Genomic DNA, 144,179 nt, shown 5'->3' with positions numbered 1-144,179 from the left:
TCACAATTCAAGCGCAGTGCATCGCATTAATGTGCACATTACAACTCTGTTTTCTTTAGGCACAGAAATGTAAAAACTGGTCCATCAAGGGTATGCAAGTGATTAAAGCCCATTTAATACTACATGACCATCCATTTAAGACTATCCTGTCTATGGTGACAACACTGCTCTGAAATTGTACTGCAGAATAAACAATGTAGTCACTCCATTAACTACTTCAATAACCCCTTCATGCCCACACTAGTTTTCAGCTTTCAGTGCTGTTGCTAAATGACAATTGTGCAATCATGTAGCACTGTGCCCATATGACATTTTTATGAAAATATATCAATTCTGATATACTGACGACCCATGTCATTTCTTGAGGCCTGAAAATGCCAAATATCACCCAAATTACTGTTTTTTGGAAAGTAGGCAGTCCAGGGTATTTACTTTGAGGCATGGCAAGTTTTTTTAAGTTCTAATTTTTATCACAAAAAAATAAAAATAGTCACAATGTTTTTTTTTTTACATACTGTCACCAGCGCAGTACATTATCTAACTGTTTTTTTTTTCATTTTTTTTCTTTACCACTTTTTTTCTTAAAATTTTTAATGATTTTTTACACACACTGTGGCCAGAGCCATACAGTGTCACCATAGTAACACTTTACTATTCTGGGGAATAATCAGGATTTTTTATTTATTTTTTTACACATTATGATTGCTCATACCAGTGAATTTCATTGGAATAAGCAACCATTTTTACTTTATGAAACTGATTCGTCTTTTGCTGTGATTAGCTGTGATTAGGGATGAGCTTCGAGTTCAAGTCAAATGAATTCGACTCGAACATTGCCTGTTTGCCTTTTCAGCGAACAGTGAACAATTTGGGGTGTTCGTGGGAAATTCAAAAAGCCGCGGAACACTCTGTACAAGTCTATGGGAGAAATCTAAAGTGCTAATTTTAAAGGCTAATATGTAAGTTATTGTCCTAAAAATTGTTTGGGGACCTGGGTCCTGCCCAGGGGACATGTATCAATGCAAAACAAAGTTTTAAAAACAGCAGTATTTTTGGGAGCAATGATTTTAATAATGCTTAAAGTGAAACCATAAAAGTGTAATATTCCTTTAAATTTCGTAGCTGGGGGGTGTCTATAGTATGCCTGTGAAGGGGCTCATGTTTCCCGTGCTTAGAACTGTCCCTGCACAAAGTGTCATTTCTGCAGGAAAAAAAGTCATTTAAAATCACTCACGGCTATAATAAATTGTCGGCTCCCCATAAAACAGAGAACATTTATTGAAAGTCAATGATAAAAAAAAAAGCGTGGGGTTCCCCCAAATTCAATTACCAGGCCCTTCAGGTCTGGTATGGATATTAAGGGGAACGTAAGTCATTTAAAATCACTCGCGGCTATAATGAATTGTCGCCTCCCCATAAATTTGACGCAGGGTTCTCCTTAATATCCATACCAGACCTGAAGGGCCTGGTAATTTAATTTGGGGGAACCCCACGCTTTTTTTTATTTTATAAATGACTTTCAATGACTGTTCTCTGTATTACGGGGAGCTGACAATTCAGTAAAGCCGCGAGTGATTTTAAATGACTTTTTTTCCTGCATAAATGACACTTTGTGCAGGGGCAGTTCTAAGCATGGGAAACATGCGCCCCTTTACAGGCATACTATAGACACCCCCCAGGTAAGAAATTTAAAGGAATATTACACTTTTATTGTTTCACTTTAAAAAAAATGGCAGTTTTTAAAACTTTTTTTTGCATTGATACATGTCCCCTGGGGCAGGACCCAGGTCCCCAAACACTTTTTAGGATAATAGCTTAGCCTTTAAAATTAGCACTTTAGATTTTGAACGTTCGAGTCCCATAGACTTTAATAGGGTTCTAAAGTTCACACGAAGTTTAGGTCTGTTCACAGGTTCTGTTGCGAACCGAACCGGGGGGGGGGGGGGGGGGGGTGTTCGGCTCATCCTTAGCTGTGATTGGCCAAAACTAACCACATGGTACAGATGGGCTGTGATGATTGTCCCTGTCTGTACCATGTGATCACTGTGATCAATCACAGCTAGGAACACAATTGTACACAATGGATGGCATGAAAGGAAGCCATCCATCGTTAACAATTGTCATATGATCTGCTGTAATTGGTCACAGCGATCACATGGTACCGGCAGTAGGCCAGTACAGTGATTGGCCATTGGCTGTGTGGACACGGTGGGTGACATATTGCACCCGCAGCATGACTGCACAAGGCGCTTTCCAGGAGGACATCATATGATGTCCACCTGGAACAACAAAAATCGCTCCTATTGCAAAATGACAGACGGGCAGGAAGTGGTTAAAGAAAGTGAATCGTGAAGTATCACCTGGCAAGGTCAATGAATAATAGAACTGCTGTGTTAATGCAAGTGACAGACTGCCTCATATATGCCAATTACGATTTTGCCATGAATTCTACTTTAACAAACTGAAGATAAACAAAGGCTTATGTTTGGAACCATACAATGTACATTACACTGATAGAGATACATGGGAAGTCCTCACTGATGAAAATGTGATATTCCTTTTTTTTAACTGCCATCCATAACTTTAATGCCTAGTAACTTTTCCTTGACAACAGAATTTAGGGTTTTATAAGCCTTCTTCAGTTGTCTCTGATACTAAGAATGCAACATACGAATTTTACACTAGTTTAAATCTGATTGACACTTTTTTAAACATTGTTACTTCTCAATATTTATTTTATACATACGTGTGGAATCTTGATAACCCTCAAAATATGAGCCATCGATATAGAAAATGTAGATGTAGTATAGCCAATGATGGCAGTCAATGGCTTCTTCTTTTGGCACTGAAAGTTGGGTATGGCTTTATTGAGCCCAGTTATCATCCTTAACGTACCCTCCAGCTCGTTCTGCAGCACCCGACAGGAGTCACGTATCTGGAAACCCAGGCTTACATTGGGTAGAAGGAAAGGGTTACTATTTATCTCTTCCATGGCAAATTTTATAGTCTGTAGCTGAAGATATTTTTCCAGAAGAATGCTGAAAGTAGGATGAAGATAGTAAATGATACTAAATATAAATTATGTTTTATAAGTATATAAGAAGTGAAAGACTGAATTACTGTAAGCAAATTAAACCATTGGGTTTTTAAACCAATTGGGTTATTTTATTTCAATAAGGCAAATAAAATAAAAAAAATCTGCATTGACAAAGTTCCTATATATCAACATTTGAAAAAAAAAAAAACCCTCTAAAGTTTGACTGTTCTTAAGGCCAACTTAAAAAAAAAACCTTTGGGGTTTTTCGCAAGTTCAATTATGCAAATCCAGCTTTTTGAAATGAATTTTCCAGATCACTATAAAAGTCATCTTTTTACCTTCACACAATCCTTTTTTTTATGTAAACATTTTAACCAATATTTTACATTTTTAGACTACCTCTACTTAGAAGCAGGGTTACATTTGCCCAGGGATTGGCTTGGATTTGCACTTGTATTAGCATATTAATATAAACCATATGACTCACAATAAGAGAAATAATTAGAAAGATAGGATATCCGCATATACTCTACTTCTTCCATTCTTCCCAGCACATAACTATAGAATGGTGCATTCAAATAAATCTAAAGCCAATCCTTTATTTTTTTTATTTATATAGACTTAAGGTTAGAACCTTAGTCCAGTTTTGACTACTGTCTTTGTGTCACCTTTTCTATTTGCCCTAGTGACCATTGTCACCAGAACAAAAAGTGAGAGGAAATCCAAAATTGTATGGTTGTCACTGGAACACTTATTGTCTTGGGTTCCCCATAACTTACTGTCCTTTCTTCAGGATAGGACACAAAAAGGAAATCCTTCCATTGGGACACGGACAGCATATAAAATGACAGGGGTTCTAACTTCAAAATGTAAAAATTTAAAATACTTTAAAGTGATTGCAAAGTCTCAATTTTTTCTAAACATATTATACTTACCTGCTCTGTTGCAGTGGATTTGCACAGAGCAGCCCGGATCCTCCTCTTCTTGGGTCCCTCTTTGGCTGTCCTAGCTCCTCCCTCCGGTTGAGTGCCCCCACAGCAAGCAGATTGCTATGGGGGCACCTGAGCCAAGTCACAGCTCCCTGTGTCCATTCAGACACAGAGCTCCAATCTAGCCCCGCCCCCTCGCTCCCCTGATTGAAAAGCTGACTGTAATTGACAGTAGAGGGAGCCAATGGCACTGCTGCTGTGTCTCAGTCAATCAGGAGGGAAAATCTCAGACGGCTGAGACACTCATGGACATCGCTAGACAGAGAGAGACCTCAGGTAATTGTTAGGTGTTGCTGAAGGCTTTTTATCCTAAAGTGGATGTAAACCGTTTTTTTTTTTTTAATGAAGACTTCTACCTGGTACAGTAGAGGATGTCAAGTCATCTGTGCCCAGTTAATCAAGCTCTGAGCAATCTTCTTGTATTTTTTTAGTAAGATAAAAAACAGCACACAGATAAATGTGTGTCACCACATCCCCCACTGCTGTGACTGATATCTAATTTCTTTATCTCATGCACGAGCATGAGAGCATAGAGAGTGTTACAATTCCAGCTTCACATCCCTCCTCTTTTCTTCTCAATCTCTCCCAGGATTGGCTGCTCCACACCTGAGCATTATTAGGCATGCTCAAGTCATGTGGTGCCTTTCCTGAGATTTGACTGGATGTTACTCATCATTGGACGTGATCCACAAGATCAGCAGAAGATGAGCATGACTGAGGAGGAATTACATGGTGCAGTCAGCTCCCAGGACACCAGCAGAAAGAGTAGGAGAGTGTAGAGGTGGGCGGGGGTCTTGTGATGTCATGACTACACCCACCAAACGACGGCAAAGAGACCCTCACACTGATTCCTGAGTTTTGAGGGGCTCCTACAGCTGAAGGGATTACAGAGGAAAAGTAACGGTACATGCAGGAGTCTTGTATATATGCATAGATTAATACTGTGCCATTAGTTTATACTGGGTGAGCGGTGGGTTTACATCCACTTTAATGCATATGCATTAAGATAAAAAACCTTCTGACTTTACAAGCCCTTTAAATGTTAAACAATACTTTGATAAATATACATGTAATTAAGTGTGCAATAGGATAAAAATGTTTGTTTATATTAAAAAATGTCTTACTTCCTACAGATGACTTGACCCGGCCTTTGAGTAAAGGTTAATTGGGGAAATTCCTTCTCCACATGAAGGGCTAATACTGCTCCAGCCATTATATCCCCATCCCAAGATATGCCCATCTGATCTGAAGCATCCAATGTGCATGCAGGTCCATTAGAAGACAATACCTGAATGATAAAATACTGAACGATGTGCCAGAGCGACTTGTAGAAATGTGTAATACACCTTAGAACAGGAACATAACATAAACATATTTTTATCTTCTCATTACAGATCACTTCAAGGGAACATGTTATAGTCTACAGAGGAAAACTTGAAATAACTTTCCGTCTTAGGGATCCCCTGACTATATCTACAATTCATGATACATTAGTGTGATAATCAATGGGAAGAATGCTCCTTACACTTGCGGACATTGAGAAAAAATACCCCCTTAGGGCCGGTTCACACTGCAGGCGCGGCGAGGCGTCTCCGACTTGCCTCGCCGCGACCTGCGGCGACCTCAGCGGCGACTTGCAGATGACTTCTGTATAGAAGTCAATGCAAGTCGCCCCCGAAGTCGCCCAGAAGTAGTACAGGAACCTTTTTTCTGAGTCGGAGCGACTCGAGTCGCTCCTCTCAGAACGGTTCCATTGTACAGAACGGGGGCGACTTGCGGGAGCGAGGCGAGGCGAGTCGTGTCGCCTCGCATCGCCCGCTGCGTGAACCGGCCCTAAAGCCCCATACACACTATCAGATTTTCGGCTGAGTTTTTCCTTCAGATTTACCAAAACCATATAATATGAGGACAAACCTTAGGAGTTTCAATGTTTATGCTATAAGGCAGGCCCTTCTACTACATGGTTTTGGTAAATCTGAAGGAAAAACTCAGCAGATAATCTGATAGTGTGTATGGGGCTTTACAGACAGTTAAAAAGAGTAATGGTGTCAGTGGGAACTGATCTGAGAGGCAGAAATTGTTTATTGCTCAAGGAACTCCTAGAAACCTCTGGAGGAACCCCTGAGTTCCATGCGACTCTGGTTGAGAAACCTTGCTCTAGGGTCCAACTGCTTTTTTTATTGTTTTAATTGTAATAAATGTATCCAAATTTAAGAGCTTTGCCAAAAGAAATTGCACAGCAGGTGCCGCCTGCTTTGAAGTTACTTTTGTCTGACAAAAACTCAGATAGATCTGTACAGAAGGAGGGGTTGGAGCAGCTGCTTTGATAAATTATTTATGTGTGCAAATTGAGCTATTGAGCTCTGTGATCCACATGCTTTCTAAGAAGGAGGAAAGAAGGAACTGGAAAATATTTCAAATGGAGCCTAAAGTTCTACCTGATGTCGGAAAATGCAAATACAATATAACATATAATATGCAATATTTAATATTTAGCTGATTTAAATGATAATATCAATCCTTCTCCAAGGGAAGCTCGTTACTGTGTGCTATAAATCCCTTCCAGCGTCTCACAGATACTATAGATTCATTTTCTTTTCATTTTTGGGTGATTAGGTTCACATTCCCCCTTTCCATAGAGTGGGGAGGGTTTATAATCAATTTCAGGCTTTTATTGCTATCTGGGGTTTACCCTCACCTCCTGTCCTGGTGACATTTTACCAAACAAAAACTGAAGGTCACTTTTAACCAGCAACAACCCAAATAAATATATCAGAATAATAAGACACAAATACAAGCATAGAAGAGAGGTAGGGATTCCTCTAGAAGAGTATGGAGCACAGTAGGTGTGGGCATGGACCCCGTGTTCAGTATGGTTTAGCCCTATCTGTAAAGTGTTTTTAAGGGAAAATGATAGGAAGGTTGACAAATCCATGTATGGTAAGGAAGAACAGACCTAGTTGGAGCTTTTGGCACCCCAAAGTAGTTCTATCGATATAGACCTCAAGGGAGGCAAACTGGTCTCAGGCCCGTGAAGTTGCTTAGGGGGCTTAGGTAGGCAGATCATTTTGAGTAATTGGACATACGTTATAGTTACAAAAAGAAGGTGGGTAGAGGAAAGGGGAGGAAGGGGAAGGAACTCTATTTTACATTTTTTGGAAGATAATCACATGAGGTGGGATTGGAACTTTACGGACAGCATCATTTATAAGGGAGCAGATTGTCTAAATACAGCTTTGAAAAAAGACTCAGTACCTGAAATGTGTTGCATTGTTTCGAGTTGTTTTCTTAATAAGACTACTTTTTACATTGAACAGAGATGCTGTATTCACTTTTTGAAGAAGCCATGCAGCTGAATGATGATTCATTTTGCAGGAAAGCTGTTAATTGCTTTTTCACTTGCATAGGGGTCATAGTTAGTTAAAGTGGTTGTAAAGTCAGGAGGTTCTTTACCTTAACGCATTCTATGTATTAAGATTAAACAAAAAACCTTCTGTGTACAGCAGCCCCCCTAGCACCTCTTAATACTCACCTGAGCCCCATCTCTCTCTAGCGATGTCCACAAGTGCCTCGGCCATCTGGGACTCTCCTCCTAATTGGCTGAGACACAGCAGCGGCACCATTGGCTCCCACTGCTGTCAAAGTCAGTTAGCCAATCAGGAGAGAGAGGGGGTGGAGCTGAACTGGGGCTCCATGTCTGAATGGACACAGGGAGCTGTTACACAGATCGGGTGTGCCCATAGCCAGCTGCTTGCTGTGGGGGCACTCAACAGAAAGGAGGACCCAGGAGAACGGAAGAGGGAACCGAGAAGAGGAGGACCTGGGCTGCTCTGTGCAAAACCAACTACATAGAGCAGGTAAGTATAGCATGTTTATTGTTTTTAGAGAAAAAAAACAAGACTTTACAATCACTTTAAGGTTAAAGACAATGTATATAACACAATATATACATAAAATACATAGTACATTATTATTTACTGAGGTACATGTACATTTACCTAAATTAAACTGAATAATTTTGCACATACGTTTAACAGAAAGGGGAGGATAGTTTTATGTGGATGGTACCCCTAATAGACCAGATCACTTTTCAATTTCTGCTATGGGATTTTTTTTTTTTTTAAATAAATAAGTCTTTTTTTATTTTTTGATGATTTTTTTTGCCAATATTTTTTCACTTTCTATTTAATCTATAGACAAAAATATATTACAGATAAAAAGGAGCATTCTTTTCTACTTTGACCAGTGTTCATTTAGATTTAGTATCATGGTAAGTTAAACTGGGCAACAGGGGGGAGGGTCCAGAGGTAGACATAGTCAGTGCGGGACATATTCCAGAGGTCAGTATTGGGGGCCTTAGTGGTAGGTTGACTGAAGCACATAAACCCGAGGTAAGTATAGTAACAAGTCCTATTTGCAATCTCGGAACACCCAATAAGAGGACAGTATGCGACCAGTCTAAAACTACGTGGCATGCTCACCAATGCCAGGAGCCTGGCGGACAAGATGAGAGAACTAGAGATACTGTTGTATGAGAAGGATTTAAGTTTTGTAGGAATTTCAGAGACTTGGTTCAATAGCTCTCATGATTGGCTGGCAACCATTCAAGGGTATTCCCTTTATCGCAAGGATAGAGAGGGTAAAAAAGGATAGAGAGGGTAAGAAATGCCAGTCTATCAAGAATAATGTACAAGTGAATGTGAGAGAACCACACATTCGTCTAAGGCTCTCCAGTTCCTAAATGTCTTGGAGGACAATTTCATGGGTCAGATGGTAGACGCACCAACTAGAAACAAAGTGTTACTAGACCTACTGATTACCAACAATACAGACCTAATCATGGATGTGGAAATAAGGGGCAATTTAGGAAACAGCAGTCACAGGTCAATTAGCTTCAGTATAAATCACACAAATAGGAAACATAAAGGGAATACAAAGACATTGAATTTCAAAAGAGCAAACTTCCCTAACCGCTTCCGCCCCGGAAGATTTTACCCCCTTCATGACAAGAGCACCCTTTGTGATTTGGCACTGCACCGCTTTAACTGACAATTGCGTGGCCTTGCGACATGGCTACTAAGCAAAATTTACATCCTTTTTTTCCCAACAAATAGAGCTTTCTTTTGGTGGTATTTGATCACCCCTGAGCGAAAATTTTGAAAAACGCATTCTTTTTTACATTTTGCTATAATAAATATCCCCAAAATATATTTAAAAAAAATGTCCTCATTTTAGGCCGATACGTATTCTTCTACATATTTTTGGTAAAAAAAAATTGCAATAAGCGTTTATTGATTGGTTTTTGCAAAAGTTATAGCGTTTACAAAATAGGGGATAATTTTATGGAATTTTTATTAATATTTTTTTTTTACTAGTAATGGTAATGATCAGTGATTTTTATTGTGACTGCAACATTATAGCAAAACCATCAGACATTTTGACACATTTTTGGGACCATTGTCATTTATACAGCAATCAGTGCTATACAAATGCACTGATTCCTGTGTAAATGACACTGGCAGTGAAGGGGTGAACCAATAGGAGGCAGTGTAAGGGTTACGTGTGTCCTGGGAAGTGTTCCTAACTGTAGGGGGCATGATTACGTGTAAAATGTCACTGATCTCTGCTCCGATCACAGGGAGCAGAGATCAGTGACACTGCAACTAGGCAGAACGAGGAGATGCTTGTTTACGTTTCCTCTCCATGAGGCAATCGCGGGTTATCCGGGCCGGCACGCACCGCCAGCTGCACACACAATGGCATGGCAGTAAATTTAAAGGGACGTACAGGTACGCTGATTTGCCCAGCTGTGCCATTCTGCTGATGTACATCGGCATGTGCCGGTCAAGAACCAACTAAACTACAAACCTTGCTAGATGATATAAATTGGGATAAAATCTTAGGAACAAAGAACATGGAGGAGAGATGGGTTTGCTTTAAGAGCACATTAAATAAGGGCATTAGCCAGTGCATCTCATTGGGAAAGAAATCTAAAAGAGCGAACAAAAGTCCTGGATGGCTTAGCTCCAATGTAAAAATGCATATAGAAGCAAAGGAGAAGGCCTTCAAAAAATACAAGGCCGAGGGATCATCATCAGCATTCAGACTTTACAAAGAATGCAACAATAAATGTAAGGGTGCAATTAGGGCAGCTAAGATAGAACACAAAAGACACATAGCAGAGGAGAGCAAAAGAAATCCCAAAACATTATTTAAATATATAAACAGTAAAAAAGGAGGACAGACCATATTGGAGGGGATGATAATGGACTATTTACAAGATTTTAGTAATGAAAACGGTATACTTAGCAGTAATCAGCATGGATTCATGAAGAATCATTCTTGCCAAACCAATCTATTAACATTCTATGAGGAGGTAAGCTGCCATCTAGATAAAGGAAGGCCCGTAGACGTGGTGTATCTGGATTTTGCAAAAGCATTTGACACAGTTCCCCATAAACATTTACTGTACAAAGTAAGGTCCTCATGGCAAACAATGTTTCATGTGGAAAAATTTAAAATAATGCATTTGGATGGCAAAAATATGAATGCAATCAATACACTGTGGGGGAGAATGGAAAAGGACCTGGGGGTCCTAGTAGATTTTAGGCTCAGCAATGGCATGCATTGCCAAGCTGCTGCTAACAAAGCAAACAGAATATTGGCATGAATTAAAAAGGGGATTAACTCAAGAGATAAGATTATAATTCTTCTGCTCTTCAAGACTCTGTTCCGACCTCATCTGGAGTATGCTGTCCAGTTCTGGCCACCAGTCCTCAGGAAGAATGTGCTGGAAATGGAGCGAGTACAGAGAAGGGCAACAAAGCTAATAACGGGTCTGGAGGATATTAGTTATGAGGAAAGCTTACGAGCACTGAACTTATTCTCTCTGGAGAAGAGACGCTTGAGAGCGGATATGATTTCAATTTACAAATACCGTACTGGTGACCCCACAATAGGGATAAAACTTTTCCGTGGAAGGGAGTTTAATAAGATATGTGGCCACTCATTAAGATTAGAAGAAAAGAGGTTTAACCTTAGACTGCTTAGAGGGTTCTTTACTGTAAGGCCCCTTTCACATGGACGATCCGTTCAGGTCTGCCTGTCAGTTTTTCAGGTGGACCTGAACGAATGCTCCATAGAGCTCTATGGAGCGTCGGATGTCAACGGTGACAAGTTCACTGACATCCGAGCTGCTCCGATTTTTCCATCCGTCATCGGATCAGATTGGGTGACGACGGACACTCGATCTTCCATAGGGGAGAGCGGCGCTGTGACAGGTCCATCCATGCGCAGTGTGCAGAGACAGACCTGTCATCTTCCTGCTCAGCGGAGATCGCTCTGGCGATCCCCGCTGAGCAAGCAGATATCCACGGGGCGATTCGCTCTGTGTGAAAGGACCCTTAGAGCTGCAGTTCACTTCCACAGGCGGTGGTTTCAGCAGGGAGCATCAATAGTTTAAAAAACTATTAGATAAACACCTGAATGACCACAACATACAGGGATATACAATGTAATACTGACATATAATCACACACATAGGTTGGACTTGATGGTCTTTTTCAATCTCACCTACTATGTAACTATAAGGTAAAATTGTATCCTATAATTTGTCTAGTTTACAAGAGCTTAAAATGTTGGTTCTGGTACCAAGCATTATAAAATTATTTATAAAGGGTTTCTATTTATAAAGTATTATTGTTAATATTTAAACATTTTTTTAACACTAAACTAAAAAAAATTACAAAACCAATCCAAGAGAAAACGTTAAAATAGAAAGAAAAATAAATAAAGAAAAAAATATGCAGAAAAATAATAAAGGGAGGAAGAGGTAGAAGGAATCAATTAGGGCTAATAAGGGTTACTAAGGGATTGAATAAGGAAAAAAAATAGTAAGGTAGTAAATTATGGCAGAGTAAATACAATGCTTGAATAATGTTGTTAGCTTGTATTTTTAAGCGAATCTTCTGAACACTGTTCACATGCTTTTTTTAAACCCTGTTGTGATTCTTAGCAAGTTTTGTCTTTGATTTTTAAGCAATAGTGACCTGGGATGCATCGGCAGGGGGATTGGGAACAGGATATAAACCATATGCCCAATAAATTGCATTGAAGTCTTTTTAGGTCATGTGCCATATGTGCAAAGTTATTAATCAGATGGCATCTGGGAAGAAGTTAACCTATTGATTAGGCTGTATATGCAAAAGGTGCACTGCTGTCGTGACTTAAAAAAAAAAGAATCTCCCAGTCTGGATGCTTATTGTGTGGCCCACTTTTCTAGATAAGTCAGAAGATTAGTTTGTGTATCTTTTTTAATATTTTGATTCACAATAATTTGAGACTTTTTTTTAAATCGAATTAAAAACAAGTATTTCTGAATTATAAAATAAAAGCAATGAAAGTGGGATGCTGTTTTGTGCTACAAATGTTGTTTCTGTTATTACAGTTTTATTTTTAGTATTTTTTAAGAGAGATTGAGAAACACACTGAAACATTAACATTATACCTTGGCTGCACATGGCGGTGTTGAATAGTTCTTTATAATATGATTCTGAAAAAATGTTTATGTTGCACACATACTACACAGTAATTACATACCTCATTGTAATGTAGTGTAAGTTCACTTGCTCTGGATAACACAGACAGTTAATATGAATCCCTCAAATTAAACTACAGTATATATATATAGTGGAATTCTTCAGTCCCAGGTGAACATTAAAGATGACAGTTAAATTGATACCTTGGGAACATTAATAAAACAGGTTTACAGGTTACCTATTTATAGAATGAAGAACATATGTTAATTCTCTAATCGAAGTTCTAATTACCGGTATCTTTTGCTTTGATTTCAACGATATTTAAAAAAATGAAAAAGGGCTTTATTTAACGTTGTACATTTTTTAATGTAGCTTTAAAAAAATACCTCTAAACAGATTCAAATTGAAAACATGTTTAAATAGTATTGTCTTAAAAAATTTATTTAATCAATTTAAAATTAATAATACTCATCGAAAATTGCAATTTTTTTTGAAGATTGTACTTTAGTTTTCTATCTGAAAAACAGCAATTTGACAATACCCTTTATCAGGACAAATTATAAAAATTATAAAAATGTAATCTTCTTCATTTAAAGCTCAAGTCCAGAAAACTTAAAAATGATCCCTTGCAGTGGGAAACATAGATTTACTTGCAAGCTCCTCCACTGCTCATCTATGATATACTGAATTGCAAAGTTCTCCCCCATACTTTACCAGTCTTTGGTTCTGATATTATCAAGACCAACCCAGGGAAACAGCCCACCGCTGGAGCTTTAGGGAACTTTGCCTGCCGGGAGCAAAGAATAATTGGGGAACTCTAATGCTGCGTACACACGACTGGACTTTCCGTCAGAATATACTCTGAAGGTCTTTCCGACTGAGTTTCCAAGGAGTTCCGACCGAACGGACTTGCTTACACACGATCACACCAAAGTCCATTCATTTCTAACGCAATGATGTATGATGGGACTAGAAAAGGAAGTTCAATATCTAGTAGCAAATATTATACAGCATACAGACGAATGGTTTTCCCAATAGGAATTGATTCCATCGCAAAGATTTAAAACATGTTCTATTTCTAGATCAGCAAGAATTTATGAAGAAAAAAGTCAGATAAAGCCCCACACACAATCAGAATATCTGATGAATTGATTCCGTCTGACCTTTTCTGCCGGAAAGTCCGGTTGTGTGTACGCGGCATAACTCTGACTCATGAGTGGACGTGTCATTGTTATAATACAAAAAGCAAGGCTCCATTTCCATAATATGGTGACAGGGGGCATCCTTTTAAAGGTGAAAGGAAAAGGGCATGTGTAGGAAATATTGGAAGTGTTAAGAATTACTTTTAAAGTTTAGAATATGCGTTAGGGTTTAATTTAGCATTACAGTTAAGTGTTATACCCTGTACACGCGGTCAAATTTTCCGATCGGATTATGTTGTCGGAAAATCCGATCATGTGTGGGCTCTATCGGACTTTTTCCGTCGGAAATCCTGATGGAAAAAGTATGAGAGCTGGATCTAAAATTTTCCGACAACAAAATCTAATCAGACTTTTTCCGATCGTTTGTAGAGAATTCCGACGGACAAAGTGCCACAGATTAAATTACGAGACCACAGCTATTGGCTCACGTCATATGACGTCCGGTCAGGATTTTGAAACCATTATGCCACCGTGTTTCTGCAATAGGGCGGACGGCAAGTGGTTAAGATGCGGACGTCACCTGGTTCGGGGTTCCGGTCCAGTATGAAGTACTGATTACATGGTCCTGGTCCTCCTGACCAGCCTCCAGGAAGGCTATGGCCTGGGGTGTGGATCCACCCGACTTTGATGTCTCGGGGCTGGCTAGCCCGAGGCGAGGAAACCAAAGGAGGATTCTGAGGTGGTTGGATGCCGTCTCCGGTTCGGGAGAGACCCAGAGTACTTTGAGCATTCCAGGGGAGGACTCTTTAGTTTCCCTGCATGTTCTGCAACGTCTGTGACAAAGACTTTGTTCCTGAGTAAGCACCTTGTTGGCTGCTAGGCCTTGTGAGAGAGGGACTGTCCAACCTGAGTGTTCATCCAGCTGTGAATGGCTATTCTCTGGATGCAGTCAAAGCAAGCAAGTTCTTTAACGCTTTTGGACTTTGACATAAGAGTACCTGAACTTCCTTTCCAACCCTCTGATCCCAAGTTGAAAGACTGTTTAATTGACTGAGTTTTGCAAGTAAAATTCATTCAAGTGGATCTATCGTCAGTCTCTATTTACTGGGCTATTTACCACGGGACATTCCCTAGACGCGCCACAAGGAGAAAAGAAGATAACGGTAAGCCCAAAAATAACCAGCAGCTCCTTCGGGGGTTAGTGCTACACCGATAATAAGGGCACTCATGATCAGTTCCCTCATTATCAGTGTAAACAATGTACTGACAGTTTTGACAGTTAATGGCTTTCCTTATACAGACATAGTGTGGGAGAAAAGGGGAGAAAAGGACTGCCAATAACTTGCAAGGCTGTTTCATGTCATCAGCTGCTCACATGGTAAAAGGCTGCAGTGATTGGTCTTTACCATGATCTGTGATCAGCTGTGTCCAAAGGACACAGAGGTCACAGAGTGTGCTGGATGCGTGCCTCAGGTGGCATACGTGAAGCAGAGTTCTGGAAGGATATCCATTGATGCCCACCCAGAACTGGAAGCCCAGGGCTTGGATGGAAGGGGGGGTCAGGGGGGAGGGGGTCCTTCATGGTTTCTTTCACCAGGGCCCTCAAGGTTCTAATTATGCCTCTGCTGCATATGCTTTAATGTATATGTGATTTATACACTGCAACACCAAGAACAATCATGGTAAAATCAAACTGATGTATATTCTGATCAAAAAGTTTTAATAAGCATTGTCAGGATTGCTTTTTCTCATTTTCCTTAAAAACAAAACAAAAAAAAAATCAGACCACGAAGAAGAATCTAGTGGCTTATCAACAAACCAAATATTAAGACCCCTTATTCGCTTTTGCATTTATATATGTTTCCTGCATTTGAGTGGGTTTCCACTAGTTAAGTAAGGATGAGCCGAACACCCCCCTTTTCGGTTCACACCAGAACCTGCGAACAGACCTAAACTTCGTGTGAACTTTAGAACCCTATTAAAGTCTATGGGACTCGAACGTTCACAATCTAAAGTGCTAATTTTAAAGGCTAATATGCAAGTTACTGTCCTAAAAAGTGTTTGGGGACCTGGGTCCTGCCCCAGGGGACATGGATTAATGCAAAAAAAGTTTTAAAAACGGTAGTTTTTTCAGGAGCAGTGATTTTAATAGTGATTAAAGTGAAACAAAAAAATGTAATATTCCTTTAAATTTCGTACCTGGGAGGTGTCTATAGTATGCCTGTGAAGGGGCGCATGTTTCCTGTGCTTAGAACTGTCCCTGCACAAAGTGTCATTTCGCAAGGAAAAAAAGTCTTTTAAAATCACTTTACATTGTCGGCTCCCGTAATACAGAGAATACTCAATGAGTGTTCTCTGTATTAGCTGACAATTCATTCATTGATAAAAAAATAAAAAAAATAAAAATAAAGCGTGGGGGTTCCCCTAAATTCAATTACCAGGCCCTTCAGGTCTGGTATTGATATTAAGGGGAACCCCGTGTCAAATTTAAAAAAAAATTTGACGTGGGGATCCCCCTAAAAATCCATACCAGACCCTTTATCCGAGCACGTAACCTGGCAGGCCGCAGGAAAAGAGGGAGGGACGAGAGAGCGCCCCCCTCCTGAACTGTACCAGGCCACATGCCCTTAACATTGGGAGGATGTTGATGTGGACAAGGGCCTCATCCCCACAACCATGTTGCCAGTGGTTGTGGGGGTCTGCGGGCAGGGGGCTTATCAGAATCTGGAAGCCCCTTTTAACAAGGGGACCCCCAGATCCCAGCCCCCCCTGTTTGAAATGGTAAAGGGGTACAAAAGTACCCCTACCATTTCACAAAGAAAGTGTAAAAAATGGTTACCGTATTTATCGGCGTATAACACGCGCCCCAAGTTTAGGAGGGAATTTTAAGGAAAAAAAGTTTTAGGAGGTAAGTTTAAGGGGAAAAAAAAACTTGCATTTATATGGCCATTAGTGTCATCTGCAGCCTTGTCCACCATTGCAGCCTTGTCCACCATTGCAGCCTTATGCAGCCTTGCCCACCATTGCAGCCTTATGCAGCCTTGTCCACCATTGCAGTCTTGTCCCCCATTGCAGCCTTGTCTATTTTATTTGCTATTTGTTTTTTTTATTTTTTAAAAATGGCGCCGCCGAGATACAGAGCCGGATGTGTATCTCGGCGGCGTGCGGTAGTTCTCGGCGGGCCTCCGGCACCTTCGGCTCTTCTCGCCAGCTTTCGGCCGTCTTCGGCCATTCTCGTCAGGTTTCGGCCGCCGAGAAGAGCCGAAGGCGGCCGAAAGCTGCCGAGAACGGATGAAGGCGGCTGAAAGCTGCCGAGAAGAGCCGAAGGCGGCCGAAAGTTGCCGATTACGGCCGAAGATGGCCGAAAGCCGCCTATAATGGGCGAAGGCGGGCAAAAGTCGCCTTGAAGAGCCGAAGGCGGCTGAAAGCCGCCCAGAGGCTCAGAATTTTCGGGGGATCGGCGTATAACATGCACCCTGCTTTTAAGGGGAAAAAGTGCGTGTTATACGCGATAAATACGGTAAATATGACAAACACATTTTGAAAAATTCCTTTTTAAAAAAAAAAAAAAAAAGATTCCAGCGGTGCTAATCCACTCTTGCTATCCATCGATGGATGATCATCTCTCCGGGGTCCAGCAATGGCTGATCTGATCCAGCGACGGGGATCTCACAGTCCAGTGCTGTCCATACATGCTTCCGTCTTCTGTCTCCACTGCGGAGACACTACGGTGATCCCAGCGCTGACGTTTCTTATATTAGGAGGGCGGGGCCACCCGTCACCTGACCCCGCCCCCTCTGAGGCTGATGAGGGAAGCCATGGGGTTCCCCAGTGATGTATGGGTGATCCCGCCCCCCTCTGATGTACCCCCTTACCATTTCAAACAGGGGGGCCGGGATCTGGGGGTCCCCTTGTTAAAGGGGGCTTCCAGATTCTGATAAGCCCCCCGCCCGCAGACCCCCACAACCACTGGCCAGGGTTGTGGGGATGAGGCCCTTGTCCACATCAACATGGGGACATGGTGCTTTGAGGGGTCACAGACCCCCAAAGTATCCTCTTAATGTTGAGGGCATGTGGCCTGGCATGGTTCAGGAGGGGGGCGCTCTCTCGCCCCCCCTCTTTTCCTGCGGCCTGCCAGGTTGCGTGCTCGGATAAAGGGTCTGGTATGGATTTTTAGGGGGACCCCCACATAAAAAAGTTTTTTTAAATTTGATGCGGGGTTCCCCTTAATATCCATACAAGACCTGAAGGGCCTGGTAATTGAATTTAGGGGAACCCCCACTCTTTTTTTTTTTTTATCAATGAATGAATTGTCGGCTAATACAGAGAACACTCATTGAGTGTTCTCTGTATTACGGGAGCCGACAATGGAAAGTGATTTTAAAAGACTTTTTTTCCTTGCGAAATGACACTTTGTGCAGGGACAGTTCTAAGCACGGGAAACATGCGCCCCTTCACAGGCATACTATAGACACCCCCCAGGTACGAAATTTAAAGGAATATTACACTTTTATTGTTTCACTTTAATCATTATTAAAATCACTGCTCCTGAAAAAACGGTTATTTTTAAAACTTTTTTTTGCATTGATCCATGTCCCCAGGGGCAGGACCCGGGTCCCCAAACACTTTTTAGGACAGTAGAAAAAAAATGTCTGACAACATATACCTGACCTCCAACCTTAGATCTAAAGTGACCCTATCAGCTATGGGTCACTTGTGTGCAATTACATACCGTTATATAAAGAGGCAATATACTTACCTTTGAAGTTGCCTGTATGTTGCTGCTTCCCCGCATGCATTCCCCACGTCCAGGTTTGTGCAATACATGCCTCTTTGCCACACACAGTGGTTCCAACCACTGGCTTGTACATCACTACAGGATACGAACCAGTGGAAGGGACCACAGCATGTATCAGGGGGAAGAGGTGTAACCTACCTAATGGGTCAAATACTTGGAGAGTAGTGAAGCATTTCAACACATGGGCCATCCGGAATGGCCATTAATTCATTTTTTTTTTTGAATAATTAATGTGGGCTACTGGCGCTACCTCAAACTTGTTTCTATTCAAAATATTAAAACTAAACTTATTTTAATCACCATTTCCTGGCCCTAAGGCCTATGATATATTCAGACAGTGTTTGGTGCTTTAAATCAACTAAAGTGGTTAAGCTGAAAGATTCCTCACTATTTTGATCGAGGAAAATATGATTTCTCAATGCTTTATACCAACTAACATAAGTGGGCTAAAAAATTCCTCACTATTTTAACCAAATACAATTAAGTGATATCTAAACAATTATGTGATATCATAAAACAAGAGAAAAAGAAAATCCCCTATATAGGGAGTGTGACAGCTAGACCCCCAGTTTAAACAAAACCAGCTACATAAAACATCCCATGTGGTAAATATACAAAAAATCAGCAACAATCCTACACCTTCCTTGAACTAATCATAGGCAAGGAGTATTATAATGTGAAATTATACATGTGAAAAAAAAAATATATAAAAATTATATATATAAAGATAATAAAATATAAACAAGAAAAAAGTGAAAAAGAGTGAAAAAAATATATGAAAAAAGGGAAAAAAATTGAATATATATATATATATATATATATATAGTCCAGAGTAACTCTTCTATCTAGTGTCCACAAATATGCAAATTTTTCTGCTACAGGAGACAAGAAGGTGACTTTCGTGATTATGACTGCTTATTAGTGACTTCCGTGCTCATTCCCCCTCAAGGGTCCCCACTCACCGAATCCACGCACCCCCTAAGGGGTTATACGCATGTAAGCTGTATTCCACTTTGTTGAGGATTCCACCACTCGGCTGTATCTTCAAAAACGATTCTCCACAGATTTTTTCGTTGTTAGAGAGAAAAAACTCTTATATCCGGTGGTAGTTCCTCAAAGGAAAAAAAACCCACTCATGGTGTAGTATTTCTGATGTACAGAACACTTATTGTTGGGGGAAGGGGAACAGGCTAGAGCTATTCTCCTATTATACTCTTAACAGAGCTAAAAAAAATTTATATATATATATATATATATATAGTGGGAGACTTATAGCCACTATTAAAAATAAATACTTTATTGCAGGAATTTAGTACTAAAAATCTTCCAAACAACGAAAGATTTTATCACAGCAATTATACAAAAACATTTGTTGAAAAAATAGATTTTTTCACAAAATTTTTTTTCAAAATACAAAAATAAAAATAAATATAAAAATACAAAAAATATGAAAAAACTATGTTTTAAATCAATCAATCATATAAAGCCTATTTTTCCTCCTTAAGAAGTGGGGATCACGATTGTCATGTCATCCAGAGAATCACTCTCTATATATATTGCATCCCCAGGGGAACCGCTTCCCAGACTATTTAGGCTATTTATAGATTGAGTATAATTTAAAGAACCTAACTTAATAAATCCTTAGCGTCCTTGCACAAAAAGGAGCCAAAGTAAAAAACCCACACCGGTTCGCCAGCACAAAGCAGATCCCGTTGAGCGAGCAGCGTGCGTTCCAGCTGCGCTCCAATGGATCAGGCGCACCGGAAGTGACGTAATGTGCGTAATTACCCACGGTGTGGGTTTTTTACTTTGGCTCCTTTTTGTGCAAGGACGCTAAGGATTTATTAAGTTAGGGTCTTTAAATTATACTCAATCTATAAATAGCCTAAATAGTCTGGGAAGCGGTTCCCCTGGGGATGCAATATATATAGAGAGTGATTCTCTGGATGACATGACAATCGTGATCCCCACTTCTTAAGGAGGAAAAATAGGCTTTATATGATTGATTGATTTAAAACATAGTTTTTTTCATATTTTTTGTATTTTTATATTTATTTTTATTTTTGTATTTTGAAAAAAAATTTTGTGAAAAAATCTATTTTTTCAACAAATGTTTTTGTATAATTGCTGTGATAAAATCTTTCGTTGTTTGGAAGATTTTTAGTACTAAATTCCTGCAATAAAGTATTTATTTTTAATAGTGGCTATAAGTCTCCCACTATATATATATATAAAAAATTTTTTTAGCTCTGTTAAGAGTATAATAGAAGAATAGCTCTAGCCTGTTCCCCTTCCCCCAACAATAAGTGTTCTGTACATCAGAAATACTACACCATGAGTGGGTTTTTTTTTTCCTTTGAGGAACTACCACCGGATATAAGAGTTTTTTCTCTCTAACAACGAAAAAATATGTGGAGAATCGTTTTTGAAGATACAGCCGAGTGGTGGAATCCTCAACAAAGTGGAATACAGCTTACATGCGTATAACCCCTTAGGGGGTGCGTGGATTTGGTGAGTGGGGACCCTTGAGGGGGAATGAGCACGGAAGTCACTAATAAGCAGTCATAATCACGAAAGTCACCTTCTTGTCTCCTGAAGCAGAAAAATTTGCATATTTGTGGACACTTGATAGAAGAGTTACTGTGGACTATATATATATATATATATATATATATATATATATATATATATATATATATATATATATATATATATAAATATATATATATACAATTTTTTTCCCTTTTTTCAGATATTTTTTTCACTCTTTTTCATTTTTTTCTTGATTATATTTTATTATCTTTATACACATAATTTTTATATATATTTTTTTTTTCACATGTATAATTTCACATTATAATACTCCTTGCCTATGATTAGTTCAAGGAAGGTGTAGAATTGTTGCTGATTTTTTGTATATTTACCACATGGGATGTTTTATGTAACTGGTTTTGTTTAAACTGGGGGGTCTAGCTGTCACACTCCCTATATAGGGGGATTTTCTTTTTCTCTTGTTTTATGATATCACATAATTGTTTAGATATCACTTAATTGTATTTGGTTAAAATAGTGAGGAATTTTTTAGCCCACTTAAGTTAGTTGGTATAAAGTATTGAGAAATCATATTTTCCTCGATCAAAATAGTGAGGAATCTTTCAGCTTAACCACTTTAGTTGATTTAAAGCACCAAACACTGTCTGAATATATCATAGGCCTTAGGGCCAGGAAATGGTGATTAAAATAAGTTTAGTTTTAATATTTTGAATAGAAACAAGTTTGAGGTAGCGCCAGTAGCCCACATTAATTATTCACTTTTTTTAACACGGGCTCTTGAATGCAGCCCGCGTATTCTAGGGAGGCAGCAACCTCTTAAAACTAATAAACAAAAATTCTTTGGGTATACATCAATATATATCTATATCCCTGTCTATTGTGGTCCATTCCACAAGCGCGGCTTCTTTCTGTATAATCATTTTTTTTTTAGCTTTCCACAAGTGGAGGGTTCTTCCCAATGACCAAACATGTAAAGAGGTTGTAAACCTCTGGGGAAAAAAAAAAAAAAAACCCTGCAAGAAAAAGGCATACTAGCTCATTATGAAATACTTACCTTAAAATGAAGCTGTTGCAGCGGTCCACGCACACTGCTGTCACGGCCGACATCTTTCTAATGCCGCGTACACACGAACTGAATTTTGGCCAGGAAAAGACCGATGAGAGCTTTTCATCGGAAAATGCGACCATGTGTACGCTCCATCGGAATTTAGCTGTCCGAATTCCCGCCAGACAAAAATTAATAGCATGTTCTCAATTTTCCCGACGGAAAAACGTTCGGTAATTCCGATCGTGTGTATGCAATTCCGACACGCTAAAAATCACGCATGCTCAGATTAAACTACGAGACAGAAGCTATTGGCTACTGGCTACTGAACTTCCTTTTTCTAGTCCTGTCGTACGTGTTGTACGTCACCGCATTATAAACGATCAGAATTTGATGTGACCGTGTGTAGGCAAGACAGCTTGAGCCGAATTCCATCAGAATTCCGTCGGGAAAACCATCAGAGCTTTTTCCGACGAGAATTCCGATCTTGTGTGCGTGGCATTAGAGTTTCTTCTGGGTTCATGGGCTCTAGTGCTGTGATTGGCCAGAGCCAAGATGACATCACGTCACCAGCTTACCTATAGGCTTACCTATAAGTAAAAGTCTGCAGGGGAAGTTTACTTTCCAGTGGTCATCACGCTAATCTATTATGCTCTTTTGATAGGGTCATTATTAGCAAAGGTTTCCTTAGACAAGAAAGTTGTTTCAAGAGTTCCTGCATTTTAAAAAGATTGAGAAAGGCTGCCCTAGATCTTCAGAGTTCTGGCCAGCTACCAAGATTCTAGTAGAACAAAAAGTAGGGTAAGAACTAAGATTTCACTAAATGTACTTTGAACATTACATTTTTCCACAATGCTAACAGATACAGAGGTCAGAGATTGCATATTTTAAGGTGTTTTTACTGTTTGTTCAGCAAATGTAAATATGCGATTAGCCATGATATTGGCACGTGTTCACTTTAACCGCTTGCTGACCCGATGCAGTACATTTACTGTGGCAGGTCGGCTCTTACAGGCACAGTCATTGCTAAAAAGCAGGGAGTAAAAACCAGCACATTGCTTAGTAAAAATAGCACACAGTACACATATTAACACTTGTTTGGCACTGTCATGCTTACCTCTAATGCAGGTGGTCAGGCACTATAGCTAGCTTCTGTGTTCTTCGCCTATAGCAGCCCCCGTTCCCATAGGGAAAGCAGGCCTACCAGTACTCGGTTGCCCCCATGTATTATACACAATGCTATAGTCCCTGGCTACCACACCAGGGCAGGTGCAAACTGAGCAAAGCAAACAGGTACTTGCAGTTGGCAGACAGGCAGAGTGGTTCAATGGCAGTCCATGTAAAAGGCAGGCAAGGTTCAGATTAGTCAGGGTCCAATCCATATTCAAAAGGTAGGCAGTGTTCAGAGAATAATCGATATCCGATCAGAGGTGATAAATAGGGGAATTTAAACAGTCCAACACGACAGACAGGCAGAGAGCTTGAGCATGTATTAAACATGCTATCACAAGGTATGGTCTCCACCCTAAATCTGGCCACATCAATCACCTTGCAGATGGACAGACAGACAGGGATGCATCATAGCCAAAATCAGGATGCTGGAATGAGACCAGCAGCTGTCAAAGAAGTGTTTACATGCTAGTGAAAGGCACACAATTAACCCTTTGAGCACCCTGGATGTTAACCCCTTCCCAGACAGTGACATTAGTACAGTGATAGTGTATTGTATTATGACTGATCACTGTATGAGCCCTTGTACACACGGTCGGACATTCCGACAACAAAATCCGTCGGAAAATCAGATCGTTCAGAACGTGATGATGTTATTTCGTTACGACGGGACTACGTTCAGGCTAGTAGCCAATAGCTTTGGTGTAGGAATTTGATCTGAGCAAGCGTGGCACTTTGTCCGTTTGGAATTCTCTACACATGATCGGACAAAGTCCGATCGGATTATGTTGTCGGAAAATTTTATAGCCAAGCTCTCAAACTTGGTCTGTCGGATATTCCGATGGAAACAGTCCGATGGAGCCCACACACTGTCGGATTATCCGACAACGCGGTCCGATCGGACATTTTCCATCGGTATGTCCGACCGTGTGTACAAGGGCTTAGTGTCACTGGAGATGTCAGTGGCAGTTAAGCAGCTCCCACCCAGTGTCATTGTCAGATTTCCCACCACGCTATCACAGTCCCACTATAAGTTGCTGACCCCCTCCATTACAAGTATGAAAAATAAATAAATACTATTTCCAGTATCTATACCCAGTGGTGATTAAATACCACCAGAAGAAAAGCTCTATTTGTGTGAAAAAATTCTATAAATTGTGTTTGGGTACAACTTTGCATAGCAAAAAATTGGCCTGGTTATGAAGGGGGTAGAGAGATATAGAACTTTAAATACAGGACCTACCAAATTGGATGCTGAAAGCTAGTTTTTCTGCACTAAAATGTACCAATACCCTGATCTCAGTATAGAAAAATGTATTGATTTGTTATATTTGTGTGCCAGGGTGGAAAGGTGTTGGTATAACATGTGCTGATCAGGAGTTTTTTTAATTAGATTTTGCCTTTCAGAAACAAAAATCTGTTATTTTCAGAGCATTTATAAGATAGGGTGATCATTTGTGTTGGAATTCTACTTGCTTAAATAGTTGAGTATGCCTTTCTGTTTAAAAAAAAAAAAAAAGTCACTATAGAGTACAAAAATGAATATACATTATAATGAAGAATATAGTTTTATTATAATGGTTAATACTGTTAAAATTATCAGTATTCCACAAAATCAGTCAAAATCAGATAACGTAAATGTGGAAGGACAGTATGCATAAGATCATCTCTGTATTTTATTTCCTGTTGCCATATCTCTTAATGAGATATTTTTTGGAGTTTATTTTGGGATGGAGTAAAATTATATAGCATTTTGGAACAAACATGCAACCAAGCATAGCCCAGGTAGAGGATAGGATAGCAAAAATTTCCATGGCCACTGTGTACTTGGTACTAATGGAAAGGTGGCTTGCTATGAAGGTCAACCAAACACTAAGGAAAGCCAGCATGCTGAAGGTAATAAATTTAGCTTCATTATAGCTATCGGGGAGCTGTCGAGCCAGGAAAGCAACCAGAAAACTAAATTTAGCTAAAAGAGTAAGATAGCCCAAAGTACACAAAAAAGCAACCATTGATCCCTCATTGCATTCAAGAATGAGAATTTCAGGTTTGACGTTATTGTTGTACTGAGGGTATGGTGGGAAGAATAAAAGCCAAAAGGTACAAATAAGAGACTGTAAAAAAGTTCCCAAACCAATTACTTTATAGGAAACATGTGGACTAGCCAATTTACTAAAAAAACTGTTTGGTTTGGTGGCTTTAAATGCAATCATAACCATTATGGTTTTGGCAAGCATACATGACACACAAAGGGCAAAGACCATCCCAAAGGCTACCTGACGTAAAAGACACTTTTGACGTTGAGGATAACCAATGAATGCCAAAGAGCACAAGAAGCAAAGTGAAAGGCAGATCAGAAGCAGACAACTGATGTTGTAATTGTTGGCACGCACTATGGGAGTAGCTTTATAATGAATAAAAAGCCATAAAATGGCTAAAGGGACAAGGGATGATGTAACACTGGTACATGTTAATGTTATCCCCAATGGCTCTTCAAACTTGAGATATTCAATGTGTTTTGGCACGCATCTGTCTTTTTCCTCACTTGGCCATTCATTCCATAAGCATTTAGAGCATTCAGCAGAATCTAAAAAGAATAATAAAAATAATAATAATAATAGTATTAAAAGGATAACGTCCTGAAACAACAGCCTTTATTAAGCTTTTTACACTATTTGGTCAAAATTTTGTTGACACCTGACATTCACTTACATTAACTTGTTGGATATTCCATTTGAAAAAAAAAACATGGGCATTAGTATGGGGTTGGTTGTCATTTGTGGATATAACTTGAAGACTTTCCACAAACTTTTGGAGTGAGTCTGTGAGAATGTATGCACATTCAGCCAAAAGAACATTTGTGAGGTCAGAAGTTGATGTTGTAGGTAGGAGAAGACTTGCAATCAGCATTTAGATTGATCCCAAAGGTGTTCAGCAGGGTTGAGGTCAGGGCTTTGTGAAGGCCATGTGAGTTCCTCAACACCAAATCCATCAAGCCATGTTTTTATGGAGTTGGCTTTGTGCAGAAGGGCAAGGAAAAGAAAAGAGACTTTCTCTAAATGTTACAAGGCACTGGGAGCCTGTGAATTCAACCATTTGGGGGGCTGTCTTTATAATTTTGGTTACATAATGTAGATTTGAGGGTCAGGTATTCACAAACTTTTGCCTATATAATTTGTCTTTTGCTCACTCACTGGTCTTATTGGAAAACTCTCCATTTGAACAGGGGGTACACTGAAAACAACAACTTGGTTCTCCTTTAATGGAAGCTGTCTTGGAACCAGATGGGCAATTCTCATTGCAAACTGAAAGTGGAACCTGCAAATAAAATTTAAATAATAATAAAACATGAAGGTTTAGTTTACCTGTTTCTGTTCTGTATATACATTGGAGGTTGGAAACACTAAGCCCTTGTACACACGGTCGGACATTCCGACAACCAAATCCGTCTGATTTTGTCAGAAACTGTTGCATACACACGGTCGGACAAAGTTGTCGGAATATCCGATCGCTCAGAACGGTGATGATGGTGATGACGTTATTTCATTGCGACGGGACTACGTTCAGGCTAGTAGCCAATAGCTTTGATGTAGGAATTTGATCTGAGCATGCGAGGCACTTTGTCCGATCGGAATTCTCTACACATGATCGGAGTATGTCCGATCGGAGCATTTTGTCGGGAAATTTTACCAACAAGAAAACTGGAAAACTTGGTCCGTCGGATACTCCGACGTTAATAGTCCGATGGAGACCACACTCAGTCGGAATATCCGACAAAACAGTCCGATCGGACACATTCCGTCGGAATCTCCGACCGTGTGTACAAGGGCTTAGACGTTTCTAATTTATATCACTTAGGGGTCTATTTAACAATGTTTTCATTCATGATCTATACAACTCTCTGAAGATTTACACATTTTTCACATAAGATTTCATTTAACCACTTAAAGTGGTTGTAAATTCTTGTTTTTTTTTTCCTATGAAAATAACAAACAAGTTATACCTACCTGCTCTGTTGCAGTGGATTTACACAGAGCAGCACGAATCCTCCTCTTCTCGGGTCCCTCTTTTGTTATCCTGGCCCTCCCTCCTGTTCTTTGCCCCAACAGCAAGCAGCTTGCAATGGGGGCACCAGATCCAAGACACAGCTCCCTGTGTCCATTCAGACACGGAGCCCTGACCCCACTCCACCCCTTTCTCCCCTGATTGCCTAGCTGACTTTGACTGACAGCAGCAGGAGCCAATGTAACCACTGCTGTGTCTCAGCCAATCAGGAGGAGAATCTCGGATGGCCGAGGGACTTGTGGAGATCACTGGACAGAAAAGGACCTCAGGTAAGTATTAGGGGGGCTGAGGGGGGATGCTGCACAAAGAAGGCGTTTTATCTTAATGCATAGAATGCATTAAGATAAAAAAACTTTCTGCCTTTACAACCCCTTTAAGGACCAGGCCTATTTCTGACACTTGTTGTTTACAAGTTCAAATCAGTATTTTTAGCTAGAAAAATACTCTAAACCACCAAAATTTTATGTAGCACTGACACCCGAAGGAGCTACTGGTTTGATTGGGCTTACTGTTACCTTCTCCTCCTCGATCTGTGCAGCTGCAGGTATCATCCCGGTACAACCACTTCCTCAAAATGACTTCCAGGTATGTCGTTTGGCGGGAAGTGGTTAAAAAATGTACTGATTTACTATATAATGCTACATAGTTATATAGTTGGTAAGGTTGAATAAAGACGCTAGTCCATCCAGTTCAACCTGTGTACTTGGTGCATGTGTGTTCATGTCAATAAACATTTCTCATATCGCTGTATATTGTGTACACCAAGATGGACGTACATGAGTCTTTTAAAATTATCAACAATATTTCCTACTTGATTTGCCAAACCACTCACCCAGGGTTTAGGAATTATGGTTACATTATCACTAGTGCCTCCATTAGTACCCTCTGACCATCACTCACTGATGGATGGCACTTTCTCTGAACCCACCACCACCACTTAGTTAAAAAGCCCCTACAATTTATTGGCCATCAACCCTCAATAATAACATTGGTAATAATACCTTAATATCTGACAGCAATACAATAACTTTCTATAATAGCTATGTAATCTATATAATACATATTATATGCACACACAACTTCCAAGCTCTCTATATTTTGGCAGGATCACCACAAATTAGTTTTCTGTAAATTTCATGTATTTCAAGTGATAATACATGAGAAAATGTGCATGTATTCCAGAGATGTACTCCATACATACACTTCAAACAAAGCAATTGTGCGACCTTGACTGAAATAGAAGACACAGCTGTAAAGTGATTGAGAAGAAAATAGAGAGAAAGAAAATACTCAGCTTATTGCGGGGCTGGAGATCAAAAAATTGGTTATAAATTACGTTTGTTTGCATTGTACTCACATTCATTTCCTCAGAGCCCATACAAGTATATCATTACAAAAATTACATTTTTGGACGCATAAATGGGAGAAATAATTCATTCTTATTGAAAATCTTTAAACATATAATACATGTAATCTTACCGATGGACTACCTGAAGACCATTGCAAAGTACTTGTGTTGATTATAAGTGTGTGTTCATCAACAGATGTACGTTTATAACTTCCCACTTTTATTTGTCTCACAGCTCCATCCTGGTCTTGTTGCCAGTTAACAATGTCATACACAGGAGGAGGGTCCCCATTATTATTAAAGAACAGTTCATTTTCGTTGCTCAGGTTCACCCGAACATTCTTCATGTAGTGTAGCATCTGCAAAAGGAAGGAACATATATTCTTTGTGTTAAGAGGAATCTGAAAGAACTCTAGAAATTACCTTTTCATTCAGGACCAATTAGCAACATTATAGCGCCCTTACACATACATTGTGGGTACTCCCAGTATTAAAAGCTACAACAGAGTGGGTCACACAAAAAAGTCTTACACTATATTGCCAGCAGTTGGTGGATATCCCATTAACTTTTTCAGATTTTGCATCCCATTCCATCCATTAATATGGAGGTACTCCCTCCGCATTACAACTTCAACAGCTTCCATTGTCCTTTAAAAGCTTTCCACAAGATGTTGTTGTGTGTCTGTGGAAATTGGTGCTCATTAAGCCAAAAGAATGTTTGTAAGGTCAGTTACCTGGCTCTCAATTATCACTCAAATTTATCCCAAAGGTATTCAAGAGGGTTGAGGTCAGAACTCTGTGCAGACCACTCAAGTTCCTCCACACCAAAGTCAACCAGCCATGTCTTTACAGAGCTGACTTTGCTGCCCCTACGGATTTAAGTAGGCATGGCCCTCAGTAGAAGTATTGTGGTCTCTTTAAAATGATTTCTTTAGATACTCTAATCTTCACCTACAATCAGAGATGGCAAGTCCTTGTAATCAAACTGCAACAGAAATACGTCTGCCTACCAGTCAAATTTTGCATCAACACTGTGTTCAGAGATAGTGATGGCCGAACGGTTCGCCCGGCGGTCGTTTCGCGGCGAATTTCCGACTTTCGCCGTCCGCGGGTTCGAACGCCTTTTTCCGTCGTTCGCCCCGGCGGACTTACGTGTTTAATGTATACAAGAACTTTAACCTTTCGTGACACGTTTATCATGTGTTACAGGACAACCAATTGAGACATGACAGCTCATGGACACTTGGACATTCCCCCTAACCTATAAATACACCCGATCCGGTGGCCATTTTACATTCTTTCTTCTGTCACTGTAGGGAAAGGATCCTGTGTGGAGTAGGGACAGAGAAAACGCTAGCTATTTGGTACACAAAAGTTCTTTTCAGGACTGGTATAGGTGTTAGGTCAGCAGCCTGAGTTTCTTTTGTCAGTTTAGATAAAGGGACAGAGCGCTGTATGCTGCTATTTTAGGGACAGCTCAGCCAGATTAGTCTTTCTTCATCATCATCATCATCATCATCATTAGCTGTTACTATCAGGTCCACAAAAGAGCTGTTCCAGCTAATCGTTCCAGCCTACTCTTTTTTGCCAATTTGTATAGGGACAGGCAGGAAGCAGTGTGTCAGGCAGTGAGGATAATTTTAAAGACTTGCTGTTACTATTAGTTCCACAAAGGTTCTTTTCAGGACTGGTATCAGTGGTACGGTAATAGGCTTGTACACGTATAATATTCTTTCTTCCAAATATAGAAAGAATATTATACTTGACTGCTGCCCTTCTGCTGCAGTCTGCTAATCATTCACAACTCACTTGTTCCACAAAAGTTCTTATAAGGACTGGTAACTTGGTCTGTCTAGGGTGCTACGGTACATAGGCTTGGGTGCGGTACAGTCTGCTGTTCTGTAAGGACCGCTATCGGTCCACAATAGATAGGGTTGCCGTGCACTACTGCTGACCGCTGCCCTATACTGCAGCAGTCCTTCAGCGGTATAGGGACTGACGCACAGTCTGCTAAACACTAATACACAACCTGCTTGGTCCACAAAAGTTCTTATAAGGACTGGTAACTTGGTATAGGGTGCTACGGTACATAGGCCTGAGTGCGTTACAGTCTGCTGTTCTGTAAGGACCGCTATCGGTCCACAATACATAGGGTTGACGTGCACTACTGCTGACCGCTGCCCTATACTGCAGCAGTCCTTCAGCGGTATAGGGACTGACGCACAGTCTGCTAAACACTAACACACAACCTGCTTGGTCCACAAAAGTTCTTATAAGGACTGGTAACTTGGTATAGGGTGCTACGGTACATAGGCCTGAGTGCGTTACAGTCTGCTGTTCTGTAAGGACCGCTATCGGTCCACAATACATAGGGTTGCCGTGCACTACTGCTGACCGCTGCCCTATACTGCAGCAGTCCTTCATTGGTATAGGGACTGACGTACAGTCTGCTAATCACTAACACACAACCTGCTTGGTCCACAAAAGTTCTTATAAGGACTGGTAACTTGGTATAGGGTGCTACGGTACATAGGCCTGAGTGCGTTACAGTCTGCTGTTCTGTAAGGACCGCTATCGGTCCACAATACATAGGGTTGCCGTGCACTACTGCTGACCGCTGCCCTATACTGCAGCAGTCCTTCATTGGTATAGGGACTGACGTACAGTCTGCTAATCACTAACACACAACCTGCTTGGTCCACAAAAGTTCTTATAAGGACTGGTAACTTGGTATAGGGTGCTACGGTACATAGGCCTGAGTGCGTTACAGTCTGCTGTTCTGTAAGGACCGCTATCGGTCCACAATACATAGGGTTGCCGTGCACTACTGCTGACCGCTGCCCTATACTGCAGCAGTCCTTCATTGGTATAGGGACTGACGTACAGTCTGCTAATCACTAACACACAACCTGCTTGGTCCACAAAAGTTCTTATAAGGACTGGTAACTTGGTATAGGGTGCTACGGTACATAGGCCTGAGTGCGTTACAGTCTGCTGTTCTGTAAGGACCGCTATCGGTCCACAATACATAGGGTTGCCGTGCACTACTGCTGACCGCTGCCCTATACTGCAGCAGTCCTTCATTGGTATAGGGACTGACGTACAGTCTGCTAATCACTAACACACAACCTGCTTGGTCCACAAAAGTTTTTATAAGGACTGGTAACTTGGTATAGGGTGCTACGGTACATAGGCCTGAGTGCAGTACAGTCTGCTGTTCTGTAAGGACCGCTATCGGTCCACAATACATAGGGTTGACGTGCACTACTGCTGACCGCTGCCCTATACTGCAGCAGTCCTTCATTGGTATAGGGACTGACGTACAGTCTGCTAATCACTAACACACAACCTGCTTGGTCCACAAAAGTTTTTATAAGGACTGGTAACTTGGTATAGGGTGCTACGGTACATAGGCCTGAGTGCAGTACAGTCTGCTGTTCTGTAAGGACCGCTATCGGTCCACAATACATAGGGTTGACGTGCACTACTGCTGACCGCTGCCCTATACTGCAGCAGTCCTTCATTGGTATAGGGACTGACGTACAGTCTGCTAATCACTAACACACAACCTGCTTGGTCCACAAAAGTTCTTATAAGGACTGGTAACTTGGTATAGGGTGCTACGGTACATAGGCCTGAGTGCAGTACAGTCTGCTGTTCTGTAAGGACCGCTATCGGTCCACAATACATAGGGTTGACGTGCACTACTGCTGACCGCTGCCCTATACTGCAGCAGTCCTTCAGCGGTATAGGGACTAAGAGTTTTGTCACAGGGTGATTTAAAAAATGACAGGCAGAGGAAGAGGCAGGCCCTTCCGCAGGGGTGGTAGGGGTAGGGCAGGAGCAACAGCCTTGAGCCAAAGTGGGAAGTTGCAGAAGGTGCGTTCAATTACTTTAAAGGACGCACCAGACTTGGTTGAGTGGCTCACTCAGCCTTATTCTTCTGCACCCTCCTCATCCTCTCGATCTGCACCCTCTTCTTCACTCTCTGCTATGTGCACCCCCAAAGACACTACCACCAACAACACCACCACCACCACATACCTTCCGCTTGAGTGCAAATGGGGGCCTTCATGCTCCAGTGTTTTAATAGGGACCCCCGTATAAAAAGCATGAGGGTCAAGGACCAGTACTGGGTGGCAACGTACTTAGATCCCCGGTACAAACACAAAATGGCGGAAATGTTACCGCCGTCGCAGAGGGCTGTCAGAATGCAGCACTTCCAGGCCTTGCTTCGAGAAATGCTGCATTCTGCTTTTGCGTGCGCTGGCAGAGGAGCAATTCCCACTCCCAGAGAAGGATTTGCGGGTACCAATCCAACAGCGCCTGCAAGAAGAGGCCGGTTTGAAGATGTGTTGGTGACTTCGGATATGAGGTCATTCTTTCAGCCGACCCATCGACAGGTGTCATCCGGATCCAGCATCAGGGAACGCCTAGACCGTCAGGTGTCCGACTACATTGGGTTAACGGCCGATGTGGACGCTCTGAGGAGTGATGAACCCCTAGACTACTGGGTGGGCAGGCTTGACCTCTGGCCAGAGCTTGCCCAATTTGCAATCGAACTGTTGGCTTGCCCCTCATCCAGTGTCCTGTCCGAAAGGACGTTCAGCGCAGCAGGGGGGATTGTGACCGATAAGCGTACTCGCCTAGCTCACGACAGTGTTAACTACCTCACATTTCTAAAAATGAATGAGGCATGGATCTCGGAGGAATTCAACACATGTGATCAGTAGACCATGTATATGTCTATAAACAATTTTTGGAATCAAGCACACAGACCTTCTTAATTCATTTGGCTCACTTCCCTGACCCAAAAAAGCACACCGTACTATATGCCCCTACCCTCCTCTTTGAAGAGGTTGAGCGGTGTCATATTTCTACTGGGGCTGCTTATTATGAGGGGTTCCCACCATCCCTGTGCTGTGCTGACTTCCTCCTGGGTGTTCTTATTATGAGGGGCTCCCACCATCCCTGTGCTGTGCTGACTTCCTCCTGGGGGTTCTTATTATGAGGGGCTCCCACCATCCCTGTGCTGTGCTGACTTCCTCCTGGGGGTTCTTATTATGAGGGGATCACACCATCCCTGTGCTGTGCTGACTTCCTCCTGGGGCTGCTTACGGTGCTGCTGTCAGCGCTGTATGTCACGGAGCTGCTGTCAGCGCTGTATGTCACGGAGCTGCTGTCAGCGCTGTATGTCACGGAGCTGCTGTCAGCGCTGTATGTCACGGAGCTGCTGTCAGCGCTGTATGTCACGGAGCTGCTGTCAGCGCTGTATGTCACGGAGCTGCTGTCAGCGCTGTATGTCACGGAGCTGCTGTCAGCGCTGTATGTCACGGAGCTGCTGTCAGCGCTGTATGTCACGGTGCTGCTGTCAGCGCTGTATGTCACGGAGCTGCTGTCAGCGCTGTATGTCACGGAGCTGCTGTCAGTGCTGTATGTCACGGAGCTGCTGTCAGCGCTGTATGTCACGGAGCTGCTGTCAGCGCTGTATGTCACGGAGCTGCTGTCAGCGCTGTATGTCACGGTGCTGCTGTCAGCGCTGTATGTCACGGAGCTGCTGTCAGCGCTGTATGTCACGGAGCTGCTGTCAGTGCTGTATGTCACGGAGCTGCTGTCAGCGCTGTATGTCACGGAGCTGCTGTCAGCGCTGTATGTCACGGAGCTGCTGTCAGCGCTGTATGTCACGGTGCTGCTGTCAGCGCTGTATGTCACGGAGCTGCTGTCAGCGCTGTATGTCACGGAGCTGCTGTCAGCGCTGTATGTCACGGAGCTGCTGTCAGCGCTGTATGTCACGGAGCTGCTGTCAGCGCTGTATGTCACGGAGCTGCTGTCAGCGCTGTATGTCACGGTGCTGATGTCAGTGCTCTGTATTACGGTGCTGCTGTCAGTGCTCTGTATCTCCTGCACCCTCTTGTTTGCCTACCCTGGTCCCTGACCTTCCCTCTCCTCCATTGCCTTCATTAGCTCCATAGTCCTGAATTGTCAGAACAATTTCCCAAATAAAAAAAAAATGCTTGTAGTTATCGATCCCAAATTCACCTCATACATGTATTATGCTATTGTCCAGGTGGTGGGACTGCGTGCTACCCCCTAATAATTACCCCGTGGCCGCAAATTCGACCTAAAGGTTTGCGAAATTCGCCTCCCATTGAAGTCAATGGAGCCCGCGGCGAACGGTCGTTTTCGCGAACGTTTGTGCCCGTTCGCGTTTCGCGTTCGCGAAACGTCCCGTCGGAAGTTCGTCCATCACTATTCAGAGATGCCATCATAGCTTGGAGAGAGCTGTGCAAGACAATAGGCCTATATCCCTATATTTCTAATTTCACTACGTTTTGGTATAAAATAACCCACTGTTCCTACAGAGTGATGATTATTTAGCATTTTCGAGAATGGGCTCAGGCTGACTTACAGTCATTGCTTCACTTGATGATAAAACATATCAACAAAAGTCTTTGCAAGCTCTGTCCAATGAGTATCATCTCTCTCCCAATCATCGTCTTTTTTACTTTCTACAAATTACCAGCTATTGGAAACCTTGAATGAATACCATTATTATAGATTTATGTTCTAACTTCCCGGATTCCTTATTGAAAAACAAAAACACCTCTATTTCTGACCTATACCACCCTCTGCTTACTCTCTTCTGTAAAGAGTGCTCTAATGTCACCAACTGGAATAAAGACTTCTCTACCGAAGATATTGTGGAGAAACTGCGTAAAGGATTTAAAACAATCATATCTACCATCAGGGCTGTCTTTAAGGCAGGGCAAAAGAGGCAGCTGCCCTGAGCCCTGTCATTGTTGTGGGGCCCAAAGCAGCTGCCTAATGCTTGCCAACCATCCCAGTTTAAATTCTCTTGTCCCTTGAAGTTTTAGTTCTGTGCTGTGTCCTGATATCTCAGTGTGAAGTGCTACTATTAATGCTGCCCTATGGTTGTTTACAGATAACTCACCTGCAAACACTGTGTTTACATGTAATTAACCATCAATCATATGTAAATAATGTCAGCATTCTTATGTAAATAGCTACATTCATATGTAAACAGCTGAGGCCGACAGCATTGATATGTAAATAAAGGAGGTATTCATATGTACTGTATATCATGCCCCCCTGCAGTGAGGAGAAGATGTTCTGTAACCTATAGCAACCAATCAGTGAGCAGTATTACTGTACAGTAATCTCTAGCAACCAATCAACAAGCAGAAATTATGTGCTGTAACCTCTAGCAATTAATCAAGGAGCCTTAAAGGGATTGTAAAGTTAAAAATTTTATTTTTTTAAAATAACAAACATGTTATACTTACCTCCACTGTGCAGCTCGTTTTGCACAGAGTGACCCCGAACCTGCTCTTCTGGGGTCCCTCGGCGGCTGTCTCTGCTTCCTCCCACAGATGCTTCTTACATTCATGCGAGCTCCCTCGCATGGTGAGAAGCATCTGCGGGCGCGCTCCCGTGATACAGCCGGTGGCTATAGCCGCTCGCTGTATCACACGGCCCCGCCCCCCGGCGCTCCGCGTCAGTGGATGTGATTGACAGCAGCGCGAGCCAATGGCTGCGCTGCTTTCCATCCATCCACTCCAGCCAATCAGCGGCCAGGCTGAGTAGTGAAGAGGAATTTGAGGACGAGCGCGGGACTTTCGAGGGGTGAGGTAAGTAAAACGGGGGGACAGGGGGGGCCGGCATTGTCAGATGTTTTTTCACCTTAATGCATAGAATGCATTAAGGTGAAAAAACATTTACCTTTACAACCCCTTTAATGTGTGCTGTAACCTCTAGCAACCAGTCAGTAAGCGGTAAAAATATACTGTAACCTCTGGCAACCAATCGCTATCGCTGCCTGATCTGATACACTAAACTGATTACAATAAACTGATTTTAAGTCTAGCAGCTATTTATTGTATGTCTCAGAGCAGGTGGAGAGCGAAATTGCATGGGAGGGGGGCAAAAAATTTTTTCCCCGGGGTCCAATCAATATTAAAGACGGCCCTGTCTACCATATCTAGCAAAATGTGGAGGGAAACACCATTCAGGAGCAATGTTGCTTTCTTTGTCATTAAAGACTCCACTGTGGATATAATCACATCCTCTTGCCCAAAGTGCAGCCAGAACATCCCTCTCTATCTCGTTGTCTTTGGTCTTCTAAAAAAAAAAAAATATATGTTTTTTGGAATCAAACAAGATGTTAGAACAACTATATAAAAAAAGTTGTATTACCCCTCTTTCTAATCTTTGGCTTTGAGGAATATTCGGACAACACAGTCCAAACATTTTGGTTAAGGAACACATCTGAATGCTTGAACCCGGGAGGTGTATTAACCACTACAATACAGGGCACTTTCACCCCCTTCCTTCCCAGCCCAATTTTCAGCTTTCAGCGCTCTAGCGCTTTCAGTGACAATTGCGCGGTCATGCTACACTGTACCCAAATGAAATTGTTATCATTTTGTTCGCACAAATAGAGCTTTATTTTGGTGTTATTTATTCACGACTCCGTTTTTTTTTTTTGCGATATAAGCGCAAAAATAGCGGAAATTTGGAAAAAAAAACAATATTTTCTTTTTTCTATTTGAAAAGAAATCCAATAAAATCAAATTTTTTCATAAATTTAAGCCAAAATGTATTCTGCTACATGTTTTTGGTAAAAAAAATTCCGTTCCGATCACGGACATATGTACGCAAATGATCATGTACATATGTGTGCAGGTGATCACGTACATATGTGTGCAGATAATCATTGGGACATGTGATTTTAGTGGGACATATGTGGGGGACATGTTTTTATTATTAGGGACATGTGTTTTTATTATTTGGGGACATGTATGTTTTGGGGACATGTGTGTTTTGGGGACATGTGTGGGGACTGTGTGGTGTGTTGTGTGTTGACACTACACTGATGATCAGTGAGTAAAAAGCTGTAAAAAGCAGCCCATACTCACTGATCATCAGCCGGCTGCAGCGTTCTGCTCTCCTCTCCTCAGCGGTGACTTCCGTGTGAGGAGAGGAGAGCCGATTGCCTAGCAACCGGCTGTTTGTTTACATCACATGACGGCCGTGATTGGACACGGCCGTCATGTGATCAGGAGGGCCAATCACAGAGCCCTCCTGCCGATCTGAGATGTGCCGTGTCCGGGTGACACGAGCACATCGGGATCGCGCCGCTGCGCGAGCGCGCGCGCGCGCGATCCCGCTATTCCTGAAGGACGTTCCTGAACGGCCTGTCAGGAATAGACGGCTCCCACCCGGCCGTATATATGCATTGGCCAGGTGGGAAGTGGTTAAAGGAGATGTTCAGCCAAAGCTCGTTTGACTGTACTTCTCCTATGGATCACAGCAGTGCAGTTCATTCTGCACTCCTGTGACCCATTTTCAGCAGACAGGGGGCTGAAGCCTGCTGTCAGCTGACTGGACTGACAATCGACTTAGCTTCTCAGCGAGGCACTGAGAGCCTGAGCCAGCAGCTCCCACCCCCTTCTACAGACAAGCACTCCAGTGAGGGAGGTGGGGGGGCAGAGCAGAGAGCGGTGACTGACAGTCACCAACGCTCTGCTCAGGGAGCCCTGAGAAATGAGTAATCTGCGGTTTTTCATTGCTCAGTTCTCAGTGTAAGAGCCAGCGGGGGACAGATGCAGCATCAGACCGAAGCTGCATCCACCTAGGAAAGTATAGCTGGGGAAAAAAAATTCCATACTTCTCTTTTAAGCATATATTGTGCTTGGTCTCTGTGCCTACGATAACGGATCTTAAAACGCTCTTTCAAATGAAATTGTTTGCTTAACTTACATTGGAAAACTTTTTTTTACAGACGGAGTGGTTACAGTGAGAAAACTTTTCACAGAGGAGTGCTGTTTCTTCATTAAATCTGCATCTTGGGCATATGTTTTCTTCTGCTACTCTGTTCTCCTTTGGACATTGACTGCAATATGGGATGATTTCTTCATGCGTTTATACTTATGCTTTATTGTTGATGTCATAAAATGGAATACATTGTCTAACTTGGGTAAACAGAGTGAAACTGACTATTTGTGTCCACCATTCAAATGTTGCATGGTTATGGGTTTACAATTTAACAGCAAGAATAGTTAGTAGTTAGGGTTCAAGGAATTGGGGGAGGGGGGCAATATTAGGTAAAAAACAAATGTTGTTATTATTTTATAGGGTTAGTGAGGGGTGTGTTCTTTTCATACATATATTGAATGTCACATTATTTAAATACATTTAATACTTTTTATACACATTGTAAATTACAGTTGGCTTTTTGCTCTGTGTGATGCCTAAATCCACATGTCCTTATATGTTGAGTTCAAGACCATGTCTAAAAGTTGTCGTTTTAAGAAGTTCAGCATTCATATTACTGATTTAATAAGTGTACTATGTTGATTATTAAAGTAAAGGTGTAGTCATCATTTGAAAAATGCAGATAAAACCCAACTGCATATGATTCTGTTTGACCAATTGTAGTAACTTACTTCAAGACGTTATTTACTAAAGGTGTAGCTTTAGTCTTACCTGCCACGGTCTGAAGTTCCAGAGTCCTGAGCAGCTTCTATTGATAAAAGGTCCATTTCCTTTTTTACACGTAGAAAGGTCATGTAAAGCCTGAGCTATGACCTTCACAGCACAATACATGGAGTACATGATTCTTGAGTTGGTTACAATACTTAATCCAACTCTATTGTCTAGTGCACAGGCTCTTGTAGGCAGTTCTCCATGGAATGAGAAATTTTTGAATGCACAACCAACCTTATCTTCCAAGAACATATTGTCCAATGGGTCTACTGAGTCTTTAACTAACTTAATTTCATCAAAAATTTTACGAAATTCTTCACTATAATCACTGTGAATGGCAAAGCCTACAGTACCTAAAAGAATCTTCCAGTATCTTTCATTTAGTAAGTAGAAAGATGTAGACCATGCTTCGCTAGCTACCCAAGTCTTTCCTGTAACATTTTGCTTGATTAGTTCATTGAATAAAATTAACAACCCAAGATCAATGGAGTATACGATCACAACTTTGGCCGTCGATTTTTTGACAGTCTCAATGATGTGAGGGATGTTATTATCTGGACGGCTGTTCTGAATATAGACAATGAACTCCACACATATTCCAAATTTGAGGATATTTTGTTGAAGGATCCCAATGCCATGAAATCCATAGTCATTATCCTCAGCAACCAGACCAACCCATGTCCATCCAAAATGCAACACAAGCTGGGCCAGTCCTTGTGACTGAAATACATCGCTGGGCACTGTCCGTAAAAAAGATGGAAACTTTGTTTTATCACTCAGAAGATAACTGGTTGAAATGTGACTGATCTGCTGTGCAAAGATAAACATATTTATCGTTTTTTAAATAAAGACAATACATATTAAAACACAAACCCAAATAGTCTCTCACATATCTTCAGTATACAGCAGTAATAAGAGCATATCTTATAATGTCTAGTGAATCGTGACAAGTCAGCAAGGTAGACAAGCGGTGTACAATCCTTAAAATCCTTGACCTAGAGAGGCTAGGGACCCAGCTGCTCCAAATCTTGTCAAACATCTTTGATTTTTCCTTCAAAAGTAAGTTTATAAAGCTGGAGGCTTGAGTTAATTATTTGCAACCAAGTATTAATTAAACGAGAGAATGGCCCCTTCCATGACAGTAAAATGGTCTTTTTGTACATAGAACTAGAGGACATGCAACAAGCTTTTAGCATATCCAGAAATAGAAATATCACCAGAAACAGCCAATAGGCAGTTCTTAGCCCTTGTACACATGGTCGGACATTCCGACGGAAAAGGTCAGATCGGACCATGTTGTCGGATAATCCTACCATGTGTGGGCTCCATCGGACTGTTTCCGTCTGAATATCCGACTGGCAAAGTTTTAGAGCTGGGCTATAAAATTTTCCGACAACATGATCCGATCGGACTTTGTCCCATCGTTTGTAGAGACGCATGCTCAGATCTAATTCCTAGACCAAAGCTATTGGCTACTAGCCTGAACGTAGTCCCATCGTAACAAACAAACTTCATCACGTTCTGAACGATCAGATTTTCCGACAACTTTGTCCGACCATGGGTATGCAACACAAGTTTCGGACAAAATCCGTCGGACAAAATCCGACGGATTTTGTTGTCGGAATGTCCGACCATGTGTACAAGGGCTTCGAATTATATATTTTGAGGAGACCCAGTGTTAAGGAGATAAAATATTAACCTCTACCCAGAAGTTGTGAACAAAGTGACTGGTCCAAAAACAATGTAGGAAATCAGCTGTAGTACCACAGATATGAAAACAATCAGCTGTTGGGTGCAGGAACATTTAGGTTTAACCTAACTGGTGTAAAGTGACTGAAAGCGACTATGGTGATACAGCTTCAGTTGGATAATCCTGTCCTTACCAAACTTTACCAAACTTTTATATGTTGCTTCAAATTGCAACTAATCCATATCAGTAAGTTGAAGGTCTGGTAAAGACTACTTATGTTGGGCAGCTAGGTATGCAGACATCAGACACGTGCAATACATTTTGATTCGAATCTATGGTAAGTTCAGACACATTCTTGGTTATTCAGAGATTCAGATGTATCCGAATTTCTGAATGACAACAGTAAGATAAGTTTTGTTTTGTTTATTCGTTTTCTAATGAACTCCAAATTTTAAGGACAATTCAAATTCAGATTGGTCGAAAAATTATCGACCGCTTCGAATTGTGTTTAAAGAATAGTTGGTTGTTAAGGAGCGGACCGAGAATCTGGCCACTGCATCATTAACAATTGATGACTCAAAAAAAGAAAGAAACAACATGAGGATACCCCTCCTATCCATAACAGGCCCTTAGGGTCTGGTATGGACTTTAAGGGGAACCCAATGGCAAAAAATGTTAAAAAAAATGACGTGGGTCCCATGCAAAATCCATACCAGACCCTTAGCTGAACATGCAGACCAGAAGGCCAGGAAAGGGGATGAGAGAGTGCCCCCACCCTTCCTGAACCATATCAGACCACATGCTCTCAACATGGGGGGTGCTTGATGGGTATAAGAGCCTCTTCCCTACACAACCCTGGTTTGATGGCTGTGGGGGTGCCTAGGGGTGACCAGATCCTGGCCCCACCATATGTGAATAAGTATGGGGTACAAAGTACCCCTACTCATTCACCAAAAAAAAGTTAATAAAAAGACACCGGTTTTTGACAAGTCCCCAAAGCACCCTGTCCCCATGTTGATGGGGACAAGGGCCTCTTCCCCACAACCTTAGCCTGGTGGTTGTGGGGGTCTGTGGGCAGGGGGCTTATCGGAATCTGGTAGCCCCCTTTAACAAGGGAGCCCCCAGATGCAGCCCCCCATGTGAAGGAGTAGGGGTACACCGTACTCCTACTCATTCACAAAAAAATGCTTAAAAGGTTAATAAAAAACACAACACCAGTTTTTGACAATGCCAACCCTAACGAAAAAAAAACAAAAAACAGCCTGAGCCCATCAAGGGACACAGCCGAATGACAGGTAAACATAGGGGCAGGGGTTAATCGGTGATGTCACCGGGTGATCCCATCCCCTAATCACACTCTGCCAATGAGAGGTTGGCATGGGGGTGGGGGTCATCCAGTTTCGTCCCTGGATAATCCCCATCCCTATGTTTACCTGCCATTCAGCTGTGTCCCTGGACAGGAGCAGCCATGTTCAGAGAACAACATCTTTTTTTTAGTTCAAGCCTGCGTTTTTTTTTAATAAAGGACTTCAAAAACTGGTGCAGTGTTTTTATTAACTTTGACTTTTGGTTAAAGAGTAGGGATAGGGGTCTTCCAGATTTTGATCAGTCACCCCTCCCCCCGACACTCCCACAACCCCTGGCCCAGGGTTGTGGGGAAGAGGCCCTTGTCCCCATCAACATAGCCCCCTGCCCCAAAGCCCGCTGACAGCTAATGAGTCATCAGTTGCTAAGGACACAGAGGCCGGCCTCCAAGCCCGCTCCTTAAGAACCAGCTATTTATCACACAGAATTCTAATCGGTTACAAATGTTCAGACCGATACGTATTTGTAGCTAATGACTACATTTTTTAAAAACCCGAGTGAAGTTCTTCTTTAACCTCCCTGGCGGTATGATTAGTTCTGGTTTTCGGTGCTGAAAGCGGTACAATTATTTTGCATGGAAATTTGGCGTTTTATATTGTAGTCCTGTAATTCTTAGGAATAACTCTCTTAAATCTGTTCAAGCCAGAGTCTAGCAGACATCCGGGGTATGATAAAGTTTATAATATAATAAATAATTATAAACATTATTCAATAATGTAATCAAATCCAAAAACACCGAAATTTGCTCATTTGCAGAATTGTCGCTGTCATTAGATTTAGTGTTTGATGACGAATTTCCCCACAAATCGCTATCGCTCAATTCTGCAAGTGATTATAATTTATTATCATTGTTTTCTAGTTGGTCTAAAATCACTTTTGACATAAAGGGACACTTTTTGGTTGCTATGGACAATCTCCAAATTCCAGGCAGAAAAAACTGTATTTATAATATAAAAGTGCATGCAGGGCACTGCACAGACCACTAGGGACAAAGGGGGTGTGTAATTTTTTTATACAGTACTGTAATCTGTAAGATTACAGTACTGTGTGTGTGTTTTGTGTGTTTTTACTTTTTTGAATTTGGCGCCGATCTCCTCTGCTGTGCGCCGTAACGTCACAGGGAACGGAGCCCGGCGGCATTCGGGCACTGTGTGAATCGAGCGGAGGACAGCTCGATCACACAGCGTGGAGGACATCACTGGATCCAGGGGACAAGGTAAGTAACTTCTCCCTGTGTCCTCCCTGTATCCAGCGATGCGATCCCAAGTCTGGCTTGGGGTTACCGCTTATGGTACTGAAATCCCAACCCGAGCCAAACTCGGGATCACCACCAGGGAGGTTGAATACCCATCAAGGTCAGAGGACATGCCCAAGGTTATTTCAAGGAGGAATCAAAGTCCTGGCAGGGATTCTGCGAGCATCTTTAGAAATAATGGCAATGATATTGCCATAACCATTAAAGGAGAAGTATAGGATAGCAGAAATAAATAACATTACCCTCACCACAGACCAGCCTTTCTTTCTTTGCTCTGTTACTCCATTTTTGCAGTATCCCTATTCTAAGTCCTGGTTAGGGCTGAGTAACGGTCCTCAGATGTTTAAGTTTAGAGTGGGTGGTTACATCTACAGTGATCTGCCCCTTCTTATCTCCTCCTACAGCTCTCAGCTGTGGCCACGCCTTCTTCACAGAGCCTTGTGTGTGTTAGATATTGTAGGTGACGTTTCCTGATGAAGCGGTTATTTACAGCGAAACCGGTCGAGCTATACGTCTACCCTACACTCATGTAAAAACCCTTCTTTATGGGGGTTTCAGCTATTTTTGTATAACATTGTTGATTTTATATTGTGTAATTATTATCAATATGTCCTTATGGCTATTGTTTGTATATTTCTGTTTTCTAATTTTCTTTTTGTTAAAATAAAATCTAATTAAATTTTAAGATTTTCTTTATTTAGTATTATTTGATACCGCAATAGTCCTTAATATTCCCTATGCTCTCAGGATTATTTCCAGAGTTACTCCCTTCTGTAGAGCTTTATGGCTCCCTTTTTTTTCTCTATGTTTGATTTAGGAAGATGGTATCTTGTTTATTTAATAAAAAATTGGTGAGGCGCCCCTCGAATCACCCTTCACAGAGCCACTAACTGGAACGTGCATGCTTGTCATGTTCCCCTGTTTCCATAACATTGCACTGTCATCAAGAAATGGAGGCACATAACAGTATGCTGAGCTTTGGGATTTGCAACTCCAGGAGACTTTAATGCAGCTTTTTTCAACCAGGGTGCCCAGGCACCCTGGAGTGCCTTGGCAAAATGCCTAAAAATTGCCCCAAAATCATATACAAGCCAGCAGGTTGATCAAGCCTACCTTTTAGTTACACAAAGCCACAGGTTTTCATTGTGCACCATTACAACCTTCTAGCCGCCAGCATCCTAACAACTGTGACATCATCAGTTGATAAGGAGGATGCCATTTGTCTGCAGAGCATCCTTGTTTGATTCTCACCTGCCCTTCTACATTAGCACTGGGGTCACATTAGCTGAGTGATGGGGAAAAACTGAGGAAGAAGTGAAGCACTGGAATACTAGTCAGCACCAATGTACGGAAGTGTATTTGATTTGGAAGAATACATCACCTCTAACATTGAGTGTTCTACGTGTGTGGATGTTGATGCATTATGTAAAATTATTAGAATAGCTTTTTACATTTTAGAATGAGGCGCATTGCAAAGGGTGCCCTGAGATTGTCCATAATTGTAAAGGGTGCCTTGGGATTGTCCATAATTGTAAAGGGTGCCTTGAGATTGTCCATAATTTTAAAGGGTACCCTGACTGAAAAAAAGTTGAGAAACACTGCTTTAGTGTACAAGAAGAGAATTATTAACCACTTCACCTGGTTCACGTTATAGGACGTCGGTGACTTGAATTGGCAATATTTGAATAATGGGTGCAGATGCAGGCATCATTCAGATATCATTCTTTTCAGCTGGTGATTCCCTGCACAGTAAAAACAATCATAGCAGCTGTTTCGCTGCTTGATTGTTTTTACAGGCGGTGGGAACGGATGTCCCCAACCCTCCCGCCGCCCTCTGGTGCTCCTCAGTTCTTGACTGTGCGATCCGCGAGCCAGAGAATGAAACTGCCGGTGGCGTAAGTTTACTATAGAGCTGACCAAGGACCAGCTGGTCTCCAGTCATCTCTATGACTCTCTGAGGCTTGGCGCGACATTATGACGTTACATCCGGCCCTGGCAGTTGTAAACACTGCCGTGTATTGAGCTGGAAAGCCTTAGATCTTATTTGTTTTTTCTTTTTGATCTCAGAATTTCCAGCCTAAAGGAAAGATGTGGGGTCTTGTAAAACCCACATCTATCCATAAAGAGGACATTTCATGCCCTATTCCTCATTTTCTAGCAAAAAGAAATTATGACTTTTACATGTAGGAGAGAAATGTCAGAATTTGCTTGGGAGGCAAGTGATTAAATATTCTTCAGCTGCCTCTCCACTCCACTCCAGAGAGACTCTCTAAAGTTCAGCAGGGCAGAAGTTCTCCTGCTTCTTCTGGTCACTGACAAAGTGAGAGCTCAGCTTGGACAGGAGGATGGAGAAAGCAGCTGCATGTGTGCGAATCTCGGACTGAGAACAGCCTATATAGGAGGGGGGAGGAGGGTGAGAGGAGATGCCTGTGTGTGCACTGCAGAAACTCAGAGGACAGCCTGGATGAGAGGGTGGAGAAGAGTGAGAAGAGCTGAAGCACTGTTGTCTCTGGAGCAAGCGGACAGCATGGAGCCAATGTCAATCATACAGAAGAGGATGAAGGGGGTGGATCCAGACTTCATGGCCTGTTCCCACCTAAGCATATAACGGTGTTTACCGAGGGTGTCCATAGGATATGCATTTAGTAGTTTACAAATATCCGAAATTAAGCCTTTTTGGGATGGGCCTCCAAGGACAGGTCTTTTAAAGGGGATAGCTTGCAGAATTGAAGGTTAGGTGCAAAAAGATAAGGCATAATTGCGAATCTGGAGGTAATCGTAAAATACCTTCTGAGGGAGATCATGTTTTTTGCGAAAATCCTCAGAGGACCATAATATATGATCCACATATTTATCCACTCTACAACCTTAAGCCCCATACACGCCATCAGATTTTCTGCTGTTTTTTGTCTTCAAAAAAAAAAATCACATAATGTTTCCAAAAAAAAAAAAAAAAATGCATTTATTATTTTTTTCTACATGAGCCTGTAGAGCATTGCACCTTGGATCGTGGATGCAATGTAGGGCTTCTGCAGACATATACTCTGGCTTTCTGCCTGTATCTGTGTAGGGTTTTATGTTATAAAGCTCGAGGACATGTCTGTGGATTGCAAGGGAGCTCATCAGCATCCTTGCAGTCCTTTGAGAACTGCAAACTGTCTGCTGCTGTAGAAGATGAGACTTGTAGTTCATTCATTCATGGATCCCTGTTAACGAATGACACGATTGTGTGGGCAGAGCCCCCATACAGTTGCGCTGGTTTTGAGTAGCAACAGTGGATGTGGGCAGGTGCAGTCTACTTTCTCCACTGCAGGTGGTACTCATCCACAGTGGCACTGAAGTTGGGAAGGAAGTCAAGAGGAACAATGCTCCTCTATGGTTTCCTGGGTCACTGGGGAAGCTACACCATTGGATGGTGCCATTCCATGTGACTCCTGCAACCATCTTTGGTCAGAGTCCAAAGGCCCAGGTGTGGCGCACATTAGAGCAGGGACAGATACCCCGTCTGTTAGGGACAGAACTAGCGGCCTGGCAAGGAAGAAAAGCATAGGGTTCACTACTTATCTGTACGTCTGCCTGGGGTGCAAGATGGCCAGGCCACACTCTGCCCCTCTATACTGACACTGTCAGTTCAGCTGAAACCTGTTCTCTACACGCTGTTGGACCTGTAAGTATTCCCAGCCGTTCTCCATTCCCACTGGATTATTTATGAGCTGCCTTTGCACTGTTTCAATACAAGTTATTTCACTGCATTGGGACTGTGTGTGATATTACTGCCACACTACGCTGCACCCCAACTACAAACTGTTTTTTCTTCTGATAAGTTGAATACATTTGACTGCGATGTGTTATTATTGCAACCAAAGAGTTCATCAAGCTTATGGCTTTAAATCAGTTTCTATGAAGTGTGCTTTTCAGCCCCTTTGTGATAGTAATACGATTAGGTCATATGAATAAAAGATAACCATTTTTAGAGCATAGAAATTAAAGACTACCATTATTAAAACCCCCTCAGTGTTACATGATTTGTCCCTACCCCTTTAGGGAACACTTTTTTTGGAAAGCTTGGTCTGTTACAGGAAGTGGTAAAACAATAGCTCTCCTGGTAATATCAACAGGTAATAAAACAATTTGCAGGAAAAACAAAACAGACTACATTATATATGTCATGTTTAAATGTTGCCCATAGTTATACTTTGAACCTTGAAAAGTATTCTGTGGAGTTAAATTCGAAGCCAGCATGATCACATGCAAAGAATTTTGTCATTGGAGATGTAGACAAACAGCGCAGCCTCCGAACAATGGATTGAGCTAAGCATGCAACTGTGTGGAGGGGGAGAATGGGTTAGGTAAGGTCAGGGGAAGGGGGCAAACGGAAAAATTACACTTTGTTTTTAAAGTGTACTCCCTATGTTTGCAAAAAAAATCTCCCTTGATTTTTTTGAATAAAGTCATGCAACATACGTGAGGATGCCTGCTCAGGCTCAGTATGTGAGCCATGAGGATGGACGACGTAGAGGTTGAGTGTCCAATGATAGCAGCCAGCCGCTCCTTATTTTGGCACTTAAAGTTGGGTATGGCTTTGTTTTTCCCAGACAATATCCACAAGGTGCCCTCCAGCTCCTTCCGTAGGACCCGGCAGGAATCGTGAAATTGGAAACCAAGGGTGACGTTGGGGAGGATTCTGGGATCGTCGTTTATCTCTTTCACGGTGTACCTTAAGCTCTGCAGTTGTAAAAATATATCCAGGCGAATACTAAAAGGACAAAATTGGTATTTTAATTTAAAAAAATGCCAAAAAGCCAATTTAGGCTGATACCAAGTAAGGTTTAGATAATAACATTGTAAAAAAAAAAACCTGTTTTTAATTTGCCACAGAGTTGTACTTATTTGCATGTGTCTGAATTTCAGCTTTAATTCCCATTCATTGTGTAATTCCAGCCAACAGTTTTTCAAATTTTTATTTTTTATTCTAATTTTAACAATAATAAAAAAATAAATAACAAACAAAATGAAATACCAAAGAAAAAAGATGAAATAGTAATGGCGAAAAACAAAATCAGCAGAAAGGGCAAAAAGGAGTAGATTACAGCTGATTAGTAAGGAGTGAAACAAATATTTATTAATTTATTTGTATTTATTTCACTTGTAACTGATGCCACATTCAGATACAAAGTCAGCTATTTAATCTATCATTAACACAAATAATGTTGCTATAATATATATATATATATATATATATATATATATATATATATATATATATATATACCATACATGGAATAAGGGGTATATTGGTGTCGCGCTGATCCAGCACTCAATTATCAATATAGGGAGTGTGTCTTATTACCAATTCTAAAGATCTATATAGGTAATTAACTAGGCTAGTATCCGATAAAATAATCTCTAATGATAAATAAATAATAAATAAGTAATAGATCAATTGATCACTGAAATATAGGCTAGTGTAGCTAAAAATTAATAACTCAACATGAATGTACTATAAACACTGTGTACAGTATAAATTAATTCAAGATCAATGTATAATAGTAAACAAATAATAAAACAATATCCATGAAAGTGCCAAGTGCTCAATGTCTGAGAAAAAGTGTCTGGTAAATGCTTAATCGTAAACCCACTTGCAGGGGTGGTACCAGATAAAAAAGACTAAACGTGCATCAATATACTTTAAACACCATATAGTGCAAATTAATCTAAAATCATAAAGAAATGATAAAACAGTATCTATAAAGTTCTAAGGGCTCAATATCCAGATCAATTGATCTATTACTTATTTATTATTTATTTATCGTTAGAGATTATTTTATCGGATACTAGCCTAGTTAATTACCTATATAGATCTTTAGAATTGGGAATGAGACACACTCCCCATATTGATAATTGAGTGCTGGATCAGCACGACACCAATATACCCCTTATTCCTACATTAAGTGGATACGGTTTGATCCATTTTTGGTGGATGCAGCAGTTCTTTTACTCTACCTACTGTTAAATGGTAGCACAGGAATAATCTTTCATTAATATGTACCATACATAACATAGCCATTGTGTTTCAGGGTTGGGCCAGCTTCTTCAGAGCTAAGGAGTTTTGTTCAATTTTAATAAACGTGTTCAGCTAGTATAAGCTGTTCAAGTATTATTTTGCACAAGAGCAACTGTAGTTGCAGCTGTGATATACAGCAAATCTCATCTATCATTATGACAGCCACAATTTTCAGGTAATAGCAGTCAAGTAGCAGGTCGTAGGAGATCTTCTGCATTTTCTCTATCCCACCTCTAACCACTTTTGCCAACCTTAAAACCCGGTAAAGAAAATATGTCATCAGCTTAATCCATGTACAGGAAATCCTATCATAAAGGGTAGTTCTTACTTTTGGCAGATGGCTGGTCCTGGTTTCTGATTGAACAAATTGGGGTATTTCTTGTCTGTATGAATATTTAATAATGCACCGATAATGACATCCCCTTCCTCAAATATCCCTGTCATATCTTGTGTATTCAGGAAGCAACTTTGCCCAGTAGAACAGTAGTATGTTGGCGAGAAATTATACAAAATAAAGTGCAAAAGGGCCTTCTGGAAAATGGTCACCAGCCTGAAACACAAGCACATGGTATTGTCAATTGTAGTAATTTTCAATTAATTGTTTGATTCAAACCATCAAAATTAATTTTCCTTGTTCACATTGTTTATAGATTTAAAAAAAAAGAATAAATTGCTGAACAAGCATTGTGATGAATTAAGCGTTCATTGGTTACAAGGAACACAGTCATAGGAAAACAGTACAGAAGATATATCACAATACATTAACGTCAGACAAAATGCCTATTGTATTCATAGCAGGCCACTAAAGTGAATTTAAAAGCCTATCAGCTTACCTGGTAATATATTTACAGTGAATCTTCAATTGCCACAATGTTAGTAGGTAGGTGTTGACCATCACCTTTACAATGGCTCATCTTGTACCATTAACTAAAAACCATTAGAATATATCATGAAAGGGCTACCATGAGGATAAAACCTTAGTGGAAATAGAGTAGGTCAAGCCCAAAAGTAAAGTTATAGGCTTATCCATTGAGAGGATATTAAAAGCAACACATGAGACAAGATCTGAGGAGGAAAGAAAAGGAAACATCCCCGAAGGTGATGCAACCCCCAGAAGGGTGGTAAGTATGACTCGTAGACTAGGTCAGTATACCAAGGCATAAGCACTGTCTTGTAGAAGTTTGGTGGCAGTTAGTGCTTGATCCATGTCTGCCATATTGAACTTGCCCAGGGTGTGGTTCGGGTGTGGTTCATTCTATGTTTTTTTCTCAGCCACAATTAATAAAGGAGACTTCCATGCTCTAGCTATTGTCTGTTTTGTGGCTGTCAATAACGGGATCAGGAGTTTAAATTGTCTGCACATCAAAGATACTGGTGGCAAATGGAATTTCATTCAAAACTCTAACTGAATGACATTCATTTGCTAAATTGTGCTGAAATTAACATATTTTTTGCAATTCTTTTTTTAACTTGGGTTTCCTGATGGTGACAACAATGGAACATTTTTTTTTAATATGCAATGACACGGATGCCTGCAGTCTCCTTCCTCAGCCATGTAAGTGAATAAGTCAGGTGGCATCAGTGGTTACATCTGCCACTCACATGGCCCAATTTGCTTACATGGCCAGGAATCTCCAAACAAGTAATATTGTTCCATAAATATGGTCACGTGGCCATATTTTGGCAATTATATTGACCACATATGGCCATGGACATATTTGGGCAATGTATGTCACCATTATCTCCTTCCCTTATATGCTGATGACAGCTTCAGGAATTTTCATTCCGTGCGTGCCTATTGATGCATTTGAGTTTTTTTTTTTTTATGTAAGCAGCATTCATTGTGATTGATATTACATAACTGAGAAAGGATTTACATGGTGGTACTTTTTTTTTTTTTTGTTTAATAAAGAACTTTGTGTTTTATTTACCATTTTACTTATTTTAAAGGGGGCTTCCAGATTCCAAGAAGCCCTCACAACCACTGGGCCAAGGTTGTGGGGAAGAGGCCCTTAGCCTCATAAACATGGGGACAAAGTGTTTTTCCAGGGGGTCATTGCATACTAGCTACCCCTCCCCCCATGTTGAGCGCAGGTGGCCTGCATGTGGCCTGCAATGGTTAAGAGAGCGCACCCATGGAAACCACCCATGCTTGCTGGCCAGCCAGGATGCATGCTCAGATTATGGGTGTGGTATAGATTTTCAGAGGGATCGCCATTACATTTTATTTTGTCATTCTTGCTGTAGTAGGTTGTATATGTTGCACAGATGCACCATTTCACAAACAGGTTTGGGGCATCCAAAAGGCAGCTTATTTAAAGGAATTAAGCATTTGTTTTGCTTCACTTTAAGCATTTTGAATCAAAAAGAGAATAGGTTGGGACTTTACATGAGACCACGACAAAAGTACATTGGTCTCCATCCCCGATAATATGAAAACAGGATGGGAGATAGGGGCAGGAGGGGCAATTGGGACTTTACATGAAACAACACACTACGGCATAATGAGTCATTAACATAGGGTAAAAAAAGATAAATATTTATTAGTGCCCTATGGGAGCATAGTGCATTTGATGATACAAACATTATAATTCATACATATATAATACAGTAAGACATAATATTGTTGTATCACATTAATAAATAGTAGCATAGTAAATAATGTAGCACCTGATCACTAATAATAACAAACACTACCCCCAACAACTAAATAGATAAATAAAACCAGAATAGGGTTAATGACTCAAATATTAAGCACCATGATAAATATAATAATGCTGTGGCATGGCAGCAAGTAAACAGGCTTGCATATAGGCTTGACGCGTTTCGTGGAAGATGGTCCACTCATCAGGAGCTGTTTATTGGAAGTGCCTAAAATATATCATAATATAGATTAGTAATTAATGGTAATTAATTACACTGGGAAGAGGAGGAACAAAAACCTTAGTCCTAGCACTCTTACCCTTAAATAGGTAATATGATGGTGTTGAGGCATAGACAATTGCTGTTCATTGGGTGGGAAACAACCATGGGGAGGATAGACATCACTCCAGGAGCTGAGGAGGTGACCATTATTTTTTTACCCTATGTTAATGACTTATTATGCCGTAGTGTGTTGTTTCATGTAAGGGCCCAATTGCCCCTCCTGCCCCTATCTCACTTTAAGCATTGTTAAAATTGTTGTTCCCAGCTGCATTGATTTTTTTTAAATTCAGTTTGCATTAGTATGTGTCCCCCATGTCAACACCTAGCTGCCGATGCCATATATTTGACAATCCCTAGCCTCAAAGCCTAGAAAATCGCTATTGTTGATTGTACAGAAATGGCTCCCATTGATATCAGTTGGTTTTGGATTCAGTATCTAAACTTTTCTATTGCTCGGTCAACCCTGTTCCAATCAAACCTAGGTAAATTTGGCTTACCCCTATTCACTAGATCGATTACCAGCATGAGGAAAGAAGTTCTAATTCCCCTATATAGATCTTTAGTTATCACTAGAGGGATCACCAGCAGGAGGAAGGTGGTCCTGATTCCTCAATATAGATCTTTAGTTATCACTAGAGAGATCACTAGAAGGAGGCTCTGATTCTCCTATATAGGTCTTTAGTTAACGCTATAAGAAGGCTTTGATTCTGCTATATATATCTTCATATATCACTGGAGGGATCATAAGCAGGAGAATTGCGGTACTGATTCCCGTATGTAGATAAAGTATATAGTTATCACTAGAGGGATCACCAGCAGTAGCGAGGAGGTCCTGATGCCCTCTGAGGACATAACCCATTATAGAGCCTGCTTTCTATGTAGGTTTGCGTCATGTATTAGCTTCATTACTTTCACCTACATTGTCAACTTTGTTTCTTTTCTTGCTTTCACTGGCTAGCTGGTAAGCGTGTATTGTGTTTTCTGTAAACTGCCCTGCCAAAGTGCACCCGACTATAAAGCTAGTTATGTATACATCAGTGCAGTCATTGAGCAATGCTAAGCTCCTAGTTTGTCCTTGCACCATTAAGGAAGAAGAGATTATCTCCAAGTCATAAATGACCTCAGTTTATTCATTTCTTTATATATCCCAGGTAAGGAGCTCTGTTAGTCTAGAGTCAGGGACTAGGTTTCAAAGTGGTGTCTTGGTATTGCAGCATGGCTTTACTTATAATTGAAAATGTATGCAACAAAAAAAGTTTTAAACACAAATTGTGGTAGGTTTTTATTGTCATTTGTACTGTCAAATTTTCCTTTTTGACCTTGTTTCCCATTTATTTATGCATTTTTTTCAGTAGAATTGAGTTGTGCCCCTTTTCAAGACACTTTTTTCTGCCTGTGCTCTTCTACCCTGTTTTTGTTTCGTTTTTTGTTTCTGATAACTGAACTGTGGCCTCAACTGTGGACTACCCAGATGCTTGATGCATGGTCCCAGTTTATTTGAGCTTCAAGTTCCGACAATAAGACCAGTGCTGGGTATACACTTTGGTGGAGCTTCCTGATGAAACTCTTCAGGAAGAGCGAAGTCTTCTCCTTGTGGTGGGCAGTTCTGAATGATACATCATTCAGAAAAACCCACTGCCATGGGAAGATCCAAAGAGGAAGAGGACCACTCTACACAGTGTTACCATGTAATTTTAGCATGCTGTGGTGATACCTTTAAGGGGGAAGGTCAATGACACCCTGCACTCACAGTATGTCCTCAATCTTCAATGCTTGGTGTCATTCAACCCAGAAAACCTAGGACATTTTGTGATACATTTATTTGGGTTATAGCTGAAAAAAGATGAGTATTGTGTTTTTTTTTTAATTTCATGGCATTGGGCCTTAAGAAAAGCCACTTGTTATTGCTCTGCTTGCAGACATGCACACTGATATACCCATATTATAAAAACACCATGAAATTACTTATAATTAAACAAGTTGTAGAACAAAATTTTGCACATTTATTTTTTAACCTTTTTTACCATATGTAGGGAATTTTTTTTTCACATGCAGGCAATTCTATGTACCTCTAGAATATTGATGAGGATTTGGTTTGGTGCTACCATGAGTTCATGGCGAATCCCATGGGTTTGAGATTCATAGACCCATTTACTGCATGGCTTTTGTACTATGGTCTATGGGCGGCAAGCTCAGAAAGGCCAATAAGGGAGCATTTGGATAAGCAAGTCCCTTATTTTCAAAGGTGGGGCATAGAGGAGCCATAATATCAGTGTACTGTTAGCTCCTGTAGGCAAAGCATAAGATAAACTGACCAGGGGAGATTAAGGGTAATTAGGAATATAGACTTTAATACTGATTGCTAGCTCTTTGGAAAAATCAACCCCTTTTGCCATCTTGTTTTTTTTTTCTTATTACTCAGGGCTTTTTTTGTCATTTTATTTTGTAGTTACTTTGAGGTCAGACGTTAGGAGTGGGCATTTTATGCTTTTCATTTATTTTTTGTGCTTTTTTTTTACATTTTATGTTAATATAGCCTATATTTTATGTTAAACTGGCTTCAATGTTTCCCCTTAAATAAAGGAAGGCTGGTATTTAAGGGCGGTATTTTCAGGTTTTATTTTCTATTTATGGGTTTATTTATTTTTATTTTACTTTGATAGCGATTTTTTTACATTTTTTTTATTTTTTTCTATTTGGGGAGCTCAGAGTGGAGCATTCATGTGTTACTATCTGTTCTTTGAGCTGATGTTTGTTTGCAGCACTCTGCTGCATCATTTGAAAGAAAACAAAGCTAAGTACATGAATAGTGTGCATATAAACGACATCACATTATATCACTCACATTCACCACACTCTCCTACCCCCGTAGATAAAATAAATGTTAGTCATGCACCAGTTATGCCTACTATCCCTAATTAAAACTGTCTGAGGCTGAGGCTAAGGCTGGCCAATTTTAATCTAAAAGAGGCATTTTGCTATTAGAAAATTTGGGCCTTGCCTTGTTCAGTAAATGGTTCATGACCACCCCATAGCAGATACTGCTACATATATACGTGATTCTACACTTTCAAATTCTGGGCATGAAAGCATGCTGCCGGCAGTGATTTTTAGATTGTTTGTTACTCCTGACAGAAGGACTGTCTGCCTATGTAAACATGGCAGATTGCCATTCTGTGAGTACAGAAGACATGGATCCTGTGTTCCTGTGAAGCAGTAACACCAATCCATGTCTTCCAGTAATAAAAGCACCTCCCCCACAGTTAGTAAGCACTACCTAGGCACACATTTAACCCTTTGATCACCTCTGATGTTAACCCTTTCCCTGCCAGTGTCATTAGTACAGTGACAGTACATATTTTTTTAGCACTGATCACTGTATTAGTGTCACCGGTCCCCAAAAAGTGTAAAAAATGTCAGTTAGGTGTCTGATTTGTCCACTGCAACTTGGCAGTCCCGCTATAAGTCGCTGACCAACGCCATTGATAGTAAAAGAATATATAAAAATAAAAAACAAAAATATCCCATAGTTTGTAGATACTGTAGCTTTTACGCAAACCAATCAATATACACTTATTGGGATTTTTAAAAAAAATCTTTTACTAAAAATATGTAGCAGAATACATATTGGCCTAAATTGAAAAAAAATTGATTTTTTTTTTTGGATACGTTTTAGAGCAGAACGTAAAAAAATATTGTTTTTTTTCAAAATTGTCAGTCATTTTTTGGTTTCTGGCACAAAAAATAAAAACCTTAGAGGTGATCAAATACCCCTAAAATATTATTTGTGGGGAAAAAAGGACATGAATTATATTTGGGTACTGCATCGCAGGACTGTGTAATTTTCAGTTAAAGTAAATCTTCCGGAGTTGAAGTGGTTAAAGTTGACCAATTTAACACTACTGTACTGTCTGAGGCCTCCTAATCCTTGTAGTAAAACACCTGCCTATATTGTAAGTTATAAGTTTGCATGGGAGCAGTGTTTTTTTAGCATGCTACTGGAACTCATATAGTCCTAAAGCACTTTTAATTCCTAAAAAAAAAATGACTATTTATACAGGCTGATTAGATAGCAATAATTAAAAAAAAAACACCAGCAATACTGTATCATAGCCCTAACTTCAATAAATCATTGCAAAGTAACATTCAAATACTATCACTACATACCTCATTGTGATATCTATTAGATGAATACCTAATTGGATGGACATGGCAAATCAATCTTTCTCTTGAGTATATATACATATTGACGTACAATATTCCCAACTGATATTATAATAATAGAAGTATACCATAGGGATCAGAGAAACCTTGTCTTTAGTCGCCTTAGTAGTTTATGGCGGATGTGCTAATTGATGTTTCTTGATGGAATGGGTTTATTCTAGCAAGCCACTGCTGGACAGGTCCAGTGGGCTTTCTGTTCCTAGAGAATTGATTAATTATTTTCAATTATCTGCAAAAACACACCTGATTTCAGCCTAAGGATTATGTATAATTGCCATCAGAGTTGGAAATATATATTAAATATATTGTAGAATGTTTGAAAAATTTGAGATTACTCATAGTCATAAGAAATAATTTATATAGATATATAAATTGTGGAGGGTTAGATACACTTTATTACCAAAAGTATTGGGACACCTATGATAAAATAAAATAATATCCCTGCCCAATCCAAATAAATGCGGTAAATACTGCTGCAAACACTGAAGGAAATATCAGAACCCAAGTAAAATATATAAAATCAAGATAGTGCTGCGCTGTAAATAAAATAATGTGCAAAAAGTGCTCAGTAATAGATGCACTAAAAAGAGGCAATTAATGTGGTATAAAAACCATATAAAATTCCTTATACAAAATAAATATAATGAATGTATCACCTTACTCTTATTCTTCTTCGGATAAAAACAATGATAAAATATCAAGTTGGAATATCCGTATACATATAAGTAAAAGAGAAATCCTTTTTATAAGTGAATAAAATAAATGTGTCGGTGGAAAGTCTTTTTAAAACATAAAGTGCAGAATGTAAGGTGACTGTATAATAATATCAGTGGACAGGATTATGGTGCTGGTGACCACTCTCTGCAAAAGAGTGCTGGTGATAGGTAGCTTCTTGTCCTCTGTGTAGCATGTTGAGGGCATGTGGCCTGGTATGGTTCAGGAGGGGGGGCACTCTCTCGTCCCCTCCTCTTTTCTTGCGGCCTGCCAGGTTGCGTGCTTGGATAAGGGTCTGGTATGGATTTTGAGGGGGGCTCCCACTGCATTTTTTTTTACATTTTGGCATGGGGTTCCCCTTAATATCCATACCAGACCTGAAGGGCCTGGCATGGAATTGGGGGGGACCCCCACACAATTTTTTTTTTAAATTTGGTTTGGAGTTCCCCTTAATATTCATACCAGACCCAAAGGGCCTGGTAATGGACTGTGGGGGAATCCCATGCAGTTTTTGTCAATGACTTTTATGTGTATTGCCGGGGCCGACAATTCGTTATAGCCGTGAGAATTTTTAAATCACTTTTTTTCCTTTATAAATGTAATTTTGCTCTCGGGCTGTTCTAAACACGGGAAAAATACGCCACTTTACAGGCATACTATAGACACTCTACCATACAGGTCTGATTGGTGGAGTGCTGCAGAAAAGGTTGTTCTTCTGGAAGATTCTCTTCTCTCCACAGGGAAATGCTGGAGCTCTCTCAGAGTGACCATCCAGTTCTTGGTCACCTCACTGACTAAGGCCCTTCTCCCCCGATCGCTCAGTTTGGCCAGGCAGCCTGCTCTAGGAGGAGTCCTGGTGGTTCTAAACTTCTTCCATTTACGGACAACGGAGGCCACTGTGCTCATTGGGACCTTCAACTCTGAAGATTTTTTTCTGAACCCTTCTCCAGAACTTTCCCTCAATATAATCCTGTCTCAGAGATCTACAGGTCTACAGACAATTCCTCCGACTTTATGGCTTGGTTTTTGCTCTGACACACACTGTTAACTGTGGAACCTTATATAGACAGGTGTGTGCCTTTCCAAATGATGTCCAATACACTGAATTTACCACAGGTGGACTCCAATGAAGTTGTAGAAACATCTCATGGATGATCAGTGGAAACAGGAGGCACATCAGCTCAATTTTGAGTGACATGGCAAAGACTGTGAATACTTATGTACATGGGATTTTTTCCTTTTTTTATTTTTAATACATTTGCAAAGATTTCAAACACACTTTTACATTTTCATTATGGGGTATTGTTTGTAGAATTTTGAGGAAAATAATGAATTTAATCCATTTTGGAATAAGACCGTAACATAACAAAATGTGGAAAAAGTGAATACTTTTCAGATGCACTGTAGGCAGATAGATAGATAGATAGATAGATAGATAGATAGATAGATAGATAGATAGATAGATACAGTAGATAGATAGATAGATAGATAGATAGATAGATAGATAGATAGATAGATAGATAGATAGATAGATAGATAGATAGATAGATAGATAGATAGATAGATAGATAGATAGATAGCATTAATCATGCACAAACCACATTGCAGATTTTTTATTTATTTATCTGACAATAAATTAATTTTAACACTGATATTTTGTGAATTTTTTAAACATACGAAGCTGGCCAGCACATTGCTATGAACTGCAGCAAAAGGACAAAAGGCAAATTACTTTGTTCTTGGGTCAGGGCTGCATTGAGCAATGCAGCCAAATGCTGTTGGTATAAATATATAATTATTTAGACCCTTATTGCATTCCATATTTGTTGAAAATTCTTCAGCTGATTGGGCAACTGTACTGTAATGTGTGTGTGTCTAAGCCCTTGTACACACGGTCGGACATTCCGACAACCAAATCCGTCGGATTTTGTCTGACGGGTTTTGTCCGAAACTGTTGCATACACACGGTTGGACAAAGTTGTCAGAAAATCCGGTCGTACTTAACGTGATGGCGTTATTTCGTAAGGACGGGACTACGTTCAGGCTAGTAGCCAATAGCTTTGGTCTAGGAATTTGATCTGAGCATGCATGGCACTTTGTCTGATCGGAATTCTCTACACATGATCAGACAAAGTCCTACCGGATCATGTTGTCGGAAAATTTTATAGCCCAGCTGGAAAACTTGGTCCGTCGGATACTCCGACGGAAACAGTCCGATGGAGCCCACACACAGTCGGATTATCCGACAACACGGTCCTATCGGACATTGTCCATCGGAATGTCCAACCGTGTGTACAAGGGCTAAGATATACATTTTAATCTGTTGTTCATGTCAATCCATCTGCATACCCATCTGGCAAAATAAAAAAACAGTAATATAGTATAAAAAAAGAGAATTTTAAAAAGAATTGCACACATAGAGGATTTTTTTTTTCAGGGTATCAGAAAAACACAACGCATTCACCAACAACCAATAGAAATAATTTGGCAATCATATCATTTGACTGTTGTTAGTTTTTTCCTAAGAGATGTTTTCGTGAGTTCATGCTTGGATGGAACAAAATGATGTAACACTTTGGGACAAACATAAAGCAGAGCATGGACCAACTGGAGGACAGGATGGCAAAGATCTCCATGGCCACGGTATATTTGCCACTGGTACTGAGCGATGCTGGGATATAAGAGATCCAGACACTGAGGAAGGCAAGCATACTGAAGGTTATAAATTTGACTTCATTGAAGCTTGCTGGGAGTTGTCTAGCCAAGAAGGCAACCACAAAGCTGGCCAGAGCAAGTAGACTTAAATACCCAATAGTGCACCAAAAGGCAGTGAGTGATCCTTCATCACATTCAGCAATGAGAACTTCAGCTTTGATATTTGGATTATAAACTGGGAATGGAGGTGACAGAGATAGCCAAACAGCACATATTATTAACTGAAAAAAGGTTCCCAAGCCAATCACTGTGTAGGAAAATGCAGGGGTGGCCCACTTCTTTATATCACTGTTAGGCTTTGTGGCCTTAAAGGCAGTCATGACCATGAGAGTTTTGGCCAGGATACACGACACACAAAAAGCAAAAACCAATCCAAAGGTCACTTGACGTAGGAGACATTTTTCCCAGGTGGGGTAACCGATAAAGGCCAGTGAAGAAAGAAAGCAGAGTGACATGGAGATCAGGAGAAGGCAACTAACAGTGTAATTGTTGGCTCGGACTATGGGAGTTGTTTTGTGATGAACCAATATTCCAAGAATAGCTACAGGGATCATGGAGGAGGTAATGCCTGTGGACAATAAAATGACTCCCAAAGTCTCATCATAAGAGAGGTACTCAGTGAGCTTTGGTATACATCTGTCTTTCTGTTGACTTGGCCACTGATCCCATGGACATTTGAAACACTCAACAAAATCTGAAAGAGATATCAAATATAAGTATTGGAATACATTGTCCCATTTGTGTGGATGGAGGAATCTGTTTTTTTTTTCTAATAAACTAACCATCTATGGCCAGCATTTTTAGTGTGAATATGTGGCCAATCCCATCTAGTACCTCACATGTTATATACGGTATGTAAGCTACTTGTATTGAGCAGACTGGGTCACTCTCCCCAAACTGTGTTAGGTCACCCCATATTGCCGTTATACTGTATGTTGTCTCCTATACTACAAGCAAGTATAGTATTTTGCAAAGTGAACAAGAGTTCACTTTAAGGCATTTGGCCAGCTTGAAAATGTATTTGTAAAATATGCAAACTAAGAATCCCTAATTTCATGAAAAAACTCGCTTACAGTATGCAAAAGTATGTACATATACAGTATATATATATATATATATATATATATATATATATATATATATATATATATATATATAGAGAGAGAGAGAGAGAGAGAGAGAGAGAGAGAGAGAGAGAGATAGATAGATAGATAGATAGATAGATAGATAGATAGACAGATAGATATTTATATACATCTTCTATATATCCACTAAATTGCCAAAAGTCTTGGGACACTTACATTTACACGCACATGAACTTTAATGGCATCCCAATCTTAGTCCGCAGGGTTCAATATTGATTTGTCCCACCCTTTGCAGCTATAACAGCTTCAACTCTTCTGGGAAGGCCGTCCACAAGGTTTAGGAGTGTGTCTATGGGAATGTCTGACCATTCTTCCAGAAGCGCATTTGTGCAGACCAGTCAAGTTCCTCCACCCCAAACTCACTCATACATGTCTTTATGGGTCTTGGTTTGTACACAGGTGTGCAGTCATGTTGGAACAGGAAGGGGTCATCCCCAAATTGTTCCCACAGAATTGAGAGCATAAAATTGTCCAAAATGTCTTGTTATGCTGACTCTTTATGAGTTTCTTTCACTGGAACTAAGGGGCCAAGCCCAACCCCTAAGTAAACAACCCCGCACCATAATCCCCCTCCAGCAAATGATTTGAAGGGATGGCCCAATACTTTTGAAAAATATAGTGTGGATGAGCGACTTTGGGGTGCAGGAACTTGAGTGGCCTGTAGAAAGTCCTGACCTCAACCCGATAAAACCCCTTTGGGATGAATTAGAGCAGAGACTGCGAGCCAGGCCTTCCACATCAGTGCCTGACTTCACAAATGCGCTTCTGGAAGAATGGTCAAACATTCCCATAGACACTCCTAAACCTTGGGGACAGCCTTCCCGGAACAGTTAAAGCTACTATAACGGCAGAGGGTGCGCTAACTCAATATTGAACCCTACGGACTAAGATTGGGATGCCATTAAAGTTCATGAGAGCTGTGAAATTGTGAAGTAGACTCCCGCCAGAGGTGGTTCTGGCCAGCTCACTAGATTACTTTAAGAAAGGCCTGGATACTTTTTTGTACATGTACATAATATAACTGGGTACTGACATTTATAGGTAAAGTTGATCCGGGGGAAATCCGATTGCCTCTGGGGGGATCACATATATCTCATATATATATATATATATATATATATATATATATATATATAATTTTTTTTTTTTTTATATTATTTTTTTTTTTTATGGTGCAACTGGATGGACTTGTGTCTTTTTTCAATTTGACTAACTATGTCACTTTTGAACTTTTGGTAATATAGTATACTTTGCATACATACATATATATATATATATATATATATATATATATATATATATATATATATATATATATATATATATATATATAAGAAGAGGATCATTCTGAATCTTAAGAATAGTAATTACACTATCCAAATAAAATTCACTTATCAACTAATTAATAAACATTTTATATACTGTATATTGCAGCTAGCCACTCGGATTTTGTTTTCTTTTAGCAACTTTTTTTCCCTTTGTTTTTAGTAGGAGATCCTACCATTTTAGGAATACAGAACACCTATTCCTCTCAGCAGGGCCAAAGAACATAGGGCATTATCAAATGCTAAGATTTCTTTAAGGGGATCACCTCCTGGTTGATTCAATATACTGTCTTGAATACAATATTTCTTGTTTACTTAATAATATATAAAAAAAAGTAATTTTTAGATTGTACAGTATGCTGTTATGGGCAGGGATCTCCTAATCCTCTTGTATTGAATTGTATTGTAACTGTATTTTCTCTCTTTATTTTGTAAAGCACTGAACATACTGTTGGTGTCATATAAATCTTGTATATTATAAATATTAGGTGTGCATGTAGTAAATAAAATATATTAGTTAATTAATTAACTACAGTATGCTCACCACTTTGATTGGTGATCTCTCCCATTGGGCAGAGAATGCACTGGAAGCAACAATGGGGTTTTCCCATGATTGCTGCTTTTCTGAAGCCTGGCGGACAACTCTCACTACAGACAGATGTGGGAATCTATGAAACAATAAATTCTTCACATTATAAACAAATACATTTACAGATAAATATATAACTATGCACACAGTCACATTTTTTTTTTTTTAGATACGATCAAATAGCTGTCTACTCTTTTTCTGATAAAATTTAGCTATTTTCTATTGATTGAAAACACCACCATAAGGATCACCATAGGGAAACACCACCATAAGGATTACCATAGGGAACACCACCATAAGGATCACCATAGGTAACACCACCATAAGGATCACCATAGGGAAACACCACCATAAGGATTACCATAGGGAACACCACCATAAGGATCACCATAGGGAACACCACCATAAGGATCACCATAGGGATCGATTTATAAATGTATTCACACAACTTACTCCCGGGATTCACCCGTTTGTACAATTTAATTCAATTAGAAAAAATGTGTGTACATTGTATGAGAAAAAATATTAAAGACCCATGTGATGCAGCAAAATTTTTTGTAAATAGGGATGAGCTGTGTTCAGTCTGAATCCAGTTTGCTAAAACCCATTGGAAGCTGTAACATGATTGCTTCTCTGCTCCCCTCCAATCATCTGTGGATTGGGCATTCCCTGCCAAAAAGTTGAGCGTGCGTAAACAGGTAGCAAAGCTTGTATTTTGCCAAATGGCCATATTGGGCCAAATACACTGACCCAATATGGCCATGTGCCCGTATTATGTCAATGATGCCATGAGCATTCCCACCCCTCTGTGTGTGGGGAATGTCTCATCCAGTGCTGATTGGGCCAGCCTCCTTCGAGTTCTGCTAAACTTAGTTCTATGGTTGAACTGAACCCAGCTCATCCTTACTTGTAATGCACCTGTCATGGTTATGCAGTGATCTTCCTCTGGTTGCTTACCTCCCCTCATGTGTTCAGACTAAGAGCCCAGCCACTTCCACCTGGTGGTTTTTATAACCTCTCCTCTAAGCATGGCTCCACCCCAGGCCCTATCAGGGAACCCTATATTAACCTGTGCACTGCAAGCCAACAGTGCTAATCAACCATTGTGTATTCATTGTGTGTTTGGCTTCCTGGTTCCTGCTTGCCGTGTGCTCTATGTTTGACTCTGTTACTGACCTTGGCGTGTTTTCAACGATTCCTGTCTGCTTGTGACCTTGACCTTTTGCATGTCCCTGACCATCCCTGTCTGCCTGTGACCCTGAACCTTTGGCGTGTACTCTGTTGTTCCTGTCTGCTAGTTGCCCTGACCTCTGCTGTATCCCCTTACCATCCTTGTCGTTCCAGCCTGCTGCTTCCTTCTCCTGTAGTCTACTGTGAGCATGAGCTGTGAGACCCTAGGGGCCACGACCTGGAGCCAGACTGCAGCGAAGTCCATCCTCATCACTGGAGGCTCTGGTAAACACCCGCTGGCTCTTAGACTCCGCGCCCTGGGGAATCTATGCTCCAGCTCCCATTGGGATCTGTGTTAGTGATCCTGTAGACCTGTGTCCTGAATCTCCCTGGGTACAATCCGCAGCAGTCAGTCCACTACCTAGCGGTGCACTTCCGACTCCTACGGAGTGCATTTGTCACCTGGTCTCAGGTGACCTGACAGCACCCTCCATTTAAAGTGGACCTGAATTAAAAAAGTGAGGACCTACTGTTATCTACTATTATATATAAAACATCTAGAATAGTTAATTATGCCTAATCAGTACCCTGAAAAATGTATCCCTTACCCTAAAATCTTCCTGAAAAATAACATTGCAGTCCCTGTGCTTAGGCCCGTCTGTTCTGTAGCTCCATAGATATATGTCAGTAGGGTATGGGTATGTAATACATTGGTGCCTCTGGCTGCTAGTGTCCCAAGATCTGAAGTGATTTGCTAATAGCACTACTGTGCTGTTCACTGTTCTCCTTGCTGGAGAGGAAGCTGTACCTGAGAACCAGCAGTGAAAGGATCTCCCTGCTTCATCTATTCTGTGGATATTTGCCTTCTCCACCTCTCCCGCTTCTTGATCTTTACCCCACCAGTCATCAGATCATCAGGAGACTCCTTGACAAAGTGCCGACTACAGGTAACCATATCAATGTCAAGGCTAGATATGCTTATAGGTTGGCTATGCATTGACCAACCTGGAGCAGATGTTATAACTTATGCATATCACTGAGGTTTATTAGTTGTGCTTTATCATTTTTATTAGGAATGCAACACGTTTTCTGTTGAACATTTTTCCAGTATGTCTATTAGCTGTTTGATAATTTATGAATGCGGTGGAAAACGATTGGTGTACAAGCTACCAAGAATGGCATACATAAAATAACATCTTTTTTATTTTATTTTTTTAAAACGGGAACTTCATCTAAATTTTTTTTTCCAGCTTTAACAAAAAAGCGAGAAAAGGTTAGAACCTCCATCTTTTTCCCCAATGGGGAGATTTTAACGTAATCAGTACAGTCCGGGCTGCTGTTAGAAATCGTGGGGGCCCCATACAGCCTACCTGACAAGGCCCCCTCAGTCGAAAGTGACTGAGGATTTTTATTTATCAGTCCCTTTCTCTGCAGCCTCAACTGCACAGATGAGTGAATAGGAAGTGCTCTGTGGCTTCCTACTCATTCACAAACTGAAACATAGTAAACACAGTTTAGTTCAGTGATGCTTCAGTGATGAATGGACAGTGGTGCTTCAGTGATGAATGGACTTCATTGCTCCAGTGATGAATGGACACAGGTGTGACTGGTACTGGTTGCTCACTGTGTTCATTCTGGAAAGGAAGGGGCCAGTAAATGACATATTTACCAGCCCATTCCCCCGCTTTCTATTCTGAAACATCCTCCTGTATGCCCATAGCATCTGCCGGTGGGAGAGGGGAGGGGGAAGCCGGCAGCGTTGTGGGGCAAAGGGGCGTGTGGGGGGCCCAGACAGCAGATTGAAGGGACACATGTGCCTGGACCAATCCCCCTGCAGTGCAGCCAAAGGGACAAAGAGGAGGAGAACCTGGTAGCGCTACAGAGGGAGAGAGAAGAGGATCGGTGTCTGCAATAAGACAGTACTGCTGGCCCTCCTGCTCAGCAGGTGACTGGGCCCCCCTTTTGAACTGATGGGGCCCGGGCCCAGTACAGGAGGACTGGCTGTACTGCCTTATAAGCAACCCTGAGTACAGTATGTCAGTTACTATTTCCAAAGTTTCCAATTCTTTTTCATTTAAGGAAAAAAACTTTTTTTTATAGCTTTCCATTGAGACATCCCCACACCTCCTGTTCTTGTAACTAAACAAGAAGTGAGGGGAAATATTCCTAATGGGAGTAAAAAAAATAAAAGCTACAGAGGGTGCTAGAAGCATGACCACATCAATCTAAAACTTCTCACATTCTCATACCTTTTGACTATCTCTTGTCCATTTCAGAGTGCTTGTATTAATTCTTAGTGCTGTCGTGTCATATTGTCCAACCAAAATGTGGTTTATTGACCCTGCAGAGGTCAACCGCCAGTTAACAATATCATACATGGGAGAAGGGTCTCCATTGGCATTAAAAAACATTTCTTGCCCACTGCTTAATTTTACTCGAACGTTCTTCATATAATGTAGGATCTGTGAAAATACAGTAAGTTCCAAAGAAAATGTATCATGGATTATGATTCATCAAAGAGAAGATGCATTACAAAAGACAGACAATTCACTTTAGAGAGGGTTTTGAACCCATGGATCAAAAATTTACAATGTCATTAATGGTGAGAGTGGCCCTCTCCCTCCAAGGGTTGATTTACTAAAGGCAAAGAGGCTGTTCACTTTACAAAGGAAATTGAACTTTGCAAGGGAATTTTCCCCAGGGCTTGGTGGATGTGGTGAAATTTCACTTTGCAGAGAATACCCAATCGTTTGCAAGAAAAACAAAACAAAAAAAGAAAAACATTTTGCATGCACATGATTGGATGATGGAAGTCAGCAGAGCTTTACCATAAGCTACTTTCACACTGGGGTGGTGAGAGCATAGGCAGTAAAGCACCGCTAGTTTTAGTGGCGCTTTATCGTCATGTAAGCGGTGCTTTTCGGGGCAATAGCGACATGCTTTTAACCCCCGTTCCTATGGCTGAAGAAGGGGTTTACGATGCCCGTCTAGCAACGCTGCCGAAGGGCTTTGCAGGCACTTCGGCAGTGCTGCCCACACATTTCAATGGGCGGGGGCGGTGAAGGAGCAGTGTATACGCCACTCTTCCACCATCCCACAGATGCTGCATGCAGGAATTTTTCTAGCGTTCTGCAAGCGCACCGCACCAGTGTGAAATCCCTCCGGCTTTCACACAGGAGTGACAGGAGAGGTGCTTTACAGGCGCTATTTGTTAGCGCTAAAACGCCTGTAAAGCGACTCAGTGTGAAAGTGGCCTTAGACATTACTGAAAAATGTGTTTAGTTTCGTTTAATTTTTTTTTTAGTTTATCGGATCAATCATTATGATCGGCATTCCAAATTAGCTGCTATTGCGCAGAGACCTGAATAGTAACATTACCGACTTCAGCTATTTTACCTATAATTTAATCGTTTAGAATAACAATAATATAAAAAAACTATAATAATAGTTAATAATGTAATCATAATAGAAAATACGAAAAACTAAATTATCCGGATGTAATTGATTTGCCCTTCTTGGTCTGGAGCACGCGTGTGCCACCAGCAGCGACCAGATCCAGCCGTAATTGGACACAGCAGTAGCCAATCAGCGGGTCTAATGGGCCCGATATCCACCAGGACACGCAGATTATTCCCAAGGCAGGCAGAAAGGTGATCTGCCTATCAAACAAAGACAGATCACCGTTCTGTGGCAGGAGAAGACAGAGATCCTGTGTTTCTGCTAAGCACATCCCCCACAGTTAGCAAGCACTCCCTAGGGACACATTTAACCCTTTGATCGCCCCTGATGTTAACCCCTTCCCTGACATTGTCATTAGTACAGTGGCAGGGCATATTATTTAGCACTGATCACTGTATTGGTGTCATTGGTCCCCAAAAAAGTGTCAGAAGTGTAACTTAGTGTCTAATTTGTCCTCCGCAATGTCACAGACCTGCTATAAGTCGCTGATCGCCACCATTACTAATAAAAAAAACTAAAATAAATAAATCTTCCATAAAAGTATCCCATATAACTTTTGCACAAATCGATCAATATACGCTTATTAACCCCTCCGGCGCAGCGTGTTCCCAGATGGGGCGTTGGAGGAGGCTAGATAGGGTCACACGACGTGTTGATCAGTGGGTTTATGCCAACGATACTATCCTTAACAATGTATATTAGTCTATCTCAACAAGATTGTCATTTGCCAAGAAATGTACGATGTCGATTGTTGTCTTATAGTAACTGTTACTAACTGTATTCAATGATACTATATTGTATTTGTTAAATTTCAATAAAAACTATATATAAAAAAAAATATATATATATATACACTTATCAAAAATATGCAGCAGAATACATATTGGCCTAAATTGAAGAAGAAATTCGATTTTTTTAAATATTTTATTGGATGTGTTTCATAGCAGAAAGTAAAAAATTGTGTTTTTTCTTAAAAATTGTTGGGCTTTTTTTGTTTATAGCGCAAAAAATCTGCAAAGGTGATCAAGTACCACCAAAAGAAAGCTCTATTTGTGGGGAAAAAAAAGGACATCAATTATATTGGGCTTACAGCGTTGCACAACCGCGCAATTGTCAGTTAAAGTAACAGTGCCGTATCGCAAAAAAAATGGCCTGGTCTTGAAGGTGGAGGGGGGGGGGGGGACCTTCTGGGGCTGAAGTGGTTAAAAAAAAAATCAAGTTTTACAATCACTGTGAAGCTCATTGTAAGAATACTGTATATACACTTCAAGTGATGCAGTCACTTATAATTTGTCAAATCTTGACCCATTACATTTTGTCAAAGGCCATAAGTTTACAAAGAAATTCCTTACCGTGAAGTGTTTTTCTTTACAAAAAATATGTAGCCAATCATCACTGTGCTATTCTTGGGTTTATAAATCTAAGTGTTTCTCATTGCTGTATAATTAATAAAGCTAAAAGAACTCTTATGCCGCGTACACACGACCAAACTTTTCGACAGCAAAAGTCAGATGGAACAAATCCGTCAGACAATTCGATCGTGTGTGGGCTCCATCGGACCTTTGCTGTCCAAAAATCTGACAGACTTTAGAAATAGAACATGTTTCAAATTTTTCTGCCGGAACTCCGCCGGACCCAGTTCCTATGGAGAAATCTATTCGTCTGTATGCTAGTCCAAAGGACGAATACCGACGCTAGGGCAGCTATTGGCTACTGACTATGAACTTCCTTATTCTAGTTCGGTCGTACGTCATCACGTTCAAATCCGTCGGACTTTGGTGTGATTGTGTGTGGCCAAGTCTGTTCATTCGGGAAGTCCGTCGGAACTCCGCCGAAAGTCCGTCGGGAAGACTGTCGGACCTAGTCCATCTAAAAGTCCGGTCGTGTGTATGCGGCATTAGAAATCTGAGATTTTTAAGACAGTTTTCAATGGGGATAATGAATGATCAGAGAGCATTGATACATATATGCCTAGGCCAAATGTATAGGTATAAGCATGATTGGGTTAACTCAGCAATAATTCTACATAAATATGTATACCTAAATCATTTTTATATATTTTTATATATTTAAAGTAGTTCTAAATTCTGAAGTTTTTTTTTTTTTTTTATCTTAATGCATTCTATGCATTAAGACAAAAAGCCTCCTGTGTGCAGCAGCCCCCCTAATACTTACCCAAGGTCCCTCCAGATCCATCGATGTCCACAAGTGTCTCAGCTATCTGGGACTCCTGATTGGCTGAGACACAGCAGCATCGCCATTGGCTCCCGCTGCTGTCAAAGTCAGTTAACCAACCCAGAGAGAGACAGAGGGAGCTGCAGCTTGTCTTGTGTGCCCCCATAACAAGCTGCTTGCTGTGGGGGCACTCAAAAGGAGTGAGGGGCCAGGAGCACAGAAGAGGGACCTGAGAAGAGGAGGACCTGGGCCACTCTGTGCAAAACCAACCGCACAGGGGAGGTAAGTATAACATTTTTCTCTACCCCCTAACTATTATCATCATCAGGGCTTTTTCTCAGAAAACAGGTGCAGGAACGCAACCACAGGCCACTCCTCCTCTAAATTGCATCAAATAGTGGGTGTGGTCAAATTTAATTAACAGTGGGAGGGTCATAAAGGGGCATTAAGTACCAGGAGTGCATTACGTGCAGAGTTGGTGGGTAACACAGAGTGCAGAGTTCAAGGTTGCGCTGCATACAGAGTGCAGAGTTCAGGGGTGCACTACGCACAGAGTGAAGGATTCAGCCTTCTTACACAGCTGCTTACATCTGCATTCTCCATCTCACTTTCACCCCTCTTCAGCTCTGACCTCAGCATGCAACCTCCTCTACTGCCCCCATATTCTCCCCCCTTCATTTAAAGCTCTACCATCTTCCACGTTTCTTTTGTTGCTGTATTAAGTTGAAGCACTCAGCCGACTCTAGTAACTCCCCACACACTCCACCTCTCTCTCTTGCAGGGAGATCATCCATTGGGGGTGTCGGCATCCTCATTGCACCCCGAGCACCTGCATCTCCCTTGTCCCCATCCTGTACTCATTGGGAGCCATTCAGGAGATCAGATCTATGGGAGCCATTGAGAGTCAAGCTGTCACTTGTAAACACAGAGGCCGGACTTCTGTGTTTACAAATGATAGTGGTGAGCAGGGAGCAGAGGGCCTGAGCCAGAGGTGGTGGAACTGAGTTTCACCAAGTTCCAGCTGAAAAAAAGCCCTGATCATCATGCATCACATGTCAGTCTCCCAGCTTGACTCCTGCAAGCCCCAACCACTTGGTACTCAAAAAACTCAATGCTGGAGTCCATACGTAATCCAGAGTTTATTTATTAAAAATCTACTGGTCCAGTATATAGCAGAAAGCCAGCATGTTTCAGCTTATAAAGCATTACTCACATACAGTATATGCTTTAGATAAGGCTTTGTAAGCCGAAACGCTTTTATGCTGTATACTGGACCACTAGATGTTTACCACATAAACTCGGCAGATTATGTTTAAACTCGTGTATTGAAAATCTGCAAATATTACAAGCATTAAAGACTATAGTAAATTGTAGCCAAATAAGTGTATCGTAGTGGATACAGCACAGAGAGGTAAAAATATAGATATATAAAAAATAAGGTACAAACATTAAGCAGAAAATAATCCACAACAATGCTGAGAAAATTACCGAAATTAAACCGAGCCATAATTATCAGCATGCTGATTGTGTGTGGACTGTAGCGTTTTTGTAGCTTTTTCTTTTTTTATTTGGCCTTTGTTTTGATAAAATTCCTTGCTGTTTTTCTTATTGTAGGCTAACAAATATACAAAAATTAAAAAAATATATATATATATATAGATATATATATATATATAGATATCTATATATTTTTTTTAATGCTGGTAATACTGTAATTCTGATAATTACAGTTCTAAAACGTTGAACACAGCCACCTATAGCCTGCAGTGGTCTCTGCAATGTTTTCTGCAGGCAAAGGATTTCTTTTGTCAATGACTGCCTGTGATAACTGCCTGCGATAACTATGCCATTGCTGATCACATAAAGGTGAATTGCTTTTTTTGGTTCCAGAAGTTCAGTAATGGCCAAAGCTGTCAGTAACACAGGGCCATCTTTAAGGGCCCTGCCATTGTTGTGGGGCAAAAAGCAGCTGCTTCATACTTGCCAACTATCCCAGTTTAAATTGACTTGTTTTAGTCCTGTGCTGTGTCCCCATATCTCAGTGTGAAGTGCTGGTACTAATGCTGTCCAGCTCTGCGCTATTGTTGTGTACAAAGGACTCATCTGCAGACCCTGTGTTTACATGTAAATAATCAGAATTCATATGTAAATAGCAGCAGTATTACTAAGTAAATAGCTGTGACCGGTGGCATTGATATGTAAATAACGGCAGCATTCATATGTATATCATGCTCCCCTGCAGTGAGGAGATGGTGTACTGTAACCTCTAGCAACCAATCAGTGAGCAGTATTACTGAACAGTAATCTCTAGCAACCAATTAACAAGCAGAAATCATTTGATGTAACCTCTAGCAACCAATCAGTGAGCAGTATTACTGAACAGTAATCTCTAGAAACCAATTAACAAGCAGAAATCATTTGCTGTAACCTCTAGCAACTGATCAGTGAGCTAGAGTGTGTGCTGTAACCTCTAGCAACCAGTCAGTAAGCAGTAATGATATGCTGTAACCACTGGCAACCAATCGCAATTGCTGCCTGATCTGATAAGGTTTAAGTCTAGCTGCTATTTATTGTATGTCTCAGAGCAGGTGGAGAGTGAAATTGCATGGGGGGGGGGGCAAGAAATTTTTTACCCGGGGTCCAATCAATATTAAAGATGGCCCTGCAGTAACAGCCAGTACTGTCTGGTGGCTTTCAAAGGGAGGATGTCTGTTAATGTAATCACAACATGGTGCACAGTGCTTGGAAAATGAATACAGTATATAGATTGTAGGTGGGTTTAAAATACACATTTTTTTTTCATTAAACCTTTTATATATTATTCTCCTGTGCTATATCATCATTGTCGTCATTATCCATACACATCATTATTACTGTGCTTTCTACCTGCCATGGTTTAAAATTCCAGACATCTGAGCAGCTTCTGTTAACAAAAGGACCATTTCCTGGCCTACAAACACTTAGTTCATGCAAAGCCTTGGCTACCACATAAACAGCACTGTAAAGGTTATAAACAATTCTTAAGCTAGATATCCCTTTTAAATACATCTGAAAAGTTTCCACTTTATCTTCCTCTGTGCAGTTTCTTGAGGGTCTTTCATGAGGGAATGAAACATTTTCAAAGTTGAGGAAGGTACAACCAACACTTTCTTCCCAAAACATCCAATTCCAAGGCCATTCTGGAAGTTCTGGGGGATTGACCTGGTCAAGGTGTTTTTTAAGTCCAGGGATATTTCCACTGTAGAAGGCAAAACCAATGGTTCCAGCAAGAAGCTTTGAATATTTTTCTGACGTTAACAGTGATGATGTTGACCATGCTTCGCTGGCCACCCATATTTTTTCTGTTATGTTTTCTTTCAAAAGTTCATCCAGTAGTGAAAAGAAATTGACGTCAGTGGAGAAAACAACTATAGCTTGGGCAGTTGATCCTTTAATGACCTGAACTATTTGAGGAATGTTGTGATTGGGTTGATTAAGCTGAATGTATACTGTAAACTCAATGCAGGCTCCATATTTGAGAATTTCTTGTTTAATGACCTGAATGCCTTGTTGCCCATAGTCGTTAGCCACAGCCACCAAGCCGACCCATGTCCAGCCAAAATTTAACACCAACTTGGCCAGGCCTTTAGATTGATATGCATCACTTGGCACAGTCCTGAAGAAGGATGTAAACTGTGTTCTGTCACTCAGGAGGGAACTAGTTGAGAAGTGGCTTATCTGTGGAATACAATTATCAAGTGAAAAAAAAAGTAGGTATTGTTTCAAACACCAGCACATAAGCATGCTAAATCATGAGGTCCCTTTCTATGTTGTTGTATCCTAAAACAGCTAATTCTACAGCTTTGTGTTTTTGGCTATATAAAGTAAATGAGTGAAATAGGTGCTATCTTCAAACTATACACCTCAGACTGTATCTTAAAGTCCATTTCTGGGCAACACATTTTTTTCTACTTTATTATTGTCCAGGTGTTTAAAGTTCGTGTGGATATGGATCCCACCCTGTGTGTTCTGGGGTGGATAGAGGGTCAGGGGAGGCCTAAAGACACCTATTTAGCAATTTGGAGATGCCTCTTCCAGGCGAGGAAACTTATTGCCCAGAGGTGGCAATCCTCTACCCCCCCCCCCCCCATCCAGTAGGGAATGGAAGCAGAATATGGAGATGGTGGTAATCAAGGACAGGACATTATACATTATGCAAGGAAGCCTCAATAAATTTGATGGGATTTGGAAGATTTGGAACTAGAAAAAGTAAAGTGGAGGAATAAAGACATGTAAGGATGAGACAAAGAAATTGTACGGGATTAAGGCTAAGCATTCTTTTTGAGTGATGAATGGAGTGGTGAGTGGTGAAGGTAATGGAAGTATGGAAAGGTGGTATGTTAGTTTAGTGCAGTGTTTCTCAATTCCAGTCCTCATGGCCCACTAACAGGTCATGTTTTCAGGATTTCCCTCAGATGAAACAGCTGTGGTAATTACTAAGGCAGTGAAACTGATCAAATCACCTGTGCAAAATAATGGAAAGCCTGAAAACATGACCTGTTAGTGGGCCATGAGGACTGGAATTGAGAAACACTGGTTTAGTGGAATAGGCGTGATTAAGGGGAAGGTTGTTATAAATATGCATAATTGCTCATGAAAAGGGGTCTAAATGCTCCTCTATAATTTTTTCTTTTAATATTGTAAAAAGTATGAGGTGTATGTTGTTTTGTAAATTTGAAAATAAAATAAAGATAAACTAATTAAAAAATACCTTGTCTCCTCAGAAGTATATAGCAGTCTTGTGACTTCTATCAGTGTCTGGTTAAAGCTTTTAGGAAGAGTTTTCATTCTGCGCTGAATGTCCTATCCAGGATGCAGGACCCCTAACCCTCTGTCTAGACAGTGCTGATTGGCCCTGTGCTGATCACATGCACCCTCCCAAGGAAAAAAAAAACCTCTAGCAATACACACCAAACTGAGCATATGCAGCCTGTCCCCTGGCTCTGTATTATCAGGAAATATATTGGGCACAGTGGATGGAGGAAAGGATCAGAGAAGACAGGATCAAACAGCCTTTTTACACGATTCTGAGGATTAACCCCTTAGGTTCCACAGTGAGTATAACAAGCACGCGTTACTGCATATACAGACTGACATAACTGTTGTGGGTTTAGTAAAATTTTAACCTATGCAGTGCAGCCATGGCCCCACTACATTGGGGGAAAAAAATGCTTCCGCTTTAAGTTATGGAAATCCTATTAAAATTCTAAGTATTTGAAACCTGAGTCTGACTTCACCCTTCATCAAAAATGATATTGTAAAACCCTAAACTTTATAATAAGAAATTATTCCTTTTTTGTCACAAGCAGCAGAGAACTGATTTGGCTAAGGGATTGGAGAGTTCCAGGGCCCATAACTGCCATGGAGTTCTGTGCATCTTTAATGTCACTACTGTTTGATATGGTTTATCTGCCTTATGGAATCTAGGTAGGGCCTACTACTTTAAGCATCCTACCAAAAAGATTTAAACCTTCATTAAATTAAACCTCAGGCTCATAGCCCTGATATTTGTCTTGCTTATAATTTAATGCCATGGAAGTGTAAAAGTATAAAATCCGCAGGGAAGAGAACATTCTTTAAGCATACAAAGGTAATAGAAATAACATTCGCACAAGCAGAAGATCAAAGTAGACAGAAACAAATAGTCGAGAACCGAGAACCATAGAAGTAGAGTTGAGACATAAAAAACAATTGTTCAAGTAGGAACCAGACATGGAAGCAGAACCGATGGCAACCACAAACACAGGACATTTTAGCCCTTGTACACACGGTCGGATATTCCGATGGACAATGTCCAATAGGACCGTGTTGTCGGATAATCCGACCGTGTGTGGGCCCCATTGGACAGTTTCCGTCGGAGTATCCGACGGACCAAGTTTTCCAGCTGGGCTATAAAATTTTCCGACAACATGATCCGATCGGACTTTGTCCGATTGTGTGTACAGAATTCAGATCGGACAAAGTGCCACGCATGCTCAGATCAAATTCCTAGACAAAAGCTATTGGCTACTAGCCTGAACGTAGTCCCATCGTAACGAAATGACGTCATCACGTTCTGAACGATCGGATTTTCCGTCAACTTTCTCCGACCGTGTGTATGCAACAATTTCGGACAAAATCCGTCGGACAAAATCCAACGGATTTGGTTGTCAGAATGTCCAACCGTGTGTACAATGGCTAAGCGTATTTAAGTCCTTAGAATAAACTTCTCTTGTTTGCTCCCTTATGGTCTATTCAATGTTTCATTATAACTATTTTGTTATATCTGTTTGATAAGTGCAAAGAACACATTGATCTTTGCACTTATCCGAATAAAATTGATATTTTATTTGGTTATTTTTGATCTAATTATTTTGTGAATTCATAGCAGGTGAGTGTGGGATCTTCCAGCCCTTCGATCTTGAATGACCTAAATGCCCTAGTCATTTTATGTATATTTTTGTTTTTTTTGTAGTAATTATATTTATTTTGGTTTCTCTTTGGAAATCATGATCGCAATATTGTACATGCAACTTATATCTAATAATTCTTTCTATGTGTCTATCCATACAGTATTACATATGTCATTGATATTCAAAGCTCCTGAAGAAACGCGTCTATGAGTGAAACATGTTGAGCATCATATCATACTGACCGAGTTCTAAAATGATTCTTCAAAATCATCATGTACTGGATGGATTTGTATTTGTGATGGTGTCTTTTTAGCAAAATCTGTTATTTTTTGCTTTGTTTATAATAAATTTCTAAGATTTTTTATCTAAAGTTTATTCTGAGTGATCCCTATGTGATTTCTTCTATAATATGTAATTTTCGTTACCGTTAAAAGTCCCGTGAGGTTGGTTACCTCTTCCCATGTTCTATACTTAACATTAAATATTTGGGATGTGGTAACGTCGAGTTTTGGTGGCTTCACTTCGTTATTTAAATATTGCATGAGAGATGTTCTGTAGTCCTGATACATTTCCTGCCATATGATTATGATGCTGCTGCTCTGTAGATGCAGTACACTAACTTAATCCCTTTGGGTTTTTGTCAAGATCACCTGATAAAAATAAAGTATTATAAATTTGAAAAAGAAAACAAATGTACTTAACAAATGTAAGGACTAGTAAGTTACAAAATATTACATTTTTATTTTAGGTTAGGCCACAAGTTTCATGATTTTAGAAGAAAACTTGTTCCTCAAGTTTAAAGTTAAATTCAATTCAGCAGACAATCTCAAGCCAAGGTCAACACCCATTCTCATCTGTTTTGGCCAATCCTGGCCTTAATCCCGCTAAGACTAAGGCTAGGATAGGCCGAAAGACAACAGCATGGAAGTTTTGCTTTTATTCTGATATGCTACAACAAAATAGTGATTGGATTGGATTGAGGTCATGCACTGGATTTTTCAACTTTTGACAACCCTTTTAAAATGAACTCATTCTAGTGATGAAACAATGACTTCTAATTTAAGATATTTTTAAATGAATGACAAAATAAGAGTATAATGGCCATGAAATAGTGACGTCATATTTAAAAATATTAATAGCTGAAATATGTTCACAGTGGAAGCATTAAGCACTCAAGAGAGGAGCTGGTTTAGATGCCGAAATATCATCTTACTTGTGGATACCTGCTTAGCCCAAGAATGTGAGCCATGAGGATGGAGAATGTAGAGGTGGAGTGTCCAATGATAGCGGCCAACTTCTCTTTTCTCTGGCATTGAAAGTTGGGAATAGCTTTGCTCTGCCCTGTCAGCATATATAAAGTTCCCTCTAGTTCCCTCTGAAGCATAGAACAGGAATCGTAGACCTGGAAGCCTAATGTGACATTTGGAAGAATGTCAGAGTTGTTGTTTATCTCCATGGTGGCGAATTTTACAACTTGTATCTGAAGGTAAGTCTCTGGAGACAATCTGTAAAAGTAAGCATGAGACAAATAAGAACTTCTTTAGAGGTAAACTATGTCACCTTATTTAGGGAAGTTGTTGATAGCTTTTTTCACAGCTCTAAGTGGATTAACCTACCGCAAACCACTGTTTGACGTAGAATACCAGAGTTATGGCAGCAGATAGCTGCCATAACCCCAGTATTTTCTGAAATGGCGGGTGGTCCTCTTTAAGATAAAAGTGATCTCTGTGTTGGATTTGCCGCAAACTCACTTTTATCAGCAGTGGGAGAGGTGCCCACCCTGCTCCTGCTATGTTCCGGTCATCTCTGCCGCTTACCGGAGTCGCTGGTAGTGGCGGTCTGGCGGAGACGATCCGATGCCGTTCCCTTAGAGGCACCGTGTCAGGTGAGAATTTGATGGCCCCCACTCGACACAATGACGTTGGATGAAGGAAGCAACGTCAAACATCACTTCTGCCCAACTGCCTTAAAGGGGAAACATTTTTTATTAAAAAAAATACTTTTTTATTGCATTTAAAGTCGTGTTCACTGCCGGTTTCCGACTGTGCATGTGCGAGTTGTGCGGTGCTTTGTGAATGGCCAGTTTGTCTTCTGGGACACACAGATGTCCCAGAAGACAATGGGGGGGCTTGCCGCAGAAGAGGATGTGACCTCCGCAGCCACGGCCCGCCTGGATCAGAAGTACTCTTAGTACTTCCAAAAAAGGTACAAGAGAAAGTAAAAAAAAAAATCTTTCGTTTAAGACCACCTCTCAAAATTGGGTGGAACTCCGCTTTAAATGTAAATGTGAGATCTGAGGTCTTTTTGACCCTAGATCTCACATTAAAGAATCCTGTCATGCTTTTTTTTCTATTACAAGGAATGTTTATATTCCTTGTAATAGGAAAAAAGTGATCCAATGGTTTTTTTTTGTTTTTTTTTAAGGGACAGTGTAAAAAAAAAAAGTAAAAAGTTAAATAAATAAGAAAAAATAAATTGAAAGCACTCCGTCCCACCATGCTCACTCACAGAAACGAATGCATATGTAAGTCGTGCCCGCATATGTAAACGGTGTTCAAACCACACATGTGAGGTATCACCACGATCATTAGAGTGAGAGAAATAATTCTTGCAAAAGATCTCCTCTGTAACTCAAAACTGGTAACCTGTAGAATTTTTTAATCCTTTGGAGATTTTTAAGGGTCAAAGTTTGTCGCCTTTCCACGCTTTGGCACAATTTTGAAGCGTGACATGTTTGGTATCAATTTACTCGGCATAACATTATCTTTCACAATATAAAACATTTGGGCAAGCATTACATATTATTATTGTTTTCTTATTTTTTATACAAAGTGTATTTTTTCTAAACAAATTGTGCTTGTAAGACCACTGTGCAAATATGGTGTGAGATAAAGTATGGCAATGTCTGCCATTTTATTCTCTAGGGTGTCTGAAAAAAGATATAATGTTTGGGTGTTCTAAGCAATTTTCTAGCAAAAAAAATTATTTAACTTGTAAACAACAAGTTTCAAAAATAGGCCTGGTCCTTAATTGGTTAACTTCCATGGGAGGTTGGAGAGCAGCCTGAACTTAAAGTGGTTGTAAAGAACCACTAGAATAAGGCTTACCTATAGGTAGTGGAAATATCTCCTAAACGTGCGCCGTTTAGGAGATAATCCACTTGTAATCAGCCGACAAAGTGAACGGCGCATGCATGGGGAAGAAACAAAACTCTGTGCCGTTTCTTCCCTAGCGTGTACCGTTACTGTGCATGGGAGTGACATCACGCAGCTCCGGTGTCTTGTAAAATAGTGTCCCCCATCAGATGCTGTCCCCTGCGTACTGCGCATGCGCAGTACACAGGAACACAGATTCCGAAAATTGCCGAGGACGAACGGCGCCTGCGCCGTGAGTCCAGGTTCTATCCCCACTATCCAAGTGGACATAGAGTTAGAATAAAAAAGAGCGGAGCGAGGCCGAGCCCGAAGCGTGGCGAGCGAAGCTCGCCCGCGAGGGGCCCTCTAAAATTCTTAACCCTATGTCCGCTTGGATAGTGGGGCTACCTCCTCCACTCACGGCGCAGGCGCCGTTCAACTTCGGAGTTTTTCCGAAGCTTCGGCTGCTCCGTACTGCGCATGCGCAGTACGGAGCGGACAGCATTTGATGGGCGGACTGTATTAGGCAGAACACCGGCAAATGACAGAGCCCGCGGCCCGGAAGGAAAAGGGGCTTGAAGATGGACGCTGCCTACACAGAGGACATCGCTGGATTCTTTTGCAGGTAAGTGTCATATAATTGGCTAGTATGCGATGCATACCCATTATGCTTTTAATTTGCAAGCTATACACGGAGAAAAAGAGCCATCAGGGTTTACTTCCTCTTTAAGGCTTGTCTTTGCAGTTCATTGTTCTGGGACAGAACGGTTGTTATCAAAGCTGAGCAATACAAACTCATAAACTTGAGTAAGGCAGCTTTGCATCCTAATAGCAGTCTGGGGATGGTCAACTTCACAGCCAGGTTAACACTGCATTTATTTCTCAATGCTCTAAATAAATTCATGAGCTGAAACTTTTAACCACTAGGGATCCGCGCTATAGCCGAATGACGGCTACAGGGTGGACCTGCTTTGCCGGGACGACGTCAATAGAGCACGAGGGGCCTGCGGGCCCCCTGAGGGGCGCGCGTGGCGCGCTCTGTGATCAGTGAGTCTATGAGACTCGCCTGATCACGGATCGGAGCAAGGGGTCGATCCCGACTCCTTACCACGTGATCAGCTGTCAGCCAATGACAGCTGATCATGTGACACAACAGAGCCGGTAATCGGCTATCTTTCCTCCTCGCGCTGACAGGGCGAGGAGGAAAAAAAAAAAGTCGATCGCGGCCAGCTTATCAGTGCCCACCTGCCCCCTGCCAGTGCCACCTAACTAATAAAAAAGTGCCCCCCAATTAGTGCCCATAGTGCCACCCATCAGTGCCCACAGTGCCACCTACCAGTGCCCAAAATCTGCCTCAACAACAGTGCTGCACCCCAGTGCCACATATCCGTGCCCATCAGTGTCATCTACCAGTGCCTATAAGTGCCCATCAGTGCCGCCCATCAGTGCCCAGCAGTGCCACCTATCAGAGCCATCTATCAGTGCCACCTATCAGTGCCACCTATCAGTGCCCATCAGTCCCATCTATCAGTGGTACCTATCAGTGCCCCTTAGTGACACCCATCCGTGCCACTCATCCGTGCCACCCATCAGTGCCATCTTATCTGTGCCCATCTTTGTCCAACAGTGCCGCCTTATCTGTGCCCATCATTACTGCCTTATCTGTGTCTATCGGTGCCACCTTATCTGTGCCTATTAGTGCCACCTTAACTATGCCTATCAGTGCCCACCAGTGCAGCCTATCAGTGCCCACCAGTGCAGCCTATCAGTGCCCACCAGTGCCACCTCATCAGTGCATTTCAATGAAGGAGAAAAATGACCTGTTTGCAAATTTTTTTTTTTTTTTGCATATTTTTGGGTTTGTTTAGCAAAAAATAAAACTCCCAGCTGTAATTAAATACCACCAAAAGAAAGCTCTATTTGTGGGAAAAAAATTATAAAAATTTCATTTGGGTACAGTGTTGTATGCCCGCGCAATTGTCCTTCAAAATGCATCAGCGCTGAAAGCTGAAAATTGGTCTGGGCAGGAGGGGGGTTTAAGTGCCCAGTAAGCAAGTGGTTAAATTACTAAATACCACTTCATCATAAGTAAATTGAAAATGTTGACCTTTTAAGGAGAGCCAAGAAGAAATGGTAAAGAAGTCAAGTGGACCATTATATGGCCAACAGTTTGTGGACACCGGGACAACACGCCTATAGGAACTTGTTTGACATCCTATTCTCAAACTATTGTGTTTTTTATATATCCCTTGTGGCTGACACTCTTCTGGAAAGGCTTTCCATGAGATTTTGGTGTATGTCTGTGGGGATGTGTGCTCATTCAGCAAAAGAGCATTTGTGAAGTTAGGTTCTGGTTTACTGTCAGCGCTCGATTTCATTCCACAGGTGATCAACTGGAATGAAGTCAGGGCTCTATTCTTCAATAACAAACTCATTAAACCATGTCTTTATGGAGCTGGGTTTGTGCACAGGGACAAGGTCATACTAGTACAGAAAGGAGCCTTCCCCAAACTGTGATCACAAATTTTTAAGTAGATAATTATCTAAAATATCTTAAAAGCTGTACCATTAACAGTACCCTTCATTGGAAACACCCGAACTCGTGATCATTTTGAGTGCTGTCAATATAATTGTATCTTATTCAACTAAAGACAAAAGTATTAAACAGCCCCTCTTCATAAGTCAGTAGAAGGCTAATGCCCCGTACACACGAGTGGATTTTCCGTCGGAAAAAACTTGGATGGTTTTACCGATGGAATTCCGCTCAAGCTTGGCTTGCATACACACGGTCACACAAAAGTTCTCTGAACTTTCGACCACCAAGAACGCAGTGATGTACAACACTACAACAAGCCGAGAAAATGAAGTTCAATGCTTCCGAGCATGGGTCGAATTGTTTCCAAACATGCGTAGGAATTTTGCACATCGGAATTTGTACAGATGATTGGAATTTCCAATCGGAACTTTTTCTGACCAAAAAATAGAAAGCCTGCTCTCAATCTTTTGCTGGCTGGAATTCTGCCAGCAAAAGTCCGATGGAGCATACACATGGTCAGAATTTCTGACCAAAAGCTCACATCCGACTTTTGCTGGCAGAATTTCTGATCGTGTGTTCGGGGCATTAGACATAACAAGGAGGTGATGTGTTACATTTACAATTGGCCTCCCTTAGGCATGTGTCTCATCTGTCCCCTCCATAATAATAAATGTTTAGCTTGGCCACGAGGCATCTGGACACTGCAGGCTTGTCTTAAAGGAAACAATAGCAATTGAGCAGAGTTTTCTAGCCTATATAATAGCATGTTAGCTACAGAACTGTCTGCTGGAGGTGTCTATACTCAAATTTCTTTCATCTAATGTTTATGATTACCTTGCCTATGTGCACCTTCTGCATGTATCGAGCATTTTAAATGTGGTTTTAGTAATGGAGCCATAGATTTTCTATTAGGTCGCACATTTTTGGAGCATTATTTGAAAGCACACCAAAGATGCAATGTGTGGGACTTTTGGTGTGCTTTCAGAAAATGTGCCAAACACTTGACCTAATAGAATGTCTGTGAGACTGCAGCTAAAGAAATGGATAAACCATGCAAAGACTGCAGATAATGTTGCTTGTTAAGAATATAATATGTAATAAATGGTAAGGGTTTTTAATAATTTATGGAACTTTCTAGATGTAATATGACATCATAATAGTCCCAAAGGTTGTATGAATAACAAAATAATGTGTTTCTGGAGTTAGATGTATGTTGTTATAATTAGACTTTAAGTAAAAGACAAACAAATTGAGATCCAACTACAGTTAAACTTTTTTAAGCAATTACAACATTTGTTTTTTTTCTTTTGGGGAAAAAAAGATTTAACCACTTCCAGCCCAAGGACGTCATATGAATTTCAGTGGGAATATCTGAATGATGCCTGCAGCTACAGGTATCATTCAGATATCCTTGTTTTCAACCAGTGATTCTGTGCACCATAAAAATGATCATAGCGGCAGTTCCACCGCTTGATCGTTCTTACAGGCGATGTGAGGGGACATCCACCCTCCCGCCGCCATCCAGTGTTTTTCCGTGGGCACTCTTGTGCCATCGGGGACCCAGAGAAAGAATCGGCTTCCGCCGAATGATGACATATAGGGATTTCCAGTGACCAGATGGTTACCAGTCATCTCTATGACAATCGGAGGCCCGGGCTCGGCGATATGACTTCACGTTTGGGCTGCGATTTTAAACAAAGTCGCGGCTGGTAAGCATGAAATTGTAAAAAATCTTTTTGATCTTATGTTTTCCATTCTGGAGGAGAGATGTGGGTTCTTATTGACCCCGCATGTCTCCATAAAGAGGAACTGTCACGCACCATTCCTATTACAAGGGATGCTTACCTTGTAAAAATTATCTTGTAAAAATGTGATCCAAAAAAAATGTAAAAGAGAAAGTGAAAAAATAAACAAATAAAATGAAATAAACAATAAAAAAAAAATATTTTTTTTAAAACGCCTCGGTCCCAGTAGCTCACACTCAGAAGCAAACACACACTTAAGTCCCGCCCCATATGTAAACGCCGTTCAAACCACACATGTGAGGTAGCGCCATGTACATTAGAGCGCAAGCAACAATTCTAGAACCAGGCCTCCTCTGTAACTCTAAACTGGTAACCTGTAAAAAAAATTTACCTATGGAGAGTTTTAAGTACAGGAGTTTGGTGCCATTCCATGAGTGTGCGCAATTTTAAAGCGTGACATGTTGGGTATCTATTTAGTGGCAAAACATCATCTTTCACAGTATACAAAAAAAAAATGGGCTAACTTTACTGTTTTGTAATTTTTTAATTCATGAAACTGTCTTTTTTCCCCCAAAAAAACGCAAATGCCATGCGAGATAAAAAGTTGCAACAACCGTCATTTTATTCCCTAGGGTGTTTGCTAAAAAAAACATATATATAGTGTTATGGGGTTCTGAGTTATTTTCTAGCAAAAAAATGATGATATTTACATGTAGGAGAGGAGTGCCAGAATAGGCCCAGTATGGAAGTGGTTAAAATGCATGAAAAAAAAAAAACAGACTGTTGTAAAGATCCCTATCAGTGTTAATGGTTTGTCCCAAGCCCTTTAATTGCTGGACAGATTGCTCTGTTAAAGAACAGAGAAAAATAGCAAATCCACTTTCAATATGAATAGAAAATTAAACAATGTTTTAGCGGGGACTTTGAAAAAGCAAAAACTGCTGTATTAAAGCCCAAATTAATGTTCAGCTTAAATCAGCTAATTATATGTTAGTGTGCAAATTATGTAAATTTTGTGTTGGGAAAAAAATTGCAGGAAAATCTTTTTTTTTCAAATTTCTTTACTAATGTGGGGAACCAAATCATCTCAAAAATTAAAAATTGCTCTGTGACTCATGAAGATTTAAGTAGAAAAAGGCATGGGGACTAAAGTGGTGAAAGTTCTAAGCTAGTTTCATATAGGAATACAGATCAGTGCAGTAAAAGAATCTCGAGCCATACAAAACACAATATAATTAGGATCAATAGACAAATCTTACTTTCTACATAGAGCTTGCTTTGGTTTTTCATTGTACAACAGTTTGGGGTAAACTTTCTCCATATGGAGGGGTAAAACTGCCCCAAAAAACACATCTCCGCCCATTGAAATGCCTGTAATTTTAGGAGTTTCCAGTGTGCAGCAATGTCCATTGGAGTATGATGCTGGGACAAGGTAATGAAGGATGAGATGCCACAAAATCTGGTGGATGAAGGTCCCCAACCTGTAACCAGAGTAAGAAGAGATGGTTATTGGTCCTTATTTACTGATATGACGGCTGTCAACGCCGGGAGTGCAGTGCAATGAAAGAGTGGTTGCTTGCGCTAAAGTCCTCATCACACCTTACCCTCCCTGTAACCTCAGGTCATGCATGCTTCCATAAATTATTGATTTACTTTCCAATCAATCTTTTCCAATAGGAATAATCAATCTATAGTTGATAACCTATTCAATTGATATACCACACACAGAGAAGTGGACTTCTTGATTGTCAAGATATGACCTTGCAATCCTAAATTAGTGATCATAATCTGACTGATGCAAATAAGATCATGTTCACGAACAATGTATCTCAGTGCTGCCAATTAGGGATGAGCCGAAACACCCCCTGGTTCGGTTTGAAGCAGAACATTCGAACAGGCAAAATATTTGTTTAAACGCGCGAACATCGTTAAAGTCTATGGGACACGAATGTGAAAAATCGAAAGTGCTAATTTTAAAGGGTTATATGCAAGTTATTGCCATGAAAAGTGTTTGGGGACCCGGGTCCTGCCCCAGGGGACATGTATCAATGCAAAAAAAAAGTTTTAAAAACTACAGTTGTTTCGGGAGCAGTGATTTTAATAACGCTTAAAGTGAAACAATAAAAATATAATATTCCTTTAAATATTGTGCCTGGGGGTGTCTATAATATGCCTGTAAAGTGGTGCAGTTTTCCCGTGTTTAGAACAATACCACAGCAAAATGAAATTTCTAAAGGAAAAAAAGTAATTTAAAACTGCTTGCGGCTGTAATGTATTGTTGGGTCCCAGCAATATAGATGAAAATCATTGAAAAAAATGGCATGCCCTATATAACCTGCAGAAAATTGGGCCTTAGATTTTGCTGGTACCAGAACAATGTAAGCCCTTACAGTTACTCTTATTGGGCGCAGGAACCGGCCCTGCTGTGAAATATTATATATGAAAAATTGTAATTACATGCCCCTGTTGAAAGGGAGCAGACAATTTTGGGCCTTGGGTGGTGGTGCTGCCACAACATTGTAAGCCCTCACAGATACTCTTCTTGGGCACAGGAATGGGCCCTGCTGTGAAATATTAAATCAAAAATTGTAATTACATGCTCCTGTTAAACAGGGGCAGACAATTTTGGGCCTTGGGTGGTGGTGCTGCCAGAACACTGTAAGCCCTCACAGATACTCTTATTGAGCACAGGAATGGGCCCTGCTGTGAAATATTAGATCAAAAATTTTAATTACATGCCCCTGTTATACAGGGGCAGAAAAATTGGGCCTTGGGTGGTTGTGGTGCCACAACACTGCAACCCCTCACAGATACTGTTGTTGGGTGCAGAAAAGGGCCCTGATGTGAAATATTTGATCAAAAATTGTTATTACATGCCACTGTTAAACAGGCAGAAAAATTGGGCCTTGGGTGGTGGTGGTGCCACAACAATGTAAGCCTTCACAGATACTCTTGTTGGGTGCAGGAACAGGCCCTGCTGTGAAATATTTGATCGAAAATTGTAATTACATGCTCCTGTTAAACAGGGGCAGACAAATTGGGCCTTAGGCGGTGATGGTGTTGCCCTAAACCAAACATATTGTTGAAAGCTAGCATCACCAAGATTGAAGAGGAATAGGATAGTCACTCAGCATAGGCAGTTTTCAAGGGATCCCACATCCATAGAAAATTCAATCAGTTACATCAGCATCAGGTTCTTGATAGCTGCTGATCCAAGACAGATTTGTTTTTATGAATGTGATCCTATCAATGGAGTCTGTGGACAGGCCCACTCTATGATCTGTTACAAACCCTCCAGCATGTGTGTTCAGAAAGAATGCTGGATGCAGGACAGGCCAGTAGCTCAATTGCATATTGAGTAAGTTCTGGCCAGTGGTCCATCCTCAAGACCCAGTAATCCAGTGGCATTCTCTGTTGGAAAGGTCCCCAAGTCTGCTCTTGTCCCTAGGTATAACTGATTCATGTAGTGCAGACACTGGTGATGGTTGCTTAAAATATTTACAAAAATGTGAGGAGTGTACTCACTTTTATATATATTCCTTTTTTCAGCAGGAACATGGGGGAACATGGGGACACTTTCAGCACTGATTGTTTGTAATGGCAAGGGGTACTGTGGTGTGGGTCTATTGATGTGGCTTGTTGGGGATCTATTATTCTTAGAGGGGCTCCATTTCTGCATGACAGAGGTCTAGTATTGTTGCTGATGGGAGATTTTTGTTGCTGGCGGGAGCTTATGTTGCTGGTGGGGTCAGGTGTTGCTAGAAGGGATCTACTGTTAATGGTGGGGTCTATTGTTGTTGGCTTTTGGAGGATATTTTTTTGCTGGAGGGCATCTATTTTTGCATGGCAGTCTATTGTTGCTAGGGGGCCAGTTGTTTCTGGAAAGGATCTACTGTTGTCGGGGGGGGGGGGGTCTATTGTTGCTGGCTACTGAAGAGTCTATTAATTCTGGGCTGATTCTGGGAAATATTTTGTTGCTGCTGTGGTCTATTATTGTTGGGGTCCATTGTTGCTGGGGGATCTGTTGTTGCTAGGGGAATCTATTATTGTTGAGAAGGGTCTATTGCTGCTGCCTACAGGGGATCTACTATGCTGCATTTCTTATTATTAACATATTCCATACAAATGACTTGTCACAAAAAAATACTTGGTTCTGCATTCTCTAAAGGGGGTGGTACTGGGAGGTGGGTAGGGGTGGAACCAAGGGCAGTTGCTCGGAGGTGGGTAGGGGATGGAGACAAGAAGTTATTCAGAAGGGGGGAGGTCTTGCACCTATTTTCTGAGAAAAAAGCCCTGTATATATATTATATAGAGTATCTCACAAAGTGAGTACACCCCTCACATTTTTGTAAATATTTTATTAGATCTTTTCAGGTGACAACACTGAAGATATGACACAAATCTACAATGTAGTATAACAGTGTAAATTTTCTGTCCCCTCAAAATAACTCAACACAACCATTAATGTCTAAACCGCTGGCAAGAAAAAAGTGAGTACACCCCTAAGTGAAGATGTCCAAATTGGGCCCAATTAGCCATTTTCCCACACCTCCAAGGCGACCACTGCCTTGCTAAAGAAGCTGATGGCAAAGTTGATGGTCTGGCCAAGCATGTCTCCAGACCTAAACCCTATTGAGCATCTGTGGGGCATCCTCAAATGGAAGGTGGAGGAGCACAAGGTCTCTAAAATCCACCAGCTCCGTGATGTTGTCATGGAGGAGTGGAAGAGGACTCCAGTGGCAACCTGCAAAGCTCTGGTGAACTCCATGCCCAAGAGGGTTAAGGCAGTGCTGGAAAATAATGGTGGCCACACAAAATATTGACACTTTGGGCCCAATTTGGACATTTTCACTTAAGGGTGTACTCACTTTTGTTGCCAGCGGTTTAGACATTAATGGCCGTGTGTTGTGTTCTTTTGAGGGGACAGCAAATGTACACTGTTATACAAGCTGTACACTCACTACTTTACATTGTAGCAAAGTGTAATTTCTTCGGTGTTGTCACATGAAAAGATAGAATGAAATATTTACAAAAATGTGAGGTTTTTTTCTGCCTCTGAACCCCTGTAAATGTCTATGTGTGCATGGACACATAGGTTAACATGGAGGGGCATTTAGAGGCAGAAAGAAAAAAAGTCAAAAACCTGTAAAACAGGCCTTTGTTAGCTCAAGTGTGCATGAGGCCTTAAAAGGTGTTGAGCAGCATGCCATCCATATCATATACATACAACCTTCTAACAATACCCTAACAATTTTGTTAACATCGCTATAATTTTTAAAAGTCCAACAATGAAAATAGCTGAATACAACTCTGGCTTTTTAACAGAAACCTCATTGACCCAACGACATATAACACATGGATCTTACCTCATTGTACTTTACTCCTGAGTACACGTTACAGCCGTGTCATCTCATATATAGGACTGCGCATCTTCTACTGGCGGCGATTCAGACCCAATGGGATGTGTTATCAGCAAGCCTTTGTTACCACCGGGACTGCCTGTCACTGGTCTCTGTATACCACATGCCACAACAGACAATTTCCTCTGCTCAGTTAATGATAAAAAAATTAGATACCGGGGGAATATTCATCTAAATGTATCTGGAGGGTGAAATTAACGATGCAGAAGGGACCTAAACGGAAAAAGGTCAACAATGATTTGCAAAGGTTTACCTGAAACACATTTTGAAAGAATTGTTGGAATTCACATTTATCCATTATACTGTACTATCATTTTAGGGTTATATTTATTCTGTCGAGGGATGTCCTGTCCATACTGTAGCTGTAGTTTAGGCATTGCTTCTGCAATAAAAATAGCTCTAGTAGAATTACACTGTAAAAGCTACAGTGCCTCTTTAATAGGGTTAAACACATGGCTTCTCGCAAACTGCAAATAGGACTTCTTATGGCTTTCTTTCAACAATGGCTTTCTTCTTGCCACTCTTCCATAAAGGGCAGATTTGTGAAGTGCACGATTTAGCCCTGGTACACACGGTCGGACACTCCGACGGAAAATGTCCGATCGGACCGCGTTGTCGGATAATCCGACCGTGTGTGGTCTCCATCGGACTGTTTCCGTCTGAATATCCGACAGACCAAGTTTTCCAGCTTGGCTATAGAATTTTCCGATAACATAATCCAATCGGACTTTGACCAATCGTTTGTAGAGAATTCCGATCGAATAAAGTGCCACGCATGCTCAGATCAAATTCCTACACCAAAGCTATTGGCTACTGGCCTGAACGTAGTCCCGTCGTAATGAAATAACGTCATCACGTTCTGAACTATTGCATTTTCCGACAACTTTGTCTGACCGTATGTATGCAACAGTTTCGGACAAAATACGTCGGAAAAAATTCCAACGGATTTGGTTGTCGGAATGTCCTACCGTGTGTACAAGGGCTAATAGTTGTCCTGTGGACAGATTCTCCCACCTGAGCTGTGGATCTCTGCAGATCCTCCAGAGTTACCATGGGCCTCTTGGCTGCTTCTCTGATGAATGCTCTCCTTGCCCGGCCTGTCAGTTTAGGTGGACGGCCATGTCTTGGTAGGTTTGAAGTTGCGCCATACTCTTTCCATTTTCGGATGATGGATTGAACAGTGCTAAGTGAGATGTTCAAAGCTTGGAATATTTTGTTTTTCATAACTGTAATGGAAATTTGTAGGTTCTGTATATAATTGTATTCTATTTCATATGTATTGCACAATGCCCTCACTGTGCACACGGCACTAACAATGTTTTCAGTACATGTTTTGCATTCTTTCAAGTCTTGATTAGAATTAGCCTGCCTATGTAACGCCCCTTGTTACCATAAACGTACAATTGTAATATTAATGTGATACCTACGTAATCATGTGTATAAAAACCTTCACATGCGTCATAATAAAGGAAAATGGTTATTTGGAAAGATGCTGAGCGTATCTTTTGTGTCTGTTCCCTACTGCAGTAGTTATTAATTTGGAACCACTAATCAATATGAGGATAGGAGTTGCCTATCATCAAAATATCCATTTCAGGTGGCGAGCCAGCCAGGAGGGGTTATCAGGTGACCCTGAGTATCCGAAACGAGGAGCTTGAGACGATCCGGGAATTTCTGATAATCAGCCGGCTGAGGTAAGCCTTTTGCTTACATTTTGAGTTATCAGACTTCCTTGATCGGTAAGGCATTTTCGGGACAAAGGGTACCTATTTTACTCCCCTTAATCAAACTGTATTGATTGGTGGTTATATGTTATGTTGTCACTGTCTACTGTCCATCGGAGTGTTATAGAGAAAGGGAAGAATAGTGCTGTTCACAGGTATATGTAGTACATCTGCTAGATAAAGTAGTTTAGAGGCAAAAGGGTATAGGAACACGTAGAGAAGACTGGCCAGTCATTATGGGCATTAAATTAAGTAAGGGAATGGCGGGTAAGAGACCCTCAAAAAAGCCCAGCGCAAGAGGAGCGCTATATATGAACCGAAGGTGCGGTTCCGCCTATACTGAGCCCCTAGATTAATGGTTAAAGTGGACAGAGATCCACAATGGGTAACTGGGTTACCACCAAAGTCCACAGGGACAAAGAATCATGCAGAGTATACAGCTAGAGGAACAGCTATTTATGTGAGCAGGATGGATCAAGAGTGACATTAACACTAGACAGAAAGGGACTTTTTGATGTTAAGTTGTGGGATGAATTTGGGGTCAGGCACTACAACTAGTAAAGTCAAGAAACAGTGAAGAGAGTTAAAACAGAATGCTTTATATGTTGTCAGAGAGGGAAGATGGGACGAGCACTATGGCTGCCCGTCTGATCATAGAAGATACAGTATGTGAAGTATGGAATTAAAACACATTGGATGCAAAGGATATCAGAACAAAATAAAGAAAGCAGAAATTTAAGCAAGGAAGTATTAAAAAGCGTTAAAAGAAAGTGAGAGAATGATAGGCATTGTGTACAAATGGGAATAATGTAAGCGATTTTAGAGATATATTTGTGTATGTTTGTGAATGCTGGAACCTTTAGTTCTATCGCTTGTGTCATGTACGCAGATGTGACCCCCTCCTTTGTGCTCTCCTGAAAGAATGTAGCTGCGATCAGAGCTTGGTGATAAGCTGGAAGGACACCATGCCAATTTCATTTTTTTTTTTAGACAAAACATTTATAACAAAATGTGCCGGGTTAACGAATCTAATGATAAACAATGTGATCACAATTATTTTTGAATCTGTTTTCCAAACATGGTAAAATGAAGGTTACAAATTAACCGTGTCTTACACAAATTTAATATCCTGTGATAGTGGAAACAGTGCATTAAAAAAAAAAGAGAAATTGAGTAAAATGAAGTAATATGTCCCCCTTTAAGGACATTTATCTATGCATATATATTAGTGTGTGATATTGAATTTATCATATGAGTATTAATTTCTAATATGAGTGTAACAATTTTATTAATAAATATAGATATATTGAAACTGGTTTAGACAACCTTTGGTTGGAAATTAAATCAAGGTTAATGGAGAAATTGGTAAAAATGGAATTAGTTTAGATTAAGATAACAATTTTGTAATTTTACATTTATTGAGTGGAAAGAAAAAAAGATTAAGATGAGGTTGTTAATTTGAATACAGCTGCAATAATGTTTAACAAAGCCAAGATGAATGGGATACATAAGGAAGTTTTTCTACAGAAATGAAATCTTAAAGTCTGATAATAACTTGATGTGTGGTCCATGATGTGAGAGTAATAATAACATTTAACTATAACAGACCCATCGCATCAAGTCCACACACCCTGTTAGGATAGCTGCTGCCTGCAGCCTGTTTATAGTTTTTGATGACCGAGTGCTTTCTGGTCCGTCATACATATTGTTGGTCCTTTTGTTTTTATGTATCTTTATTTTTGAAATCCAAAGCAGAATGTGTGGATTGTGAAATGGTGTCCCCCTTTTCCTTGTAAGTGCAGTGGGTATAAGTAGAATATTTTGGATTTATGGACATCTCTGCATGACTGCAGGGTATTGTTATCGTTTATTATAATATTGCTAGGAAAAAGTTGTCTTTTTGAAACATGAAACTGGAGTTCTTACACAAACAGCATGATAGAAAACAAGCCATTGTTATATTTATGCAAGCTGGACCCAGTAATGAAGGGTTCACTCTGATATATCAGAGCTGTAGCTTTATGGAAAGTTGCTATTAGACAAAGTTACAGATATTATTTTGGTTGAATATTACATTTTTAATAGTCCGACATTCTGCACAGTAAATATATAGCTAACTAAATGTTTGTCTAATGAAAGGTTCAAAATATGAATTTGTTTTGTGTGTTTATGTACAAATCTAACAATGAAAAATGTGTACATTTGAATCCAGCCACCTTATTGCCTCTATTGGAGGAGGCTGGAGACAAAGAAAAAGCACATGTGTTACATTGATGACATAGGAATCAGCTGCTGTGAGCCCAGTGCAGGACACACTCCCTGGAGACCCGAGTATTTACTTTTTTGTAGTGTTATTCCCGGTTTTACACCGAGGATGACGTTTATCACCCAGAAGGATTCCCTGTATTCAGAGTCATTGGATCCTTTTTCCCCAGCTCAAGAAGCAGAGCTCCATGTTTTAGAAAAGCCTGTGAGCTATAAAAAGAGTATATATTTATATAGATAGTTGAGATATAGAGAGCTTTTGGTTCCATTTGAAGGGCCAGAAGTTTGTTTTTACTTCGGCAGGTAAACCAATCAAGCATGCCAAGTTAATTTGATTGGCTGTTTTCAGCCTTCCAGGTTCTTGCTGAGGTAGCCATACTAACAGTAAAACTCACATATGGAAGCAGACCAGGCGACTCTAAGGATGCTGCATTTACAGCCCCGGATACTTGCTGGGTCTGTGCAACTCACAGATTCCACCCTAGTTCTGGCCCAGTATAGCTGGGATTAATAATTCAACTTTAAGGACCCCAGAACGAGAAGCACAAGTGGTCCACAGAGGGCCACTTCTTACGAAACAAGACTTTGGAAAAGGTGATCATTTATGTCTGCCAGACACTCTTTTCCCTTCAGCATGACACGTGGACTGTGTCATCAGTCACAAGCAGTTATGGCTTCCTTAGTAAATGAGCGTGGGATAGAGCCAGGGTTCTCCACAGTTGTTTTTATAACATACCACTTCTTGTTTTACCTGTTACCAAAGGTGTTACCAAAAGCTGAACATCCCTTCCAGAGATAACAAAAAGATATATCCAGATGCCCAAGTCAGGAATCTTACGAGTATGTATTTTGTTTGTATGGACATGTTTTCTGGATGTCCAGTGGCAAATGCTACTGCAAAGGCCACAGTAAAAAAGTGTTATCAGAAGTAGCTTGTAAGTACAGAGTGCAGAATCTACAGAGAGTAACAGAGGAAATCATTTTTATAGGAGAGTCCTTACTAGAAGTTTTGAAGTTTTATTTTTACACCCCCTACTGTCTACAATGTAGCGGACAAAGTAGAATAAGAAACTAGAAAACTTTTGCCTGAATGTTTTATTATATTTTATCAAGCCCCTAAGTGGATGTTGGACTCTCTCCCTTTGGGATTTGGGTTGGGAGTGTGTTACTCACTTGCTTATGTTTTGTCTCAGCAGCTGAAGTCCTCCATTCGGATCTCACAGAGAATGTTGCTGATCTTTTAAGGTTTTTGACAAACTTATTTATGTGTTTTCTCCCCAATTCCAGATCCTAAAAGTTTGGAAGGATCTAAAACTAAAGCCAGGTGACTTGTGGAGACATTTATATATAAGGAAATGTTTGGAGACTCAATACAGCATCTATTTCATGTACAGTTTTGCAAAACTTGAAGGAAAAGTCACCTGGATCCACACCAGACACTGCAAAAATGTCTAAATTAAAGAAATCTCTGTGTTTGATTTGTTTCCCTCTTGTGATCACAGTCTAGGGTACTTTTTGATTCAATTACTTTAATTGTAAGGGATATATATATTTGAAAAGTAGTTTAGCCATGTTGAAGTCATATTTGTCTTTTGTACCTCTTCCATTTTATGTAGAATTGTCTGTGTTTACATGTGCTGATAAGTCAGCATACCAGCAATTAAGCTAGAAGGCCATTCTGGCCACAGGAGTGTACAGCCAGTACTCTGTAAATATGTCTTTGTTTTTCACAATGAAAAGTCGTTTTGTAATGAAAAAAGCTGCTCAGCTATTATTTTCTCCACAATGGAGTTTTTGCCTCTTTGGCCAGGATTACCTCCACCTAAGCGTGTGGAGGTTCCAGGTTAAAGGTGATAGCAGGTATGGTTAGTGATCAAAATATTGATCAAAAGAGAGGAGACTGTAATGGAAATTTGTAGGTTCTGTATATAATTGTATTCTATTTCATATGTATTGCACAGTGCCCTCACTGTGCACACGGCACTAACAATGTTTTCAGTACATGTTTTGCATTCTTTCAAGTCTTGATTAGAATTAGCCTGCCTATGTAACGCCCCTTGTTACCATAAACGTACAATTGTAATATTAATGTGATACCTACGTAATCATGTGTATAAAAACCTTCAAATGCGTCATAATAAAGGAGAACGGTTATTTGGAAAGATGCTGAGCGTATCTTTTGTGTCTGTTCCCTACTGCAGTAGTTATTAATTTGGAACCACTAATCAATATGAGGATAGGAGTTGCCTATCATCAAAATATCCATTTCACCCCTAACCCCATAGCTCCCAACTGTCCTTGATTTCGAGGAACTGTCCCTGATTTGGAACAATGTCCCTCTGTCCCTTTTTCCTTCTCATTTGTCCCTCATTTTGGTCTGATCTATATAATTGTATATAAAATGCACTTTTTATCTTTCAAAAAGTGTTTCATAGTGCTAAACCTTTCATCTGATTTCTAAATTGCTGCATTTGTAAATGTCAAAAGTCAGTATAAAAGAATAATAGTGGTTAAAAAAAGCACTTGTGGGTTTAACTAATCTTTTTTTTTGTATAATTCTCCTTTAAGGGGGTGTGGCAGGGTGTGTGTCCTTTACCTACATACATTTGCTAATAGGTGTCCCTCATTTCCATCTCAAAAAGTTAGGAGGTATGTAACTCTGCTTTAAACTTCTCCACAGCTTTATCCCTGACCTATCTGGTGTGTTCCTTGGTCTTCATGATGCTGTTTGTTCACTAAAGTTCTCCAACAAACCTCTGAGGTCTTCACAGAACAGCTTTATTTATACTGGGATTAAATTACACACAGGTAGACTCTATTTACTAATTAGGCGAATTCTAAAGGCAATTGGTTCCACTAGATTTTAGTTATATTACAAAAATGTAATATATTGCAGTTTACCAATCATTAGATGTGGTGGCTGCATTCGTTTTCTTTTTTAGGCTTTCCCCTCTGTTTCCAACTGGTGATCTGGCTAGTGGCACACGTCCTGTATTAGAGTGTCCCGCTCTGGATAAAAGAGAACAGGATTCACAGCAAACAGCAGCATGGTCAGTCTAGAGAGGAGGGTAGTGTAATGCCGTGTACACACGACCGGACTTTTCGACGGACTTGGTCCGGCGGACAATCCGACAGACTTTGCAGCTGAGGTCCGCAGGACTTTGAAACGAACAGGCTTGGCCACACACGATCACTCCAAAAGTCAGACGGATTCGAACGTGATGATGTAGAATAAGGAAGTTCATAGCCACTAGCCAATAGCTGCCCTAGCGCTGGTTTTAGTCCTTCGGACTAGCACACAGACGACTGGATTTTTCGACTGGACTCGAGTCCATTGGAAAGATTTGAAGAACGTTTTATTTCTAGGTCCGCCGGACTTTTGTGAAGAAAAAGTCCACTGGAGCCCACACACGATCGAATTGTCCGACGGATTCCGGTCCGCCGGACCAAGTCCGTCGAAAAAGACCGGTCGTGTGTACGCGGCATTAGATGTACTAGATACACTAACAAGTTGAAGCCAAACTCCAGCTCATCCTAATTATTAGAAGATACAGCAAACAGTTTTTTTTTCTTTGGGATTAAAAAAGTTTTTTTTTTTTTTTTATTGATCATTGCAGGTGAAAATCGAAGAAGGAAAGCTTGAAATAGAAAACAAATGCAGCCACCACATCTAAGAGCTGGTAAGCTGCAATATAATAAATGTTTGCTTTTGGGGTTAATACTGCTTTAATGTCTGTCTCACACGTGTGACCCTGTTGCTGGTGACAGATTTGCTAGTGAGAGCAGAGAAATTTACACCTGACATTGCTACCACGCTGATAGGAACTGTGGAATGCCCTTTGCCAGTCTGGCTGGTGAGGGATTGATGCTGTAGCAGCAGGTTGTCTTCTCCTGTTGCTGGCTAGAAGAGGATGATCAACGGGATGATCAATTGCATCTTAATGTACTCTGAGTTTGGCTTTCTAGGAATTAAAGTGGAGGGCCACCCTGAAAACAAAAAAAATATTAAAAATTACAAAAAAATATAAAAAAAAAATGAAATTTTTTTTTTTTTTTACTTACCAGAAATGCCTGTTGCTAGGCACTTTCTCCTAATCTTCCTCTTCCTCCTCCGCGGAGATCTTCTGTCTTCTGTCTTCGTCGCGGCGTCTTCTGGGTAATGAGTCGCGCTGTGTTCTGGGAACTGTGTGTTCCAGAACACAGCGCGTCCCATTCGGAAAGCGCTGCGGGACTCGCGCATGCGCAGTAGGAAACGGGCAGTGAAGCCGTAAGACTCCACTGCCTGTTTCCCTTACAAGGAATGGCAGCACCGGGACCTGAGAGCCGAGGGACGGGTCGGCCTCGGGCGGCCGACATCGCGGGCACCCTGGACAGGTGAGTGTGTTGATTAAGTCAGCAGCTGCAGTGTTTGCAGCTGCTGACTTTTTTTTTTTGTATAACCGGCCCTCCTCTTTAAGTAATCTTGGTAGTTTGAACTGTTACTACATTCCTGGTAGTTTCTTGGTTAGTGCAGAACATAGATTAACAGCCTATGGAAAACCAGGATCCACCATTCCACACTTCAGCAGATCTGAAAAAAAGAATTGTTGCTCTACATAAAGATGGCCTAGGCCAGTGATGGCGAACCTTGGCACCCCAGATGTTTTGGAACTACATTTCCCATGATGCTCAACCACACTGCAGGGTGCATGAGCATTATGGGAAATGTAGTTCCAAAACATCTGGGGGTGCCAAGGTTCGCCATCACTGGCCTAGGCTATAAAAAGATTGTGAAGACCCTGAAACTGAGCTGCAGCACGGTGGCCAAGATCATACAGTTTACTTCATACATTTTACAAGACAAGTTCCACTCAGAACAGGCCTCGCCATGGTCGACCAAAGAAGTTGAGTGCACATGCTCAGCGTCATATCCAGAGGTTGTCTTTGGGAAATAGACGTATGAGTGCTGCCAGCATAGAGCCTTCTATCTTTTCATGTGACAACACTGAAGAAATTATACTTTGCTACAATGTAAAGAGTGTACAGCTTGTATAACAGTGTAAATTTGCTGTCCCCTCAAAATAACTCAACACACAGCCAATAATGTCAAAACCGCTGGCAACAAAAGTGAGCACTACTTTACATTGTAGCAAAGTGTAATTTCTTCAGTGTTGTCACAAGAAAAGATAGAATGTAATATTTCCAAAAATGTGAGGGTGTACTCACTGTTGTGAGCTACTGTATGTTCCAATATGAAGGCTTGCATTGAACGAGTAGGGGGTCTGTAGTAACCATGGTTACTCATTCACAAAAAAAAAAATTACAATGTAAATAAACACAACGCGTCTTTCAAAAAGTCCTTTTTAAAAAGAGTTACCCACAGTGAGTGGTGGCTTGCGCTCAATATTTTTGGGGGTTAGGCAAGCAAACCCCCACCCACTCACCAACAACCAACCCCCCCATGGAAGACAGACAGGAAAGTTGGCCTTACCTTAGGAGATGACGAGGACGAGAGGTAGGGCTGCTGTTCCTTGCTCCAGCCAATGGAAGAGCCGGGGCTTATCCTCCCGGCCAAACAGACTTTCATTTTCCTTCTGGCCAAACAGGAAATGGGTCTTGGGACCCAATTGGCCAGGAGTACTAAGACTCCCTGGCCAATCGGGGCTCAGGACCTGCTTCCTGATTGGCCAGGAGAAGAATCAGGAAGACAACAGCAAATATTAATTCGCTATTGTCACCCAACTGGATGAGCCCACCCTTTTCTTGAAGCCAATTAGAGCCTTAGGCTGTAATCATGTGCTTCCAAAGAAAAAAAAAACATTGAAATCCATGCTTTCGGTGCCCTGTATGGAGATTAGGGGCCGGGCGCATGGATTGGAGGGGGCAACGCCCCTGCGCCCCTTGGATAATACACTATAGTTTTTATTCAAAAATAAAACATGACTTGTCTCTATTTGCTGCCTCTTGAAGTGCCCGTGTGACACTGGTCAGGTTCTCCCAAACACATATCTGAAGTCCATATTTTGAATATTTTGGAAATAGTTGGGGGAACTGGGGTGGTCTTGGTTTAGAGAATGAGTGGTTGTGGTTTAAACGTGATTTTGTGCACTCTGTTTCAAGATTTTCTTAAATCTGACAAGATAAAGCATTGTGATCTATGAATAAAAAAGCCAACAAACATAGAAGCGATAAACTTTTTATGTGTCACTGGATAATTTGTGCAATATAAGAAAATGTTCTGTAATACAGAATTATTTATTATATATAGTTCATAATGGGACAAGTCCTTTGTTAAAAAAAAACAATGCCCCATTCCCCACCCCAATGTAGATCCATAGTCAATAGTCAATCAGGGTGCCCACTGCACTGCCTGACCCTGAAAAAGAAAACTCACCGAAGGCTAACTACCGACTCCTCTGTCTGACAGTTCTAAAGTGGAGCTCCACCTAAAAGGGGAAGCTCCACTTATCTGTCTCCTCCCCCTCCGGTGCCTGGTTTTGACAGGTACCTGCTCCCACTTCCAGTGATCTAGCAGTGGCGGGATCCCCAGGAAATTTGCCCCCCTCCTCCTTCCCCTGCCCCCAGGCCATTCAGAAAGCACAGTGCGCTTCATGTGTGCACAGTGGGGAACCAGTCGTAAAGCCGCAAGGCTACACTGCTGGTCTCCCTTACAGGCATTGGTGGCGGTAGCACCCAAAAACCAATGGAAACATTGGCTGGGGTGCTGATATTGCTGGATTCCAGGACAGGTAAGAGTCCTAATATTAAAAGTCAGCAGCTACAGTATTTGTAGCTGCCGACTTTTTTCTAAAGGAACCTGGACCTCTACTTTAAATAGTGGGGCCACATGTTGACGTCACCTGGTGGCACCTCCACTTGTGATGGCACCAACGGATGCATGCTGGCTTGGTGACGTCACACAAGCGGGCAGGGTCACCAGGTGGCTCCAGGTGGGGTACATTGTACCCCTACCCTTTTACCAAAAAAAGTGTCAAAAAATCACAATACACAGTTTTTGACAATTCCTTTATTAAAAAAATAAAATAAAAATGTCCATCCATCTTCAATCACGCTGCCCGATGGACCCAAATAATAGAAGAAAAAAAAGCTCTGCCTCGATGGGAGGCGTTCCGCCGACTGCTGTCTTTTGGCTGTGACAAAAAATCTATAAAAATCTATAAAAATCGAATTTCTTCATCAGTTTAGGCCAATATGTATTCTACTACATATTTTTGTTTAAAAAGAACTCCAATAAGCGTATATTGATTGGTTTGCACACAAATTATAGCATCTACAAACTATGGGATATTTTTTACTAGTAATGGTGGCGATCAGTGACTTATAGCAGGACTGCGATATTGTGGCGTAAAGTCAGGACGCTAACTGACACTTTTTGGGGACCAGTGACACTAATACAATGATCAGTGCTAAAAATATGCACTGTCGCTGTACTAATGACACTGGCTGGGAAGGGGTTAAACATCAAAGGTGATCAAAGGGTTAAATGTGTGCCTAGCCTGTGTTTTTGAACAGTGGAGGAGATGCGTTTATTAGGGTAGACACGGATCTGTGAGAGTGGCAATCTTCTTTCTGCTTGTGTACCAAGTGATGAGAATAATCACAGCGAGAGCGAGCCATTGCCAGCACTCACTGGCACCCGCTACCGGGAAGTGCAGGATGATGTATACTGTATTTATGTGATCCTGCCCTGTAGCAGCAAAACTCTCTTCCCAGCCAACTCCTGGTCAAAATGACTGGTGACCAGCAGTGGGCTGAGGGGGGTATAAATAGGCTCTGGTTCCTGGGGGAGTAAGACCCAACCTGAGGATTGTGGCATCCCTGGGTAGCCTGTTTGGAGCTGCAAGCACCTTTTGTGGGGTCCCAGCTACTGCTTCTCGGTTCTATTCTCCTGGAGCATTTACAGAAGGCCTCCTAAATATCCAGGACACAGTCAGTTGGAGTACAGGAGTGGACTCACCCTGCACATGGCTGCACTCAGATCAGGAAACACTGAGTACCAGCATTCTGGATCTAAAGACCTTCCTTAGCTTTCCTAGGAGTTGACCAGCTACTACTAGTACATTCAGATCTGTATTCCTGTTGAGGAATGCCTGTTTTGTACATTTTGTTTTATCTCTAAAACTTCAAAGGGGGTGCCTTCACCCTGAAGCTTTAATGCGGAGTTAGTGTCCTCATCCCCAAGTTTATTGTTATGGGAGTATCCTTAGGCTCGCCCTCACCCTATCCAAGTTCTACCCATGCAAAGCCTGTCCTCTGACTTGAGTGATTGGGAAATGTTGTGTACCTGGCTGCTATGTGCCTATCAGGGAATGGAACCCGGGTCCAAAACGCCAGACCAATCCGGTCTGTGCGCTACACATATAATTCATAGAGGGTTCCTCATATGTTTAGAATATAGGTCCATCAGGGTAGAACTCTTCTCTCATTGTCATAGGACTCTTCTCTCTTTTATGGTCATATAGCTGTTCTGTTTTGAGTTTCTTCAGTTTTTTAACACTTGTATTACTAGATGTGAAATACTATGTGTACATAGTACTTGTTATCATCTAAAAGAAGGTTATGCACTGATATTATCTCTTCATATGAAAAGCTCGGTTTGCAACAATTTCTCCTTCTAGGAGTGTGAGAGAAAAAAAGAGGAAGTCTAGATGCACGAATGTCTTCTCGTGTCTACAGGAGATATTATAGCATGTTCCTCTTTGAATGTCTTATAATCAGCAAACCTTGTCCATATCAGTCAGCAACCATGATGTCCTGTGTACTGGTCCTGATCATGCTGTGTCTATGGGGTATGTAGTATATATACAATCTGTAGTATTATTATATACAGTGTACTGGTAGTGCTCATGCTGTATCTATGGGGTATTGTGTGTATAAACGGGCTATAAAAACTATTATGTTATGTTTTGGGGTATATGGTATATATACTCACTGTGCCACTTTATTAGGTACACCTTGCTAGTACTGGGTTGGACCCCCTTTTCTCTTCAGAACTGCCTTGATTCTTCATGGCATAGATTCAAGGTGTTGGAAACATGCCTCAGAGATTTTGCTCCATAGTGACATGATAGCATCACACAGTTGCTTCAGATTTGTTGGCTGCACATCTATGATGCAAATTTCCCCTTCTACCACATCCCAAATGTGCTCTATCGGATCAGATCTGGTGACTGTGGAGGCCATTGGAGCCCAATGAGTGAACTCATTGTCATGTACAAGAAACCAGTGGTGAGATGATTTGAGCTTTGTGACATGGTGCATTATCCTGCTGGAAAGAGCCATCAGAAGTTGGGTACATATAGTCATAAATGGATGGACATGATCAGCAACAATACTCAGGTAGGCCATGCAGGGTAGTCTTTAATATTGACTGGACTCTGGGCAAACATTTTCTTGGGCCCCCTCTTCTATGCAATTTCACTCTCCACATGCTTTCAGACATACATTAAATAGCAGCTAGACTCAAAATCAGTTCACTGGATCAGATCAGGCAGTGATTGTAATTGGTTGCTAGTGGTTACAGTGTATCCTTACTGCTCACTGACTGGCTGCTAGAGTTTACAGCACACTTTATGTCTCACCGTTTCTTTTCTAGAGGTTACATCACATGACTTCTGCTTTTTGATTGGTTGCTAGAGATTAATGTACATCAATATTGCTCACTGATTGATTGCTAGAGGTTACTGGACATCTATACCACTCACTAATTGGTTGCTAGAGGTTACTGCACATTATTACTGCTCACTGATTGGTTCCTAGAGGTTACTGAATATCCTTACCACTCAATGATTGGTTGCAAGAGGTTAGAGCACATTACTGCTTACTGATTGGTTGCTAAAGGATACAGCACATCATCTCCACACTGCCTGCACACCATGGACTGGGGAGGTAAGGGGACCTATCAATAGACAGAAAACTTCTAGGAATCCAAGGACTCCTGGGACAGTGGCAATGCTGGGGGGTTGATGGGATCAGTAACAGTGGTGGGGGGATGGGATTAGTTAGGAGGCAGTACACTGTGGGAAATACGGAATCATGTACAGCAAAGCTGGAAATCTTTGGCAAGTATATAGTGGGGGATTCTACCACTGTAATGGGGAATTTACAATGACCCCCAATGTGAGGGGGGGTTTACACTGACCATCGATGTGAAGGGGAATTTGCACTGACCACCATGTAACAGGGGATTTTACGTCACCCACCAATAGAAAAGAGAGATCTCTACACTGACACCAATGTATATTTACACCAACCACCAGTGTAAGGGGGAATATACAATGACCTCAATGTAATTTGCACTGGCAACAACTGTCAAGGAGATTTGTACTGACCACCAATGTAAGGTGACAATTCTACACCAACCACCAATGTCAGGGAGGATTTACACTGACCACCAATGTAAGGGGGATTTACACTGACCACCAATGTAAGTGGGAATTTACAATGACCACCAGCGTAAGGGCAATTATGCCCTTACCACCAATGTAAAGGGAAATGTACACTGAACACCAATGCTATGAATTTACACTGACAACCAATGTAATGGGGGATTTTACATCAACAGCCAATAAAGGGGGATTTCTACACTGGCCACCAATGTAGGGGGGATTTACACTCACCACCAATTTAAAGGGGGCTTTTACATGGACCACCAATGTAATGGAGGATTCAAAACTGACCACAAATGCAAGTTTGGATTTTTTAACGATTACCAATATAAAGAGGAGTTTCTACACTGGCCACCAATGTAATGGGGATTTACACTGACCACTAATGTAATAGGAGTATTCACAGTAACTACCAACGTAAAGAGGGATTAAGACCCCTTTCACACTGGGGCGCTTTGCAGGCACAAGAACACTAAAAATAGCTCATGCAAAGCGCCCTGAAACAGCCGCTGCTGTCTCTCCAATGTGAAAGCCCCGAGGGCTTTCACACTGAAGCGGTGCGCTGGCAGGATGCTAAAAAAAGTCCTGCTAGCAGCATTTTTGGAGTGGAATCAATGGGGCAGCGCAGCTATACCGCCTGCAAAGCAGCGCTCTGCGGTGGTTTTAACCCATTCGCGCCTGGTTTTTAACCCTTTATCAGCAGCTAACGCTGGTTAAAACCACCCCGCTAGCAGCCGAATAGCACTGCTAAAACGATGGTAAAGTGGAGCTAAAAATAGCGCCGCTTTACCGCTGACGCCCAGGTGCCGGCAGTGTGAAAGGAGCCTTAGGCCGCGTACACACGGGCGGACTGTCTGCCCAACTTAGTCCGCCGAAACACATTTGAGCGGACAGTCCGCTCGTGTGTGGGCTTCAGCGGACTTTTTCAGCGGACAGTCTGACGAACAAAGTCTTACGGAATTTCCGTAAGATTGTCCGTTCAAACTTGGTTTGAGCGGACAGTCCGCCCGTGTGTGTGCCAGTCCGCTGTACTTTCGAAATGAGCGGACTTTTCCCGCCCGGAGAAAAGTCTGCTCATTGCGAGTAGGTATCCAGGTAGGCGGGGCCCGCGACGGATTGTCGAGGAGGAAGAAAGCCGGACTCCTCCGCTAGCAAAAGAGCTACAAGAAGATAGCGGAGGAGTCCGGCAGGAAGACCCCCGAAGACGGAAGACCCCCGGAGCTGTGCAATAAAATATTTTAACCCTGTGTTGTGTTTTTTTTTTTGTAATTTTTTTCACAGGTGAATGGATAGGGGTACATTGTACCCCATACTCATTCACATAGGGTGGGGGGGCCAGTATCCGGGGCCCCCTTATTAAAGGGGGCTCCCGAATTCCGATAAGCCCCCCACCCGCAGACCCCGACAACCAACGGCCAGGGTTGTCGGGAAGAGGCCCTTGTCCTCATCAACATGGGGACAAGGTGCTTTGGGGTGGGGGGGCCACGCGGCCCCCCCTTCCCCAAGGCACCCCCCATGTTGAGGGCACGCGGCCTGGTACGGCTCAGGAGGGGGGGGGCACGCTCGCCCCCCTTTCCTGGCCGGCCGGGTAGCGTGCTCGGACAAGGGTCTGTTGTGGACTTGGGGGGACCCCCACGCCGATTTTTTTCGGCGTTGGGGTTCCCCTTTAAGTTCATACCAGGCGGCGGGGCCAGCGACGTCTCCTTCGCGGGCCCCGCCTACCTGGAGACGCGCTCGAAATGAGCGGACTTTCCTCCGCGTGTGTGGGCGAGTCCGTTCATTTCAAAAGTTGAGCGGATTGTATGGCGGACTTAGTCCCCTGTATTAGTCCGCTCAAAAAGTGCCGTGTGTGGGCAAGTCCGTTCATTCAAAAGTTTGAACGGACTGTCTGTCGGATTGTCTGACGAACTTAGTTGGGCAGACAATCCGCCCGTGTGTACGCGGCCTTACACTGACCACCAATGTAAGGGGGACCTTCACACTGGCCACTAGTGTGAATGAAAGGATTGTACACCAAGCCCCAATTTAATGAGAAGATTTACACTGACCACCAATGTAACTGAGACATTTAGCCTGCGTTCACATTTGTGCTTGTTGGGAATATATGCAAAATCGCTTTCCTGAAACCACAGAAACATGATGCCCTTTAGCAGATACACAGCAGTGCCATTAATTGTTAATGACATTGTCATGCATCAGCTGAGATGTGCGTATTCACATGCACCAGAATTCAGGGTGCAGGGGCACTATGTTTTTTTGAAGAAAGGTTCCACCTCCAATTTGCTTACCTTTGCAGAACAGGCTGATATTAGGCTCCACACAACTGCCGCTCACTGGATATTTTCTCTTTTGTGTGTAAAAATCCCAGTAGATCAGCAGTTTTTTAAATAATCAGACCAGCCCATCTGCCACCAACAACCATGCCACATTCACAGTCACTTAAATCCCCTGTCTTTCCCATTCTGATGTTCGGTTTGAACTTCAGCAAGTTGTATTCTCCATGTCTAGATGCCTAAACACATTGAGTTGCTGCAATGTGATTGACTGATAAGCAATTTGCAGTACCAAGCAATTAAACATATGTACCTAATAAAGTGGCCAGTAAATGTATAACCTATATAGTGATCATGCATATACACAGTAAATGTATGGTCTGAAGTGATTTTGTAAATAAGTACTTTTTCTCCTTCACTGATGGATGCTGATGAGGCTGCACTGATTAGGTGGCACTGATGAGGAGGCACTAATATGCCGCACTGATGGGCACTGATAGGCGGCACTGATGGGAGGCACTGATGAGCATTGATGGGCATCAATAATGAGCAGGCACTAATGGACACTGAAAGTCAGCAGTGACTGGCATCACTAATGGACACTGATTGGTGGCACTGATGGGCACTGATTGGTGGCCCTGGGGAGCTTTACTGTAATCAGGACACTGATGAAGAAGACACCGCTGATTGGCTCTCTTCCCCACACACTCTGTCAGTGTGAGGCAATGATAGCCGATCACCGGTACTTTCGTGTGACTGGCTGTGATTGGACACAGCCGATCACATGGTTAAAAAGCCGCATGAGCAGCTCTTTACAGAGATCGGGTTGCGCCGTGTCCTAGCAACACAGCGTTTTCCTTGATCGCTGCTCTTCATGCCCCCCGTGGGGGCACAAGAGCGCCCATAATGGGGCAACATCATATGTCATCGTCCCAGAACGAGAGCCGCACAGCTCCTCCATCACTGACGGTGGGCGAGCGGCAAGTGGTTAAAAAAAAAAATAGTGTCCCCCGATGTAAATCTATCATCAATCACGCCACTTGCTGCACCCAGAAAAAAAAAATTAAAATTATGTCTGGCTGCCTACTACAGGCTTCGCCGTTTGACAGTTCTTATTTAGGTAAAGTGCAGGGTCTCCTGGCAATGTCACCTGATGGAATTGCCACCTTGTGAAGTTGTCGACCCAGCATGCACCAGTTCATTACATCAGAAGGGTCAGGACTCTGTGCAGGCCAGTCATGTTCCTCCACCCCAAACTCGCTCATCCATATATTTATGAACCTTGCTTTGTGCACGGGCCCAGTCATGTTGGAACAGGAAGGGGCCATCCCCAAACTGTTCCCACAAATTTGGGAGCATGAAATTGTCCAAATTGTCTTGGTATGCTGATGCCTTAACTGTTCCCTTCACTGGAACTAAGGGGCCAAGCCCAACCTCAGAAAAACAACCCCCACACCATAATCCCCCCTCCACCAAATGATTTGGACCAGTGTACAAAGCAAGGTCCATAAAGACATAAATGAGCGAATTTTGGTTGGAGGAAATTGACTGGCCTGCACAGAGTCCGGACCTCAACCCGATAGAACACCTTTGGGATGAATTAGAGTGGAGACTGTGAGCCAGGCCTTCTTGTCCAACATCAGTGCCTGACCTCAGAAATGCACTTCTGGAAGAATAGTCAAACATTCCCATAAACACACTCCCAAAACTTGCATACAAGTGGAATTTCATTAGAAAATTTGTTTGATTTTCTAATCACTAGTGGGGTCAAACTGAAGTAAAATTTTGACTGCATGAAAAGATTTGAAAGATCAGGATGGAATATTTTTTTCAAACAAATAAATTTCTAACAGCGTTTGGGAAAGTCCATCCACTCCAAAATCGAATGTTAAAAGCAAATGTTCAGCTTTCAAATGAGCCATCAACCACTGAGCTGCAGGCTAGGCACTGTACCCGTACGTCACAGCTTTCTTCCCGCTTTTCAGGCACACCCCCTGCTGACCTGTGTTGTGATTGTACACAGTATGAGTTTGTCAGCAAGTTACAGACAATCATTTTGTCTGTATACCTGCTGATCAGTGAGGGTCAATCACAGCACTGATCTTTGTCTGTAAACACAGACTCTCGCTGGATTTCTCCCTGCCGTTCAGAACTGAAGGCAAGGAAAGAAACCCAGCCAGATCTGTAAGCAAAAGCAGCACACATACACTTCTATACACTTCTATACACTTGTTAGGCTTGGCGCCTAGTGATGGATGAATTTCCAAAGGGACGTTTCGCGAACGCGAACCGTGATCGTGGCCAAAAGTTTGCGAATCTCAAGGTTCGCGGTGGACCCCATTGACTTTAATGGCAGGCAAACCTTCAGGTCATATTTTCAGCCACAAAATACTTACTAGCTGTGCACACATAGTCCCACAACATGGACACTGACATACCAGAAGTATTAAGTGAATCTGGGATCGACAACGACAAGCATTCTTTTTTTATCTGTGAAATTTTGTCAATTCAGGAGCGTATGAAGGCCATGGAGGAGAGGCAAGGTCAGGGCAGGCTATGAAGGGGGTGCAGGAGATGATCAGTGCCACAGTCGGGGCAGCGCAGACCTGTGCCAGTGTCCCAGTGTGCCAACCTGTGCTTGAGCCCCTGACTCCTCCCTCTGCGTGGCCCTTACCCCCACCTATGCAGGGCTCCACTGCGGTGGTGCTGAGGTGCCAGCCCAGTGCTGATCCTCAGCCATGGTGCTGGCACTGCCTGCTAATTGGCTTCTCCGCTGCTATCTCTCTCACTGTCTGAAACCAGCACCATGATAGAGAGCACTGACACCAGCACCGTGATAGAGAGCACTGACACCAGCACCGTGAGAGCACTGACACCAGAACTGTGATAGAGAGCACTGAGACCACACCAGCACTGAGATAGAGAGCACTGACACCAGCACTGTGATAGAGAGCACTGACACCACACCAGCACCAAGATAGAGAGCACTGACACCAGCACCGAGATAGAGAGAGAGCATTGACACCAGCACCGTGATAGAGAGCACTGAAACCACACCAGCACCATGATAGAGAGCACTTACACCACACCAGCACAGTGATAGAGAGCACTGACACCACACCAGCACCGAGATAGAGAGAGAGCACTGACACCAGCACCGAGATAGAGAGAGAGAGCACTGACACCAGCACCGTGATAGAGAGCACTGACACCACACCAGCACCGTGATAGAGAGCACTGACACCACACCAGCACCGAGATAGAGAGCACTGACACCAGCACTGAAGCCAGCAACTCGCTGCGGGACCCAAAAATATGACACCGCTCAACCTCTTCAAACAGGAGGGTACGGGCATATAGTACGGTGTGCTTTTTTTTGTACAAGGAAATGAGCCAAAGGTACAAAAAAGGACAGTGTGCTAGATTATATAAATCGTTTATGGAGTTATGCATATACATGGTCTACTGGTCATAGTTTCATAGTTTCATAGTTTGTTAGGTTGAATAAAGACACCAGTCCATCAAGTTCAACCTGAGTGTCTACAATTGTCCCTATCCCTGTACATTGCACACTCACATCGGTCCCTACCCTTAAGGAGCCCACAATCCAAGGTCCCCATTCATATACTATGGCCAATTTTTTTTTTTTTGACAGAAGCCAATTAACCTACCTGCATGTCTTTGGAGTGTGGGAGGAAACCGGAGTACCCGGAGGAAACCCACGCAGGCACAGGGAGAACATGCAAACTCCAGGCAGGTAGTGTCGTGGTTGGGATTCAAACCAGCGACCCTACTTACTGCTAGGTGAGAGTGCTAACCACTACACCACTGTGCTGCCATGGTCACATGTGTTGAATTCCTCCGAGATCCATGCCTCGTTCATTTTTATAAATGTGAGGTAGTCAATACTGTCGTGAGCTAGGCGAGTATGCTTATCGGTCACGATCCCCCCTGCTGCGCTGAACGTCCTTTCGGACAGGACACTGGACGAGGGGCAAGCCAGCAGTTCCATTGCAAATTGGGCAAGCTCTGGCCAGAGGTCAAGCCTGCCCACCCAGTAGTCCAGGGGTTCATCACTCCTCAGAGCGTCCACATCGGCCGTTAACCTGATGTAGTCGGACCCCTGACGGTCTAGGCGTTCCCTGATGCTGGATCCAGATGACACCTGTCGATGGGTCGGCTGAAAGAATGATCTCATATCAGAAGTGACCAACACATCTTCAAACCGCCCTCTTCTTGCAGGCGCTGTTGGATTGGTACCTGCAACTCTTTCTCTGGGAGTAGGATTTTCTTTGCCAGCGCACGCAAAAGCAGAATGCAGCATTTCTCTAAGCAAGGCCTGGAAGTGCTCCATTCTGACAGCCCTCTGTGATGGTGGTAACATTTCCGCCATTTTTTGTTTATATTGGGGGTCTAAGTACGTTGCCACCCAGTACTGGTCCTTGACCTTTATGCTTTTTATACAGGGGTACCTGTTAAAACACTGGAGCATGAAGGCCCCCATTTGCACTAAACTGGAAGCGGTGCGGTGGCCCGGCTCCTGCTCATCATCCAGGATAATGTCGTCCTCCTCATTCTCCTCTCCCCATCCACGGACAACAGGGATCCCAGAAAGAATTAAAGCATGCTCTTCTTGCTCCTCTTCATCCGCCCCGGCACCATCCTCCTCTGACTCCTCTTCAGACTCCTGTTGTTGACTTGTCTCAGATAGAGTAGCCCCCCTGGGAATTCATCCAGCATTGCAACTGCCTCATGTTCCCGCTCCTACTCCTCCACAGCTTGATCAATGACACAACGCAATGCACGCTCCATAAAGAAGGCATAAGGTACCATGTCACTGATGGCACCATGGCTGCGACTGACCAGTTTGGTGATCTCATCAAATGGCCGCAGAAGTCTGCATGCATCGTGGATGAGCAGCCACTGGCGCTGTGAAAAAAAAACAAGCTCCCAGAACCTGTTCTGTCGCAGAGTTTGTATAGGTAGATGTTAACTGCACGTTTCTGCTGGAGCAGCCTATCAAGCATATAGAGGGTTGAGTTCCATCGCGTCAGGCAATCGCAAATAAGACGTCTGACCGGCAGATGGTGTCGCCGCTGAATGTCAGCAAGGCGAGCCATGGCCGTGTAAGATCTTCTGAAAAGGGCCGAGGTTTTTCTTGCCTGCTGCAAGATTTCCTGGACCCCAGGGTATTTGACAACGAATCACTGCACGACCAAGTTTAAGATGTGTGCCATGCATGGCACGTGTGTAATTTTGCCCTGTTTCAATGCGCTAAGCAGATTGGCACCGTTGTCACACACCACTTTACCAACTGTCAAATTGAGCGGTGTTAGTCACTGATCTGCCTGTGAACGCAAAGCTGAAAGGAGTGCCGGGCCAGTGTGGCTCTTGGCTTCCAGGCACAACAGACGCAGCACAACATGGCAATGTCTCACCTGGCTTGTCAAATAGGTTCTGGGGATCTTGAGCAGAAGAGACGCTAGCAGCGGAAAAGGAGGAGTCAGCCGAGGAGAAGAGGGAGGATGGAGTAGGAGGAGGAGAAGAAGAGGCAGGCCTGCATGCAATCCGTGACGGTAAAACCAAATCTACACGGGAGCCATGGGTTACATGCTTGACGGCCATCAGAAGGTTCACCCAGTGGGCAGTAAAAGTCATATATCTTCCCTGCCCGTGTTTGCTAGACCACGTGTCTGTGGTCAGATGTATCTTGGCACCGACACTGTGTGCCAGAGATACATTCACTTGCCGCTGAACATGGCCATATAGCTCTGGGATGCCCTTCTGTGAGAAATACTTCCTTCCTGGGACCTTCCATTGTGGTGTTACAATGGCCACAAATTTTCGAAAGGCCTCCGAGTCCACCAGTTTATATGGCAGTAGTTGACGGGCTATCAGTTCTGACAAGCCAGCTGTCAACCGTTGGGCAATAGGGTTATCCGGCGTCATCATTTTTTTACGCTCGAACATTTGGCCCATGGAAGCCTGCCTTTTTCCAGAAAAACGTGAGGACGGCATGATGGAAGGTGGAGTGGAGGACAATTCTGAGGAGAGAGAAGAAGGAGAAGTAGAAGAGGCTGGACGGTGATAGCCTGGAGTGTGGCTTTGTGGGTTCCATTGCTCCCAAAGGGCTCGGTGATGGCAGCTTATGTGCCTTCTTAAGGCAGTTGTCCCTAGGTGAGTGTTGGGCTTACCGCGACTTATGCGCTGACTGCAAAGGCTGCAGATGGCAACACTATTGTCAGCAGCGGACACATTAAAAAAAGCCCACACTGCGGAGCCATGTCCCGGCATCCTGGGAGCGCCAGATGTGCCCGTACATGGTCGATGACTCGCTCCTGATACATTAGCAGTCTGGTTTGTCCCTCCTGTGCAATGTAAGTTCTGCCTGCTTCTCCTCCCTATCTGCTGGTCCATATCTCCCTCTGAACTCCCCTCCTCTTCCTCTCTTGTGGGCACCCACGTGACATCACTAGACACGTCATCATCGACGTCACCTTCCCCACCGCTATAATTAGAGATCTCGGAGTAGGCAGCAACACCGGGGACCAACCTCCTTGGGCTGATCTGGGTACTGTCATCAGACTGCTGAGTGGCGGTTGTTTCTACCTCCTCTTCCTGATCCAATGCCAATAATGGCTGCGCATCGGCAATGTCTTGTGATGGATCGGAAAATAATTCCTGTGACTCAAGCGGAAGGTATGTAGTGGTGGTGGTGGTGGTGTTGTTGGTGGTAGTGTCTTTGGGGGTGCACACAGCAGAGAGTGAAGAAGAGGGTGCAGATCGAGAGGATTAGGAGGGTGCAGAAGAGTAAGGCTGAGTGAGCCACTCAACCAAGTCTGGTTTGTCCTTTGACGTAATCGAACGCACCTTCTGCAATTTCCCACTTTGGCTCAAGTCTGTTGCTCCTGCCCGACCCCTACCACCCCTACGGAAGGGCCTGCCTCTTCCTCTGCATGTCATTTTTTAAATGACCCTGTGACAAAAGTCTCTAGAGAAGTGCAGTAGATGTGGAAGAAGGTATATAACACCCCGCTTCAATCTGTCGTTTTGGGTGGCAACTGGTCTATCACACCAGTTATAATACTTTTTTCTAATTGCGTTTGTCACTCTTTGTAGTATCCTTGCAGAACTGCTCAGCAGTCACAATGCTGCACAGTGGAAATGCACTATACTATGCTTTCTATATTTGAAAGTATTTTATACATGTATTACACCCCTATATACTGCACACGAAATAGTACACCTATACCAGTCCTAAAAGGACCTTTGTGGACCTAATAGTAGCTAGCTAGTAGCTAGTGAATTGCAGACTGTCCCTGCTCCAAAAACCAAACTGCCCCTCCCTACACTGAGAAACGACAGCTGCAGAATCGGTCAGCAGCACTGCATGCAGTGCACTATAATATGCTTTCTATATTTGAGTTTTGGTGTGTGGCCGTCTCTTGGCAGGTTTGCTGTTGTGCCATGTTCTTTCAATTTGGTTATGTATTTGATGGTGCTCCTAGGGATCAGCAAAGATTTGGATATTTTTTTTATAACCAAACCCTGACTTGTACTTCTTAACAACATTGTCCCTTACTTGTTTGGAGAGTTCCTTCATGGCAGTGTTTGGTTAGTGGTGCCTCTTGCTTAGGTGTTGCAGTCTCTGGGGCCTTTGAAAAAGGTGTGTATATGTAATGACAGATCATGTGACACTTAGATTGCATACAGGTGAACATCATTTCACTAATTATGTGACTTCTGAGGGTAATTGGTTGCACCAGAGATTTTTATGGGCTTCATAATAAAGGTGGCGAATACCGGATTTATCGGCGTATAACACGCAGCCCAAGTTTAGGAGGGAAGTTTACGGAAAAAAACTTTTAGGAGGGAAGTTTAAGGAAAAAAAACTTACATTTTAAATGCCCATCAATGCAGCCTTATCAGTATCCATCTGCAGCCTTCCCCAGTGTCCATCTGCAGCCTTGCAGTGTCCATCTTCAGCCTTACCCAAAATTGCAGCATGTTTGGGTTTTGAATTTGCCACCGCTGATGAGATATTCGGCCGCCAACATAGACCGAGCTGATCCAAGTATACTGTGTACTCAGCTACACAGCTCCGCTCGCAGTCACACCCCTGTCCGCCCCTTGGCCCGGCTCCTATGATGGACACAACACTGGGCCAATGTAAAGGCTAGGAGGAGCCGAGTCTACCGAGTACACAGTACACTCAGCTCGGTCTATGTCGGTGGCTCTCCTGTTGCCCCCACAGACAGCGAGGATTGGTGTATAACACGCACCCATGATTTTCCCCTGATTTTAAGGGGAAAAATGTGCGTGTTATACGCCGATATATACGGTACATACGGACATGCCAATTATCAGTTTTTTATTTCTGAAAAACTGTTTTATGTATATATTTTTCTAATTTTACTTCACCAATTTAGACTATTGTGTTCTGATCCATCACATATAATTTAGATTAAAAAAAAAACATTGAACTAAAGGCTGTAATGTAATAAAATAGGTAAAAAGCCAAGGGGGGTGAATTCTTTTGCAAGGCACTGTATATGGAGGAATCCTTTGTGCAAATAAAAAATAAAATAAAAACGAAAAAAATAAAACTGAAAAAATTAAATAAATATAGAACTGCTGGTGGCACTGAAATGTGTGATTCCCATACCACCTGAATAATAAAATTAAAATGAGAAGTGTCGCGCAAAAAAAATATATATAAAAAACAACTCATGACCCTCAACGCATGACTACATGCATCCAGAGTAACACTCTTGTGATAATAACTGATTCAACCATATATAAAACTCAAATCATGGGTAATATATATAAATAAAAACCCAGGAGGTGATAAAATATCACCAAAATAAAGCTCTATTTGTATGGAAAAAAAATTATATAAATTTCCTTTACGTACAGCTTTGCATAACAGCCTAATTGCCAGTGCTGAATAGCAAAAAAAATGCCCTGGTCATGAAGGGGGTAAAACCTTCCCGTGGTCAGGAGGTTGTACTCATGATAATTTTTGTGCGTTCATTCATTCAAAGAATAAATTTCCATCCTTTTCCTTCAAATTTTCTGTGGTTGAAAACAAACATTGATTTGACACTGCTAATAATCAGAAAATTCAACAAATGTTCTAAATTAGAAAATGTTCAAAATACATTCTACTAGTGTACAGTATGGCTAGCTTAAGTCACAATGTAATTTTCATAAGCGTAAGCACAAATACTTTTTGGAATAGACCGGGTATCTCCAGACTAGGACCTGCAGGTTACATCCAGCCCGCTACAAGATTTTATTTGGCCTGTTGCTCGGGTCAGTGATGTATCTTCAATGTACACTGATTGAAGATTAGGGTCAGCAGAGGATGCCTATCAGTGGTGGAACTACCGTCATAGCCTCACACATGGACGCTATGGAACGTACAGCTGAGTGGGGCCCAGTGAGGACAGGCGGCTCCCCGGGTGAGAGCGCGGGCGGCTCAGAGGGCTGTCAAGTGGCTCAGTTGGTGAGTCAGCTGGGCGGCTCATGGGTGAGAGGGCTGGCCAATCAGGGAGCTGACGGGTGGAGGAGCAGAAAGATGACATCATCTCTCACCACCCGGTGCCCGCCCTGCATCCCTGCAACGAAGTTCCCTCTCACTGTGCAGGCAGCCGTGGGAAGCATTATCTCTCTGCTTCCTGAAAGATAATCTGCTGCCTGACTCTGGGACACAGCAGGAAAGTGACACAGAAAGTGACAATCCATAACGTGTGGCAAGTGACAATTCGTGACAAGGCAAATGACAATCTGTAATGTGTGGCAGGTGACGTGGCAAGTGACAATCCGTAATGTGTGGCAGGTGACAATCCGGGATGTGACAAGTGACAATCCGTAATGTGCGGCAGGTGACAATCTGGGACATGGCAAGTGACAATCCGTAATGTGTGGCAGGTGACAATCCGGGATGTGACAAGTGACAATCCGTAATGTGCGGCAGGTGACAATCTGGGACATGGCAAGTGACAATCCGTAATGTGTGGCAAGTGACAATAAGGGACCTGGCAAATGTAACAATCCGTGATGTGTGGCAGGTGACAATCCATAATGTGTGGCAAGTGACAATCCATAATGTGTGGCAGGTGACAATCCAGGATGTGGCAAGTGACAATCCATAATGTGTGGCAAGTGACAATAAGGGACCTGGCAAGTGACAATCCGTAATGTGTGGCAAGTGACAATCCGTAATGTGCAGCAAGTGACAATCTGGGACGTGGCAAGTGACAATCCTTAAAGCGGGAGTCCGCCGGGACTCCGCGTTTTTTTTTTTTTTTAAAGTCAGCAGCTACAAATACTGCAGCTGCTGACTTTTAAAATAGTGACACTTACCTGTCCAGCGCGCCCGCGATGTCGGCACCCGAAGCCGATCTCTAGATCGACACTCGGGTGCTACCGCCGCCATCTTGGGTATGGGAATCAGGAAATTTCGGCTTCATTTCCCGGTTCCCTACTGCGCATGCGCGAGTCGCGCGGCGCAATCCGGACGGTCCCCGCTGCCTCTGGGATCTGTGTGTTTCCCAGCAGGCAGCAGGGCACTTGCGCAAAGGGGCGGGCACTAGCTGTCTGCAGAAAGGGGCGTAGATTACGCCCCTTTCCGCAGACAGCTATCCCGGAAGTGGGTGCAGTTACCTGGATTATCCAGGTAATTGCACCCCCCTCCCCCCTGAAAGGTGCCAATTGTGGCACCGGAGGGGGGGGGATTCCGATGAGCGGTGGTCCATTTTAGGGTGGACCTCCGCTTTAATGTATGGCAAGTGACAATAAGGGACCTGGAAAGTGACAATCCGTAATTTGTGGCAAGTGACAACCTGTAATGTGTGGCAGGTGACAATCCGTAATGTGTGGCAAGTGACAATCCATAATGTGTGGCAGGTGACAATCTGGGATGTGGCAAGTGACAATCCGTAATTTGTGGCAGGTGACAATCCAGGATGTGGCAAGTGACAATCCGTAATGTGCAGCAAGTGACAATCTGGGACGTGGCAAGTGACAATCCGTAATGTATGGCAAGTGACAATAAGGGACCTGGCAAGTGACAATCCATAATGTGTGGCAGGTGACAACCTGTAATGTGTGGCAAGTGACAATCCGTATTGTGTGGCAGGTGACAATCCGGGATCTGGCAAGTGACAATCCGTAATGTGTGGCAAGTGACAATCTGGGACGTAGCAAGTGACAATCCGTAATGTGCAGCAAGTGACAATCTGTAATGTGTGGCAAGTGACAATCTGTAATGTGTGGCAGGTGACGTGGCAAGTGACAATCTGTAATGTGTGGCAGGTGACGTGGCAAGTGACAATCTGAAATGTGTGGCAAGTGACAATCCAGGACGTGCCAGTGACAATCCATAATGTGTGGAAAGTGACAATCTAGGACGTGGCAAGTGTCAATCCGTAATGTGTGGCAGGTGACGTGGCAAGTGACAATCTGGGACATAGCAAGTGGACAATCTGTAATGTGTGGCAGGTGACATGGCAGGTAACATTTCACAACATGTGACATGTGACAATCTGCATCTGGTGGCAGGCGACATGGCAAGTGGTCAATCCGCAAAGTGTGGCAGGTGATGTGGCAAGTGACACACTCGAGGCTCCCACTGATTCTGCATTATGGTGAGTTGAACTATTTCATTTTATATTACAATGTAACAATAGAAATAATGCGATACAATCATCCTGACACCATAACAAAAATGGCGCTGTGATGATTGAAGCGCCAACATCAGCCATTTCCCCGATATATTGCCCCCCAAAAAAACATATTTTCTGTCAGTGCCCCTCCAGAGATTAGACTGTGGATTTGCCCCTGGGTGAGGATGAGTAATGTAAGTTTACTGTTAAGCCTCCGGGGGCCCCGCGAGTCCGGCCGCGTCCTGACACACGCAGCCACATACAGCAGGAGCAGAGAGCAGAGTGGGCGGGGAAGAACGCTCGAGCACGCCTGTGAAGGGACATGGTTTTCGGCACATGAGGAGGCTCTGGAGTCTGGTCAGGAGGTAGGAAGGGAGGGGGAGACTGTCATCTGTTTTCCTATTTTTGTGAAGAAAATGTTTGCTATATTTTTTCACTATGATAATTTCAGCACAAAGGGAGGGGAGGCAATGCCAGGTTCAAGGGTGAAGAATGTTCCTACGACCTTAAGAATAAACTTGATCAAACTACCATTAGGGTCACTGTTCATCATTGCTGTCTTATTTCTCCCCTATTTGCCTTGTATTTACACAGAAGTATAATCAGCACAGAAATTGGTTAGAAGGCATGGAGGTCTGCAATGTGTGTCCTTCATGGGCTGTATACAGTATACTGCATATTTTGTTGTTCGAAATTAACATAAGCTGTTGTCTGGTTACTGTGCCACATGAGTGTGGTAATCTGTTGTTCAGTGGCATTAGTTCATTTTTTCTGGGGGGGGGGCATACAACAACATTTTGCTATGGGGCCCTCTGATTTCTAGTTATGTGTCTGATGCCTATGGTCTCTACTTCTGATGTAAGGGGGGATGAAGATCCTGAAGTAAGGGGGCTTCTGATGCCGCACTTGTGCACCCTCAGGAGACACATGGCACGGCGATCGGTTGTGCACTTTGTCCCTAGGACATGAAATATCACTGATCCTGGTAAAGAGCCAATGACCAGACTCTTTACACATGTGATCAGCTGTGTCCAATCACAACTGATCACTTGTAAACAAGAAAATGTCGGTTATCAGGTAATCAGGGCACTGATCCTCAGTGCAGCCCCAACAGGGCCTATCAGTGATGCCAATCTATGTCCATCAGTGATGCCTTTCAGTGCTGCCTTTCACTGCCCATCAGCGCTGCTCATCAGTGCCTATCAGTGATGCCCATCTCTGCCCAGCAGTGATGCCCATTTGTGCCCAGCAGTGATGCCAGTCAATGCTGCTTTTTAGTGCTGCTCATCAGTGATGCCAATCTGTGTCCAGCAGTGATGCCAGTCAGTGTTGCCTTTCACTGTCCAACAGTGCCCATCAGTGCTACTCATCAGTGCCCATCAGTGATGTCAATCTGCACCCATCAGTGATACCAGTCAGTTCTGCCTTTCAGTGCCCATAATTGCGGCACATTAGTGCCTCCTCTTCAAGGCACATCAGTGAAGGAGAAAAATTACTTATTTACATAATTTTACAACAGAAACTAAAAAAAAAAGTGGTAATTAAATGCCACAAAAAGAATGTTCTATTTGTGTAAAAAAAAAAGATAAAAATGTCATATGAGTACAGTGTAGCATGACCGTGCAATTGTTATTCAAAGTGTGACAGCTCTGAAAGCTGAAAATTGGCCTGGGCAGGAAGGGGGTGAAAGTGCCCAGTAAGCAAGAGGTTAAAGAAAATGTTCACCTTTAAAAATATGAGCTCTCGACGTCCTTTTTTCTCACCTGAGTGATAATCGCAATGTGTTCTTTTCATAGACCGACCCCATGAAACTTCAGCACAACACTGCATTGATCAGCCTGGAAGAATGGAATCCGTGGTTGGAGGAGCAATAACAATCCCCTGCCAGATTGCATTTCCAGAGAACGAAACCCAGTCTATAAATATCGCAGTAAAAGCATCACGTGATACGTACTATTGTGGAGGAGAAAATGAGGAAATTTATAACAACACAAAAACCCCCAAAATATTCTCCAACTATACGGGAAGACTAAATGTGTATCTGGATCCCGAGCACAGAAAGGCAACCATAACTATAAATAATGTGACATCTACTGATGCTAAAAAATATTGCTTCCGTATAAAAGTCACATTTGCAGACAAGACAAACCAATGGCAGCATCCAGATGGCACTCAAGTTTTGGTAAAAGGTAAGTAAAAAAATAAATTTTTAAAGTCCAACACCAACAATTTTTTTTCTGTTTCAATAACTTTTTATCAGCTTACAATAAAAAAATGAAGCATTAAAGTAGTTTTAACCCTTAAAAAAGCCGAAAAACACACAAAAAAAATGCTCCTGTTCCTTTAAGCCCTTGTACACATGGTCGGAGATTCCGACGGAATGTGTCTGGTCGGACCGTTTTGTCGGATAATCCGACTGTGTGTGGTCTCCACCAGACTGTTTCCGTCAGACCAAGTTTTACAACTTGGTAAAATATTCCGATAACATGATGTGTAGAGAAGTCCGATCGGACAAAGTGCCACGCAAGTGCCACGCAAGCTCAGATCAAATTCCTACACCAAAGCTATTGGCTACTAGCCTGAACGTAGTCCTGTTGTAACGAAATAACGTCATCACGTTCTGAACAATCGGATTTTCCGACAACTTTGTCCGACTGTGTGTATGCAACAGTTTCGGACAAAATCCGTCGGACAAAATCTGACGGATTTGGTTGTCGGAGTGTCCGTGTGTACAAGGGCTAAGACTTGAGATATAGCAAAGTGCTTTTGCCATGTCAGTTGTTCCTTTCTATGCTGTACAATACCTAGTTGATCCTGCCTGTTCCTGTCTTTCCCTCTGTAAACTGACCACATTTATCATGACTGCTGATCTCTGATAGCGTGGTCAGTTAACGTGCCACCAACATTCAGCTATCTCCAAAGTGTCTCTGCATCCCCCCCTCCCTCTCTCCCTGCCTCTTCCAAACTCTGTGTGAGAGCCAATCACCTTCCTTCAACCAGTGCTTCCTTCCTGCGATCGATTGACCAATCCTTCCTGTGATTGATAAATTGAAAACACAAAGTGATATCCGCGCTTGGTTAAAGGTATATAACAATGGCAGCCGGCACTAATAGGCTTGGTCATACATCCATATACAAATATAAATCACAAAGAGTGCAGCGCCAATAAATAGTTAACAAATGTCCTAAAAAGACAGATAACATTAAAGCCCCGTACACACGAGAGGACTTTTCAACATCCAAAGTCCGACGGACTGAGTCCGTCAGACTATTCGATCGTGTGTGGGCTGCAACGGACTTTTGATTCACCAAAGTCTGACGGACTTTAGAATATGGAACATGCTTCAAATTTTTCCGACGGAACTCCGCCGGACCCGGTCCCTTCGAAAAATTTGCTCGTGTGTATGCTATTCCGACGGACTAAAACCGACGCTAGGGCAGCTATTGGCTACTGGCTATGAACTTCCTTATTCGAATCCAGTCGTACGTCATCACGTTCGAATCCGTCGGAGTTTAGTGTGATTGTGTGTGGCCAAGTCCGCTCCGTCGAAAAGTCCGTCAGAACTCTGTCGGAACTCCGGCAGAACTCCGGCAGAACTCCTTCGGAAGTTTGTCGGACATAAGTCCTCTCGTGTGTACGAGGCTAAAGTCCGACAACTATAGAGGATAAAGAGGGTGAAATTGAAAATTATATAGTCCCCGCACCAACTGAAGTGGATAGGAAATAAATGCACGCGACACCGCTGTGATTGAAAGGGCCAACCTAGACTGGGTCATAAACGCATTGATAAAACCCAGGCAAGATGGATGAATCATCAGACTCCCACTACGAAGGCCACTCTGTCTCCTCGGGAAAGGTGTGAATCACAATCCCAGGACAGGGGGCTCATAATTAAAACAGTAGGTGAATGCAAACATAGTCCTTTCCTTTTATCGTTTTACATATTATGTTTTGCTGCTCTCCACCAGTTTCAGCCTCTTCTGTGTGCGTTCACACCGGAATCACCTGTGCATCTTTCCTGGACCCCGATTCATCGTGGCCACAAGCAGTGTTCTGTAATTGGACAAGCCTTGCAAATGTCACCCCTTCAGCAGTCAGAGCTACCCTTTGCCGGAGCTCGGTGGGCGGAGTTGTGACGTCACAAGACCTCAGATCAATAAATTGATCCTTCCTGTGATCAATCGACCAGTCTTTCCTGCGACCAGTGGATCAATCCTTCCTTACTTAGATCCTTCCTTTGATCGATCTTTCTTTCCTTTCTTTGATCCTTCCTTCCTTATTTTTGTGCTAATGTTTTGGAATGTTAATTATCCTTTTTCCATATAGTACAATACCTGGTTGATCCTGCCAGTTCCTGTGTTCCTGTCAGTAAACTGACTTTGCATTAACCTGCTTTCTGCAGCATCTCTATTCCCCGCTGTTCCCCCTTTCCTGTCATTTCTGTGATCTGTGTAAAGTCCCTCCTCTCCCCTCCAATCCCCGCCCCTCCTCTTCCTGCCCCTCCTCTCCCCTCTTCTCCTCTCCCTGCCTCTCCTCCCCCCCCCATCCTCTCCTCTACTCTACCCTTCACTCCTCACCCCTCCTCTCCCCTTCTCTCCTCTCCCCACAATCCCCTTCTCTACTATACCCTTCTCTCCTCACCCTGCCCCTCCTCTCCCCTCCCCTCTTCTCCCTGCCCCTTCTCTCCCATGCTCTCCTCTACTCCAATCAAACCCTTCTCTCCCATCCTCACCTCTCCTTTCCCCGTGTCTCCCCTCCTCTCCTCTCCCCACCTATCCTCTCCTCTACTCTTCCCTCCTCTCCTCGCCTCTCCTCTCCCCGCCCCTCCTCTCCTGAAACTGAAACTAAACCAGCAGAGGAATGTGAGCCCCTCCCACTGGAGTCCCTCTGATTGGGAGAAAGACCTGAGAAAATCATGTGACTGCACAGAAGCACTGCTGGGAAAAGGGATTTAGAGATTACATTGCTGAAAAACAAACACACTGCCAATACTATTCCTCATAAGAGAACCTGTCATGGGAGTTTATTGTGGAGACTTTTTCAACCACTTTAGGTACAATATAACAATTTAACAGTGGAGTTGTCTAATCTAGGAGATCTAACCATTTCTGCCCAATTGCCTCCTAATAGGCTCACATCGAACCCTCTGATGTGCATTTACACTTCAACAGCAAACACACGACAAGGTCTCTAGGGTCACACATTGAATGATGGTTTATGAGAAGATCCACTATAGGTAGCTCACTACTCATATGAACGTGTTTGAGGAATCCACAAAACAAAGTCATTCAGGAGCGCATCATGTTATCTCCAAGGTCACACAAAGGCCTGGCACAGCAGTAAAAAAAACGCTGTTTATTTATCCAAATGGTATAGTCAATATATTGCACATAAAAGGTTAAAAATTATTGCTGCCCTTTTCGCTCAGGTCTTATGTCGCGTACACACGATCAGAATTCTCGCCGGAAAAAGCTCTGATGGTTTCCCTGACGGAATTCCGACGGAATTCGGCTCAAGCTGTCTCGCCTACACATGGTCACATCAAATTCCAATAGTTTATAACGAGGTGACGTACAACACATACGACGGGACTAGAAAAAGGAAGTTCAATAGCCAGTAGCCAATAGCTTCTGTCTCGTAGTTGAATCTGTGCGTGCATGATTTTTGGCGTGTCGGAATTACATACACACGATCGGAATTTCTGATAGAAAGTTTTTCCGTCGGGAAAATTGAAAACATGCTATCAACATGCTATCAATTTTTGGCTGGCGGAAATTCTGACAGCTAAATTCCGATGGAGCATACACCTGGTCGCATTTTCCGATGAAAAGCTCTCTGTCTTTTTCTGGCCGGAATTCCGATCGTGTGTACGCGGCATTAGAGGAAGATGGCCAAACACACCAAGAAGGTCGGCATTGTGGGTAAATATGGGACACCATCAGAATCGGTGACCACATCAGAACGCTCCACACATCTGCAGATTCCACAGTGACCACACTGGAACATCCCCCTAAATTGTGCCAAATCAGTTAGGCAGTTTCTGCTTTTACTTTTGATGAATTCTGATTGGACCAGGGTATCATTGAGGTTACTTGCACATTTGGTCACAAGATGGGGGTCTGGATCCTACTATATTGCTGAGGTCCTTTGATCATGTAAGGATGTGCTAATGTTCTTTTAGTATCTTATTCAGATCATTCCATTGTACACCAAATTTGGTGATAATCCTTACAGGTCCCTCTGTTGTGGCCTTTTTTCTATTCCGGCCGGGGCTGGATTAATTAATTTCTACATTAAGTGCTTGCCATCTTTTTGGCTCTTCCCAAATTACGATGTGAGCAGCCTCGCTCTCTAAATCTTTGGTACATTTCTTTCTATAGTCTAGTTCATTTGAACAATTAGGCCTAATTCTCTGGAACTGGCCCACTGGGATGCCATGTGTCAGGGATTTTGGGTGGTGACTGCTTGCATGGAGCAGTGTGTTTGCCTCCGTACTTTTCGTAAAAGTTTGGGTGCTCAGATTTTCCAGACGGATCAGCAGATCCACAAAAGAGATTTCTTGTGTGTCTGCTGTAGAGGGCAACCTAATATTTTAAGGAGACAACGTTGTCTCTTTGAAATATATTTTTAACTATTTTATGGTATTTAGAGGGTGTTTTTTTTGTATAATTAAAGATTATTTGACATATGAATACCATGGTTTGGTCCTCCTTTCAACTAGTTACCCTTTCCCTGTTTCCCCACAATCTTAGGGGTACAATGTACCCGATTAGTGATGGGCGAACGGTTCGCCCGGCGGTCGTTTCGCGGTGAATTTCGGCTGTTCGCGGTCTGCCCGTTCGGCGGACTATTGACGCCGTTCACCCAGCCAATTGAGACATTACAGCACATGGACACTTGGACATTCCCCCTAACTTATAAATAGACCCGATCCGGCGGCCATTTTACATTCTTTCTTCTGTCACTATAGGGAGAGGTTGCTGTGTGGAGCAGGGAGAGATTGCAGTGACACAAATCGCTAGCTATTTGGTACACAAAAGTTCTTTTCAGGACTGGTATAGGTGTTAGGTGCAGTTCAGGATAGGCAGTGCTGTGCTAGTGATTGTTGCAGCAGCCTGAGTGTCTTTTGTCAGTTTAGAGAAAGGGACAGGACGGTGTGTGCTGCAGGGACAGCCAGTTTAGTCATTAGCTGTTAATATCAGGTCCACAAAAGTGTTATTCCAGTTATTGTTCCAGTAGCCTCTGTTTTGTCAGTTTATATAGGGACAGGCAGGAAGCTGTGTGTGAGGCAGTGAGGGTCAGTTTAATCAGTAGCTGTTACTATTAGTTCCACAAATGTTCTTTTCAGGACTGGTATGGCACTAGGCTTGTACACATATAATATTCTTTCTTCCAAATATAGAAAGAATATTATACTTGACTGCTGCCCTTCTGCTGCAGTCTGCTAATCACTCACACACAACCTAATTGTTCCAGAAAGGTCCTTATAAGGACTGGTAATAACCTGGTGTAGGGTTCTAAAGTACATAGGGTTGAGTGAGGTACAGTCTGCTATTCTATAAGGACTGGTATAGGTCCACAATACATAGGGTCGAGGTGCACTACTGCTGACCGCTGCTCTATACTGCAGCAGTCCTTCATCGGTATAGGGACTGACGTACAGTCTGCTAATCACTCACACACAACCTACTTGTTCCACAAAGGTCCTTATAAGGACTGGTAACTTGGTCTGTCTAGGGTGCTATAGTACATAGGGTTGAGTGAGGTACAGTCTGTTATTCTATAAGGACTGGTATAGGTCCACAATACATAGGGTTGAGGTGCACTACTGCTGACCGCTGCCCTATACTGCAGCAGTCCTTCATCGGTATAGGGACTGACGTACAGTCTGCTAATCACTCACACACAACCTAATTGTTCCACAAAGGTCCTTATAAGGACTGGTAATAACCTGGTGTAGGGTGCTATAGTACATAGGGTTGAGTGAGGTACAGTCTGCTATTCTATGAGGACTGGTATAGGTCCACAATACATTGGGTTGAGGTGCACTACTGCTGACCGCTGCCCTATACTGCAGCAGTCCTTCATCGGTATAGGGACTGAGAGTTTTGTCACAGGGTCATTTAAAAAATGACAGGCAGAGGAAGAGGCAGGCCCTTCCACAGGGGTGGTAGGGGTAGGGCAGGAGCAACAGGCTTGAGCCAAAGTGGGAAGTTGCAGAAGAGGGGTTCAATTACTTTAAAGGACACACCAGACTTGGTTGAGTGGCTCGCTCAGCCTTACCCTTCTGCACCCTCCTCATCCTCTCGATCTGCACCCTCTTCTTCACTCTCTGCTATGTGCACCCCCAAAGACACTACCACCAACAACACCACCACCACCACCACATACCTTCCGCTTGAGTCACAGGGATTATTTTCCGATCCATATCAAGACATTTCTGATGCGCAGCCACTCTTGGTATTGGATCAGGAAGAGGAGGTAGCAACAATCGCTACTCAGCAGTCTGATGACAGTACCCGGATCAGCCCAAGGAGGAGGTTGGTCCCCGGTGTTGCTGCCTACTCCGAGATCTCTACTTATAGCGGTGGGGAAGGTGACGTCGATGATGATGTGTCTAGTGATGTCACGTGGTTGCCCACAAGAGAGGAAGAGGAGGGGAGTTCAGAGGGAGATATGGATCAGAAGATAGGGAGGAGAAGCAGGAATAACTTACATTGCACAGGAGGGACAAAGCAGACTGCAAATGTATCAGGAGCGAGTCATGGACCATGTGCGGTCACATCTGGCGCTCCCAGGACACCTGCACATGGCTCCGCAGTGTGGGCTTTTATTAACGTGTCCGCTGCTGACAATAGCGTTGCCATCTGCAATCTTTGCAGTCAACGCATTAGTCGCGGTAAGCCCAACACTCACCTAGGGACAACCGCCTTAAGAAGGCACATGAGCTGCCATCACCAAGCCGAGTGGGAGCAACGGAACACACAAAGCCACACTCCAGGCTCTCACCGTCCAGCCTCGTCTTCTACTTCTCCTTCTCCTCTATCCTCACAATTGTCCTCCACTTCACCTTCCATCACGCCAAGCTCACGTTTTTCTGCAAAAAGGCAGGCTTCCATGGGCCTAATGTTCGAGCGTAAAAAAATGATGACGCCGGATAACCCTCTTGCCCAACGGTTGACGGCTGGTTTGTCAGAACTGATAGCCCGCCAACTACTGCCATATAAACTGGTGGACTCGGAGGCCTTTCGAAAATTTGTGGCCATTGGAACACCACAATGGAAGGTCCTAGGAAGGAAGTATTTCTCAGAGAAGGGCATCCCAGAGCTATATGGCCATGTTCAGCGGCAAGTGAATGTATCTCTGTAGAATTAAGCAGCTCATAAATAGCAGCATTTCCTGTTACTCAGTGCCTGTTTGTTTGGACTTGCTTGCTGGGTGTATTTATAGCACTGGGATTTTGACTACAGGTATTGAACCTCTGCCTGAATTCTTGACCATTCTCCAGCCTGCTGATTTGGTACTTCAGCGCCAGCTCGTGTATGACCTCCTCCTCCCAGACCATTCTTTGGATTTCGTTTTTTTTTTTTACCGCTTTGCTTGATCTGTTGACGACTTGACCTTCCTGACTACGTCTTATGCCGCGTACACAGGATCGAATTGTATGATGTACTTAGTCCGTTGAAACGCATTTCAACGGACAATCCGATCGTGTGTGGGCTTCAGCGGACTTTTTCAGCGTGAAGTCCGGAGTACTGAGAAGGCCGGTTTGCACACCAATCTTCCCGTCGTACTTTGGTTTCAGCGGACAATACGTTCGTCAGTATGCTAGTCCAACGGACTAAGAATGGCGCATGCCCAGAAAGGATTTACAGGGCGGAAGCGTTCTGTCTTGTAAAACTAGTGTTCGTATTGAAGCTAGCATATTCGTCATGCTGCTAATTTTGTGATCTTTTAATATAGCACATTCTTTTCTTCTTCATAATGCGAGAAAAGTGAAGTTGCTTTGCTGCTTATATTCACACAGAGTTATCACAAATGTCTTTATTCATCCTCATCTTATGATTAATATTCCAATTCGAGAATAAATAAATAAAAAAAATAACGGACAAATTAAGCTGAAGTCTGAAAAGCGCGAATCGTCTCTAACCAAACTTCCACTAACGCAAAGTCAGCAGAATGAGCCCAAAGGGTGCTTTGCTGTGTCTTGGACTTCCTATTTCTAGTCCCGTCGTACGTGCTGTACGTCATTGCGCAAGCTTTCGTCGGACTGTTTGTGTATCCGTGTGTGGCCAAGTCCGTTCGGTAGAAAGGCCGCCGGATTGTCTGCCGGATTGTATGACGGACTAAGTCCGTCATACAATTCGATCGTGTGTACGGGGCATTACTCTGAATCCTCAGCATACAAGCTCAACTTCGGACACTACCTACCACAGGTACCTTACATTACAAACGGGCCACAATGGCAGTGGACCTTGCTGAGATTGTTAAGAAGATTTTGTGTCCGGGACAATTGATTGGAGAACATGAACATCATCTTTCTGCTCTGAATGTCAAGTTAGATGAACTTTGTGCTATGCTTAAATCTTGCTTGCCTGGTCCAGCTCCTACTCCTGCTCCATTCCAACCTGTCTCTACCACTCAAACTTCCCTTGCCTGAAAAATTTAGTGGTGATACTGTGGACTGCAGAAGTTTTTTTAAATGTTTGCCGTTTGCCTTTCCGTAACAACCCTGGGAATTTTAGCACTTCATCTGCCAAAGAAACTTTTGTCATTTCCTTGTTAAAGGGGAAAGTCCTAGCCTGGGTCTCTCCTTACCTGTAATGCAATGATCCTGTGCTGCAAGACCCTGACACATTTCTGGCTTCTCTCCAGACTGTATTTGGCAAGCCAGAACTTCTGCAGCTGAGTACTCACTTTTGGACATACAGCAAGGTACCAGGTCTGTGGAACAGTATGCAATTGAGTTCTGTACCCTGGCTGCTGAGACTAATTGGGACTCAGGGGCATTACGTGCAGCCTTCCAAAAAGGCCTTACAGATCGCGTAAGGATTCCCAAGAAGACCTTGAAAAATTCATAGAGCTGTATGTTTTCATCTGGATGTCTGGTATCATGAAAGGTGCCAAGAGAGACTTAGAACTCGCAAGCTTCCTAGGCCAGTTTACCGTTTGGCCTCTAACTTACAAGCACCACCTCAGCCAGAACCTGAAATTTCAGTTGAATCCCAGGCACCTGTGGAACCCATGGAAGTCAGCCGTCTCCACCTAACAGAGTCAGAGAAACAAAGGAGGCATGCATTGGGCCTATGCCTGTACTGTGGACTTAAAGGACATTTGTGATCTGTCTGCCCTTCTTGTCCAGTAAAAGGCAGGGTCCAACCACTGTTGGAGCAGCTGGGTTAGACCTTACAGGTATATCCCCCAAGACCCAAATTACTGTTCCTGCAATTTTCCATTTAAACTTGTCTCCTGTGAGGCTTTTGTGGATTCTGGAGCCGCTGGCATATTCCTGGACTACACTTTTACTAAGGAAAATAACATCCCATTTGTTCCTAATGCTACGTACACACGATCAGAAATTCGGCCAGCAAAAGACTGATGAAAGCTTTTGGTCAGAAAATGTGACCGTGTGTATGCTCCATCGGACTTTTGCTGGCCGAATTCCTGCCAGCAAAAGATTGAGAGCATGTTTTCGTTCGGAAAAAGTTGCGATCAGAAATTGCAATCGTCTGTTTTGACGGTCGAAAGTTCAGCGATCTTTCGTGTGACCGTGTGTATGCAAGCCAAGCTTGAGCGGAAAAAACGCTTGTGTGTACACGCCATTAGTCTAGACCCCTGAGCATCACCACCCTGAATGGACAACCATTGGGAGATGGCCTTGTAAAGTTTGAGACTATGACAATCATCCTTCAGGTAGGTGCACTCCACAAAGAGGAAATCATCCTGTCTCTTATTGATTCTCAACTTCTGCCTGTTACCTATGGTTACAACAACACAACCCTTCTTTTGATTGGGAAAATGGAGAACTAACCTCTTGGGGGCCATCCTGTTATCTAAACTGTCTCAACCCAAAAGGCTTTCTGTTTGTCTGTTGGCTTCCATGGCTATCCCACCTACCATGCCTTGCGAATACAACAAGTTTGCAAATACATTTTGCAAGCAATAGGCAGAGGTTTTACCTCCACATCGTTCTTTTGACTGTGCGATTAATTTGATTCCTGGATCACCTCTTCCCAAAGGAAGGACCTATCCCCTGTCATTGCCTGAACAAAGATCCATGGAGGAATACGTAAAAGACAACTTGGAAAGAGGTTTTATCCGACCCTCTTCTTCTCTAGTAGGGGCAGGTTTTTTCTTTGTTGAAATATGGGGGTCTTCGACAATGCATAGATTATCGAGGGTTAAATCAAATCACAGTAAAAGACTCCTACCCTTTGCCTCTCATTCTAGAACAGTTTGACATACTTAAGGGAGCCATTATCTTCTCTAAGCTAGACCTCCGAGGGGCTTATAACCTGATTTGAATTAGAGAGGGAGACGAGTGGAAAACAGTATTCAACACCCGCAATTGACATTTTTGAGTATCTGGTTATGCCATTTGGGCTGTGTAACGCCCCTGCTGTCTTTCATGAATGGCATTTTTCATGATTTAAGCAACAGTTTTGTGGTCATCTACTTGGGCGACATCTTAATATTTTCCAAGACTCAGCTAGAGCACATCTCACATGTAAAGCAGGTATTACAATGACTGAGAGAAAACCCCCTTTACACGAAAGATTGAGAAATGCATCCCTAGGCTATCACCCTCAGACTTTTCCCATACTTCAGCCTTCTTCTGGTGTACAAGCAGCAGATCAGCGGGTGAAAAATATTCTGCTACACTGGAAAAAGATTTGCTTATTACTACAGAAGTCAATAGGCAAGAATTGCACTTCTCTCCAACAAATGAAGACCTCCATATGTGGCAGGAGACAGAGTTTGGCTTTCAACCAAATACGTGAGACTGAAACAACCTTCTACCAAATTGGGCCCTCGATTCATCGGTCCTTACAGAATTATTGCTAGAGTTGGGCCAGTCTCCTATTGGTTAAAATTGCCCTCCTCTCTCTGGATACATTTACCACATTTCTCTCCTCAAAAGGGCAACTTTCAGTCGCTACTCCACAACTCAACAGCTACCTCCTCCTGTTCTTGTTGATGGACAACATGAGTTGGAAATCTCTAAGATTCTGGATTCTAGAAGGCAAGGTCGTGGCCTACAGTATTTGGTTCATTGGAAGGGATATCCCATCACAGACCGTTCCTGGGTTTCAGAAAAAGATTTGCATGCCCCTGCTCTTATTCAACACTTCCATGCCTCCTTTCCTGCTAGGCCCCACTAGGTCCCCGGAGGGGTCTGTCATGTACCTGGGTGTCTTTGAACAGGAATGTTCCTGGTCCCACAGCTGCGGTCTTACCTGTTGTGCCACAGAGGAGCTCCACTTTGGACACTACCTACCACTGGCTGGTACCTTACACACGCTACATACTCAATAAGGGTCTGTTATGGAATCTTTATTTTTTTGGGCTTTGGGTTCTATTACTCAATAAGGGTCTGCTATGGAAGCCTCTGGTAAGCGCTTATTCCTCACGGTGATCAGCACTTATTGGTGATGAAAGATTGCATGATTTTATCACAATTTCTCAGCTGATAATTGGGACTTTATTGAATATTTGATTTTTATTACGTTCACATTCACTTTTAATTTATATATTTTTTTTCATCATCACAATTATATGGACTTTTATTCATTTAAGCACTCAATTTATGTTGCCACTTCTATATATATATATATATATATATATATATATATATATATATATATATATATATATATAATTTATTTTTTTGATTTATTTAGCACTGGTTTATTACCAGTGGTGTCAATGTCAGCGCAGCTATTTGTTTTGTTTGCTATGGGAAGCACCCGAGCTGAGCCACAGCTCTCTGTGTCCATTCAGACATGGAGCCATGGCCAGGCCCCACCCTCTTTCTCTCCTCATTGGCTGACTTTGACAGCAGCAGGAACTAGGGAACCAGTGGCACTGCGCTACTGTTTCAGCCAATGAGAAGGGGAGTCCCGGGCAGCCGAGTCTCTCATGCAACATCGTTGAATCTAGATGGGGCTCAGGTAAGTATTAGGGGGGCTGCTGCATACAAAAGGCTTTTTATCTTAAAGTGGATGTAAACAAATTTTTTTTTTTTTTTTTTTTTGTCTGGCACAATATAGAGTATGGGATTTCAGATCAGCTGTGCCCAGTCTTGCCACAAAGAGTTAATCCAGCTCTGAGCAATCCTCATATCTTTTTTCAGTGAAATAAAACGGACAAACTGTGAAAACTTTGTCTGTTCTTCCCCCTTGCTGTGAGTGACAGGTGATTTACATATCTTGTGCACTAACCTAAGACATACATTATTTTTTAATTCCCACCCCCACTCCTTTCTTCAGCAGCTCTGCAAGGATTGGCTGTTCCACACCTCAGCATGATTTGGCATGCTGAAGTCACGTGTGGACTTTTCTGGGTTTTGATTGGATAGTGATCATAGCAGAAGTTCAGTATAAGACATACACAGGAGAAAATGCATGTTGATAAGGGGAGTGTAGAGGTGGGTGGGAAGTCTACCGACATCACGACTCTACCCACTGAGTCCTGGAAAACAGACCCACCCACAAAATCTGCAGTTTTTCGGGTCTCATAGCAGACAGAGGTGAAACATTTGACAGATAAGTTCACATGCAGGAGGTGTGTATATTCTTTTAGATAACCGATATTGCAGTAGTTTAGAAAAGATGAGAGTGGGTTTACATCCACTTTAATGCATTCTAAAAACCTTCTGCCTATACAACCAGTTTAACTTTAATTTCATTTGTTCAGATCTGCGCTATAGCCAAATGACAGTTACAGCATGGATCTGCTTTGCCGGGAGGCCTTCAAAAGACGTTCTCCCCTTTTGCATGCTCGCCACGCCCCTGCCCCCTGAAGGGCACGCTCCTGACCCCTTACCATGTAAGGTCAGTCAGTAATGGTCACCAAGAGCTGTTAACTGCTCAGTCAATGCGCTTTCAGCGTGAGAAGAAAAAAAAACGATTATCGATCTTCTGTTTACATCACGTGATCAGCTGTCAGTCAATGACAGCTGATCACGTGATGTAAACAGAAGATCGATAATCGTTTTTTTTTTTTCTTCTCACGCTGAAAGCGCATTGACTGAGCAGTTAACAGCACTTGGTGACCACTACTGACTGGGAGCCTTTGGGTGGGCTTTTCATCATCAGTGAGAGCCAATCACAGCAGTTACATGATACAGAAGCCACACCACATCTCAGTATTAAAGCATGCTTAAGGGGCCTTCGGAAAGTAAGTAGTGTTAAGAGGGTAACCTTCAAATTGATAAAAAAAAAAAATCCAGTAGAAGTTGCTTTTTTATTCTGTACTAGCCATATATTTTAATAATTTTGTTGAATCTGTCAGGTGAACGTGAACCTGGTGTGGAGACGATTCCGGTTATCTTTGCTGCTCCTGGAGAAAATGTGACACTTCTCAGTCGTATTAGAATTAGGAATGTAAACACTTTACCCAACATTACTGCCTGCCGTATAGGGCGGAAGACACGTACACAAAGCTGCTTGTTCAAGGATTCTATTTTATCCTTCAAAATAAATCAAGTGAATCGTAAACACCAAGGATCCTATTGGTGGGAAATAGAAACTTCTACAAGCAATGGAAAAACATCATCTAACCATCTTGGACCGGATCTTCAAATTATAAGTACATTTTTTGCATTTATTGTTACTCATTTTTTAAATGGAGGAGACACATAGTGATAGGAAAAAAATACTAATGTGCAAAAACATTTGTATGTGTTTTCTTTATAACCAAAGGTCAGGGATAAAATATTCATTTTAAAAATATATAAATATTTTCCTCTTAGGTAGCTAAATAATAAACATTGCTTTACCAGTTTCTCCATGCCTCATATTACAAAAATTTAGTTTTTACAGGGCTCAATAGCTCAAGCTGAAATGTGCACTCACACATGAATCAGAGAAGTGCCCCCTTGCTATACACTTTCTGTACAGCTCTGATTGAGGTTTTAGGGCTTGTGCACACCACTGTAGTATATTCTGCCATCTGTAGATGCTTGTGGGTGCTATTCATGGCACCCCCACACATCTAGTAAATATGTATTTTCAGGCCACAAAACATACGGTATTGCCCTACCAAATGGTTTGGTGTGGCACAATTTAAAAAATTGTGCCTGCAGTACTTTTTGCATGTTCCCACATATTTGGCAGCCCATTTAAACAAATAGACTGTGCAAAATGCAACACGTGGGAAGGCCCAAAAAACATATATGCTCAGACACATCTTTATGGTGTGAACCAGCACTCAGTGTCTGAAAGGATATTACTGCTGCTAGTCTCTTTAGTTAATCCATAGTGCTCTGAAAAATACTTTGTTATGTTTTAAAGGGGCTGTAAAGTCTCAAGTTTTTTCACCTTAATGCATTCAATACATTAAAGTGAAAAACCTTTTTTGCTGCAGCTCCCCCCCAGAGGGTGAGAGGCTGAGTCCCGCTGTCTGTGTAAATGGACATAGCAGTGGGAGTTGGGAGCGCACTTGCATGGGTGCCCCCAGGGAAAACGGCTCTCGTTGGGGGGACCCGATGGAGGGGGGGAGCCAGGAGCACTGGCAGGCACCCCAGAAGAGGCTGCACCAATTGCTACTGATGAGGCGGTACTCATAGGCTGCACTGATGAGCATGGGTAGGCTGCACTGATGGACACTGATAAGTGGCACTGGTAGGCGGCACTGATGGCACTGATAAGAACTGGTAGGCAGCATTGGTAGGTGGCACTGATGAGCACTGATAGGTGGCACTGTTGGGCACTGGTAGGTGGCACTGATGGACACCGATAAAGGCAGCACTGATGAGGACATACTGATGGCCACCGATAGGCTATACTGGTGGCCCCTGATGAGACTGCACTGATAAGGCTTCACTGCTAAGCACAGTTGAAGCGGCAATCTTAAGCTGCACTGATAGGGCTGCACTGATGGCCACTGATAAGGCTGCACTGATGGCCACTGATAGGGCTGCACTGATGGGCACAGGTGAGGTGGCATTCTTAAGCTGCACTGATAGGGCTACACTGATAAGGCAGCACTGATATGCACTGATGAGGCTGCACTAATGGGTACTGATATGCTTTATGTTGATATTGTTAATATTTAATTTTGGAACTTAATTCTGCATAAAACATTTAACAGTGTCTTTTCATGAGATATGTTTAGATGTGAGGTGTGATTAGGGGCGGGGCAGGGTAGGGGTTGGGTTGGCCAAGTGGTGGCGAGTAACTCTTAAGGCCTGGCTAGTGGCTCCCTGCCCTCAAGGAGCTTACAATCTAAGGTCTCTAACTCATACATACACATGGTAGAGGCAACAATTTATACAGAAGCCAACTACAACTGGATTGATTGATGTAAGTATGGAGTGAATGGTGCATGATTGTGTGTGCTAATTAGGGATGAGCCGAACACCCCCCTGTTCGGTTCGCACCAGAACCTGCGAACAGACCTAAACTTCGTGTGAACTTTATAACCCTATTAAAGTCTATGGGGCTCGAACGTTCACAATCTAAAGTGCTCATTTTAAAGGGTAATATGCAGGTTACTGTCCTAAAAAGTGTTTGGGGACCCGGGTCCTGCCCCAGGGGACATGGATCAATGCAAAAAAAAGTTTTAAAAACGGCCGTTTTTTCAGGAGCAGTGATTTTAATAATGATTAAAGTGAAACAATAAAAGTGTAATATTCCTTTAAATTTCGTAGCTGGGGGGGTATCTATAGTATGCCTGTGAAGGGGCGCATGTTTCTGGTGCTTAGAACTGTCCCTACACAAAGTGTCATTTGTGCAGGAAAAAAAGTCTTTTAAAATCACTTGCGGCTATTGTCGGGTCCCCGTAATACAGAGAACACTCAATGAGTGTTCTCTGCATTAGCCGACAATTCATTCATTCATTGATAAAAAAAAAAAATAAAAAAGCGTGGGGGTTCCCCTAAATTCAATTACCAGGCCCTTCAGGTCTGACATGGATATTAAGGGGAACCCCGTGTCAAATAAAAAAAAAAAATTGACGTGGGGGTCCCCCTAAATATCCATAACCAGACCCTTCAGGTCTGATATGGATATTAAGGGGAACCCCGCATCAAATTTAAAAAAAAATTGACGTGGGGGGTCCCCCTAAAAATCCATATCAGACCCTTTATCCGAGCACGCAACCTGGCAGGCCGCAGGAAAAGAGGGGGGATGAGAGAGCGGCCCCCCTCCCTCCTGAACCGTACCAGGCCACATACCCTCAACATTGGGAGGATGCTTTGGGGGTCTGTGACCCCTCAAAGCACCTTGTCCCCATGTTGATAAGGACAAGGGCCTCATCCTCACAACCCTGGCCGTTGGTTGTGAGGGTCTGCGGGCGGGGGGCTTATCAGAATCTGGAAGCCCCCTTTAACAAGGGGACCCCCAGATCCCAGCCCCCCCCCTGTTTGAAATGGTAAGTACCCCTACCATTTCACAAAGAAAGTGTCAAAATGGTTAAATAAGACAAACACACTTTTGAAAAATTCCTTTATTAAAAATAAAAAAATAAAAAAAAGATTCCAGCGCTGCTAATCCACTCTTGCTATCCAGCGACGGGTCTCCGGGGTCCAGCGATGGATGATCATATCCAGCGACGGGGGATCTCTCAGTCCAGCGCTGTCCATACATCCTTCTTCTGTCTCCTCTCCGGAGACACTGCAGAGAGCACAGCGCTGACGTTTCTTATATTAGGAGGGCGGGGCCACCCGTCACCTGACCCCGCCCCTCTGACGCTGGAGAGGGAAGCCAGGGGTTCCCCAGTGACGTGTGGGTGACCTCGCCCCCTCTGATGTAACGCAGGTTTCCGTTACATCAGAGGGGGCGGGGTCACCCACACGTCACTGGGGAACCCCTGGCTTCCCTCTCCAGCGTCAGAGAGGCGGGATCAGGTTTTTTAAAGGAATATTTATATTTATATTTATAAAGGAATTTTTCAAAAGTGTGTTTGTCTTATTTAACCATTTTGACACTTTCTTTGTGAAATGGTAGGGGTACTTTTGTACCCCCTTACCATTTCAAACGGGGGGGGGGCGGGATCTGGGGGTCCCCTTGTTAAAGGGGGCTTCCAGATTCTGATAAGCCCCCCACCCGCAGACCCTCACAACCAACGGCCAGGGTTGTGAGGATGAGGCCCTTGTCCTCATCAACATGGGGACAAGGTGCTTTGAGGGGTCACATACCCTCAATGTTGAGGGTATGTGGCCTGGTACGGTTCAGGAGGGAGGGGGGCCGCTCTCTCGTCCCCTCCTCTTTTCCTGCGGCCTGCCAGGTTGCGTGCTCGGATAAAGGGTCTGATATGGATTTTTAGGGGGACCCCCACGTCAATTTATTTTTAAATTTGATGCGGGGTTCCCCTTAATATCCATATCAGACCTGAAGGGTCTGGTTATGGATATTTAGGGGGACCCCCACGTCAATTTTTTTTAAAAATTTGACACGGGGTTCCCCTTAATATCCATGTCAGACCTGAAGGGCCTGGTAATTGAATTTAGGGGAACCCCCACGCTTTTTTTTTTTTTTTATCAATGAATGAATGAATTGTCGGCTAATGCAGAGAACACTCATTGAGTGTTCTCTGTATTACGGAGACCTGACAATTTAGTCGCAAGTGATTTTAAAATACTTTTTTTCCTGCACAAATGACACTTTGTGCAGGGACGGTTCTAAGCACCAGAAACATGCGCCCCTTCACAGGCATACTATAGATACCCCCCAGCTACGAAATTTAAAGGAATATTACACTTTTATTGTTTCACTTTAATCATTATTAAAATCACTGCTCCTGAAAAACGGCCATTTTTAAAACTTTTTTTTGCTTTTTAGGACAGTAACCTGCATATTACCCTTTAAAATTAGCACTTTAGATTTCTCACATAGACTTGTACAGGGTGTTCCGGCTTTTCGAATTTGCTGCGAACAGCCCAAATTGTTCACTGTTCGCTGAACAGGCGAACAGGCAATGTTCGAGTAGAACATGAGTTCGACTCGAACTCGAAGCTCATCCCTAGTGCTAATGTACAGAGAGGAAAGGTGGCACCTAAAGAGGAAGGGGAGTGGTTTACAGATGATAGGACATGTCTTAAACAGGAAGGGGTGTGACTTTGACAGGAAGGGGTGGGTCATATTTAAATTAGGGGGTACATGAGTTTAGTCAGGCCTAGAGCAGCACAAAACCTAAATACACCACTGCCACCACCACTAAGGAGCTGATTGGCTAGCCAGGTTTTGGTTATAGTAGCTGAGTATAGATAGTGAACCAAGAGATTTTGGTAGAGATATTTTAAAATCTAAATTTCATAAAAGAACGCTGCTGCTTGTCCATCGAAAAAAATAAAAACAATGAACCCCATCTGGGCTCGGCACAGCCCTCTCAAGGGTCCCCACGAAACAGCCCCCACAGTTCAGCCACAAACAGATTACGGGAGGTGGTCAGAAATCCAAAGTGGATATGTGCATATATGTGGCTCAAATGTTGTTGCTCCTGAAGGGTAAAGTCTGCCTATTCTTTCATGAAATTGTGATTTTAAAATATCTCTTCCAAAATTGTTTACAATTCAGTATTGAATGTATTTGTACTCTTTCCTATAATGCCTCTGAGGAAGGGATACAATTGAAACATGTCAGGCCAAAGGAAGAAAATTTACACTGGAATTTGTAATAGTTCATTATGAGTATAATGTTTTGTTGGTTTTTACAAATGTACGGTATAAATTATTGATGTGTTTGTTATCAACACATATATGTTTTTAAATAATTTTTTTTAAATAAATATTTTATAATATATTATTTCCTTACTGGTTATAGTAGCTGGGGCAGGCAATGGCATCATGGAAGAGATGTTGAAAGCTCCGTGTTAAAGCCCCTGTCAGAGCCCCTGTCAGGTGCTTATTGATGCCTGTTTTGCCACTGGGGAGATTCACCCTCTCTATTTGCCCTGGTGACCATTGTCACTGGGGAAGAAAATTATGGAAATGCTAAAATTGTAGAGTTGTCACCGGAGCAGGAGATGATAGGAAATATTCAAATGGGAACACCCAATGTGGTGACAACTGTCTAAAGCTGGCCATATACTAGTAGAATGTTGTTTGAAAATTTGAATGTTTATTCAATTTTCTAATGATAGTAGAGTCAAATGGACTTTTGTTTATTTTTTTATTTACTGCAATGACAAAAAAATTCAAAGGAGCAGAATAAGAAAATCATTTCTTACAGTGAATGTGATTTTTGTCCATTCACTCCAAGATCAAATGTTAAAGGCAAACTTTTTTAACCAATTCCCGCATGGCATATAGCAGTCTGATGGCCGGAAAATGGTTAAGTTATCCTGACTGGATGTCATATGATTTCCAGCAGGTTAACATGCGTGGTTGCGGGGGGCACTCAACTTGGCAATCTGACATACGGCATCACCGATCTCAGTAACGGGCCTCTGACGTAGGCTCTTTACCATGTGATCAGCTGTATCCAATCACAGCGTAAACAGAAAGAGACGTTTATCAGCTGTAACTCCACACACACTGAGAGACGCGAATAGAGGAGAGACAATCCGCTGCTCTCCTGACAAGGGGGTTTGCACCGATTGATTATGAATGCAGCCCCCCCCCCCCCCCAGGATGCCCACCAGGGATGCCAATCCACGACCACTAGGTATGCCCACCCATGACCACTAGGGTTGCCAATCAGTGGCCATTAGAGGTGACAATAGAGGTGACAATCATTCAATATATTTTTTTATCAGAGATCTTAGAGAATAAAATTGCAATCGCTGCAATATTTTATGTCACACTGTATTTGCGCAGCAGTATTTCAAACCCAATTTTTTTGAAAAAAATATCTTTAATGAATTAAAAAAAAAACACATTAAAGGTAGCCCAATTATTTTGTATGTTGTAAAAGATGATGTTATGCCAAGTAAATAGATACCTAATATGTCATGCTAAAAAATTGCGCCCGCTCATGGAATGGCAACAAACTTTTACCCTTAAAACTCTCCATAGGCGACATTTAAAAAAATTCTACAGGTTGCATGTTTTGAGTTACAGAGGAGGTCTAGGCCTAGAATTATTGCTCTCACTCACGATCGTGGCGATACCTCACATGTGTGGTTTGAACACCATTTTCATATGCGGGCGCTACTCATGTATGCTTTCGCTTCTGCACATGAACTCAGTGGGACGGGGCGTGTTTAAAAAAAAAAAAAAAAGATTTTCTTATTTATTTTACCTTTTTTATTTTTGATATTTACACTGTTCTTTAAAAGAAAAAAAAATTGGGTCACTTTTATTCCTATTACAAGGAATGTAAATATCCCTTGTATTAGGAAAAAAGCATGACAGGACCTTTTAACCACTTCAGCCCCGGACCAATTATCAGCCTAAGGACCAGAGGTCTTTTTACAATTTCACACTGCACTGCTTTAACTGGTAATTGTGCGGTCATGCAATGTTGTATCCAATCGAAATTTGCGTCCTTTTCTTCCCACAAATAGAGCTTTCTTTTGATGGTATTTGATTGCCTCTATAATTTTTACTTTTTGCGATATAAATGGAAAAAGACCGAAAATTTCGAGAAAAAAAGATATTTTCTATTTTTGTTATAAGAAAAATCGAATAAACTAAATTTTAGTCATACATTTAGGGCACAATTTATTCAGCCACATGTCTTTAGTAAAAAAAAATGTCAATAAGCGTATATTTATTGGTTTGCGCAAAAGTTATAGCGTCTACAAACTAGAGTACATTTTCTGGAATTTACACAGCTTTTAATTTATGACTGCCTATCTCATTTCTTGAGGTGCTAAAATGGCAGGGCAGTACAACCCCCCCCCCCCCAAATGACCCCATTTTGGAAAGTAGACACCCCAAGGAAATTGCTGAGGGGCATGTTGAGCCCATTGAATATTTTTTTTTGTCCCAAGTGATTGACAAAAAAAAAAAGTTTACAAAAAGTAGTCACTAAATGATATATTGCTCACACATGCCATAGTTGTATGTGGAATTGCACCCCGAAATATATTCTGTTGCTTCTCCTGAGTACGGGGATACCACATATGTGGGACTTTTTGGGAATCTAGCCGCGTACGGCACCCCAAAAACCAATCACTGCCTTCAGGATTTCTAAGGGTGCAAATTTTTGATTTCACTCCTCACTACCTATCACAGTTTCGAAGGCCATAAAATGCCAAAATAACACAAAACCCCCCCAAATGACCCCATTTTGGAAAGTAGACACCCCAAGGAACTTGCTGAGGGGCATGTTGAGCCCATTGAATATTTTTTTTTTGTCCCAAGTGATTGACAAAAAAAAAAAAAGTTTACAAAAAGTTGTCCCTAAATGATATATTGCTCACACATGCCATAGTTGTATGTGGAATTGCACCCCGAAATATATTCTGCTGCTTCTCCTGAGTACGGGGATACCACATATGTGGGACTTTTTGGGAGTCTAGCCACGTACGGCACCCCGAAAACCAATCACTGCCTTCAGGATTTCTAAGGGTGCAAATTTTTATTTCACTCCTCACTACCTATCACAGTTTCGAAGGCCATAAAATGCCACAATAGCACAAAACCCCCCCAAATGACCCCATTTTGGAAAGTAGACACTCCATAACGCTATTTGCTGAGAGGCATGTTGAGTCCATGAAATATTTTATATTTTGCCATAAGTTGCAGGAATATTAAATTTTTTTTTTTTTTTTGTACAAAGTTGTCACTAAATGATATATTGATCACACATGCTATGGGCATAAGTGAAATTACACCCCAAAATAAATTCTGCTACTTCTACCGAGTACGGGGATACCACATGTGGGGGACTTTTTGGGAGCCTAGCCACGTACGGGACCCCGAAAACCAAGCACTGCCTTCCGGATTTAAATATAAAATGCTACCAAAAAAAACTGTTAGCGATCGCAGGGATCAGGCCTGACTCTGCGAACGCTGCAGTTATGTGTTTAGTGTTTTGTAAGTGACAGTGATCGATCGATACTGCACTTGGGTGGACTGGGCGGAGGGGCAAAACACAGGTGCCGGCAGGTATCTGGGCTGATCCCGCTAACAATGCGTTTTTTTGGAACCATAAACTGCTGGAGACGCTAATATAGATCTGATCAGATCAGATATTGATCTGTTCAGATTCTATACCCCTACGGGAGGTGTATGCCTTGCGCGTGGGTGTTAGCGGTACTGGCACTAACCTAGCGCTGCCTGGGGGGACGCAGACCCTGACCCTAAAACCTAATTGATATCACCCGCCGGGTGATCAGAGGGTTAAACCTTTATTGGGTAATAAATGGTGGGTGCCCAGATTCTATAAAAAGCAAACTAACTAATCAGAGTCACCCGTAACACTTATACGGTGATCACTGGTGAAAGGGTTAACTAGTGGCAATCAGGGGGTTAAAATCTTTATTAGGTAGTATATGGGGGTCCCTAGCGCTATAAAAACCTGGCGGTGAACCTAAAAAAATAACTAGCTACCTAGCGGCACCAGTGACACTAATGCAGCGATCAGAGAAACGATCGCTTGGTGACACTGGCAAAAGGGGGTGAAAGGGTTAACTCTAGGGGCAATCAGGGGGTTAAACCTTTATGGGGGGGTAGGGGGTTACCCTAGACCTAACACTAACTGCCCTGACACTTTTTACTGTCACAACTGACACTAAATGCAGTGATCAGTAAATAAATGATCACTGCAATCAGTGACACTGTGACTAGGAGGGGGAGGGGGGCGATCGGAGGGGGGAGGTTTGTGTGCCTATGTGTGCCTACATGTCAGTGTAGTGTTGGTGCACACTCACTTTCTGTCTTCTCCTCGTAGTCCGGTCAAAAAGACCGCCTCGAGGAGAATGACATCACTTCCTCCCTGCCTGTGTTTACACTACACAGGCGGGGGAAGCTTCTCATTCGCCAGGAGCGATCGAGAGGGGATAGCCAGAAACCAACGGCCATCCCCTCATGCCGGATCGCTCCTGCAGCGAAACGGACCGCCGCATCCAGCGGGAGGAGCACCGACGTACATTGCCATGCAGCGGTCCTTAAGTGGTTAAATGAGATCTGGGGTCAAAAAGACCTCACATCTCATATTTACCCAAAAATGCGATAAAAAAAAATGGCCCTTGAAGAGAATTGGGTGGAAGTGACATTTTTACGTCACTTTCACCCTGCAATGATATGAAGACGGGTGGGGGCCATCTTCCCCTCACTCGTCTCCATGTCAGGCTAAGGAAAGTATCCGATCACCTCCGCTGCTACTGATGGCTCTGGTAAGCAGCGGATGGCACCGGAAAGCGGCGGGGGGGCCCTCTCCCGCCGCCGAAAAAGTGATCTTGCAGTTGAATCCGTCACAGAGACCACTTTTATCTTGAAGCGGACCATCCACTGAAGAAGAGGATACCGGGGCTATGGTAGCTAGCTGGCGAAGAAAATTACGGCAGGCAGGTCCGTAAGTGGTTAAAAATCTCCATAGGCCATGTTTAAATATATTATATATAAAGTTGCGCTAAAGTCACATGAAAAATGAAAATAAAAAGTCCAATACAAATTATTGAGATAGAAATCAAAAAATATCCTGTGTGGAGTTCAATGAAGAAAAAAGGAGTCTTTTTTAATATGGGACTCTTTGCTTCCACGAAAAACCAATGAATAGAAAAACCAATCCTTTTTACGAATTCAGTGTAATCTTCTTACAAATCCAAAGTTGAAAAAAGTTTGACCCTTACCACAATGGGTGGACTCCCAGTCAATGGAGTCGTTAGCGCGAGCAGACAGCCCTCTGCGGGGTTCTTTTGCGTGTAATCCGTTCCGTTATGGTACTAAACGTATAGATAAATGTGGATCCTTCGGAAGTGATCAACATAGGTTACGACAATTCCATGCGTCCTCCTTCCCTTCTCGAACACCGTAGGCAGTGGTAATCTGATCTCTCTGTGCGTCTGGAGTTTGTTTATAGCTCCCCAGCGAATCCTCCGATATCAGGGTTTTACAATAAGCAAACCTGTGGTAAAACACAAACTACTCGGGCCTCTCAGCCACGAGTAGAAGGAAGGGGAAAACAAAGAAGGACTCCAATCGTGAAAGTACCGTTTGGCAAGCGAAAATTTTATTAAAAAAATCCTTTTTGAACATACAGCAGACCAATGACCGAATAGGTCCGATTCTAGAGAAAACGTATAGTATACAATAGACCAAAGGTATGACCGAATTGGTCTAACTCTAATACATAAAAAAAATATATATATGCATAAAAAACCGGTTAGAAATAAAAACAAATATACACCCGTGCTAGGGAATATTCTAAGCGTGGTGGTATCAGCACAAACAGCCCGACATGTTTCGTAAAAACTTACATCCTCCTGGGGCACAGGTGATATGCTGATCCATCACATCTAAATAGCGTTAGGATTAA

General features: G+C 42.2%; 1 protein-coding gene across 1 annotated transcript; it reads right to left on the bottom strand.

Annotated features, from left to right (window-relative positions):
- Window positions 1-59,235: 59,235 nt before the first annotated feature.
- On the bottom strand, window positions 59,236-119,397 carry LOC143962327 (extracellular calcium-sensing receptor-like). The gene is made up of 6 exons (XM_077471627.1): window positions 119,354-119,397; window positions 77,650-77,941; window positions 72,892-73,722; window positions 66,621-66,833; window positions 63,157-63,280; window positions 59,236-60,836 (listed from the first exon to the last, which is right to left on the bottom strand). The coding sequence occupies exons 1-6, from the start codon at window positions 119,395-119,397 to the stop codon at window positions 59,938-59,940; spliced, it is 2,403 nt and encodes an 800-aa protein (XP_077327753.1). The 3' UTR covers window positions 59,236-59,937.
- Window positions 119,398-144,179: the final 24,782 nt, after the last annotated feature.

Source organism: Lithobates pipiens, unplaced genomic scaffold (genome assembly GCF_037356315.1).
Source record: "Lithobates pipiens isolate NorthernLeopardFrog02 unplaced genomic scaffold, aLitPip1_a1.2 Scaffold_8, whole genome shotgun sequence".
NCBI classification, from domain to species: Eukaryota; Metazoa; Chordata; class Amphibia; order Anura; family Ranidae; genus Lithobates; species Lithobates pipiens.
This window is presented reverse-complemented; position numbering and strand designations above follow the sequence as displayed.

Bases quoted from the DNA above. Each gene is read 5' to 3' on its own strand.
- LOC143962327 (XM_077471627.1), bottom strand. From the start codon at position 119,397: ATGGGGTCGGTCTATGAAAAGAACACATTGCGATTATCACTCAG. The intron at 73,723-77,649 runs GTAAGATGATAT...TGTATTCCACAG, and splicing joins GGCTAAGCAGGTATCCACAA to ATAAGCCACTTCTCAACTAG. The intron at 66,834-72,891 runs GTAGAAAGCACA...GTATTTTCACAG, and splicing joins GGAATTTTAAACCATGGCAG to ATCCTACATTATATGAAGAA.